Genomic DNA, 127,791 nt, shown 5'->3' on the forward strand with positions numbered 1-127,791 from the left:
GGGTGGGGCGGAGGTACTTGAGGTTTATTAGGACTCGAAGCATTGGTGGTCCTGCGGGGAGCCTCCCAAGAGCCCGGAGGCTGGCAAAGCACATTGGTTTTGGTAGTTTATAGCCTTTCTTTGAGGAGCGTCTGCCACTGCGCGCCTAGCCACCTCCATTTTGGACCCCGCCGAGAGCTTTGCTGACTCACGCTAGCCCCCGAGCCCTCAGTTGCCCCCGACTCAGTGCAGTGGGTCCGCCGTTTTCGTTCAGCCTGGTTGTGGTTGGTTCAGCCAACAGTCCTTTCACACTTCGTGACAGTTCAGCCAACCACCGAGAACTGTCATTCAGTTCTTCCACAACCCAGAGGCACAACCTCACCTACTACCATCGGGAAAGAAAACCAGCGACAAGACGGTCTTTATACATTCTTTATTCCCTGCGTACATCCAAAGCAGACTTCTCTGCACCCTTAATCTGTCAGTAAAAGGCCATTTTTCACAGATTCCCTCAGATAGAAAGTAGGACTCTACCTTCTAAATGACGCTGCTGCTTTATATTTAACGTGAGTACTCTTTTCAGCTTAGCTCTAAAATTGGCACCTAAAATTTCATTATTACCCACTTATCCATTTTTTGAGAGCTCTCATTATGTCCCCACCACGGCCTTGAACTTGAGATCCTATTGAGGTGGGTTAGGGAAAGTTGGGGGCTTCTTCCCCTCCTGACTCAAAGAGCTACTCCCCTAGCCCACAGGCCAGAGGAGCCAGGTAATGACTATTCTCTCCCCACCATCAAGGTCAAGTTGGCATAAAAAAGGACCTAACAGAAGACCCCAGCCTTTTTTCTTCTCTTACCTCTCCTTTCACTTGGCAGCACCAGTGATTCCCTTTCCCTTAATAAAACTTTTCTGCCTCACCACATCCATGTGTTCTGCTTGGATTCTTCCACGCTGAGCCAAGAACCAAGATCTTCTGGAGATAACCTTTTGCAGTTAACACTACTGCCTAAATCACCTGAATACTGGGATTACAGCTATATCCCAGCACATCCGACTGCCTCATTTATCATTTTGGATTAAGCATTGCTAAAATGAGGAACCAGTTTAAAAAGCTATTGAGCCTCTAGATCTAATACCCATTGTACAGGAAACATTAAAAGAGGAGTATGTTAGGCGACATCATGGAGATGCAACAGGTAAACTGATTAGGGAACTATACAACTTGGATTTCTTCAACAAAATGTAAAAGCTTTGGGAAAACCGTGTTGAAGACTTAAGATGCATTAACCAACCACAATGGATGGCTCCTATTTGGACCCAAATGCAAGTTATGGAAAATCTTACAGGATACCTGGGTTAAGTGAACACTCAATGGATGAGATATTAAGGAACTGGCCATGAGTTGATAAAGCTAAAGTTGGGTAATAGGACATGGGGGTTGATACTTGTTCTTGTTTGAAATTTTGTATTTATTTTTGTGATACTGAAGTTTGAGCTCAGGTCCTACACCTTGAGCCACTCTGGCAGCCCTTTGTTGTGAATGGCTTTTTCCGGATAGGGTCACGAGAACTATTTGCCCAGGCTGGCTTTGAACTGCGATCATCCTGATCTCTGCCTCCTGAGCACCTAGGATTATAGGCATGAGCCACCCACACCCAGCCTAGTTTCAGCTTTTTTAAACGTTAAAAAATATACTAGAATCCAGGCAGAATGGCTCAAGGTGTAGGACCTGAGCTCAAACTCCAGTACCACAAAAAAAAAGAATAAAAAAGGACTAGAGGAGTGACACAAAGTGTAGGCCTTGAGTTCAAACCCTATACTGCTAAAAACAAACAGAAAAGGCTGAAATTAAGCAAGAGAATAGTGTTGAAAATAAACCTATTTTATTTGCCACCCTCACCTCCACCCCAGGGGATATGAGACATTCCTAGCTCATCAAATTTTTCTCTGGAAGGGTAGAGGTACCGACCAGGAGTTTTATTAAGAGGTAAGGGGAAAATATAATCCTCTGGCCATACACCCACCAAGATTCAGAAAGCTTGGCTAAATGGGAAAAGAATTAAAAGGTCAATTTCTCAGGATGGTTTCAAGACCAAATGCAAACCTTGCTTGATTTGTGCTAATTGGGGGTGGGGGGAAGCCCTGTGTAAGTGTGGCGGTACACGCCTACAATCCCAGCACTTGGGAGGTAGAGGCAGGATCTTGAGTTCGAGACCAGCCTGGGCTACACAATGAGACTCTGACTCAAATTGGAAAGTAAAGGAGACTGGCCTAAAATTGAGTTAAGGGAAGACTCTACTCTTAGGGAACTGGCACCAGGTGGGGCTGTTTTCTTTATAGAGGAGCCTAACAACTGGAACAAGACGAGAGAGTCTTGAGAGTATTCAGAATAGAAGATTCTACTCAAACCAGGCAGTATAAGAAACTATGGAAAGGGCAATCCCACCAGTTTCCCTCCCTTGAGGTTCCCATATCAATACTTAGCCATCAGGCCTGTTCTACAGTTTATTGGGTTTTTAACTGGACGAAGTCACACGTGTACAAAATGAAGCTCACACTATCCCAAAGCAGAGTAGGGATTGAGGGCTGGGGATCCGTTACTGGCCTTTAGGGAAGCTCCAAGGTGAGAGGCAGCCAACCCTCCCTCTCCAGAGGTGTGGCCACAGGGGTGGGGAGGAGAGGGGGCCCACCTGGCTTTGGTCACAGAACTCAGAGCCTGGCACTTGGCCAAGGCAGACGGATGGAAGAGCAGGAGCCCTGCAAATCACCTGGCCCAGGGAGCCCAGGGACTACTCCACCAGTCCCACTTGTGATGTGGTTGGTCCAGACCTAGACTCAGGGGCTGGTGCAGAGGGAAGGCAGCAAAGCAGTGGGGAGAAGGAGACATTGATGTGTGCTGGCCAGGGTCACCTGGACCATGGAAGAGGGTGGGGACGGAGGTGGGCTAGCTGCCACTAGGCAGCTAACATCGGGTTTCATAAATGCCGCTGCGGCCAATGTAGCGCACCCATTTGATGACATCATGGTCACTGTAGTTCAGCTTCGGTTCAAACACCTTCAAGTAGCGCACCTTGAGGCCAGAGGGCGCGAATGGCACCTGGGCAGGAGACAGCTCCAGTTAGGAATGTTACCTTCCTCTCACAGATGCTCTCCTCTGGCAAGTTCTGTAGCTTTGCCCTACCTCATCTGCTATAGGTGTTTGGATGACTGGGACCCTGAAAGAATCTGGGGGAAACTGTGGTGGTGGGGAGCCCTCTAAGAGGTTTCTAAAGAAAGCATATCAAGAGTAACTAGCAATCATCATAGGTTTGAAGTCAGGCCCCACCTGTGATAACTTGAAGCAATTCCTTTAATCAGCTGGAGGCAGCAGCCAGAGCTGCCTTAGGACATACTTATCTTGTTCAATATTATGGACTTGAAAAATAAGGGGGAGAAAATTACATGTCTAACATGCACAAAGCAAAGTCAGCTCATTAAGAAAGCTTGCTGTCTTTCCTGGCATTCAAACAATCTGAATTTTTCTAAAGAACTGTTTTGTGACAAGCCAAGAGAAGTCAAGACTTTTCTGTGTGAACAGCAATTTCTATTAAAAGGCCTGAAGGGAGAATAATGGGTCTGTGAATTAAAGCCCCTTCTCCCTTCTAGGGCTGAGTTTCCTCATTTCTAAGGTATAGAGGTTGAGCTGAATGATCTCTCCTATCTTTACTAGCATATCCTGCCATGGTGTTATTTTTAGGCCCCTCCTCTGTCATACCTCAAAGTTCATGGAAATGGGAGGTCGAGCCCACTTCTTCTTGTCGTTGGTTGGCAGAAGCTCAATCTCTGCGCTAATCTGTGATTCCTTCATGCCTGCCATACGCTTGATCCTGGGAACACAGGGGCAATGGTCAGCAAGTGCCTGTTGGTGGTATCTTGGAGGAGGTTCCCTCATTTCAAGCAGGGAACAGAGCCCACAAGCTTGGAGGTGCCAGAACAAGGAGAAGTAGATAGTCCCTGATAACCACTTGCTGTGGAACCTTGGATCTGTTAGTAGTTTTGCACTTGGGACTACAGTTTCTGTTTAAGATACGTGGGGGAGCTAATCCTTACCCTTCTGTCTGCTTCACAGATATATTACAAGGGGAGGTGGGAAATGCTATGGCTTTTTAAAAACAGACATATACACAAGCCCAAGTGCAGACATGAACACACACAGGTATAAAGACTGACAACAGACGCAGAGGCTCTTGGAGAAGCAGGTACTTCTCCCACCCACACTTGAGAGGACAGACGGTAACATTTAATAAGAAGGCACACTGGTATATTGAGCCCTGCTGTGGCCTCCTGAAGGAAAGACTCACTTCCACACAATGGCGTTCTCGCTAGCCTTGTATTTGGCCTTCCCCTTCATGCAGATCACCTGCACCCCGCTTGTGTTCAGAGGGGTTGGGATCCTCACCTAGAAATGACACAGCTGTCAGAGAGCTTTGTCAAGCCCTAGTATCAGCTGCCTTTATTCCTAAGGACAAGTTTTCCCTCCCTAAGTCCCCTGTTCTCACCTCAATCTTCTGGGCCAACAGTGAGGGCTTGAAGTTGGACTTGATGACCACCTTGACCTCCAGTTTGGTGCGTCCCACTTCCCGTACAAGTGGGATCACCCGGAAAGGAAGGATGATGTCCTTGGTGGTACGATACCTTTGGGGATGCACAAGGTTGGCCCCCAAGGCCTTGTCCTACTCCCTCTCTTCTATCTCCTCGACCAGAACCCCCAGCCCCCTCCCACCCCATGGTACCTCATGAGCTCAAATTCTCCATCTGGTGGGATGAAGCTGATGCTGCGTTCAGAGTCAAATTTGCTAAGTCGAACACACTGGTGGAATGTGCAGTCATCAATGGCAATTGATTGCTTCCCACTGCAAGCAGAAGAGCACTCTTCATTGGTACAGGAGTGGCAGGTGCCAGGCTGGGAGACCACCCCACTCCAGGCAAGCAAAGCTACAGAAAGCTGCTAGAATGCAGCTCTCTGACTTGGGAGTCCATGCTCCATAGTTCAGATGAGAGAGCTTTTCAAGGTCATCATCTCTTAAGAGCCTTGCTGGGGGAGAGGGAGGGGACGGAGTGGGTGGTAAGGGAGGGGGTGGGGGCAGGGGGGAGAAATGACCCAAGCATTGTATGCACATATGAATAAAAAAAAAAAAAAAGAGTCTTGCTGTTGGAGACTTGGGTGTTTCAGGGACACTGGGTAGAGACCATCAGAATGTACAGATGAGGCCTTGATCCTGGGGACCAAACAAAGGAGCTTGCTCTCTGAGGATAATAGGCTAATGACAGTCCCCTCATCTCACTTATCATTGATGTCAAGAACAACCAGCCAAGCACACTAAGGAAAGACATAGTTTGAAATTCTACCAGAAATGAAATCCAGGCCTGGTTAACCAGGCCCCACTGAACACTCCAAAGCCCACCCACCCTTTCCCTCGGGCTCCCCTCACTCAGGTACCTCTTGCTTGTTTCATCAGCTGTGCCTTTGCCCTGCTTTTCGATGACAATCTTGTCATTCATTCCAAATTTGCACTCAGGCATGCCACTCAAGTAGCTCTTCATTACCACCCGGCCTGACACATGGGCGCTCAGCACCTGCCCTGGTGATAGAGCAGGCAACACAGGGAAGCAGTGGAGTCAAGCAGGTAAGTTCAGTATCCTGCTCTGGCCCCTCAGCTTCATCAAGAGAGGGCTCTCACCCTGTGGGGACATGAGCAGGTTTACACTCTCCAGCACATCCAGGAAGAGTTCATTCCGGCGATACTTGATGCCCTCTCGCCGCCAGCCTATTTGCCCAGTCACCTGGCTGGTAATCTGGGATTGTTCTTCCTTTGTCTACATGGGGATAGAGACAAGCAGCAATGGCCTTACTCCTTTCCCCTTTCAACCACCCTGTTTCTCCCCACTCCATCCTCATCCCACTCCTTCTAGTCCTCACCCTACAACCCATCCTCCCCCACAAGCTTCATGGGGTAGAGCCTGGAGAAAACAGCAAAGATGCAAAGATAGAAGCCAAGGGAATAAATTACCTGATGCTGGAGGCCGCAGGGCCAACAGGGTTCCCACAGGAAGCAGCAAGGGAGGCAGAAAAGGAGAAACTATGAGGCTTAGATCCTAAAGGAAAGCCCATATGCTCTTCTCCTGAAGAACAACAGGCCTCTAAAGCACCCCACACCCCTTTCCTGCCCTGTAGAAACTGCTTGAGCTGTATTCCCAGGAACACAGATGCTGAATCGGCTGCCTCTGGGGCGAAAGGGCCACATAGGGCAAAACAGGCCACCACTCATGGCAGGAGGCTCAGACCAGCACTTCCTTTCAAGGGCAGGCTCATGAGTCAGCTTGGACAAGGATAGAGGCAAGCTTGGCTAAAGGGAGATTGGGCATCACCCTGCCTGTGGTCTACAAATTTAAGTACCTGACTCTTGATGCCCTGCTGGGTAATGAAGGTTTTCAGTGCGCCTGTCTCTGAGTTCTGTGGGTAGCCAAAGTCCAGGATCTCTGTAAAAGGAAGGGAATCATCAGCCCCTGGATACAACCAAAGGCTCCTTCACTGCAGTCCTTCCCTTGGTCTGGACAGGTCTGGCCAGCATAGCTCCTGAAGACTTTGTGGGATTGTATGCAGCAAGGTCTTCCAGCTTTGCAGCATTTACTCTGTGATTTATACTTCCCAAGAGAACAGTTAAGGCCTGGGGGTGTGGCTCAAGAGGTACAGTGCCTTCCTAACAAGTTCAAGGCCCTGAATTCAAACCCCAGTAACACCAAAACACATCCTCCAAAAAACAATTAAAATGTTTGCTTTTTTCAAATAGAGAAATCGCAGAGATAAAGATTCACATGGTCAGTGGGTGAGAGGTCAAAAGGACATGACTCCTCCTTTTCTTTAAAAAATAGACGTTGGGGAGGGGGAAAGACTCACACATCACACCCTAGAGAGGAGCAAGATAACAGTGCACCCCAAGGGACCTCTAAGATCTCACCATTCCCAGGCTCTGAAGTAGCTATTAAGATGAAATGCCAGGAGGACAGTCAGTGAACTAAGGACCAAACCACAAAGGTGATAGGATAAATACTGGAGGATCAGGCACCACACCTAAGCCAGGTTCCCAGCCCTGGAAAACATCAAAACTTCCCCACCCCCACTTGCTGGCCTATTTCTGTGCTCTATATCAGAGTAGCCTTTAGGTCTGAATTTTAACTGGCCTGCTCAAGAGATCCTAGCCCTAGAGACCACATACTCAAGAAACAAAGTTCAGAGTGCACTGGAACCCCAGGCCTACGCTGGCCTCCAGGCCCCACCCAGTTAGGTCCATTCCCACCCCACCAGCCACCTCACTAGCCTCACCATCCAGCAGCTCGTATATGAGCACAAAATTATTCTTGATGTTTTCCTCGCTGATCTTGCCAAAATAGGCAGCCATTACGTCACACATCTTATAGAGGAATTCGAAGACCATGGCAGCATTGACATTCTGCTTGGTGACAGCTGCCAGCCAGATGTTAGACCGCTTAACATGGAAGAAGCTGGTACGAGCGATGTTGGTGACAGGGCTGCGCACCTGCTGCCGTGCATGGATAACATTGACTCGGAAGGCATCCACTGCATTCCTCCTGAGGGAAAAGGGTGCACAGAGGCTGCTCAGCACCCAGGCAAACCTCACCCCATGAGGATTGGGGATCAACCACATCTGCCAATAGCCCCACCCTTCACATTGCTGAAATCTGACACGTGTTGAAAAGTCAAGGCCTAAATCACTAGGGTGGTTCCCTTTTTATGGCTCCCAGTGGGAGCATGGAAGGAGGGCCTGCACTGGGCTGGTGTCTGAAAGGCAATGAGTAATAGGGAAGTCAAGTGGCAATGACATGATAGGCGGGCAGATGTAAACTCAGTAAAGTGAGGTTTATCAGAGTTAGAGAGGTTTGTTCCTGACTCCTGGGCCTGGTCTCAATTTCCCAACTATACCCCAGCTGCCACTTCTCTAACTTCCCAGTAAGTTCTAGTCCCAGAAGAGAAACAGACCACTAGTCAGCCCACCGGTGGCAAAGGCTAACTCCATTGGAAGTTGGACAAAGCCAGCCTGACTTCGGAGAAGGCTCTAATCTATAGGGTGAGAAGTACCAACGAGGCATGGAACTGTGTCACCATTCTTATCCAGGATCCAACTCCAAGGTGAGCTCAGGGGATGAAAAAGAATGAAGAAAGACAGTGATGGGAGGCAGGGCCCCCCCCCCCACTTATACCTGGGTGGCAGCTTGATAGGCTGCTTACCTATTGCTACGGTAGCCAATGAGATGGGATGAGAGAAATGATGCCAGCAAGAAGAGGAGAGTGACAGCAACAAGAGAGAGGGTTAGACACACAACACACCAGGGAGGGCAGCACATACCATGAGGTGGAAGGAGACAAGTCAGGCAAGGGGTGGAGAACACAGCAAGACATGCAAGGTGTACGTGACCCAGTCATGGCTTAACCAGGTCCACCCAGGACAGGAGGGGCACAAATGGTTGGAGTCAGCCAAGTTCATGAATGTGAGGCATTGCCACAAATCTAGCTCAGCCTCACCACCACCAATGGACAAACAGCCACAAAGGCCAGGCCAAGCCATCTCATCAGCCAGAAAGCCAAGGAGCTAGGGGCACTGCAACAGGCCCATTCTGTGACTATCTTGAGTTCTTTGAGGAGGACTCAGGGTAGCAGGAACCAGAGGGGCCTAATCTCATTAGAGCTGCTGAGGCTAAATGGGTCTCAGAAAAGAACCATGGCATGTGGGAGTCAGGGGTGGGGGGGTAGCAAAATAAGAAGTAAGGCCGTAGCTCCTTGTTAAGGTCTGAGGGACCAGAACATGGAGCTATCTAGGTCTACTTGGATGTGCTAGAAAGGGCAGCATGGCCTCCCTGCCCTTCCTTCAGTGACCCACAGAGTGCCTCAAGCTTGTTCACAACCTCTCGTCCAGGAATGACCCGGAGGAACTGAAAACAGTTGAGTCAGCAGCCTGACTTCTCCTGAGAAAGGGAGTGGGAGAGGATTCAGCAGTCTGGAAAAGCTTTTAAGAGAATCCAGTGAACATGAGAAGGGCTTTTCAAGCAAGACTTAGATGGATTAGTACCTCTGGCTGGCACTAACTCCACCCACTGGAGACAGCTCTCCCTCCTAAAAGGAAGAATCAACCTGTGTTGGGAAAAAGCACTCTTCTCCAGCAACCAGGCCTGCAACTAAGGGACACAGGAGGCAGGAAGGGCAGGAGTTCCTAAAGCTGTGGGCGGCCGTCATTCTGTAGGTCCCACTTAGGGGCCAGTACACTGGCTGCCAGGGCAATGCTATCATCCTCCTGGGAACCAGGCTATATTGCATGCTGGAGCCGGGGTGGTAGGGGCACAGCTGGCTCAGCTAGGGGACTCACCCAATGTCATCTCGGTAGACCCGGGAGATGAGCACCTCCCCTTTGTGATTATAGATGAATAAGCCTCCAATCATGGTGGCAGCTCAGTCTCCGAGGCCCATCACTGAGAACAGACCTAGGACAGGGGGTGAGGAGTGGGGGGGGAGGGAGGGGGTAAGGAAGACTTCAGAACCCCTGCCAAGGTCCCCTGTGGGGCTATTGTGCAGGTCACAGGCTGTCTTTTTCCCTGACTCAACCCTCCAGCAAGTGACCCTTTGGCCCTCCCAGGCCAGCCCCTCCTCCCCTCAGCCAGGCTCCAGTTCCTGTTTATTCCATGCTGGATGGGAGAAAGAAGCAGAGAGCCTTGGCCCTAGGATTCTAAGGCCATTTTGACTCTTCTTCCTTTTCTGGGGCTGAGCCAGAGAGTAATCCCAACCCCCAGTTCACAGCGCTGAGCTCAGCAAGGATCCTTTTCAGCCCCCTCCTGTGCAGACTCTCATCAGACTCTAGCCAGTGAGTCACTGAGAAAGCCTGCCTGGCTGCAGGAATGGCGGTAGGAATTACTCCAGCTGGCTCATGCTTGGGGCCCCCAGGCACAACCTTTAGAGTACACAGGCTCCCCTACCCTTCTAAGAAGGCAGCAGGGCCTGCCTGAGCCTCCAGAAATCTACACATTCCAGGAAAGGGTGTGCAGGGTCGGGTGGGGGGAGAGAAGAGAAGCCTCAGGCCTACACACGGACCCAGGAATGTGGCCTAAGCAGGAACATCTCTCCCAGGCAGTCAGATAAGCAGGCAAAGGGAACAGAGTTGGAGAAAGGCCCCAGCACTGGCAAACTACACTTCAATGACCCAAGTTGCTTCTGCTTATTACAGTTATTTCTGGCCACCCTCTTTCAAAAAGTTCTGGAGTGTAATAAAATAAAGAGCGTGCGCGCACACACACACACGTTTATAAAATTAATAGATCCTTCCAGCTGAAATTGTGACTCCAGATCCACCAAGTGGGCACTTCTGGCCCAAGTGCTTATAAGCAGCGGCGGCGGCGGCGGCGGCGGCGGCGGCGGGGGGGCGGGGGGCAGCGCCCAAGGATATCAAAATTTGGGTCAAACTAACTTAGACTGTTTGAGAAAAGGGGTTAATTTGGTACTAGATTTCCTGGAGTAGCTTTGGTATTAATTTCACTAGGGGTAGTTTAGCAGACTTTCCTAAACTGGAAAATAAAGTCCTTTACTGTAACTGTTACTGTCACCCAGACCAGTAAGAGGTCTCTCAAGGTGCTGGACACATTCCCATCCCTCAGTCTCAAAGAAGCTGGGAGATGAAATGCAAAATGGAGGTGGCCCTGGGCAAAGGACTAAGTCCACAGGTATCAAGTGGTAGGCAGTTTGGGGCACCAGCACCAAAAGTGGGGGCCCTGGACAGGAATGGCATATTCAAGGAGAAAGACTAGCAGCAACTGCCAGCAATATATTCAGTGGCACTCAGCCGCAAACAGGGCTGTTGGGGGACCCTAAAAGAAAGAAGTTTTCGTATGACAAAGGTCAGGGATTTGAGGAGGAAAAACTGGCAGATTGATTGGCCGTGTTAAATAAGGGAACGCTGGAAGTAAGGGCCTACTTTTTGCTTCAGGTGCAAGGTATGAGGAGAGGGGGTGGTGGGTTTTTTGCTGGGGAGGGGAAGTAGACCTCCGAAGGAGATGGTGTCTTGAGGGTGCGGGGCTGTCACAGGTCTGAGGAAGAGCCGCGGGATATCATTGAACTGGGTGGAGGGGATGCCGCAAGGTCTGAGACCTGTCACCGTCCATGGAAGCGGCAGGAGGGGGTGTCACTGTCTAGGAAGATGGAGGAATGGACCCTGCCCCGAGAGGGAGGCGTCGAGGACTGGGGGTTGTCAGGATCCCAGGGAGAAAGCGCCGCGCGGCGTCCCTGCTCTGGAAGGATTTCGCCGGGTCTCTCTCCCGAGAAGCACCCAGCGGGTCAGGTGGAGGGCGTCGCTCCCCGCCCGTCCTGCAGCCGCGCCCTGGGCGCCCCCGCCCCGCCGTCAGCTCCCTCCCGGGTGTGGGCAGCTTTCTGCTCAGCTCAGCGCAGGGAAGGGCAAGGCTGAGCGGGGGGTGCAGGCCGACCCACGGCGTTCTCTCCCACCCCGTAAGGCCAGATCCCCAGCTCACCAGGCGTCCGCGGCCCCCTGCTCCGCCGGCCCAGCCACTCTCGGGATCCCAAGATGTCCGCCCGCCCCCTGCTCGCCTGCCCGCTGCCTCTGCTTTCACTGCAGTGCTACAGCCCCGCCCCGACCCAGAAGCGCATGCGCGCCAGCCTTCCGCGCCGACTACAAGTCCCGTCAGCCCTCGCGACCTTCTCGTTAACTTTGAGCCCTGAGTAAAACAAAACTACAACTACCGTCTACCTTCCAGAGACAGCCCCGCCCTCGAGAGTGGGCGTAGGTCTAGCTCAACTTATCCGAAATACGCACCCCTACACTCACCGCCCCACCCACTCACTTTTCCTCACTGAGCATTGTGGGAAGTGTAGTCTCTGCAATCCCTCTTGCTTCTACTTGGGCGGTTCTGAAAGGTTCGGAAGATTAATGCCATTTGTTGAAGCTTCCCTTTGAATTGCTGTAGGCCTTTTCAGTCTCCAGAGTCCGAGGACTGGCTATCCTCACTTTACAATCACACAACTTAGCAATAGAAGTGTTGGTGCTGAACTTAATACATTTTTTTTGAACTAAATGTTTTTTAACACCATGTCTGATTCTCCCAAGTTTTTCTTATATTCCATATATATGCATATATACATTTCTTTTTTTTTTTTTTTGGCAGCACTAGGGTTTGAACTCAGGGCCTCACACTTGCTAGGCAGGCACTCTACCACTTGAGTCACTCCACCTGCCCTCATTTTTTTCTACTTTTCTGCAGTACGGGGAATTGAACTGTTGTCCTCAAGCTTACTAGGCATGCACGCTACCACTTGAGCCCCTTTGCCAGCCCTGCATATATCCATTTCTCATACATCTTATATTTGTTCCAGACATGAGCCCTTTCCCAGGGATTAAGACCTAAGGAGAGGGAGGAGGCTAATTCTTACACGGAAACCAGTTAAAGCTTTTCACAAATGTGTCAGTACTTTCCTCAGTTATACTTGTGACTGTGTGCCATTTAGTGTCAGGCAAAGGTTCTAAGAAAATGGTTGGTGAGTTGAATTTAGCTGGACATGAGATTCAAAAACCCTTTTTGATGAACATAATTAATCTTCACATCCAAGCTGAGAAGAGTCAGAGCCAACCCTTGAACACAGAAGGCCTGCCAGGTTCTTGCAATATCTGAAGAAAGTCTGTAAGCTTTCTCTTTCTGTAGGCAGAAATACCATTACCTTCCCTAGGCAGGCCTGAGACTGTCATGGCAGGAAGGAAGGGCAAAAAAGGGCAAATCTGGTTGTGAACCTTCCTGTTCTTGGCAACCTCCGGCCAGAAGCTAGGATTAGCAGGATGAAGATCTGGCCTTCATCAAACTGTCACAAATTGACATCATTAAGTGACCAAAACCAGGCACTTGTCATCCTTGAACCATCCATTCAACCTTCACTTCAAGAATGGTGAACCATTCTTCACTGCAAAAGCTTTATATTCCAAACACACCCAGTTTTTTTTTTTTTTTTTTGCGGTACTAGGGCTTGAACTTAGAGCCTACACCTTGAGCCACTCCACCAGTCCTTTTTTGTGAAGGGCTTTTTTGAGATAGAGTCTCGAGGAACGATTTGTCCAGGCTGACTTCAACCTGCAATCCTCCTGATCTCTGCCCTGAGTAGCTAGCATTACAGGAGTGAGTCATCGGTGCCCAGCTAATGCCTGGCAATTTAGAGTAAATAATAATGATGGTAATAATAACAATAGCTACCATTTATTGAGCACCTACTCTATTGTGTGCCAGGCACTGTGCTAGGCACTTTTCGTACAATATCTAATTTAAATCCTCACAACAACCCTGTGAGGTAGGTATTATTATCATCATTTTACATACAAGAGGACTGAGGCTCAGAGAGGTTAAATAACTCCTATCACACAACCAAAAGTAGTAGAGCTGGAATTCAAGCCCAAACCAACCTGACTCAAAATCCCATGCTCTGGTAAATTAAAGTAGAGGCAAAGGGTAGAGGAAGGACTAAATTCCAGAAAGGTTGTTGGAGTTGGAAAGGATGTAATATGCTGACTAGTAAGATACAGGAAGAAGTTTAAGCCCATAAATACTTCCAGCTGGTGGGTCTACATAGGTTATGATGAAGGTCACCAGGACAAGAATTCAGGAGGAACACATTTGGTTGGGGACATGAATTGAGTCCATATAGACATGTCCATGGAGATGTCCACTGGGTAATAAAAATGCAGATCTGAAGACTGGAAGAAGTTGGGATTAGAGCTATATATTTGGGAACCACCAGCATATCAGCAGCAATTGAGGCCATCAGAATGGAAGATATCATTTCTGGAGTAAATAAGAGAGGAAAAAGAAGTAGACCAAAGATGGGATGATGAAAGCACCACTTAAGGCCTGAGCATAGTGGAGAAATTCTCGAGAATAGGACAAGGCAGAATCACTGTGAGAAGTACAGGAGATGCCCTATAGTGGTGGCTAGAAGCCCTGGCCTGGGTTGGGAAGCAAACCCAGAGCTTCTAGAAGGCAGGCAAAACTGAGTTGCACTTCCAATACAGCCCTTTGTTCACGAAAACCCAGGGAAGAATTTGTTAAATGCTACTACATCAGTTTGCCCCAAAACTTGAGCTAAGGACTTCATCTCACTTTTGACACCATCACCCTGAAAATATAGGAGCCTGGGTGAGTCCGTAGAATTTATAGCAGTCTTAAGGTGCAGAATATGATATTAAAAAAAAAAAGTATCTGGAACTTCGTTTGAAGCCTTAGACGTCCTCTTGCCCAACTTCAACTGGCCTTTGGGTTCCTGTGGTGCCATGTGAATGTGAAAACAGGAAAGGATCTGTGTGTGTATGTGTGTGTGTTGGGGTGGGGGGGTGGATGTTTGTCAGTCATCAGGGGAGTCCTCTGCTGATCTTAGCCTGGAACCCAGCTTATGGGCTTTATCCAAGTAGGAAGATGTTGGGGACATGTGTGGGAGACTTGAGGGTTATGAAGAAGGGGAGAGAGAAGTCAGGGGTCCAGCCCCATTATCTCAGAAAGGATTTGGAGAGAGGGTCCAGCCCTCTGGGCAGGGACCAGCCCTGAAGCTTAAGTGAACTTGTGTAGGCACCTGTGTGTATATGTGTATTTGTATGTGTGTGGTGTGTATGTGAGAGAGAGAGAGAGAGAGAGAAAGAAGGAGTAGGAGGAGAGACACTCCTTTTCAGAAAGAACATGGTCTTTCAAGCATTGGTGAAGCTGGGGCCCTCCCCAGAAGCCTAGTGACGCTTAAGTGTGGGTGTGGGGGTTGGACATCCTTGGGGAGCCCTGAGGGGCTGCTGAAGCAGGGTTCCTGGTCTCCTCAGAGGCTGGGCCTCCCTTTGCTGGGAGCTCACAGAAAGTCAAACAGCCCGAAATTCTTGGCTGCTCCAGGCCCAGGGAAAATTGGGGGAGGAAAAAAGAAAGAAAAGAAATGTTTCAGGCCCAGAGGTGAGATGAGCCTGCTAGTTAGTAGGGTTAGGGTCTGAAGAAACCAACACACAAATCAGGCATGGGGGCATGGCACAGGTGGAACAGAGAGGCTCCCTAGAAGCCACTAGAGGCTCAGACACCTGAAGGAGCCTTCTGGGCTTCTTACTGGGGCTAGGTACAGGCAGGGACCTATAGCATGGACGGCTACTGGAGGTGACTACAGCTCTAGGGTGCAGGACTGAAGCAGTAGGCAGGGGATGGTTAGGAAGGGCAGATGAAGTGACTAATTTTTTTCGTGTCAGTTACTATGGGGCAAAATCAAGATTGTTGCACACATGCTTGAGGAGTGGGCTTAATAAAAGGGATAATGTAGCTCAAATGGTATTGAGAAGGGAAAAGAAGGGCATAAAGGGGTGAGCAGTTCCCCCCCACCCCCAAGGACACCACTGGGGTCATTTCCTAAGGTATGTGAGGGTGCAGAGGGGAGTAAGCACCAGGAAGTCAGGAGCTAGGGACATGAACGATCCTGGAATGCCTTATGCAGCGGTTAGTGGGCAAAGGGAACAAGCTGGCCAGAGGCAGGTTAGGGGCTGCAGAACCGATAGGGTAGATGCACCCACCCTCGCTGCTACCAGCGAGCAGTTAGCGCACCTGGGTTTAGTTCCATTTATTTCCCTTTCAGGCACCAAAATAAAAAAGACGGACGGATAGAGCGGGACACAGCCGGCTGGGGTGGGAGGTGGGATGGCAGTGGGGGGAGCCTCCTCACATCACATCCACAAAGAACTCACTGGGGTTTCCCATGGCCATACGGAAGGACTGTCTGCTGGCGGTCAGTTCAGGGGGCACCGAGGCCAGGTCACGGCCTGGAGGGGCTCCTGGGGGCCCCATGGCGGCTGGCGGCGGGGGCATCATCAGCATGGAGGGGCCATAGAGAGGGGGTACTCCAGGAGGGCCGTAGCTAGGGTGCGTGTGGTGGCTGCGTAGGCTGCTGGTCAGCGAGTGGTGGCTGCGGTGGCTGTGCTCACTGGCCGTGGGGCCCGAGCGCTCACTAGGAGCGCGCTCCCGTGGACCCCGCAGGCTGCTGCGTGTTGTGTGGTCCGACTCACTGCCGCTGCCCCCCGACTTGTTGTCCCCCGCCTTTGGGTCCTTCTCCTTGCGCCGGTCGCTGCCGCTGCGATTGGAGCCACTGCTCCGACTGCCTGTAGAGGACAAGCAGGACCGGGATCGGGCGCTCAGAGCTGATGCTGGAGGTATAGGCTCACCGGTAGCTCCCTCCTCTGTCCCCTCTGCCATACCTTCACTGTGCTGGCTGCTGGCACTGCCCCCGCCATAGCTGTAGCCCAGCTCCGGAAAGCCTGGGTGCGGGTTGTAGGGGTGGGGGGGCGGTGGGTACTGGTAAGGGAAAGCCATGGGCCAAGGGGCGGCCCCCGGGTGCGGCAAAGGGGCCAACGTGTCCTGGTCAGAGGCACCACTGGAGCCATCATGGTCGTGGAGGGACAGGTTGGCCATGTCTGTGGAAGGAAGGCTGGGTGAGCTGTCTGTTCCATGCCCCTACACCCCTTAATGCAGGAAAGGCCCACAGACTAGGTCAGGTGGTAATTTCTGGTTACAATGGGAGGATCTCATCCCTTCTGCAGACCAGACCCCCTGGCTACCATCAGAGACAGCCCTCAGGAAGGCCGTGAACCATCATTTCAGATCCTCAGCCAGTTCCTCCCAGGCCCTGACACTCTCTGCTTCCTCCTAAGGAGGCTGGAAGAAGGGGCAAAACTGTTTGCTCAAGGTGTGAGGCTGGTGATGTGGAAAACTGAGGTACCAGACAGCTTCGAGGTACTACACATCTATGGTTCATTAAGCAAAGGATACACCACTTCATCTCCCACAGAGACTGCCACAACTCCATGAGAGAGGTATGCCTCACTTTTCCAGACGAGGAAAGTCAAGACCAGAGACGTTAAATGAGCAGCTTAAAGTCAATCTAAACTCTAGGTACAACAGAAGCTATGAGTTACTTATTCTTTCTCTACCTTTCCAGATGAGGTCATTAGTTAGGAACAGGAAGAAGTTTGGGGAAATTTTTACCCTCCCTCTACCCTGGAACTAAAAAAATTAAAAAATTCATTAGAAGTCCAGAATAGGGCAGAAGGCGTGACTCAAGCAGTAGAATGCCTGCTTAGTGAGCAACAGGCCCTGAGTTCAACCCCCAGTACTGCTAAAAGTCCAGAATGGGCTGGGTGTAGTGATGTACATCTGTAATCCCAGCACCCAGGGGGTTGAGGCAGAAGGATCCTAAGCTCAAGGCCAGTGAGACCCTGTATCAAGGAAAAAAAAAAAAAAGTTCAGAATGAGCATAGGGCCTTTTAATGCCCCCCTTATAGATGGCCCTTGGCCTGATCATATTTCCTGGTGCTTCTGGAAAGGGTGGGGAAGTGGTAGAAAGAGCCAGAAAGAATAACTTGGGTAACTCCTTTGTGTCCTGCATCCCATTTGCAGCCAGGCCTGATACCAACTCAATCAACATTACTCATTGCATGACTCTTGTTCCCCCAGGATATTATATACTCCCTAAAGGCAAGGCTCTTCTTCCCAATAAGGAGCCACTAGGACTGATTACCTGCCTGGGACACCTTTGCTTACATGCCATCTGTACCCTATTTGACTCATTCAGAGGAGATCTTCCTCCAAGTTCTCAGGTGAGCCAGGCCAACCCTGCAGGGAGAAGCCAGAGGCCAGCGGCATGGGGGTGATGAAGGGAGGAGGGGCCGGCCTTAGCTCACACCCAAATTGCTGTTGATGCTGGCAGAGTGGCTGGAGTGATAAAGCACCTGCCTAGCAAGCATGAGGCCCTGAATTCAAACCCCAGTCCTACCAAAAAAAAAAAAAAAAAAAAAAAACTCCAGAGAGCTGTTGAAGACTTTAGCCTGCAAGTTGTTGTCCTAAGGGAGTAACTGCGTACTCCTGAGGAACCCAGGCCCAAAGGTCTTCCCTCTGAGGCTGCCACCCAGCCACAGTGACTTTGGTCAGTGAGAAGGAAAAGGCTCTTCTGACAGCATCACCCTGAGCTGAGTATTAGGTGGCCTGGGACTGTGGGTAGCACACCTAGGTGGGAAGAAACAATGTCTTGAGCAAAGGCCATAGTTATGGCCTTGGAAGCTTCAGGTGTCCCTGGAGATATAGGGCCAGGTTTGATGGCCCTTCTGCTAATGATAACAATTAATAGCCATATTTCTCTAAGTCTAAGAAACTACTGATTGGGAGGGAAAAGTTTTTAAAAAAAAATAAGCTATTGATTGGAAAATGTGCCCCAGTTTCACAGATACTGAAATCGAAAAAAAAAAAAAAAAAAAAAAAGTGGGGTAGTAGATATGGCTCAAGCAGTAGAGCACATGCCTAGTAAGCATGAAGCCCTGAGTTCAAAAACTCCAGTATTGCCAAAAACAATGTGATCTCAGAATCAATGAAATATATGAACAATGGGCAATTTTTATAGACCACTTACTGTGGTCAAACACTGTGGTAAGAGCATTATATATATTACCTTATCCTCAAAAACAATATTATGAGATAGGTTACTCTCACCTCCATCTTACAGAATAAGAAGCTGAGGTATTAAGAGGCTTCATCAGTCACACAGTAAGGGTGGAGGTAGGATTTGAACCTAGACCTGAGCTGGGCACCGATGGGTCATGCCTATAATCCTAGCTACTCAGGAGGCAGAGATCAAGAGGATTGCCGTTAGAAGCAAGCTGGGGCAAATAGTTTGAGAGACCCTATCTCAGAAAAACCCTTCACAAAAAAGGGCTGGTGAAGTGGCTCAAGGTGTAAGCCTTGAGTTCAAACCCCAGTGCTGCATTAAAAAAAAAAGAACCTAGACCTGTCAAACTCCAAAATCTTATGCATCTATCACTACTCCATGGGCCATGCTAGAACTGCCGAGAGCCAGCCCACCCAGGGGCTTGTGCTCTGCAGGATCATTCTAGTCCTTAGAACCTAATCTGAAGCATTTTAAGGTTAGCCTTTAGCCTGGCACTAGTGGCTCATGCCTGTAATTCTAGATACTTGGGAGGCTGAGATCAGGAGGATCTTGGTTCGAGGCCAGCCTGGGCAAATCGTCTGTGAGACCCTATTTCTAAAATAACCACAGCACAATGCACAATGCACTGGAGGTGTGCTCAAGCAGTAGAGCACCAGCTTTGCAAGCATGAAGCCCTGAGTTCAAAGCCCAGTTCCACCAAAAAAGAAGAGCCTTTGGATGCCACCCAGCACCACTGGCTAGAGAGAAGGCTCCCTTGGGTAGAGGTAGATGCTGTGGGTGGGCCTCAGCTCCTAGCTATGAGCAATGTAGTTCTGTACTTTTTGTTTCATTTTGTTTCTTTGTTATGCTTTTCAATTCTAAGGATCCCCCTCCCTAAGGATGTCCACAGACTGAAGAGAAGTGTCCCTGCAGGATCTCCTGCTTAATTTTCCTCACTGGCTTTGTACCCTCTCAGGAACAAGCCTAAACTCTTTGGTACAGCTTGCAGAGTCCTCTGCAACCTGGCTGACAGCTACTTTAGCTTGGTCCCATGGTATAGCCCACTCTCAGGGATCTGAGGAGAACTTGGAGCTCCTGGTCAACCTCATGTCCTGCTCTGGTGGAACATGCTTGGTTTATAGACCAAGGGCAGGCCCTTTGTTTAGCCTTGCTGAGACAATGTTTCTGTGGCACCATACACCCAGGGCAGCCCAGGCAGTGGGAAGAGCACAAGCTCTGGAGCCAGAAGACCTGGATTCAAGGCCTAACTCCTCTGCTTCTAATTGTGAGACCTATTTGACAGTGATAAATCTGTTTCCTCATCTCAAAACATGAAGAGGAATCCTTCCCACTGCCTGGAGGTAGGACTGTGAGGACTGAATGACAGAGTAAGGCAATATTTTAGAAACCAGCACCATGTCAGGCAGATAAACAGGCACTTAAGAGAATGCCAGCTCTGGGTGCTGGTGGCACATGCCTGTAATCCTAGCTACTCAGGAGGCAGAGATCAGGAGGATCTAGGTGCAAAGCCAGCCTGGGCAAATAGTTCAAGAGACCCTATCTCAAAAATACCTAACACAAAAAAGGGCCAGCAGAGTGAATCAAATGACAGAGTGCCTGTCTAGCAAGCATGAAACCCTAAGTTTAAACCCCAGTACCATCAAAAAAAAAGGGAGAGGGCCTGGGATGTAGCTCGTTGGCACAGCGCTTGCCTAGCATGTGCGAGGCCCTGGATTCGATCCCAGCACCAAAAAAAATATAAAAGTGAGAGAGAGTGAATGCCAGGATCAACAGGCAGGGAGATATAGGGCTGGTGAAGAGGTTAGACTGGGCTCTGTTTCCTCAAAAGGACCTTCGGGCTTTGAGTTAGGACCACAGCTCTGCTACACCCCATCCAGGATCTCCAGAGTTTGCTGCCACACCCATGGACACCTCCCCACTCCCAGCCAGGAGACAGGGTACGAAGGCGGGGGAGGTACGTACTGCCGCAGAGGTCACCGAAGATGTAGTAGCACTGTTCAGAGAAGGTGATCTTGTTGACAGTGTGGCGGATGAAGCCGGCTTTCAGCAGGTTGCTGGCATACTTGCGGGCCTCCCGCCGATCAGTAAAACCTTCTACGTTGTGGTACAGCCAGTCCACTACATCTGAGCCTGGGGATAAGGCTGCCAGTTGATTGGGAGGTCCATCTGCTTTGAGTGCATCTGGCCTCACAGAAGCTATGAGGCTGGGGCTAGTTCCAGTTCAAAGGAGTAGTTCAAGGGAGTTTTTGGGTGCCCCCATCCCAGTCCTTCCCTGTTCCATCACTCCCCACCCTGTCCTCCATCCCACCATGGGGCTCTCTCACCGATGAAAGCATTGGGAATGGTAATCTTGAGCCACATGCGATCTCGGACCTCCAACCCTGATTCAGGCGAGGCCATGGCTTTTACGATGGCAGCCATGTCACTGTGGATGGACAGGTGGAAGTCATCTAGGCCTGAGGATGGGAGGCAAAATGTGAGGCAGAAAGGGGCTTTGGAGTTAGGTAGGTAAGAGCTTGCATTCCAGCTCTACCACGCAATAATTATGGGACCAATGCTGAACAAATTACTGACTTCTTGGACACTCAGTTTCCCCTTCTGTAAAAATGGGAATTGTAATATCTACTTTACAAGGTATTTGAAGAATTCAATGATGTCAATGAAGGTGCTTGCCGGGCGCTGGTGACTCACACCTGTAATCCTAGCTATTCAGGAGGCAGAGATCAGGAGGATCTCAGTTTGAAACCAGCCTGGGCAGGTAGCTCTGCAACACCCTATCTCAAAAAAAAACTTTGCAAAAAAAAGGGCTGGTGGAGTGGCTCAAGATGTAGTGAGTTCAAGCCCCAGTACTGAAAAAAAAAAAAAAAAGGTGCTTAGCACAATATAGATGTGCATTCTATGACAATAAAAATGGCAGCCATGTATTGAATGCTTACTTCATGCCACACATGGATGATTCTTCACTTACAACCTCTCTTATTAAACCCACAGGAATACTCTCTCTACAACAAAATTAGAGATAAGGGCAAAATAGTTTCTGCTGGGTATTGGGGGGGGGAGCGGGAGGGGGTGGAGTGGGTGGTAAGGGAGGGGGTGGGGGCAGGAGGGAGAAATGAAACAAGCCTTGTATGCACATATAAATAATAAAAGAAAAATGAACAAAAAAAAAAAAAAAAGAAAAGATCAAGTAGCCAGAAGCCAGGGGTTATCACAGGATGCTTTGAAGTCAGACATTCACCTAAAGCTTATGTATGCACATGTGAATAAATAAAAAAAAAAAAGAATTTTGAGAAAAAAAAAAAAAAAACCCACAGGAACCTGGTAATGTATATATTGATAGTCCCATTTTATAAGAGGAAACTGAGACTTCTTGGGTGCTCCATACAGGCTCAGAAACAAACAATGTTTAGTGAGGATCAGAGTGCCCACTGGGGAAGTTGCAGTGACAGCTGCATAAGCTGGAATGAGCGGAGTCTTCCCTCAACCCTCCCTGATGCTCAGGTGGGCCCTCATCAATCCCTTCCACTTGGCCCTGTCTGCTGGGCCGAGGGGACAGGCTTAGAAACTCACGCTCTGTGTCAGGGATGGAGCTGGTGATGGAGGAACTGGTAGAGGTGATGGTGCTCAGGGAAGGGCTCATGCCGTAGGCAGGGAAGGTGCCTGTCATGGCTGCAGTGTGGGAGACCCAGGCTGCAGGGTCAATGGGCCGGATGGGCTCACCTGCATAAAGGATGAGGAGTCATGGGCTGCCCGTCCTACCCACACTAGACCAAACAGGTCAGTGTGGGGGTTCAGTAAACAAAGAAGAAAGGGACAGGGCTCACATACACTAAGCACAGCTTTAGGAGCGAATCCCCCGTGTACTTACTCCTGGGCAATGTGAAGCAGCCACGTGGACTTGGGTCCCAGCATTTGGCTACAGTCAGAGTGATGGGTCTGAAAACAACAGTGTCCTAGTGAGCACAAGATGTATGGAGGCCTAGGCCAAACCCCTTGCCTGATAGCCAGAAATGCCTGCCCTATCCTCCCCAGTATCCCATTCCATCCATACCCTGGTTTGTGCACAATCTCCCGCAGTACCCGGACTGCATCATCATTACTCATGTTCTCAAAGTTGATCTCGTTTACCTGAGAAAGAGGACCAAGAGTGGGATAAAAGTTTGCCCTAGGGAGAGGAGCAAGGGAGCTGGGCCTGGGAGTCAGGAGATCTTCCTCCAGAGGGCAGGAACTCCTCCCCACTCCCTAGCCACAACACCGATCAGGACAGGCAATGATACCTGTAACAGCATATCTCCTGGCTCAATGCGTCCATCAGCAGCCACAGCCCCACCCTTCATAATGGAGCCAATGTAGATGCCTCCGTCGCCACGCTCGTTGCTTTGGCCCACAATGGAGATGCCCAAGAAGTTATACTTTTCTACAAGAAGTGATTTAACAACTTGAGGGGACAAGGTTCCTACCGAAATTCCCAGCTCCTTATTAGCAAAGGGTAGAAAGAGACAAGAACTGACATTTACTGAACCCATGAAAGTGTACATTACTGGGAACAGTGTGCTTAAACATGCTTTCATTTAACCCTTGCTGGCTGTGAGGCAGGGTCTCTTAGTCTCATTTTACGGATCAGGCAACTGAAGTTCAGTGAGGTTGAGTTTTCTAAGCTAGTAAGTGGCAGAGCCAGGATTCAAGCTCAGATTTAAGTTCTCAAATGGAGCTCTTTTTACTATATCCAGCTGCTCCCTAAAGAGGGTTCCCAGGGCAAAAATCAGAGAGCAAGGATGCAATGGCTAAGGATAGGAAGGGGTGGGGCACTCAGAAATCACTTCCTCTGGAAGTTTTCCGGGTGACATTTACTGCTTCCACAGCTCTCTGTGCTTATCTGTCACAGCCTGACCATGAAATACTGCAGTGGTATCTGTATCAGATATTTGTAAAGGAGCTCTTTGAAGGTAGGGAACACCTCTTCCCCAACCCTGTTAACAACTTTGGGGATGGAATCCAGAGCCTTGTGCTAGGCAAGTGATCTACCACTGACCTACATTCTCAAGCCTCAAAGAACCTATCTGTGCCTCCCAGAACCTCTCATGCCTGTCCAGCGTCTACCATACAGTAGGCGCTCAGGAGTGTTGATCTTCCAGACTCACCCATGTTGAGAGTAACTGTAATGATGTTGAGAGACATGGTAGAGTCCGTGATACTGCTGAAGGATGAGGACTGGAAGAAACACAGGCTCTAAGCAGCGGGCAGGGGTGGTAGGAACTCACTGCTCCCATCTGGTTTCTCCTCAGCACACCACCCTCACCCACTAAGGTTCTAACTCTGAACAGGAGGGAAGGGCTCTGAGGAACAGCAAGCTGTGGCTCTGCCTGGGACGGCTCACAATCTGCCTCCACCCATCCCAAGCATCCAAGGCCTCATACCCGCTCAATCCGTGAAACCTTCTGCTTCCTCCGCCGCCGCTTGTGTCTTCTCATCAGGCGGGAGGCACTGCTCTGTTCTGTGGAGCTGCTGAACCTGTGGGACCCACAGTCATTCCCCACCACTCTGGCCAAAGCTCTGCCCATGAGAGTCACTGCAGAGCTCAGGTCCCCAACACAAGACCCACATCCCTCCCAGGGGTGCAATGTCCTCAGATTCAGGCCTTCTTGGCGGTACCAGTACCCATGAAAATAAAGCCCCACCTGCTGGTGGAGTCATCCTCATCTGAGTCGAAGAAGCTGGTGGTCTCCAGCTCACTGCTCATAAGGGTAGATGAGCTGTCATAGCCTCCTGGCTCTCGACGCCGCTCCCCTTTGGTAGTTCCATTTAGCCGGGTTGCTGCAGGGGAGGGAGGCAGCTGGGTTCACCCAGAGCCCAACACCGGGGAGAAGGGAGGAGAGAGGGGAAGCCCAGGAACTGCGCTGAGGCCAGGCCTAGTCAGAACTCAAGAAGTAGGACAAAGAGGTGGGGATCTGGCTGAAAGCTATGGAGAGGGTAGAGGTAGGGAAGACACACCATGCTCTGGACCGTCCCTCCGGCGTGGTCGCTCCCGCTGGGCAGACACCAAGGAGTCTGTCTCTGTGTCATTGTCCAGGTTCTCCTGGCTGCCCCCACCAGCATGAGGGCTGCAGGGAAGAGAGGACTTGATGGGAAAGAGGGCAGGCTGGGGAATCCCTTCCCTAACCCTGGGCTGAGCTGATGCAGCCCTCTCCCATTGGCCTTCCCCACCCTTGGGTTACACTCACTGGAAAGATGGGGGTCGGGAGTCCCCGATGCCTCCTGTGCGCTCCATAGGTGGTGGTAGCTCAGATGGGTTATCAGCACAGAAGGGGGCTGGCTCTGAGTGTGAGCCCTCAGCTGACACAAGCTGAGGGGGAGAAATGAATGGGTACTGTGTCACCCGGTCACCAGAGAGAGGGAAAGTGTTAGCTTCCGGTAAGGCATGAAAGCCAGAGAATGAAGCAAGGATAAGAGAGGACTATGGGAGGGCAGTTGCTCAGGTTGGGAGGCCTGGGAGGCATGGCTTGCTGAAGTGGAGTGTGGGCAGAGAACAAAAGTCCATGGTCCCAGGCAAAGGTCAAGAGGTGACAGCAGGTGTCTCCATGGGCATAGGAGACATTTTTATCTCCACTGTGCATTTCCATCTCTCCCTTTTCCCCCCTTCCCACACACTTCTACTTTTCATTAAAGACTGAAGAATCTGGAGTGAAAAACAGTTTGCTTAGAAAACTAAAGAAAGATCCCCAGTACTACTATCAGGAAAAAAAAAAAAAAACCTAAAGGAAGAATTGGGTGCTGGTGACTCATGCCTGTAATTCTAACTACTTGGGAGTATAGGAGGCTGAGACTGGGAGGATTGAGGCTCGAGGCCAGCCCAAGCAAATAGTTTGCAAGATCCCTATCTTCAAAATAGCCAGAGCAAAATGGACTGGAGGTGTGGCTCAAGTGGTAGAGCACCTTCTTTGCAAGCACAAAGCTGAGTTCAAACCTCAGTCTCAACAAAAAAAAAAAAAAAAAAAAAACTAAAGGGAGAATCAGATACTGAAGTACTGAAGTGTAAAGACACCAGCTTCAATCTCTGTGATATTTTTCCTCCCTTTGCCAGCACAGGGATACAGATGGGTAGAGGGTGAGGACTCCTTACCCAAGACACCACCCGGCCATTGAAGCATGGTAACTTGGCATTGTCGTCCGAGATCTCCTCCTTCACCACTCTGCAGGGAAAGGGAGATGTCAGAACTTTCTGGTGTGGAAATAGAGGGTTCTCACAAACCCAGTTGTTCTGCACTCTAAACTGGTAACCAGCACCAGACTGTTCAAATGGGAGCGGGGGAGGAGGTGACCCAAGACCAGCTCTTTAGCACCAGCAGGAATACACCAGTCTAGGCCAGCTATCCTTCTGTAGCATCCTCTCAGTCATCAAGTGATTGCAAATCACATCTAATAGACTGCCGTCCTCAATACCACTCCTCAGAACCTTCAGGGTGCTTTACACAGCTCCAATATGGCTTTCCTGGGCTGGACTTTCTCTTTCCCTCTCATCCCCCAAATTGGGAAAAGCTTTTCCCTTCTCACCTAGGAATCCCAACATTGTTCTGGGAGGTATAGACAAGGAATTTAAGGAACTAGGAAAGAGAAGGTATTTACTGAACATCTTCCACATACCACTAAGATAATTAACAGTACCCAGGCATAGTGGTACATGCCTGTAATCCCATGAGGCAGGAGGACTGTGAGTTTGAGGCCAGCCTGGGCTATGTAACAAGACTTATCTCAAAAACACAAGCACACACAAAAAAAGTGACAATTGCTATCAGTCATTGAACATATGTTATGGACCAAGCACTATGCTAAGCACTTTACTTATTTCAAAGTACGCAATCATATCAGCAAAGGGATAACTTCTTTTCCTACTTGTATTCCTTTTTATGTTTTTCTCTTACAACATTGCTATAAGGTAGAGATAGATGGGGATATAGGCTCATTAGGTTCAGTAATTCTCCTAAACACACACCAGTGAGTGGAGAGCCGGCATCTGAATCCTCAGCCTTACCTATTATACCATCTTATGTCCCTATAGTTAGCATATAATCTTCATGCCAGCTCACTAGGTAGACAATATGATCCACATTTTATAAATAAGAAAACTGACAGGAATACAGTAACTTGGCCAGGGGTCACAAACTAGAAGATGTCAGGAACTGAGATTTACCCCAGACTTGTCTGACTTTAATACTCTTTCCACTGTGTTTCACATTCTTTCCTGTACGATGACAGAAGTAATGCGGGTCTGAAGGAGGGTTGGTGGTGGGGAGGGGCAGTGATGTGGGGCATGAGGGCTGTGGGATGTGGTCATAGCATGTAGTTGGCCTGGGGAATGCGGTGAGGCAAAAAGTCAAATACTGCCTATGGTTTGGGGCCAGGGAAGACAATGGAAAAGTTTGAGAACTGTCAGACTGTCAAACACCCGAGGGGTATAGAGCTGGGAAGATGTGACCATGGCAGAGAAAAGACTTTAGAGAGTATGCTGGAAAGCCCGGTCCTCCCTCATTCTTACAGCAGCTTCTGCTGCATCAGGAACGTGCTTGGCTCTTTGTGATGCTCACATTCTTGGACTCCCAGCCAAGTTTGCAGGCCAACCCAGCCTTCCTCCCTCCCATCCAGTTCTGACTCCCCACCATTCCCAACCCTATAGTGACCCTAAGAAAACAGCCCAAATCATCTTGCTCAGGCTCTTGATGGCAGAAAGAAGGGTCAGAGAGATGGCTCAGACCCAGCAGCCAGTCTGGCCACAGGGTACCTCAAGTTTGCAGCCCTTCATGGGAGCTCAGGCTCAAAGGAAAGGGGGCTGCATGGGCCACAAGGCACGGACTCTATGTCGTGTTTTGGAGAGGGTCTCCCTATGGTAGAAGACTGCTGCTGAGTCCCCCATCTCCTTAGCAGGCCCCACCATGCTGCTCCTCACTACAGATGTTTCCTCTCTTTCTGGGGGTCACCAACAGGTCGCCAAGATTCTGCTGACTCACAAGGATCAGCTGATCTTCAGCAGCCTTAGGGGATCTCTGACAGGCTGTACCCTTCCATGGTAGAACCGAATGGCTCAGGGTTCCACAACATTCTCATTTTCTCTCTTTCTCTTACCCCAAGTGGAGCCAGACAAATACAGGTTCAAATTCTAATTCTACCACTTACTAGTTCTCCAATTCTAGATAATTCTCTTAGCTTTTCTTAGCCTTTGGCTCATCACAGTAAATAGGTCTAGGCATATAATAAAAGCTAGTTAAAAACTCTTAACAGCTTTTGGTGGGATCCACACTATGTAACTAGGTATAAGTTTCTAAAAGCAGGGACCAAACAAATCTACTCATCATTCATCCAATTAAAAAGCATTCTCCAAGAGCCCACTGAGTTTTAGGTCCTGTGCTTGTCATTGCATGAAGCTCTTGAAGCATCAGGCCTGAAGCATGCCTTGTACTCTGGCAGCTTATGGTCCAGTGTAGATCATGAAGGCATATTGCAAATGGTGAGAGGCTGGAACAGCAAATGTGTTTATTGGCTAGACATCGGCCTTCTGAGTGTTCCTTAGGTATCTGGTCCTGGCTAGGAACTGTGTAGGGATGTAGGGATAGAGGACACATTGCCATGATGATTCTAATGGAAAAGTTCAACCTGGAGGAGACGAGGAAAGAAAAATGCTCCAGGTAGAAGGCCCAGAAGTAGAACAGTGTATGACATGGAGAAGGAGCAATATAGTGACCTAACCTACCATGTTGTCATATCCCACAGCTCAAAGCTAGACTAGCGGTGGTACCTTGTTCCATCTACTATCTCCTCAGTGCTGAAAATGTTTATTCTTCCTCTATTTCCCAAGTAAGTGAAAAGAGATGAGTCTATCCTGAGCTTAACAAATACTTCTGTAGACCAGATGGGAGTTGGGAAGACCTCCGAAGGTGACACTGGAGTGGAACAACTAGATAGCAGCCTTCCTTTTCTGACACTGTTTCCCTTCTGTTAGCAGGGGCCCCTGGCCTGGACTCAGGTAAGTGGCAGCTCTATCACCTCCCTAGTTTTTCAAGGTTTACCATTGTCCTAGAGAAGTACATCTGTAAAATGGTGATCTACAGAGTACTCCCCACTGAATGAAACACTCACGCACATGTACCTACAACTATGCGATGAAAGCTTTAGATTTTAGAGGTTGACCCCTTATGTTGAACCAAGCTCTGTCACTAGGTGTACAACTCTGGGCAAGATACTTAAGCTTTCTGCGTTCTAGTTTCCTCATTTAAAAAGTGGGGATATTACCATCTATTTCATAGAGCTGTCAGAAGGATCTGGCTAGTAAAGATGTGCAAAGCATTTAGATCACTGTCTGGCAGGCTATAAGCACCATAAAAAAGAGTTTGTAAAGTAAATGAAATATCCTGTGTATATACTCCTTGCTATTAGTCCTCTGTGACAAAATAGTTCTACTACGTCTTCTGCTCATTTGTCCTGGGGATAAAAACAAGTGATCAATCTCTTCTACTTTTTTCTGGTTTTTTTTCGGTACTGGGGCTTGAACACAGGGCCTACACCTTGAGCCACTCCACCAGCCCTATTTTTGTGATGGTTTCTTTTTCAAGATAGGGTCTCATGAACTATTTGTGCAGGCTGGCTTCAAACCAAAATCCTCCTGATCTCTGCCTCCTGAGTAGCTAGGATCACTATTCTTGTTGAGCCGGGCTGAGGCTTCTCACCCCATCACCCCCAATCCTTCTAGATTCATCTGTTCCACAATCTTCCAATCAGGCATGTCAGTCTCTAGACTAAAGCCAGACAATTACTACCACACTAGGAATCCTCATTCCAGGGTAGGAACAACAACAGATCAGGAATAGTCAGAATCTACATAGTACTCTCTAAGTGCAAAGTGTGAGCTCGCTCTCTCTCTCTCATACACACACACACACTCACACACAAATTTCATGGGTTCATCAAATGTTGAGTTCCAGGGCAGAAGCTGATAGCAAACAGGTCAGGCAGAAGACAGAAGAAGGTGCTTGCCTCTTGGGCTAGTAAGGCCGGGTCTTGGGACAGAAGCCAGACCAATGAACCCTGGGGAGAATGTCTCCCCTCACTCATCTCTAGGGCCTCAGTTGCAAAGCGCAGGGCTGGCCTCAGGCTACGCTAAAGAGGGGCTTTTCGTGGAGGGCCTTGTGAGGCCTTCCTAGGCCTCCAGGCCCGGTGCCCAGATAGTGTGGGGCAAGCTAGTGTGGGGGCCTTCCCCTCCCCCAGTCCCCTGGGAGTGTGTGTGGAGGGGGGTGGTTGTGAGGGGATCAGCCAGGCTCCCCCTCCCAGGCCAGCTGCTACAGAACCTTCCGGCTCCAACATTCCAGCCCCTCTTAAAGGGGCAGTCGCTGCTTCCAAACTCTGCCTTGTCCAAAGCCCTGCATCTGGGTAGAAGGGAAGACCCAGCAGCGAGGGGAAGATGAAGAACACCAAGAGGCTATTCCTGTCCTCCTGTCCAGGCTCTGAGGCCTTTTCCGACTTCCCCCATTACCATCTGAAGGAAAAAGGTCCGAATTCGGAGGGGAGATCAGCACCTGGGTTAGTGAGGACTCCTCAGGGTCAGACACTCAAGCTCTCTTTGACAACATCCCAATCAGCCCACCGGGGAACGGGAGACAGCGCAATAAACATCAGGTCTGCAGGCCCTAGCGTCCAGCCTGGCGGAGCACCCCCAACTCCCACCCTCCCCCAGTTCAAAGTCCCACGGCATAGTCTTAATGCAGGATACTCCAAATATGGCTCTGAGTTGCGGAGCTGAAAAGACAGGGAAGGCAGGGCGGGTGCCAAACGCCCCAAGTCTTTGCCCTGGTGTCACCTGGGGGAAGAGGGTTGAGGACTTCGTCTTTGGAACTAAGTGGAGGAGGGGGTGTGTGTCTATATGGGCCACTGGTCTCTTGGGAAGGTGAGAGGGCTTGACTAGTAGGAACTCTGATTGCTTTGAGGGAGTCGGACGTCCCCCTAAACTAAGAGCACCAAGTCTCCCCAAGAGGTGAACCGGAGTCCCCAGAGGGGCTGGAACTCCAGCCCCACCAAAAGAAAAGGGGACCAAAACGGACCAAGTGGCCCCTTTGCAGCGAGTGGGGACAGAAGCCACAGCAGGGAGAGAAGCCCAAAGTGGCCGCGACTGGAGGGGCCGGTGCTCCCCGGAGGCGGGGCGGGGGGGCCATCCTCACCCGAAATCGTCGTCCATAGACTTGAAGAAGAACTTGTAGCTGGGTCGCTGCAGAACGCCCTTAAAGTCCGCCAAGGTGACGCGCTCGGCGGGCAGGGGCAGCTTCACCAGATACGGCGTCTCCTGCCCGTCCAGGTGGTAGATGATCTTGGTCTCCCCCATGGCTCCGGCCTCGGGCCCGGCGGCCCGCGTGCGGCCTGCTCGGGCGTCCGGGCCGGGCCCCTCGGGCGGCGGCGGCGGCGCTCGGCGCGGCCCAGAGGCTCAGCCCAGCTCCCTTGTTCTCCCGCCGCTCCCGGGTCCCAGCGCCGCCTGCCGCCGCCGCGGCCGCCGCTTCCGCTCCCCACTCGCCGGGCTCGGCTAGCGACCTGGACTCTTCCGGTGGCCGCGGCCCTCCCGGCTCTGGGCTGCGGCCCGACCCGTTCCCCTCCCCCGGCCCCAGCCCCGCCGCCGCCCCGCCCCGGCGCGGCCCCGCCCCCGCCGCTGCCGCCGCCGCCGCCGCCGAGCCGCGCTGGCCTCGCGGCAGATGGCCGGGCCTCCGCCGACTCCTCCGCCCACCCGCCGGGCGGCGGCGCTCGGTTCCTGCGCTCTCTGGTTCCAGACCCCCCCAGGAGATGGAAGGGGAGGTCCTACCGGGATGGCCTGGTTTCCCAACCCTGACTCTGGACCCACGGGGGTCAGTGGCGGACAGTAAGGGATGGAATGGAGGGATCGCCTTGGTTCCCAGAGATGATCGGGGGAGGAGGATGGATCTGAAGATCCGACTGGGGATCACTTGGGGAGAGTGGCTTCGACGTGGCTCTTTTGAGTTCTGCTGAGCACAGCTGCTGTCATTGAGGTTACGGAACTGAGCTCTTTGAGTGCAGGACAGGACCAAGTTCTGATTTATTCTTTTAACGCTAACGCCTAGATGCAAAGTAGTGGTTTAATACATGGAGGAACGCTGCACATGGTGGCACACACCTCTAATTCCAGCATTCAGGGAGGCAGAGGCAGGAGGATTGCCAGTTGTACAGTACATAGTGAGACCCTGTCTCAAAAGAAAAATGGATTAAACGAAGAATAAGTGTATATATGCATGATTGAGACAGTAAGTCTCAAATCAGAGCTAGGTAATAATCGGTTCCTGACATAATATCACCTCTTGGCTTTTAATTCATTGAATAAACATTGAGTGCCTGCTACCTGCAAGGCACACTGCATGAGACATCAGTAACAAGGCAGACAAGGTTTCCTTTAGGACCTTTGCTCAACTGGAAGAACATGGGCTTGTAAATAAATAACTTCAGAATGACAAATGTTGTGAAGAATATAACATGAAGCGATGTGATAGCGACAGGAGAAAGGATCCTAGCTTATCAGAAAAGACCCATTTGTGCTAATAAGGACAAGGAAGCAGCTATGAGATCTGAGGGAGGAATATTCAGGCAGAAGGCACAGCTAGGTGTGAAGGTTCAAAGCAGGAGTAAGTTTGTCACATGTGAGGAACAAGAAGGCCATTGTGACTGGAGAGACAGTTGTACATGAGGCTAGAAAGGTAGATGGGCTGATCACAGAGCCTTTTAGGTTGGTAAGTGGGGGCTCCTCCCATTCCACTTTATACACTGCTGCCAAATTAACATTAAAGTACTTCTTTCAGATAACTCTTCTGCTCAGAAACCTCTCCACAGATCCCAGATGCCTTCTGGAATGTCCTTAGCATGATAGTCAAGCCCCTTCATAATCTAACCTCAATCTACCTTTACAATCTTTGTGTCATTACATCTTTGCCAAATTTTTTACTCCAGGCAAATGAACACACTTGCTAGTAGCTATATACACCTTATATGTATATTTTACTTCATATCCTTCCCTTTCTTTAAATTTAATTTCTCAAAATAGTATGTATTCATAACTGGACAGTATTAAAACTTTAAACAAAAATAGCAGTCCTGCCTGATGCCAGTGGCTCATACCTATTACCCTAGCTACTCAGAAGGCAGAGATCAGGAGGATCAGGGTTCAAAGCCAGCCCCAGACAAATAGTTCAAGAGACTACCTTGAAACTACCTAGCACAAAAAAAGGCTGGTGGAATGGAATGGCTCGTATGGTAGAGTGCCTGCCTAGCAAGCATGAAGCTCTGAGTTCAAATACCACTACCACTGCCCCCCCCCCACCAAAACAACCGCAGTCTTCTTCGGTTTTCCTCCTTACCCCCATAATGTTTTTTAAGCTCATACTACTATCTACTATATATATTTTTTGTTTGTTTGTTTTTGTTTTGGTGGGACTAGGGTTTGGACTCAGGGCTTTGCACTTGCAAAACAGGCCCTCTACTGCTTGAGTCATGCCTCCAGTCCATTTTTACTCTGGTTATTTTTTGGAGATGGGAGTCTCTGGAACTATTTTCCCAGGCTGGCCTTGAACTGTGAGTAGCTAGGATTACATGAGTTAGCTGCCGGCACCAAGCTTCATACTATTTTATTATTATCATCATTATTATTTTTTGCAGTACTGAGGATTGAAACAGGGCTTCAGACATGCTATGCAAGTTCTCTACCACTGAGCTAACATCCTAAGACCCCTCTTTTTTTTTTTTTTTTTTTGACAGCCTGGCCTCAGATTTATAATCCTACTGCCCCAGCCTCCTGGGTAGCTGAGAGTATAGGTGTGCACCCCCAGATTTATGCATTCTAGTCATTGCCTACTGATTTCCAGTTTTGATGGATGATCTCTTCCATCTCATTCTACCCTCTTAAAGTACTGAAATCACACATTTTGGTTGAGTGAGTGTAGTATTTAGTATTGGTGGTATTTTGAATGAGTAAATGTGCACTGCCCATCTGGTGTCTCATGATTGTTCCTTTTGCAACTTTTTGTTTCTGCCATTAATCATTGCTTTCTTTGTCCTTTTATATATTGTACTTACCTAATTCTTCCTACATAAACTAGTAGTTTCTCAATACACATTTTGTTCAGTCACTCAAATCTATTAGGTAATTCATCAGTTCCATTTGTTCCTCAAGTTGTTTGGCTCTGGTCTGTACTGCTGGCTATCTCCACTTGTGCACATCTGTTACCCTGCACCCTCAGAATTCCCTTTATCTCTCCTCCATGTTGGATCCCTGTTTCCTGGCTACTTTATGCCTTTGTTCAGTAAAGCATATCCTTTGGTAGCTACCTTTGAAAGAAAGCATGAAGAACACAATTTTTTTTGAGAACTTGCATATCTAAAAATGATTGACTTTAAAATAATTTTCCCTTAGATTTCAAAGGCGCCACTCTATTGTCTTCTAATTCCATTACTGATAACCAGGTATCAGTTTTATCTTATTTTCCCCAAGCCTTAGTATACTTGTTCTTATTCTCTGGAAGCCTTTAGGACATTCTCTTTACCCCCACAATTATGAAATTTCATGGTGATAGGTTTTGGTAAGGATCTTTTCTGTGTTTTGAGGTGGGGTCTCACTTATCAGGTCTTTTTATGTTGCCTAGGTTGTCCTTGAACTCTTGGGCTCAGGCAATCCTCCTGCCTCAGCCTCCAAGTAGCTAAGACTACAGGTATGTAATCCTCACATGCCTGGCTCAGTGAGGATTTTCTCTCATTCATTCGGTGGGCCCTTTCTATCTGGTAATGCAGCAATTATTTCCTTTTTTGTCAGTACTGGAGTGTGAACTCAGGGCTTTGTGCTTGCCAGGCAGTCTCTTTAGCACTTGAGTCATACCCACATCACTAATTTCTTAAATTAGTAACATCCTCAGTACCATTTTTCCTATTCTCCTTCTGCAACTCCTGTTAGATGTTAGACCTTCTGAATTAATCCTTTATTTTCATATAATTTTTTCCTTTATCACCTATTCCCTTTTGTTGGTACTGGGGTTTGAACTCAGCGCACTAACTGGACAGATACTCTACCACTTGAGCCATGCTTCCAGCCGTATTTCCTTTTTTTAATGATTCCAGCTTTTTGCAAGATTTCCTTAATATTACTGAGCTATTTAATGGGTTTTGCTTATGATTTATTTATACATACACTTATATTTTTACAAGGGTAGGTAAAATGTCCATGGTTTAAAATCCAAGAAAGTACATAAGGATTGAAATGCAATGAAACATCTCATTTGATTCTCTAACCCTCCAGTTCTCAATAGGATACAATTTGTTTACTTAAATCAGCCCAATTTTTTTGATGGGTTTTTTTTGAGATAGAGTCTCACAAACTATTTGCCCGGGCTGGCTTTTAACCACAATCCCTCCTGAACTCTGCCTCCTGAGTAGCTAGGATTTCAGGCATGAACCACCAGGCACCCAGCTTCCAATTCTTCCTTTTCATGGCACTTTTCTTTTTTCTTTTTCTTTTTGGCAGCACTGGAGTTTGAATTCAGGGCCTCATGCTTGCTAGGCAGGCTTACTGTAAGCTTAAGCCATTCTGCCAGCCTGACACTTTTCTTCACAAACACATTTTCTTCCTTGAATTTTTTTGTGAAGAAGGGGTGGTACTGGGCTTTGCACTTGCAAAACAGGTTCTGTACTGCTTGAGCCACATCTCCAGTCCAGTTTTGCTCTGGTATTTTGGAGATGAATCTCTTTTTCAACTGCTTGCCTGACTGACCTCAAACCTCGATCCTCCCAATTTCACGCTCCCAAATAGCTAGGATCATAGGCATGAGAGACCTGTGCCTGGCTTCTTCCTTGAATTTTGAGAATAACTATAGCTTCTTCACCCTAATTTTTATTTATTATTGTCTTTTGTATGTGGTACTGGGGTTTGAACTCAGGGCCTACACCTTGAGCCACTCCATCAACTCTTTTTTGTGGTGGGTTTTTTTTGAGATAGGGTTTCTCAAATTATTATTCCAGGTTGGCTTGGAACCACAATCCTCCTGATCTATGCCTCCTGAGTAGCTAGGATTACAGGCGTGAACTGCTGGTGTCCAGCTCACTCTGAAGTTTTTTAAAAAGTCCCCTATTTTGTCATTATTTCCTTGGTTTCAATTTTCCACTTGCTTGCTTTGGTCTCTGCCTGTCACATTGGAGGCTTCCTCAAGTTTGGACTTTGGTTTCTATCACATGTAAGAATGAGGTACTGAAAAGCTGATTGAAAGCTCTGTGTACAAGGCTTACTGATGTGCAGGTTTCACTACCCAGTTAATAAAGTGGGGGAAAGCTTTTTTTTTTTGACCAAGGAAACAAAAAATGTCTTCATAGGCTCTCTTTGCTGTAGTTGTCCAGTTTGTTTTGGCCCAGGAGGTTTAAGTCAGTGTATGCTGATGTTAAGTCCTGACACTCATATAGTTTTACTTCTTTTCTTTTGGTGGCACTGCAGCTTGAGCTCAAGACCTCATGCTTGCTATGCAGGTGCTCTTACTGCTTGAGTCACTCTGCTAACCCCCCCTCCCGCCCCCCCCCCCTTTTTTTTTGAGACAGGATCTCACTATGTAGCCTAGGCTAGCCTCAAACTCATGAACCTCCTGCCTCACAAGTGCTTATTCTATTCATGTTTAACCTAGTACCTCACTCACTTCCATCACCACCATGCCTGGGGCTGAGTCCATAGGCTCTGACAGTTTCAGTTTCTCCTCAATGCATTGGAATTTCATGGGACTTTTCATTCATTATGCTGAACACTCATGGGCCCTGTCAGTCTGTAAAGTCATGACCTTCTTAAGTATTTCTTTGATGGTTTCCTCCCCATGATTTCTCCAGACACAGAACACCACCCATTTCTTGTAGAGAAGTAAGTTTAATCACTTGGCTGGATTCGGTAAGGTGTGGATGGAGGACAGAAGTGTTTTCTTCTTATACAGGTCTTTGTGTAAAATCTCTCCACACTACACCCCCAGTTCTTAGCCCCAATTCCTATCATCCTCTGAGGTGCTGAGCCTTTTGTGAGTTCTGAAGTACACATTGGTTTGCATCCAGCAGGTAAAACCCAACTCATCCTGCTCTGCTAAGTTATTTTTTTACAGTATTAGGGTTTGAACTCAGGGCCTATACCTTGAGCCACTCCATCAGTCCTTTTTTGTGATGTGTTTTTCAAGACAGGTCTCTCAAACTATTTGCCTGGTCTGGCTTCAAGCCACGATCCTCCTGATCTCTGTCTGCTTCCTGAGTAGCTAGCACTACAGGTGTGAGCCACTGGCACCGGACTATCTGCTAAGTTATCCTTCACTAGGCTGGAGAGGTAGAACAGTAGTAGAGCACTTGCCTACCATGCATAAGGCACTGGGTTCATCTTCAGCACCATATTAAAAAAAAAAAAATTGTGCTGGGCGCCAGTGGCTCACACCTATAATCCTAACTACTCAGGAGGCAGAGATCAGGAGGATTGTGGCTTGAAGCCAGTCCAGGCAAATAGTTCCAGAGACCCTATCTTGAAAATACATTAACAGAAGAAAGGGCCGGCAGAGCAGCTCAAGTAGTAGAGTGCCTGCCTACTACTTGAGTGTGAGGCCATGGGTTCAAACTTTAGTCCTACCAAAAAGAAAAAAAAAATTGTAAACTATCTTTCATTGTTCCACTTTTAGTTTTCCAAAATAATGACATCTCACTGTTACCTTTTGTCTTCCTTATTATTAAGTCACATGTCTTTTTAAGGTATTTCTTTACTGGTACTCTAATAGGGTTTTGGAGGGAACAAAAAACTTGTGGTTAATTTCCTGTACTTAATTGGAAATTCTTTGCTTTTAATATGCCTTCTTAACCTTATTTTTTGGGCCTCAGCATCACAATTAAGTAAAGCCTTCTTTAATCAGCCCAGCTAGGAATCTCCCCTTTCTAAAACATCTTTTTTTTTTTTGGTGGTGCTGGGGTTTGAACTCAGGGCCTCATGCTTGCTAGGCAGACGCTCTTACCACTTGAGCCACTCCACCAGCCCTCTCCTTTATAAAACATTCTATAAGCCACTTGTGATCTGCTATTTAATTGGTATAGAATAGAGATGCTTTATAGTCATTTCCATTTAACTGTCTTATTCGGTCCAAGCCATAATCTTCTTATGTTCTCTAGGCACTAGATCATACACCTAATGAGACTAAAACTGAGATTTACTGAATAGGAAATAAATTAAGCCAATTCCTGACCAGCATGTTTTCTTCTTTTCAGAAATGCCTTCAGCAGTAGGGCATGTGGCTCATGCCTATAATCCTAGCACCCAGAAGGCTGAGGCAGGAGGATCATGAGTTTGAGGCCAGCCTGGGCTATACAGCAAAACCCTATCTCAAAAAAACCAAAGAAATCCCTGCCCCCCACCCCTGCCAAGTACCCAAGAAAAGTTCAGTATCCTTTTCCTCAGGAAATTCCCTTCCATTCAACTGAAATGAAGAAAGGCACCCATTTTATCTACAATGTCCAAGGAGGTCTCTCATTACCACAGTTAGTGTCATATAGTGAGGAAGTTACTGCTTCACTCTATATGAAGGCATCAAAGAACTCACAAAGGATACAGAGGCCTGTCTCTCAGCAGAGGTTAAAAGACAATACAACCAAGTGACAAACTTCAGCCCCTAAGTTCATATCAAATCTTGGCTCCGTAAGTGACTAGTAATAGGACCTCTGAACCACAGGCACCTCATCTGAAAGTGATCTATTTCACAGGCTGATGCAAGGGTTAAATAACTCATGAAGAGTATTCAGCAGAATGCCTGTCAAACACTGAACTCTCAAGAGTAAGGGAAAGCCTATTTCACAGGGCCTTTTGTGTTCTCAGAATGTCTACTATTGGCTTTGGGTTTTATTTGTCTCTGGGGCCAATTTCCTGTTCACTGAGACAAAAGATACTATAGAAGAAACCCTTGTGTCCTTAGCTATAACCTGCAAAAGTCCTAAGACCCTAAGCAGATTTCCTTATCTTTAGGATGCAGAGCACCTTAGCTCCCCTGACAGTACTGGTACTGGGTCAATGGAAAAAGCCTGTGAGGGGGTAGCAACTAGTAATGGGTTTCACATATGCTTGGTACCACCACCCAGAACTGGCTATGGAAATAGGCTCAGGCATATTTACCCCAGGACCAAAGTCAAAAAAATGGTCCACAACCAAGACTACAGAATGGGCCACAATGGCTGGGATTCCAGCTCCACCCTCCACTACTCAGGAATCATGGGAATCAGGAATCATGGGAATGGTTAATTAGCAAGGCACCACAGTACCACCTAGTGGCCACAACACCCCTATTCTCCCTCTTCCCCCAGGTGGTAGCTAAAGGCTGCCATGTCTGTCAGAGGTTCAGAACTCTGGTCACATTCTTCACTGGCTGATCAGTCAGTTGGCAAGAAACCAATACACCTCTCTTTTTTAATATTAACAAATACAAGCAGCAAAGAGGGCCAGCTGCATTCCCTGAGGGAAAGCCAGAGCACAAAGCAGTTCCTCTGGCTTTCCTCCCACTGCAGGGCCTGCCTAGCTCCTCCCTAAGCAGGAGCTTTGTTTCAGCCCAACTTCCCTTATCCCAACTCCCCAGTCAGGATGGAGGCACATAGTTGCTGGCGATGGGAAGAATACTGTAGTTCCAGCCTCTGCTTCTTTAAATTAAGTCTCAGTCTGGGTGGCAGTCACTGATCCTTCTGCAGCTGGCTTCTTACTTATCATCCCCAGGAGTCAGGAAGGCAATCGAGCACACCATAGGAGCAGGCCATGTGACTTCAGTCATCTTCAGATGACTCCTCTTCTGCCTCTTTAAGCCACTGGATGAACCTCTGCAGCTGTAAGAAAAGAGAGGACAGAGCTGTTGGGGGAGGGGCATGTATCCTTAGCAGATAAACAGCTCTAACCAGAGTCCCAGGAGTCTAGGGTTGAGGACCTGGGAACCTTATTGAGCACAGGGCAGCCCAACTCACCTGCTGATTCTTGCGTAACTGCCGGCCTTTGTCAGTTATATCCTTTTGGGTGAACCACCTCAAGATTGTTTCCTCAGCCAGGATCTCCAGCTGGTAGAAAGCCATCAGTACCTGAAAACCAGCAAAGGATAACTCAAGGGCCTTGCTGAATCCAGCAAGGTATAATAGACAACAGAGGGAAAGGAGGTATGACCTTACAGCTCTACCAGGTCCTTAGCTTCCTTTTACACACTGAGAAGTCTCCTCCAAAACAGACAAGAGTGAGCTGTTCACTCTGGTATTGGGACAGGTATAACTTTGGAATGATTCCTGGCTAGTGCTATGCAATCCCAGGCCAACCCCAAGTGGCTGCTTTACCTGTACCAGGTTGGTTCTAAGCTGTACTACTCTAGCAATAATTATAGTACTAGGGGCAGATGGTGCTGTGAACCAAACTCCATGCTAGGTTCATGTTAGCTTCTGTTTCAAGTCTCCATAGGGGTCACCAAGGCTTGCTTCAAAGCAAATGCAGAAGCATGGGACTTGAGGTGCTCTTCACCTTGGCCATGGAAGTACCAAGAGCATCATGTTCCAGGAAGAAGTCCTCAATGGCTGCCAATGCTTCTAAATGGTCAGCTGCACGCTTTATATAGTTCCTAAAAACAGGGCTCCAGGCTTTGAGCAGCTAGAGAAGAAAGGAGAAATGAACTACAGTTTATTCCTGAGCATGCACCTACATCTGAAGAGCAAAAGCAATCAATATTGATGGCGTAGGCCTTTCATGACATGAGCAGAAAGGGGGAGATGACACAGGCTCTGTGGAATCTTGTCAGAGGGACTTGGGTATTGATCAGGACTGGGAAAAAGAGAGGGTGGAAATACTTCAAAATACTTCTTCACAGTCCAGAGGTTGATCTCATTCTGGGGCAAATCATTTTCATAGGGCCACAAAGTTGTTGCTTTTTTTTTTTTTTTTTTTTTTTGCAATACTGGGGTTTGAACTTAGGGCCTCCATCACTGAAGCCATGCTTTTTTGAGAACAAGGTCTTGCTATGTTGCCCAGGCTAGCCTCTAACTCCTGGGCTCCAGTGATCCTCCCATCTCAGCTTCCTGAGCAGTTAGAACTATAGGCATGAACCAGTATGCCTGGCTTCCAGGACTATTTCTGAGTGTCCCTTTGTGGGCATGTAGGGTCTGAATCCTGGAATCTCAAAGACCACTCAGTATTAAACTCAACCTGACTTCTCTGAACTAGCCCAGGCTGCTCTAGGACCCATTCAGCTTCCAGCAAGGAAAAAAGAATGAGAAGCAACATAACAAGACATAACAACCTCATAACAAGACATCTATTCCTGATTTCCTTTAAGTCGAGCACAGCAAGGTATGTGTGTGCTTCTGCCCAACCCTTGTTCCCAGCCCCAATCTTTGCTCACAGGAAGCAGCAGGGCACAGTAGCGGTTTGGGTCAAGCAGGGAATCCATCTGTTGCAGAGGGAACTCCAGGACCACGTGGCTCAGTACCTGCATTACCTCCTTTAGGCTTATATTGTAGGCATACCTGTGGGAAGACGAATGTGACACCAGGGCCTTCACTGGCTGGTTTGGCATACTGCAGGGACTATGACTTTGATAGCACATTGGAACATGACAGGGAGGGTTTTAGAAGGCAGAGGACTATGCTGAGGCTAGAAGCTAATGCTCTTCCTACTCCAAATATATTGGCCTTTATTTGGGACATTGAGGGACTAGGTTTCTACTTGGGGAAGAAACACTTGCAAGAGAACCTCCACCTTCCTGGCATTGCCCAGAGGAAAAAAGAACAAAACAGGGAAAGGCTGCTCTTACTTGAGAGAGTTGATCTCCAGGACTAGATTGTCACAAGAAATATTCTCTTCTTTGCCTCGCTGTAGTGTTCCCAGCACTTCATTCTGGAACACTAAAAAGAAAGAATAAGTTCACAGGCCAGTATCATTCCAGAATGCTTTGCTTTCAAGTCATTTAGTCCAAACTTTATACCAAACCATTTCTGGGAGGAATAAGAACTTTTGACTAGTTGATGCAGATAAAGAATAAACTTGCCCTTTGTTCAGGCCTCTGCTCCCTTGCCCACTCACCTTTGATGTCATCTAACTGAGGGGAGCCTGCCCTGCTATCCAGCTCCTCAGAATTCATACTTCGCTCACTTTCAGTTTCACTCTCTTCTTCCATGTTGATTGTGAGTCCTGAGAACATAGGAAATGTAAGAAGAAGAGAAAAACAAGGAAGTAACCACCAACAGAGAGCAATCCATCTTCTCTGTTAGCATTGTCAAAGGAATGAACAAGTAATCAGACTACAAACTACTCACACTTTGGGCTGGTGGAGTGGCTAAAGCAGTAGAGTACCTGCCCAACAAGTGTGAAGCACTGTGTTCAAAACCACTACCACCACCAAAAAAAAAAAAAGAAAAAAAAGCAAAGCACTTACTCTTCTTCAAAATATTCATATTTAGTAGCAGCAGGAGGAAAGCAAGCATACGGACTAGCTCACCCCACAGATTCTGCCGTAGTTCCTCCTCTTCTTCCATGCTTATGTCTGCAGCTTTCCAGAGGTATCCCTGGCCTGCAACTCCTACTTCTGCTGGATTGTAACCTGGAAAAGGTGCTGATCTTTAGAAAAGACCCAACAGAAGTATGAATCTCTTCAGAAGCAAACAGTGGCTTTTCTATGGGGGCAGAGAGGTGTACAGATGCCCCACACCTGTTGAGCCTCACACCTTTCTGCTTCGCTTTCTCCTTTTCTTGGTTGGCCCCGGAATCATCACTGAACTGGCCATCATCCTCATCTTCCTCTGCATCTGGAGGGTGCAAAGATATCACCGAGCCCTCAGGCAGCATGATATCGGGGCCCACCACCACCTAGCGGAGAAAAAAGGAGTAGGTGGCACAGTCTCATCATGTCTTGAAAAAAAGTGTATCTTAACAATTACAATGATGTCTTTCTTTTTTTTACCAAGCCAAGTAGAAGGTAAATGGACCCACTGGATTTGGACTCTCAATTCATTCTGATTTAGGACCTTATTTGGAAATAAGATCCCTTCTGGCTTGGCACAATCATCACTCAATCCAGGTTTGTATACAGTATGAAGCAGGTCTCACCTGAGAAGTGAGGACACAGCGTGGCTTTAGTGTAACTCGTTCCTTGACCTCAGCATTGTCACAGAGCAGAGACTGGTGGATCTGTGCTCCAGCAGCTACTCGAACACCCCGCCACAGGTAGGCCTGGTCCAGCACCACATTATCACCTAGCTCAGGATGGAAAGGACTCCTGGTCACTGAGAGATCCACCTCTAGACCATGGAGGAAAAGCTGACTGATACCAACACAGCTGCTACCTAGCTCTAATACCCCATTCTCCAAGGCACCAGAAACACCCACTCGTCCTCCAGGCCCAGCCCCAAGAGTAGAACATTGCTTTCAGCCTGACTGTCCACCTACCAAACTTATAACAATTACATATTATACACAGAGCTTAAGAACCTGAGAACCTTCAAGATATCTTGGGATGAACTAAAAAACTTACTAGAATCATATCCATGCGTACATGCAGAATCAAATTGATCCACCTCTTTTTATACATTACAGAATCTCAATCTTAATTACTGTTCTTTTAAGGGGTAGTATCATTAGAAGCATCACATTCCTATGACCACAGTGAGTTCCCATGAAGCTACCAGATAGTTATGGGAGGGTAAAAAGAACACTGGCTTTACAACCAGAATACCTAGAATTCAAGTCCTGGCACTGCCTATTATTAGCTATGACCTTGGGCAAGACAACCTCTTTGAGCCTGTTTATAAATTAAGGATAAATAATACCTACCTCCTATGGTTCTTATGAGGACTAAATAAACTAATGTATGTAAAGGCCCTTTGTAAATTGTAATGTACTAAACAGAGGTTATTACTGCATGTTAATTATCTGCTTGGCCCTCAATATGAATACAGGGTATCTTGGAATGTGAAGAGTCACCCATAAGAGATTCACAGGCCACAAATGAAGATATCAGTGTCAAATTCTTATCCTTTTCCTTTTTTTTTTTTTCTGTGGTGGACTGGGGTTTGAACTCAGGCCTTTTTGCAAGGCAGGCATTCTACTGCTTGAGCCACAACTCCACAACTCCAGTCCATTTTGTTCTGGTTATTTTGGACATGGGGTCTTGCAAACTATTTGCTCAGGTTGGACTCAAACTGTGATGCTCCCCATCTCAGCCTCCCATGTAGCCTCTTTCTATTTTGACATGGGGTCTCATTATGTTACCCAGGCTGATCTAAAACTCCTGGGCTCAAGTGATTCTCCTGCCTCAGCCTCTTGAGTAGCTGAGACTGTAAGTACATACCACCACATCTGATTTTCCTCCTTTCTTAACGAAGTCACTCTAGCTCATTTCCAAGGACTATCCCTCATATGTCCTTCCTTGCTTTTGAACACACAGGGCCTCCAAGTTCCTATTTCTAAGATTGCTGGCTTGATTCCCCACCTGTGCTCACCAATGTGGCAGTTAGGGCCAATGACACTGTTGGTGATGGAGCAATTACTGCCAATGACAGTGCCAGAACCCAGGAGCACATTTTCTTCCAGGATGCTGCCATGACCCAGGCTGACCTCAGGCCCTCGATAGATGTTGTGTCGGGAATGAGTATAGCTCTGTGTGGGACTGTCAGTGAAGTTTGCTTCTGGGGTGAGAGGGTAGACCCATCGGCGGATGACATCAGCACAGACAGCCGAGTACATGTGCAGGTTGGAGACCCGGGCACCATATTCCCTACTTGTTACGTGCATGTGGATCTGGTTCCCTAGAACCTGAATGAGAAGGAAAGAAAGGAGGTCACCCATGCAAGCAAGATAGGAAGAATGTCCCCCAGTACAACACGTTTCCAAGCCTTCTCAATTCCCCTTAGCCTCTCACTGTTACAGTCAAGTTTCCCCCAGCTTGCGAGCTATTTTCTTCCTTCCTAAGGGAACCAAAAGTTACCAGAGTGAGATAAAAATCACAGCCCTCTCCTACTCTTCTAAGCAGGCCATGGAAGCCTTCTCTCACCTCCTCATTCACTAACAGGCCTCGCACAAAGTCATCTCGAGTTTGGTAGTCAAAATTGTCTGTGAAGAGTTGAGCCACCTGTTGGGGAATATGGGATGGGCTAAGGTTAAGTGCTATTCCCGGAAGCAAAGATGAGCCCCCAGAAACCTGTCAAATCTATGACAACTAGAAATGAATCAGAATCCCAAAGAGAGTTATAATATACTTTGGACAAGATGACAACACCTCTTTGCTTTACAACAGATAAGTAAAAGAAGGAGAAGAAAAATAAGCTGGCCTTGTAAGCAGAGAGTCTCAGAAATCTATTCTTTGCATGTACCCTTAAGAGTTCACCTGAGGAGAGCAGATGCTGATATGACAATCCAGTAAATCATAACGAATCTCCACTCCATCTCCACTGCCCTGGAATAGGCTCTGTGGGGAGAAGTTACAGGGACTTTAATTTGTCTTTCCTGCTGAAGCAGGACACTTTCCTATCTGGAATTCCCCAGATTCCCACACACCAGAGGAAATGAAAAACGCCGGAGACCCTGTGTCTTCTGAAAGTGCAAAACCCGGTTTGTGGCACTATCCACAGCCACCACCATATTGTCCTCATGGCAACGAGCTGGGTGGCTTGGGGATGACTCCTTGAAGATCATTGTCATCACAGATACATTTTTTTCTAGCTTCCGTCTCAACCTATAAGATAGAAGGGAGACTGTCAAAAAGCAGTCTTAGGGCTCTGCTGGTCCCTAGCTCTTGTCCCTGCCTTTTTCCCATCCTCACCTGTGTTCCTCCAGGGCTCTGGTAATATTGATGTTTGAGATGACGTCTCCATATACTAGAAGGAAGTCAGAGCGCACCAAGGCCTTGGCATCAACATCACGGAGGACATCTCCAAGTGACCGATACAGCTCTGATGTAATTATTCGAACCACATTGAGGGATGTAGGGCGGCACCACTTGGATTTCCTACAGGAAAGGGGTTGAGGGGAATGAGTAAATCAAGTATAAAGATCACATGGACCTTCCCTTCCTCTCTTTTGGTATTTAAACTCCTTCTCTATGGCTTTTTTGGGTTCCTGCCAGCATCCTCAACTTCAAAGAGACTTACAAACTATAATTAATGCTTTCAGCATCCTATGTCAATTTTGTTTTATGGATTAGAGAAACATGGTTATTTCCTCACAATACCTTGACTCCTATCCCTGAATGTGGATTTGAACTCAAAATCCTGCTGAAACCTACAGTATAAAAGTACTCTGGGAACACACTTTTCACGTCACCTTTCCTGTTCTGAAGTTAATACCAAAGTTAGGAACTGTCTGATGGAGACTATGCTAATGTCTTAAGTCTCTATTTTTTAAACTTCCATAAATCCTGAGGTTCACTGTGTCTAAGATATCAATACATTTACTAAGGGGTTACTATGTGCTTAGCACTAAGGTAGGCAGTGGGAATACAAAATGTGGAAACTCAATGAAAAAGCAAAGTTGTTATTCCAGTAATTTTCATATTGGGACTATTAAATAAAAAGAAAAACCAAATTTTATAAGATTCAGAAAAACCCAAGTGTTTCTTTAATTTTTGTTAGAGGAACCCCAAGATGAACTGATGCAGAGCTCCAGCTGCTCACCCAAGTGAAGAAAACACCCTTAACTCTTACAATGGGATCTGAATAGATATAATTCTTCCTCATGTGTCCCTTTACTTAGTTATATCCATCCTGAAAAAACCAGAAAAAGATGGTGAAACATGTAAAGAAAAGTTACAGGGCCTTACAGTAAATGTTCTTTGATTTGAGCAGCTTTCCAGCAGCAAAAGACAAAGGTTTCCTGTACACCTGTGGCAGTCAGGAATTCCAGAGTGTAGTCAATTAATGCCACATTGGCCAGGGGCAAGAGAACCTGCAGGGCAGGAAGGATATGAAAAAAAATTGAGGTCTTCAATCATTGAGGGCCCTTTGGGTACACTACTGCAAGGACAACTTTCACTTCTCTAGCAGTATTTCCAAACACTACAGATTTGCTTTATCTTTCAGATTCAAGGGTAAACAGGCTCCTGCCTTTAAAGTTCATGGCATGCTCTAAGCCCGAGTCTATGGTGTTCCAATTTGGGCTTTGAATTGGGCATGGAATCTCCTTGCCTACTTTCAGACACAGAGCTATTGCAGAATAGCAGGTCACTGCTGGCAAAAGATAATGCTGGGAACCAATCATTTCTCCAGAACTCCAAGCACTGCTAATGCCTTTTTCCCTACAGCATTTCCTTCCTTGATCTCTTTCCAAGTCATGGCCTATCCACATTCCCCTCCCCGGCAAGCTCCAAATCACTTGCCAAAAATGAACGGCCATTAGGCCTTTTAGAAGTAGTTAGGGAGGATTTTTCCCTACACCCAGTGCAGTTCCCTCTGTTCCAGTGAACTGGGGACTACAGAGTGACCCAGCAGTCCCCATACCTAGGTCAGATCAACTGCCCACTGCCTAGGTAATTCAGGGGCTCATGCAAACCTAGACTGCTCTTTTTTAGGCATATTACTGCCCTTTCAGAGGCAAAAGGAGGTGCTGTTCTTTCTCAACTAAGCATATCTCCTGTGCACGGTGAAACGCAACTCAGGCTTCTGGGTCACGAGATCCCCGTGGGAAGGCTTCTCTTAAACTGTTTCCATTCCCCCCAAAGCTGGGATGGACACCCCTGTCAATACCCACATCTGCCAGTCCACTCGCTTGGTCAGTCAGTCCCTCCGCCTTCTTCCTAACCAGATAAGCCCGACTTTAGGAGAAGTGGGGGACTAGAGTCCTTCCAGGCCATGCTTCACTAGCCAGCCGAAAGGACAACCTGCTGCAGCCACGCCAACCTCTGGGCCCGCAGGCTGCTCGCGTGCCGGGCACTCACCCGAGGCTGGTCCTTGGAGATGGGGAAGAAGCGGCGGTTAAAGCTGTCGGCCACCAGAACTGCTTGTAGGGGCGGCGGCGGTTCTTCCTCCGCCCCTCTAGCTGCTCCTCCGCTGCCGCCTCCAGGCCCGCCGCCGCCGCCGCGTTTGTCGGCCCGACTGGCCGCCACACCAGGCGCCGCCACTACAGTGGTAGCCATCTTCTTCCCTCACAGACACCACTTCCGCAGGGAAGCGAACACGGCACGCAGTTGGGGACAAAAAAGGCTCAGCAATTGAAACGCTAATGACTGAATAAAAAAGGCAGGGCGGAACGGGGAGGGAGGAGTGCGCATGCGTGTCGACCAGGCCGCCCCCCCACTCCCAGGGGAGGGCGGAGCGGGGAGGGAGGAGTGCGCATGCGTGTAGGCCAGGTGCCCCTCCCAGAAGAGGGCGGAGCAGGGATGAGTGGCTCCGGACTGCTGCGGTCTATGGCGGTAGGGGCCTATAGATGTCAGACTTGGTCAGCAAGGGGCCTATAGATGTCAGACTTGGTCAGCAAGTGTCAAGACTTCTTTTGTACGTGAACAAGCGGTGTGACGGGACTTGTAGTAGTCGCGGAAGAGCCTGATTTATGTGGCATCTATAATTGTCCAGCAGTTTCCCTGTATTTATTCTAATCACCTAATGGAACCTGGCCTCTTGGGGAGGAATCGAGTCAGACATTCCTTCAACATATAGAGAACCCACTGCATAAATACAAAACTGGGTGGGGAAATGTTAATTCAATTGAGGGCTAATTGTGTGCCAGGTAAGATACAAGCATTATCATCCCCTAGACACATCGATCTGGGTATTATTTTTGGAACCCTTAGAGAGATAAAGGAAGTATCCAGTCTGTGAGTGGAAGAACTGGAACTGGAACCCGATTTGTCTGACTTCATAGATAGTGAAGTCTCTGCCAATTTATGTGGGAATAGCAGTGCCTGTTTTATGAGGTCTCCATTCATTCATTCAACCTGGCAGACGACTCTGGTTTAAGCGGAGTAGAGAAAGGGCGGATCCAAGAGTAGGTTGGACAGGGCTGGAGTGAGGCAGCTTTCCAGGCACCTGGGCGTCATTTCTGGGACAAGACGCTTTTCAGTTAGGCGCCACGTCCTTTCTGCACAGGAACGGTACGAATTCCATCGCCCAAAGCCTTCTGCAAAGTCAGTGTTCCTGACGGTGTTGCTTGGTCTCATCTCCGTGTTGGGATTCGGAGTGTCCCCCTTTCCCCCTATACCCCTGCTGAAGTTTGTTGTTTCCACGTGGCGATTCCGATCTGACTCCTTATACTCAGGCTCCCTCCTGGTGGAACCGAGAAGTCTGTTATTTCTTTCCTCGAGTTGATTAGGATGCGGAGCTAAAAACCTTTTGATTTTGGGGAAATTTAGCCTAGAGAAGGAAAGGCAGAAAGTAACTCAGTAAAAGTTTTTAATTAAACAAATGTGGGACCTGGCATATTGGTGCAGTTCTGTAATTCCAGGACTTGGGAAGCTAAGGTAGGAAGATGCGAGTTAGAGGCCAGCCTGAGTTACATAGGGAGAACTTGTCTCAAGATAAAGCAACTAATGAATGTACATTGTAGAGGACTAAGGATGAAATTATGGTCAGTGGCTTGTGGAATTGGGCAAAACCGCCCCCTGGAGGTCATTGCTCTTTCACCCTCCTCCTCACCAATTGTCATACACTATTCATGTACTTCTTGATCTGGAGAGTTCAGGACTACAGAGTGGAAGCCAGCCAGTGGATGTACAGTGAGGGGAAAGAGTATTATCTGGCTGTTCTGTGTTTCATAAATGTACAGACATGACGAGAGGTTTAACATCCTGGAGGGACTGGACCCCATCTCCAAAATAACCAGAATGAAAAATGGACTGGAGGTGTAGCTCAAGCGATAGAGGGGAAGCAGGAAGCCCTGAGTTCAAACCCCAGTCCCCCCACAAAAAAAAGTAAAATACCTGCATTTTCTGATAAAGACTGAGACAACTGACCACCGAAAGATCTTTACTAAAGGAACTTTTTCTTTCCATTTCTTTCTTTTTTTGGGGGGGTGCTGGGAATGAAACTCAGATCTTCAAACATGCTAACTATGCACTATAGCACTATATGCCTGGCTAACACTGTCCATTGTGGTAGCCACTAGCTACATATGGCTATTTAAATTTAAATTATGTAAAATTAAAATTCCACATTTCAAGCACTCAAAAGCTATTGGCTACTATATTGGACAGTGCAGAATAGAATATTTCCATCATTGCAGAAAGTGTTAAAAGACATACCTCACATGGAAGGAGAAAATTCCAGAAGCAGGTTCTGAGATGCAAGGGGGTAGTCTAGTAAAGAAATACTAAATATGTGAGTAAATCTAAACAAGCATAGATGATATAAAATAATATTAATGTCTCAAATGGGAGGTTAAAAAATAAAGAACTGAATTACTTCTACATATGAATCAGGAATGTAGTAATTAGAATTAAAACATTCTGCTGGGGATGGAGCTCAGTGGTTGCGTGTTTTCCTAGCATGCATGAGGCTCTAGGTTGGATCTCCAGTACCACAAAAAAACTTCTGGGTCACCCTCTCTTAGAAACCACCCCCCTAACTCTGGGGGCTCTGCTCTCCCACTTTACTCTTTTCTATCTAATAGACTCTCCCACTTTACATTAAAAAGTTCTAAGATCTTTTTAGTCTTCGTGTAAAGGCTGGAACCTAGGACTAAGATTCATCAGTATGCTGTGACACGCCTAAAATGTAAACAGAAGGACTCAAAAGCTGAAAGTAATGAGAAGGAAGAAGATGCATCAGGCAGATACAGCCCAGAGCAAATCTGTGGGTAAGCTTTACTAGAAATTGAAAGTTCATAAAGCATATACTTTAAAGCAACTGAGGCCAATAGGAGAAGGGGACCAGAAACTAGAGAAAAGATTAGTTCAAGAAGAATTAACCTAGAAGGTAACACACACGCACAGGAAATTAATGTGAGTCAACTCCCTGTATAGCTATCCTTATCTCAACCAGCAAAAACCCTTGTTCCTTCCTATTATGGCTTATACTCTCTCTTCAACAAAATTAGAAATAAGGGCAAAATAGTTTCTGCCGGGTAGTGAGGGGTTAGGGGGGGTAAGGGAGGGAGCGGGGCGGGGGGAGGGGGTGAAGAGAAGGGGGGAGAAATGACTCAAATATTGTATGCACATATGAATATAATAATAAAAAAAAGAAATTGAAAGTTCAGTTTGCAACGTTAAAGTTTCAATTCACCAGGAGGAAGTATGTAAAATTCAGTGCACCTAAAAACTTATGAAGTTTCAGCTGGGTGTGGTGGCACATACCTGTCATCCCAGCTACACGGGAGGCATAAAAAGGAGGGTTGTGGTCCAGGAAGGCCTAGGCATAAACATGAGACCCTATTTGAAAAATAACTAAAGCAAAAAGGACTAGGAGCGTGACTCAAGTGGTAGAGCATTTACAAGCATGAGGCTCTGAATTCAAACCATAGTATCATTAAAACAAAAAAGAAAATGAAGCTTCAAAGCATATTAAGTAAAACTTAATAGCTATAAGAAATAGTTGAGAAGCCCACTGTCATAATAAGATATTTAAAATATATTAATATATATGATATTTTAAATATATATTCTCTCAGTATTGGTAGATAAAGCAGATACAGAATAAGGACAAGACATGAATGACATAATCATCTTGATCCAATGGATTTATATCAAACTCTGCATTCATTGGATGATATGCATTATTTTTAAAGGCTTGGGCAATGTTTGTGTGAACATTAAAAATAGGTGTCTTTGGGGGCGGGGGACAGGGGGGAGAAATGACCCAAACAATGTATGCACATGTGAATAAATGAATAAAAAAAAGATGTTTTTTCTGTTGCTATAATAATATACGAGAGACTCGATAATTTATAAAGAATAGAAGTTTATTGGATTCATGGTTCTGAAGGCCTGGAAGTTCAAGAACACTGCACTGGCATCTGATAAAGGCCTTCTTGCTGTGTCAAAACATGGCAGAGGGCATCACATAGCAATGTAGAGCAGTGTGCTAACTTGGGTCTCTCTTCCTCTTCTTATAAAACTTCTAATTACATTGTGGGGGTCCCACCCTCATAACTTCATCTAATCCCAACTACCCTCCAAATGTCCCACCTTCAAATATCATCAATATAAGAATTTAGGTATTAAATTTCCAGCATATGAACTTTTGAAAGACACCATCACACCACAGTGATAAGTGATACAACAAATGTGAAAGAATTGGTACGTTAGATCATATAGACCCTTTCCACTCAAAGTGTGTTCATAGAGCAGCAGCAGCAGCAGGAATAACAGTAGAAAGCCTGTTAGAAATGCAGAAGTCCAGACCCCACCCCAGACAACATGCAAAGAGAGGAGAAACTAAGATAAGTTAAATTCATGGGCTAGGGGAGGGTTCAAGTGGTAGAGCACCTGCTTATCAAGTGTGAGTTCAAACCCTAGTAATGCAAAAAAAAAAAAAAAGAAAGAAAGAAATTCAACTGGGTGTGGTGGTGCACATTTGTAGTCCCAGCAACTGGGGAAGGGAGACTGAGCGGTGCTTGAGCCCAGGAGTTCAAGAAGAGCTTAGTTAATATAATAAGACCCATCTTAAAAATATAAAACATGAGTTGAATCTATAGCATAAATAGAAAAATAACTAAAAAGCAAGGATCCTTATAAATGAAGATTAATATAAATTACAAATGTAAAAAAAATAAGAAAAAGCAACATCTTAGAACTAAAAATTTTAAAACTGTAAAGCCTAAGTGTTGAGATTGTGTTTAAGAGGAAGAATGAGAATAAGAAAATAAACTTTTTTCAGTTTCTTTGTTTTTGCTGTGCTGGGGCTGGAACTCAGGACCTACACCATGAGCCACTTCAACAGCCATTTTTTTGTGATAAGTTTTTCGAGATAGGTCTCACAAACTATTCGCCTGGGCTGTCTTTGAACTGAGATCCTCCTGATCAGTGCCTCCTGAGTAGCTAGGATCACAGGCGTGAACCACCAGCGCCCAGCTCTTTTCAAAAATTTTTAACTGGTACCAAGGCAAAACCCCACTGAACAATGAACAGACACTTAAACAGTGAAGGACAAGAGTACAAAATAGGTCATATTAAGGAGAGGATAATGGTGGGAGGGGGAGGGTAAATGAAGAGGGTAAAGGAGGGTGAATATGGTTGAAGTACTTTCTAGACATGTATGAATATGGAACACTGAAACCTGTTGAAATCATTTTAAGAAGGGGAGGGGGGTAGGAGGGAGAATAATAGAGGGGATGAACCAAACTGGGGTACAGTATATGTGTATATGTAAATATCACAACAAAACCCCCTGGACAGCTACCATATACTAATAATAATAAAAAACTTTTTTTTTTTTTAAAAAACAACCAGATATACTAGGTTGGGCAGGAGGACTTTTTATTTTTTGTGGTGCTGGGGACTGAACCTAGGGCCTGTGTGCTAGGCAGGTGCTCTACTTCTGAACTATATCCCCAATCCCCATGAAAGTTTTAAATGTAGACCATGCTTCCTGATTATAAACCAAGAAACTGGAAATTAACAAGGGAGAAGTAACAATAATAAAACTCCTTTATCCATGGATATTAAGAAAGTCTCTGATAGCCTTTAGATCAAAGAGGAAATAAAATTATGAATTGTCTACAAAGTAGTGAGAGATGAATACCTTATCCTAAAACATCTGGGATATAACTGCTGTTCTCAGAATAAAATTTATAAAAAGACCAAGAATACTGGCCTTTAATCCTAGCCACTTGGGAGGCTGAGATCAGGAGGATTGTAGTTCAAGGCCAACCCAGGTAAAAAACCTTAGCAGGATACCATCTCAATGGAAAAAACCTCAGGGTGGTGGCACATGCCTGTCATCCCACCAATGGTGGGAAAGCATAAAATGGGAGATTAGGGGTCTAGGTAAAAACAAGACCCTGTCTCCAAAACAACCAGACCAAAAAGAGCTGGTGGCGTGGCTCAAGCAGTAGAGTACTGGCCTTGCAAATGTGTAAGCCCTGAGTTCAAACCCCAGTATGGCTAAAAGAAAAAGAAGAAAATGAAGCAAAATAAATTAGGAGAGTATTAAGATGAAATCAGTACAATGTAATGAAAAAGACGAATGGAAAAATTCTATTAGTAAGAAAACATGCTTTTGAAAACACCTAAGAGAATCAAAACTTCTTAAGTAGGACAGTAGCCACATTGGAGTTAAGGTGGAAGCTCATCCCTTAATGACACCAAAGCTTTATCACAGGCAGAGGGATACACAGGTGAATTTAGTCTGACAAAGAGCCATCTTTGCAAAATCATTTGTTGGGGGAGTTAGCAAGTAGAGGAGGTACACCTGGTATGCAGAAAACATACCGGGGACCTAGAACCATGTGGCAGGACTGAGGGAAGCTGAGGACTGAGGGAGAAATGTCTGAACAACTGGGCTAGATTATGATACATTGAATGCAGTAGGGATTTGGTAATCTTTGAGGATGTGACAGTTGGTACTCGAGAAGGGGCGAAGACCTGGATGGCTTCTAGAGTCCAGAAGCAGCTCTGGACTAGGATCTGTAGGAAGAGAAAGACATCACACCTAGGTGTTCCAGAGGACAATGATGGTGATGATGAAGGAAGTCATGAAGAGGAGGTAGAGGTGGAAGAGCAGGGTGTCCACCAGGCAGCTGAACTGTACCCACAGCTCCACCAAGTGCTGTTCCTGGGCCTCGAGTTCCTGCCAGGCCCTTGCTGATTCGGGACACCCATCAAGCTCTGCCTTTCTGGGGTCTGGCACCTTCTCCACCAAATCTACTGGCTCCTTCAGATCTGTGGAGGGTGACAGAGACTCAGTGCCTGGGCTGAGAAGTTCACCTGGGGAGGGAAGGGCACAGGAAGGGAGATAGGAGCAGAGGGCAGGATGGGAAGAGGAAGTGGACAGTGCCGACTTCCCTCACCAGGCAGGTGGGTGGGGGTGCACCCTGGGTCCTGATTCCCTTGCAGGGTGCAGGGAGGCAGCATTTCCTTGAACTGGTGCAGTGCAGCAGCAGGATGTGGAGTCCCCGAGGCATGGGTGGGGACAGCAGGTAGGTGATGAAGATGGTTTCCAGCAGGCTGGCCACCATCAGGGACAGATACAGGGCAAAGTAGACACCTGTGGGCAGAGCAAATTATAAATAAACCTGGGCAGATTCATCTCTAAACCTTTCTTTAGCCACTTTCTCCAATCCAGGGTTTCCCCAAAAGCCCTCACTCCTTAAGAGAAGCAGTGGCCAGTTCTCCTGGCCCCTCCCTGCCCTTGCCTCTGAAGAACGTTAGAGGGGCCATACTGATGAGTGGGCTGCCACTGACTGGGAGCAAGTCATTCACCATGGCCCAGCAGGAGGGTCATCTTGAATGGGGCACGATTCTTGTTTTCTGGTGGCAGGTAGAAGCTGAGGGCATCAATGGCCACCAGAAAACCACTGGGCACCAGGACATGCACCACATAGCACCTGGGTCTGTGTCTGATGGCCACCTAGTGGGGAGGAGAGGGATTAAAGTAAATATGGGATTTGAAGGAAATCACAAATTCAAGAATACCAGTTTGCTGCCAGAATGCAGACTGTTTCTGCCTTCCCTTTTCATTGGTCTGATCTCTCCCTGAGCTCTAAGCTATGTGGAATCCAGCTTCATAATCTGGTATAGACCCTGCAGAGAGCATTATCTGGAGCCAGAAGCCTTAGGAAGGAGAATGAGGCTGGGCAGCCTTGGGTAGAAGTTCTAGTGTTGAGCAGAGTGATGCCTGGGAAACGCTGAAATTTGGGGGATATTCATTTGGTGGAAAGTCTAGCTAGGCAAGGGTGGAAGCAAGCAAGGAAGGAAAAGGCAAGGACCTCTGAGCTCACATAGAACATGATCTGATCATACTGATTGGCACCCATGGATGTCTTTGGGGTGGCCTTGTTGATGCTCAGGAGTTCCCATTCTCCATTGGCCTGAATGATGTCCTGGGATGCACCTGCTATTTCCCACACCTCCTTCTCCATGCCCAGCAACATGTTATCTGCAAAAAGGGAGCATCATCCAGATAATTTTCCAAGAATGTATTTTCCTGGAGGTTCAACTATGCTGAACCCTTTCACCAGTCAAAATTTCTGGATGTTTATCATATGCCAGGACCTTTTTAGGAACTGGGGATGGAAATGAACAAGACAGACTTGGATCTTTTACTAAAAATATTTAAGCATCCAAAGAACCTTATTCTTTGCTCCTCCCATGCTCCTTGGCTGCCATTTACTCAAGGTTTCTTTCTAGTTCATTTTTTGTTGCTTTGTTGGTTGCTTTCATTCACCCCACTGCTGAGACCCTACTGCAACTTACCTGGGTAGAGAAATGAGCTGAAGGTAAGTGTGCAGTTTTGCTGGTCAAAGGGGAAGTAGAAGAGGTTTAGGTTACAGATACTGGCCACCTTCATGGGTTTCTTATCCCTGATGCGACCTTTGTTACTTACAAATGCTGGGATCTTATCCACATCCATGCTGTAAGACAGATGAAGCATGAGGCAGGTGCTATGGATTTTCCTCTGATCACTCTGGTTGCTTCTTAGCCACCTAAGACCACTTCTATTGGCTTCAATGGTAGTCTGTGAGCTCTACTGATAGTAGGATGTGGGGCTTCCCTCTGGTTTTCCCAACCCTTAATACGCACAGCTTAACAATGAAAATGTCTGGGAGCCTTAGGTTCCTGGCTGCCATACTGATCTTTGTGATGCCCTCGCGCTCCTCTGGGTTCCAGCTCATCAGTGGATTATCCCAGACCTAGAGCCCAGGGTAGGAGAGAGGTGAGAGCGTGATGTGGACTAGGGTTATTTTCTTTGCCCTTTGTTTTTTTTCCTTTAAACAAAGTCACAAAATATTTCAAGCAAATAGAAAAGGGCTGGAGAGATTTAGCTCAGTGGTAGAGTGCATGCCTAGTATATGCAAGGCCCTGGGTTCAATCTCCAGCACTGCAGGAAAAAAATTTATAAAATAATATAACAACAGCTGTGTATCTACTACTCAACTTTATGGGATTTTAATACTTTGATAAACTTACTTTTTTCTTCAAGAAATTGAATCTCTCTGGGTCTTTTTTTTTTATGGTGCTGGCAATTGAACTCAGGGCCTAGCAACTGCTAGGCAAGTGCTTTACCACTTAAGCCACGCCCCTCGTCTTTGGCTTTGGTTTTCAGATAGGGTCTTGAGCTTTTGCCCAGGTGGGCCTTGGATCATGATCTTCCTACTCCTCCCTCCTAAGAAGCTGGGATTATAGGCATGTACCACAAACAGCAGAATGTTTATTTCTTTATGAATTTTGATCCCTCTTTTTTCCCCATTTCAGTGGGAAATTGTTGATGATCAGGCACATTCTTTAGAGTTGAAAGATCAGTAACTCAGCCTTCTTTGAGCTAGAATTTTCTTAGTGTGAAATAAAGGTAGTAGTGGGTGTATGGAAAGATTTTGTAAGCAGTGATGTTCAAAGGTTGTTATGTATTAGTATCTATTGTGGTCTGAAGCATCTTCCAAGCATCTTTCACTGGCTTCAATTGCAAGAAGACTTCGAGCAAGTCTTTGGAGACTTGAGCATTAGTGGTTTTCTTTTCCTTGTTGTGTGCTGGGTACCATCTTCTCTTATCTTTCTGGCAACCAGCTCTCCATTCCAAGGCTGCTAAACTTCTTTGGAAAATGTCAAGAATTGTCCAGTTCAGGTTGAACTTGTTTGTTCTCAGAGCTCTTGCAATGTTAACAGCTGCAGTTTTGTGCATTGTGAAGCTAGTCATAACAGGGGCTCTATGCATATTAAATAAAGGTTTTATGAGATCAGTGCTTCTCAAACTTTACTGTGTATACTCATGTTGGAATGCACATTCCAATTCAGTAGGTAGTGGCTGGTGGAGCGGTTCAAGTGGTACAGTGCCTACCTAGCAATCATGAAGCCCTGAGTTCAACCCCAGTACCACCCCCCACCCCCAAAAAAGAAAGAATCCCAATTCAGTAGGTAGGGTGACTAACTCATCCTGATTTGCAAGGAACTTTCTTGGTTTTAGCATCGAAAGTCCCGTGTCCTGAGAACTCCTCAGTTTTGGGCAGGTTGGAAAGGTTGTCACCATAAGTGGAGCCAGAGATCCAGCTTACAGGTGGTGCAATCAGCCAGTGCCATGGGTCTGGGAAATTTGAAAGCAGGGTTTGGTGAGTGTTATTATTATCTTTCCCCTGCTTCTTTCCCTCCAATCGACCTTTTCAAGTTGGAAATTTTAATTAATTGACTTTCATTTCTCCCTCCTACTTTGTTACTAATCAAGGCACTAAGATAAAATTTCAGGAAAGCATGGAGGTTCATGCCTTTAACGTCAGCATTCCTGGTCTAAATAGTGAGACACTGTCTAGAAAAACCAAAGGCTAGAGCTGGGCATGGTAGCTCAGGCCTATAATCTCAGTTACTTGGGAGGCACCATCAATAGGATTGAGATTCAAGGCTAGCCTGGACAAAAAGTTAGTGAGGAACCTCCACCCCCCCTTCTCCACACCATCTCAACAAAGGAGCTGGGTGAGGAGGTGCGCCTCTGTGGTCCCAGCTATGAGGGAAGCATAAATATGTCCAGACTAGGGTGGGCAAAAATGGGAGACCCCAGCTGGGCACTGGTGGCTTATGCCTGTAATCCTAGCTACTCAGGAGGCAGAGGTCAGGAGTATGGCGGTTTGAAGTCAGCCCATGCAAATAGTTCTGCAAGACCTTATTTTGAAAAAAACCCTTCAAAAAAAGGGCTGGTGGAGTGGCTCAAGGTGTAGGCCCTGAATTCAAACCCCAGTACTGCAAAGAAAAGAGACCCTATCTGAAAAATAATTCAAAAAGGGTTGGGGGGGCTTGGCTCAAGTGGTAGAGCTATATGTAAGCATGAGGCCCTGAGTTCAAATCATAGTACTACTAAAAAACAAAAAATAAAGCCACCAAAACCTAGGGCTTGCCTAGCATGCTCAACACCCTGAGTTGTTGAATCCCTCAAAAAAAAAAAACTGATTAAATATCCACTGAGTTATGTTTTGAACATTCCATGGATTTTCATGTGTAGTGCTCTTCATTTCATATTTTCTATTTAATTGTTTTATTTTCTCTTTATCCAAAAATATTTGGAAGCTTAATTTTAAATTCTCAAGAAACAAGGTTTTCTGGTGGCTCTCCTTTTATAGTTAAGTTTCTATTTTCTTGTGTGATAGTTAGGAAATGTATTCTAGATAACTTATGCTTTTTCAATTCTGTTGGGATCTTTTTTTGTGGCCAAAAATGTGGTCAGTTTTGGAAAATATTCCATGCATGTCAGAAAAGGTTATGAATGCTCAATGGCACAATGTTTGATAAATTTATTAGATTAAGCTCCTCCTTCCTCTCCTCCCTCTCCTCCTGCCCTCCCCTTCCTCCTCCTCTTCCTCCTGTCCTCCTCCTTTCTCTCCTTTTTCTTGGACAGAATCTCACTGTAAGCCAGGCTGAACCAGAACTCTCAATCCTTCTGTCTCAGCATCCCGAGTGCTGGGATTGCAGGCATGCCCAACACACATGATATAGATTAAGCTTCTTGATCATGTTGTTAAAAATCACTATACCTTCACTCTTTTTCTTATTTATTTAAGTGCCAAGGATTAAACTCAGGGCCTCACAGATGCTAGGCAAGTGCTCTACCACTGAGTGATACTCCCAGCCTTTGACTTGAGTTATTGCTGTTGTTTTCGACAGGGTCTCTCTATGTAGCCCAGGCTGGCCTGAAACTCCTGATCTTCATGTCTCAGTTTTCCAAGTGCTGGGATCATGAGAATGCATGACCACACCTGGCTCCTCTACTTGATTTTTATTATTTATTTATTTTGGATGGGGCTAGGGTTTGTGCTTGCAAAGCAGGGGCTCTACCTCTAGAGTCACATTTCCAGTCCATTTTGTTCTAGTTATTTTGGAGATGGGGTCTTGTGAACTATTTGCCTAGGCTGGCCTCAAACTGCAATACTCCTGATCTCAGCTTCCCATGTAGTTAAGATTACAAGCATGAGTCGCCAGCACCTAGCTTCTACTTGACTTTTAAATGCAGTATATTGAAGTCTCTCATCTTTACTGTGGATTTTTCAATTTCTCCTTCCTGTGTTTCATAGCTATTTTGTTGGGTACATAAAAAATCATAATTATTACATCTTTGTTTAAAAATCTCTTCTGACTCTAGAGAAAATGAAGTTGGTCATACCATTTCCAGCCACAGGAATGATGACATGAGCTATAACTGTTCATCCTGCCAAAAGCATTTCCCATTTCCAGCACATTGCCTGTAAGATGTCTGTCCATCTCTCACCCCACTCACTCCCTGTTTTTGTTTACCTCCCCAGGGTATATAAAAGTGGTGTTGTGATCAGTGCCAATGTTAGAGGTAAAGGACAAAAATTTGATCGAAATAGATGTAATAGCATGTTGAAGGGAAGGTAATAGCAGGAAGGGGTGGGTAAATGAAGAGGAAAGAGGAGGATGAATATGGTTGAGGTTCTTTCTATACATGTATAAATATGGAACATTGAAGCCTGTTGAAGTCATTTCAAGAAGGAGAGTGGGGGGGATGTAGCTCAGTGGTTGAGTGTGCCTAGTATGCATGAGGCCCTGGGTTCAATCCCCAGTACCAGAAAGAAAGAAAGAAAGAAGGAAGAAAGAAAGAAAGAGAGAGAGAGAAAGAAAGAAAAAGAGTGGAGAAAGAGCGAATAATGGAGGGAATGAACCAAACTGGAATGTAATGTGTGTATATATGGAAATGTCACAACAAGACTCCCTGTATAGCTATCATATGCTAATAAATTTTTTTAAAAAGAAATAGATATATTAGGCTGGGCAGGAGTGTTCACAGCAGGACTGGAGTAAAGTAGTATTTCTCAACCTGGGCTCCGGGAAGAGCTTGCAGAGCTGAAAAACTTGAATGCCTAGGTTCTAGTCAATCAGGATCTTAGCCACAGGTTTGCAGCTAGAGTTGCTGGGTAAAAGAAAAGAAAATCTCTTCCATGTAAACTGGACAGAGCTTATTTTGAGACTCCCCATGCAAGGGAAGTGCCATCTAGCAGTGTGGTTAGGGGGCTTGGGTCACCTTGCCAGAATCTGGGAAAATCTTGAGTATACCAAAGGGGAGAGAGGAGTCAATACTCACCACATCTAGGATGGCAGAGATGGTGAAGGAGATGTTGATTTGGATGGGGACAGTGAAGTTGATGACTGTACAGTAGGTTTTTCTGTCTAACACTGAATCCAGATCAGTTGAATCCATTCTATGCTGGCCAAACCCTGAGCAATTGATGGAGAAAGTACTGCCTTGTCCTATAGTGAATATCAAATGTATGATATGAGGGAAAGAAGTTCTATGTTCTCTGTATGAGAGGGACCCCAGGGCAGGGTCTGGGGCAGCCATGATAATAATGAGTGCTAACATGTATTAAGCATTGACTATGTGCCAGGTATATTATGAACTCTTTAAACATTTAATTCTCCCAATTCCCTATCAGGGAATGTTATAACTTCATAACTTTTTTTTTGAGACATGGTCTTACCATATAGTCCAGGCTGGTGTCAAACTCACGATCCTTCTGTCTCAGCCTCTCAAGTACTGGGATATTACACATGTGCACCCCCATGCCTGACATTTCATACCATATTTATGGTATAGCACTGACATTTATAGATGTCAGTGCTATATACTTACCAGAAATTTTTGCATATATTTTTATTTATTTTTAAATTTTAATTTTGCCTGATAAATAATAATTATATATATATTTGTGGGGTATAATGTGATTATTTGATGCATAAATACATGTGGAATGATCAATTCAGTATAATTAGCATACCCATCACCTATATTTTTAATTAATTAATTAATTATTCAGTACTAGGGTTTGAACTCAGGGCCTCACACTTCCTAGGCCAAGGCTCTACCACTTGAGCCACTCCACCAGGTCCTATATTTTTTACTTTTAATTGACACATATTTATAGGGTTCAGTGTAACATTTCAATACCTGTATACAATATGGAACGATTAGATCAGATCAGAGTACTTGATGTATCCATCACCTCAGACATTTATCATTTCTTTGCATTGGTAACATTTGAAATTCTATCTGCTACTATTATGAAACATACAAGTAATTGGTGTCACCCATTGTGCTACATAAAACTTTAGAAGTTACTCCTAGTCAACTGTATCCCTGTAGTCATTACCTGTCCTTTCTCTATCCTTTTAATCCCTTCCTAGGCTCTGGTAAACACTATTCTACTCCCTCTTTTCCCCCTCCACCTGCTGCCCTCTGGTATCTTACCTAACCTAGAGCACTTGGATCCAGAAGTGCAAGGGATGTTATTTTTATTCTCATAACTAAGATGCAAGAGGAAATAACCTCCCAAGGTCAGACATAAGGGGCAGAGCCAGACTTGATCTGGACCCAGGTCTGTCTGCTGCTGCTGTGCTATGTGCCCTCAGTGATGAGATGAAGAATGGGGGAGGAGAGCTTTTGGGGGGTCTAGGTGCTGGGTGCTTCCTGCCAAGGCCAAGAAGGATGGGCTGGACTGGAAGGCAAATGATGGAAACTAATGTGGTAAGCAGAGACAGGGTATCAGCTTACTTTCTAGTATTTTGTCTCCATGCTTTGCATGCCCAAATTTATATGCATATTGAGACCCAGGCATTGACAGGCATCAGATAGTATTACAATCCTGGATCCCCAAACAGAACACATCCATGTTCACCTTAAGTGCTCCAACCTTCCTTTTTCCCTTCTTTGCTGCTCAGCCCTGTCATCAGCTTTCTAGTTTGAGAGGGTGAGGTGTGTGCATCCCCATATTCTGACAAATAAATACTCTGTTTTCTTTCTTTTTTTGTGGTACTGAGGTTTGAACTCAGGACCTATACCTTGAGCTACTCTACCAGCTTTTTTTTGTGCTGGGCTTTTTTGAGATAGGGTATTGTGAACTATTTGCCTGGGCTGGCTTTGAACTGCAGTCCTCCTGATCTCTGCCTCCTGAGTAGCTAAGGATTACAGGCGTGCCATCAGCGGCCAGCAATATTCAATTTTCTACTGGTGAAACTTTGTTGGAGGAGCAGCAACCTGAAATAAGAGGGATGCCTGATGACCTCTGAGTTTTGTTCATTCTCAAAATCTCTTGAATCATTCTATAAGCAATTTGTATTCATTTATTAATCCCTGTCTGCAAGTGCCCAGAGGAGTTTTTAAAAATTTTTGTACATTATTCCAGGTTTTCAGTTTGTGTCTCTTCCCTGTACTGACTTTAAAAGCCACCTCTGGTTCTGTCCTCTCCTGTGCCCCCTTTCCCAGAAGTCATGTGACCACCTAAGGGGGAAAGATGGCATTTATTGGCACCTATCTAGTACCAGGCACTATGCTATATTCTTTTCCTCATTGAATCCTCACAACCCTGAAGGGCAGGTCATATTTTACAGATGAGAAAACTGGAGCTCAGAGAAGTTAAGAAACTTGCCCAAAGTTACCCAACTAACAAAGTAGAGGACCAAGATTCAAACCCAAGTCTGTCTGTCATCTCCAAATCCCATGTTCTTTCCACCATACGTGTGAATGCCCTGGAAGAGATGCACACTCTGCTTTCATCATTGACCTGCTGCCCTTTGGCATTTTACCTAACAGAGCACTGAGATCCAGCAGGTGCAAGGGAAAGTTTTGGCTGAAGCAGCCAGGTACTTTGCCATAATGGGATGGTTTTTATACCTTTGAGAGAAAGAATTACACCTGTGGGTAGAAAGGTGGATGGACATAGAGGCTCAGTAGAAGACAAGATGTGGATGGCTCATGGGAAGAAAAAGAGAAGTGCCATTTTGTGGCACATAACTGAAGGGGGTTTTCTATCCTTCAGAGAAGGAAAGTCTGTTTGAACATCATGGGAATACAGTATGAAATAGCTATGCCCATTTTAGATAATCCCTAGGAGTTGGAAATTTGAAAGAAGTTCTTAGGTGATCTACTAGAGGGGATTCTTCCTTCTCTTTTCATTGTCCCTTTCTTACCTTGAAGGAGAAGACTGAGAACAAGGTAGAAGGGAAATCTCTCCCCGGGACTCCAGCTTCCTCCCATCTTCTTTGTCTAAATTCTTCTCTGAGCATGTACCAGGACCTAGGAATACCCAGATTAAAGGAGTATGGGCCACAGCTAGAGCCCAACTTTGAATACTGATAGCATTGGTTGACCACTGACACTCATAACCTCTCTGAAAGGAGTGCTTTGGTCGTCTTATTCTTACCTATGCCTGACGTTTGGTTTGCTTTTTAGACTTTCTCTTAGTGTTAGATATTTCACTGAAGTATGTATGGCTATAGATAGACTATATTGATCATGTTTAGACATTGCTGTGTTTCCACAGTCTGAATATTTATTTCTGTAGTTCTGGACGATTTCTAGTCATTTAAAAAATATTGTATTTCCTCTGTTCTTTCTCTTATTAGACAGATGTTAAAATGGTTTCCTTCTATCTTACTTGCCTTTTAATTTCTTTTATTAGTTATCTGTTACTGTTGTAACAAATCACAAATTTAGTGACTTAAAGAAGCATAATTTATTATTTTATATTTCTGTAGGCCCTAAGTCTGAAATGGCTCTTATTGGGCTAAAAATCAAAGTGTTGTTAGGGCCATGTTCCTTCTGAGGCTCTGGGGGAGAATCTATTTGCTTGCCTTTTTTTGGGTTCTATCCTCTCCCTTGCACTCCCTCCTGTCCTCTTGTCCCAAGTCTTTCTCACTCTGCTATCTCACCTCTCTGGTTCGTATTCTCCTCTCTTTCACATAAGGACCCTTATACATAATTACATTGGGTTCACCCAGATAGTCCAGGATGAACTTTCTGTTTTAGCAACCTTAATTCATCTGCAACCTTAATTCCTCCTTTTTACATAGCCTAACATAATTGCAGGTTCCAGAGATGAGGATATGGACTTTTCTTTCAGAGGGAGTGCATATTTTGCTTACCATCCCTCTTTTTTCTATTTCCCACTGTTGGGTGCATTTCAGACTTTGAGAATGGGGTGCTTAGAGACATATGAGTCTTCAATCTGACTAACAAAAATGTCAGAAGATGTGCGATAAAGATCTTATTTTGAAAAAAAAGGGATGAGGACCTATATTTTTAGGTAATTCTGAGATCACCTGAGGTTACAATCTTTCAACTGAGAAGTGACACCATCTCATTACTTCTTAGCTATCCCATTGAAGAAAATCTCTAATTACTTGAAAGATTTTCCCCAAATTTGTATTCCATAAATTACACCACTGATCTGATTTCTGCCCAGTTAAGAACAAAGAATAAGTTAATTCTATCTTTTGCATTATGACTTTCAAATACTTGAAGATAAGTATGTGTAATGGAATAATGCATGAAAATATGAAAACTGCCGGGTGCCAGAGGCTCATGCCTTTAAGGCAGCGATCAGGAGGCTCGCGGTTTGAAGCCAGCCCAGGAAAACAATTAGAAAGCCCCTATCTTGAAAATACCCAACACAAAACAGGGCTGGCCTTCTCCAAAATAGATCATATCCTAGGGCACAAAGCAAGCCTCAACAAATATAAGAAAATAGAAATTATACTGTGCATACTATCTGATCACAATGCAGTAAAAGTAGAACTCAACAACAAAAGTAAAGACAAAAACCATGCAAACAGCTGGAAACTAAATAACTCATTACTTAATGAACAATGGATCATTGATGAAATAAAAGAGGAAATTAAAAAGTTCCTGGAAGTCAATGAAAATGAAAACACAACCTACCAGAACCTATGGGACACAGCAAAGGCAGTCCTAAGAGGAAAGTGTATAGCTATGAGTGCATATATTAAAAAGACTGAAAGATCCCAAATCAATGACCTAATGATACATCTCAAACTCCTAGAAAAACAAGAACAAGCAAATCCCAAAATAAATAGAAGGAAAGAAATAATAAAAATAAGAGCTGAAATCAACGAAATAGAAACCAAAAAAACCATACAAAGAATTAATGAAACAAAAAGTTGGTTCTTTGAAAAAATAAACCAGATCGATAGACCCCTAGCAAACCTGACTAAAATGAGGAGAGAAAAAACCCAAATTAGTAGAATCAGGAATGCAAAAGGGGAGATAACAACAAACACCATGGAAGTCCAGGAAATCATAAGAGACTACTTTGAGACCCTATATTCAAATAAATTTGAAAATCTTTAAAAAATGGACAGATTTCTAGATACATATGATCATCCAAAACTGAACCAAGAGGAAATTAATCACCTGAATAGACCTATAACACAAAATGAAATTGAAGCAGCAATCAAGAGTCTCCCCAAAAAGAAAAGTCCAGAACCTGATGGATTCTCTGCTGAATTCTATCAGACCTTTAAAGAAGAACTGATACCAACCCTCCTTAAACTGTTCCATGAAATAGAAAGGGAAGGAAAACTGCCTAACACATTTTATGAAGCCAGTATTACACTTATCCCAAAACCAGGCAAAGACACCTCCAAAAAGGAGAACTATAGGCCAATCTCCTTAATGAACATTGATGCAAAAATCCTCAACAAAATGATGGCAAACCGAATTCAACAACACATCAAAAAGATAATTCAGCACGACCAAGTAGGCTTCATTCTAGGAATGCAGGGGTGGTTCAACATACGAAAATCAATAAACATAATAAACTACATTAACAGAAGGAAAGACAAAAACCACTCGATCATCTCAATAGATGCAGAAAAAGCCTTTGATAAGATCCAACACCATTTCATGATAAAAGCTCTAAGAAAACTAGGAATAGAAGGAAAGTACTTCAACATTATAAAAGCTATATATGACAAACCTACAGCCAGCATTATACTTAACAGAGAAAAACTGAAACCATTCCCTCTAAAATCAGGAACCAGACAAGGATGCCCACTATCTCCACTCCTATTCAACATAGTACTGGAATTCCTAGCCAGAGCAATTAGGCAAGAAGAAGGAATAAAAGGAATACAAATAGGTAAAGAAACTGTCAAAATATCCCTACTTGCAGACAACATGATCCTATACCTTAAAGACCCAAAAAACTCTACTCAGAAGCTTCTAGACATCATCAATAGCTACAGCAAGGTAGCAGGATATAAAATCAACATAGAAAAAGCATTAGCATTTCTATACACTAACACTGAGCAAACCTGAAAAAGAATGTATGAAAACAATTCCATTTACAATAGCCTCAAAAAGAATCAAATACCTAGGTGTAAACCTAACAAAAGATGTGAATGACCTCTACAAGGAAAACTATACACTTCTGAAGAAAGAGATTGAGGAAGACTATAGAAAGTGGAGAGATCTCCCATGCTCATGGATTGGTAGAATCAACATAGTAAAAATGTCTATACTCCCAAAAGTAATCTACATGTTTAATGCAATTCCCATCAAAATTCCAATGACATTCATTAAAGAGATTGAAAAATCTACTGTGAAATTTATATGGAAACACAAGAGGCCACGAATAGCCAAGGCAATACTCAGTCAAAAGAACAATGCTGGAGGTATCACGATACCTGACTTCAAACTATATTACAAAGCAATAACAATAAAAACAGCATGGTACTGGCACAAAAACAGACATGAAGACCAGTGGAACAGAATAAAGGACCCAGATATGAAGCCACACAACTATAAGCAACTTATCTTTGACAAAGGAGCTAAAAATATACGATGGAGAAATAGCAGCCTCTTCAACAAAAACTGCTGGGAAAACTGGTTAGCAGTCTGCAAAAACTGAAACTAGATCCATGTATATCACTCTGTACCATATTAACTCAAAATGGATCAAGGATCTTAATTTCAGACCACAAACTCTAAAGTTGATACAGGAAAGAGTAGGAAATACTCTGGAGTTAGTAGGTATAGGTAAGAACTTTCTCAATGAAACCCCAGCAGCATAGCAACTAAGAGATAGCATAGATAAATGGGACCTCATAAAACTAAAAAGCTTCTGTTCATCAAAAGAAATGGTCTCTAAACTGAAGAGAACACCCACAGAGTGGGATAAAATATTTGCCAGCTACACATCAGACAAAGAACTGATAACCAGAATATATAGGGAACTTAAAAAACTAAATTCTCCCAAAACTAATGAACCAATAAAGAAATGGGCAAGTGAACTAAACAGAACTTTCTCAAAAGAAGAAATTCAAATGGCCAAAAAACACATGAAAAAATGCTCACCATCTCTAGCAATAAAGGAAATGCAAATTAAAACCACACTAAGATTCCATCTTACCCCTGTTAGAACAGCCATCATTAGCAATACCACTAACAACAGGTGTTGGCGAGGATGCGGGGGAAAAAGGAACCCTCTTACACTGTTGGCGGGAATGTAAACTAGTACAGTTAGTACAACCACTCTGGAAAAAAATTTGGAGGCTACTTAAAAAGCTAGACATTGATCTACCATTTGATCCAGCAATACCACTCTTGGGGATATACCCAAAAGACTGTGACACAGGTTACTCCAGAGGCACCTGCACACCCATGTTTGTTGTGGCACTATTCACAATAGCCAAGTTATGGAAACAGCCAAGATGCCCCACCACTGACGAATGGATTAAGAAAATGTGGTATCTATACACAATGGAATTTTATGCAGCCATGAAGAAGAACGAAATGTTATCATTCGCTGGTAAATAGATTGAATTGGAGAACATCATTCTGAGTGAGGTTAGCCTGGCCCAAAAAACCAAAAATCGTATGTTCTCCCTCATATGTGGACATTAGATCAAGGGCAAACACAACAAGGGGATTGGACTTTGAGCACATGATAAAAGCGAGAGCACACAAGGGAGGGGTGAGGATAGGTAAGACACCTAAAAAATTAGCTAGCATTTGTTGCCCTTAACACAGAGAAACTAAAGCAGATACCTTAAAAGCAACTGAGGCCAATAGGAAAAGGGGACCAGGAACTAGAGAAAAGGTGAGATCAAAAAGAATTAACCTAGAAGGTAACACACACGCACAGGAAATTAATGTGAGTCAACTCCCTGTATAGCTATCCTTATCTCAACCAGCAAAACCCCTTGTTCCTTCCTATTATTGCTTATACTCTCTCTTCAACAAAATTAGTGATAAAGGCAAAATAGTTTCTGCCGGGTATTGAGGGGGTAGCGGGGAGAGGGAGGGGGCGGAATGGGTGGTAAGGGAGGGGGTGGGGGCAGGGGGGAGAAATGACCCAAGCCTTGTATGCACATATGAATCATAGAACAATAAAAAAACCAAAAACCAAAAAACAAAACAGGGCTGGCAGAATGGCTCAAGTGGTAGAATGCCTAACTAGCAAGTGTGAGGCCCTGAGTTCAAACCTCAGAACCGCTAAAAAAGAAAAAAAAAGTGAAACCTATGAAATTTTCAATACACACTGTTCTTTCCCAACACATATGCTCCACTTTCCTGTGGCCCATAAGTCAATTTCTTCTGTAACCCTTCTGTTACAGACCTAGCAGAGGAAAATGCTTCCCTAGGAGAATATGACTTAGGGAAAATTTCAGAAAATTTCTGTTGCAGTAGAAGGGGGAGTAAATCCTGTTCATTCCAGCTTGAATTTGAGACAAAGGAGAAAAGAGAAAGGGAGAGAATGCAATAAGTGACCACACTATGGATGGTCACAACACACACGCACTATTGACTATACTGAAATCTGAGTGTGTGAGTGTGTGTATTGGGAGGGGTTAGATAGGTCATGGGGAAAGTCAAAAGCAGAATGGGGTTATGCTCTACTCATTTGGGACCCTAGAAAGGAATGGCATTCTTTGGACCCCAAATTGATGTGTGGAAGCAGCTGTAGAGTAGAAACAGAGGTGCTGAGTGTTTAGGAAGAGAGGGCCTGTGTTAGCACTTCCACACCTCCCTCAGTCCCCATGACATGTGGAAGCGCTCCTGGAATTCCCTTATGTCCTGTGGGGAAAGTAGATGAAGGCTACACTGAGGGCCCAGAGAGCTGCACGGTGATGGATAAAGCAACTCTGCAGTGGAGGCTGTGGAGTGGACTGTTAAGGCCAGATGGAGGCCCTGGGGAAGGCAGCAACTGTGGTCGTTAAGTTAGAACCAATCCATTGAGGGCAAGTTCCTCCAGAGCTGAGTCAGATGGAGAATTCACCAGTGTTCAACTTCAGACAGCAGGTGTCAGCAGAGCAACCAGTGACCAAGAGACACGTGACACGTCAAGGTGAAGCCATACAGTTTATAATAACCGAAAACTGGAAACATCAAAAGGCGAATGGATGGACAAAATGTGGTATGTCCACATGATGGAATGCTACCCACCCTAGCATCCACCCTGGATGAACCCTAAAAACATTACGTTAAGTGAAAGAAGACGCACAGGATGGCGGACTGTCTCATTCCATTCGTATGAAATATCAAGAAAAGATAAATTCACAGAAACAGGACATAGATTAGTAGTTGTTAGTATCTGGGAGTGGAACATGGATTAAGTATAAATGGGCATGAGGCTGTTATTAGAGGAATGAAAATGTTCTAAAACTCACTTATAGCAATCATTGTACCACTGAGTAGAGTTACTAAAAAACCATTGAATTGTATACTCAAAATAGGTGAATTTTATGATATATAAAATACCTCAATAAAGTTGCATTTAAAAATGTGTCTCTTAAAAGGATGGGGTTGGAGGACAGAGGGAGAATAGTAGCAGGTACAGCAGTGCAGTTGGATAGGAGGCGTAATTTCTAATGTCCTATAGCATAACAGGATAACTAGGATTGGTCACAATTAATTTAATATTTGAAAATAGCTAGTAGGGAGGAATTTGAATATTCCAAACACAAAAGAATGACACGTCTGAGGTGATGAATATGCAAAGTACCCTGATCTGATCATTGAATGTATGCATTGAAATGGCACAGTGTACCTATATGTACAACTCTGATTTATGTCTTTTCTGTTTGTCTTTTCAAGTTCAACTTAATTAAGAATTTATATCCACTTGAAAGAGACTAGCTCTTTAATATGAACTACTGAGTTTTGTAATTCTGTGTTTGCTCTTGACTTGTTGCTGAAATTTTACCATTTAAGCTGTAAATTTTATCTGTTTGGTTGTCTTTATATCAGTTTTTCAGAGAAGTTTCTTATTTTGCAAAAATGGAATATTTCTACCTCCAGATGGTGTTAATAATGTCAGTTGTCAAGGTGCTAAACAGCACTGTTCTGATGGGCTTGCAGAAAAAAAAAAAAGCACTCATAAAAACTGAATATTCTCCAAATTCCAGAAAAACAAGGAAACTGAACTTTCAATGTGCTAGATCTAAAAAGTTTTCTTATAAAAACACAGAATTGTTTTAAGAATCCAAATTCACATGATTCAAGCAAATGTTTAGCAATTAGATGATGGTTTAATAAGAAGGGCTATATTTTCTTCAATTTATCCGCGTTAAGCGTAATAAAGGCTTGCATTTTTATTTTACTTGGATATGTTCTTCCTCAATGTACAGATTGACTGATTGAATAAGCCAGTCTTACCTCTTAATTTTTTTTTTTCTGAGACAAGTTCTGGCTGTGTAGCGCAGATTGGCTTTGAATTTGGGATCCTCCTGAGAGCAAGCATTACAGGCTTATGCCACCACACCTCACTAAATTTTTGAGTTTGTGAAAAATTTAAATTTATGTTTCACTAAATTGATTATTATGGAAATAATTATTTTTATTACTTTATTTTATTTACTGACATAGTATTTTGGCAGTAATTTTGTTTTGTAGTATGTCAGTTTAAAGATTATTTCTAGATCATTGGGTAACTTAAAACTCACTGAACCAAGTTCATAGACATTCACTGGATGTTTTGATCATGTCTCAGTGGAAACATGAGTTACTAAATATAACTTTTTTTGTAGTCTTGGAGATTGAACCCAGGGCCTTGCTCATGTTCGACTTCCTGAGTCATGTCCTCCAACCCCACTACACAATTTTTTCAATGTTGTGGATCAAATTCAGGACCTCAAACATTGTAAGCAAGTGCTCTATCACTGAGCCATATCCCCAACCCCTAAATGTATATATTTTTGCTTCTTTTTATTTTATTTTTGTGGTACTGGGATTTGAATTCAGGGCCTCACTCTTGTTAGGCAGACGCTTTGCCACTTGAGCCACTCTGCCTGACTGAGTTTTGTATGCCATGGGGCAACTATACCTTTGGATGTGTTGATGAACTTGTCTGTCAATTTTTGCACTGAAAGGGTTGCATGTAGCTAGACTGTTGTATTGTCTACCAAAATGTTGGTGTGTGACTGGGCACAATAGTCCACCTCCTTGTTTTTTCTGTGAAGTTGAAATTACACTGGTTAAATGTTACAGTTAATATATGTGAATGAGACTACCAGGAGCAATAGTGGAAAGGATACTTTGTAAGGAAGTTTATGAACTGTGTTTGTGCTCTTTAAGAGGAATGTTTTTGCCCTGAGTAAAATAACTGGTTGTTTTAGTATGAGAAAAAATAGTGAAGGACAAAACTTGAAGAGAAATACAAAGTTGTAGAAACTTGCAAAAGAATTATGTTTACCTTGGTTTGTAATAGGTGAAAATAATCAGTCTGAAACTTTTTTTTCCTTTTTTTTTGTTTTAGCAGCACTGGGGTTTGAACTCACGGTCTCATGCTGCTAGGCAGGCACTGTACTGCTTGAGCCACTTTTTTGTAATGCATTTTTTGAAGATAGGGGCTTGTGAACTATTTGCCAGGGGCTGGCTTTGAACCACAATCCTCCTAATCTCGGCTTCCTGAGCTACCCGCCTCTGGCTTGAAACTTTAAAATGTTGAAATCTGAGAAAAGTTTGCTCAACTTGGAAGGGTTTGTTCCTTTGGTTTACTGTTTATCAAGTTCATCCACAGTATGAAGGGTTTTCTAGCTTTCTATATAATATGCCTAGATAGCAAAGATTCTGTGAATTACCAGAATAACTTTTTTTTTTCTTTTTGAGGTACTGGGGATTGAACTCCAGGCCTTATGCTTGCTAGCCAAGCACTATACCAGTTGAGTCACACCCCTAATCCTTTTGCTTTTCGTTTGTTTTTCAGATCGGGGTTCAGGCCTTGGATGGTGATCCTTCTGCCTCTGCATCTGCAATAGGTGGGATTACAGGAGTGCCAGTTACCAGAAAAGCTTCCTATGGCTTATGTTGACTTTATTATATTTTATATAATATAATAATTATATTAAATTTTTTAATATAATTAAATAATTATATTAAATTTTTTTATATAATATAATAATTATATTAAATTTTTTAATATAATTAAATAATTATATTAAATTTTTTTATATAATATAATAATTATATTAAATTATAATAAATATATTAAATTTTGGAAAAAAGGGATGGAGGCCAGTGTCTGCTTAATAAGCATGAGGCCCTGAGTTCAAACTCCATAATCAGGAAAAAGGAAAAGGAAACAAAGGCTTCTCAGTTAGGAAAGAGCTAAATTTTTTTTTTTTTTTACAATCATGTTACTTTCTACATTTATTTATTTTTATTTTTATTTTTGGAGATATTGAGGTTGAAACTCAAGGCTTTGTGCTTTTAGGTAGGCATTCTATAGCTCAAGCTATGCCTCTTCTCCTCTATTTTAAATGTCACTCTGACACCAGTTGTTAAATATAGTCATTTCTCAGGGAACCAATTCTTATGTGCTCAGGGTAAATCTCCTGATGACTTCTTTTCCAGTTTTTAAAAATGAAGTTATATTTTACATACAGTGAAATTCATCCTTGCTAAAGACTAGTTCTGAGAATTTTGACACATGTGCTATGCTACCCCCACCACAATCAATAGTATCACCCCAGAAAATTCACCCCGTCCCTTTTCTGACAATGTGATTTTTGCCTTCCTGAAATAAAATTCTAAGCATAAAATGAAATAAACTCTTAGGATATTTTTTTGCTCCTTAAGCTGTCTTTGAGAGCTCCTAGAGGGCCCTTGGAAAATCACAAAGAGAAGCATTAGAAATAATTATGTTTATTTTATATATTGCTATTGATGAATTGTTGCATAGGAGAAGCTATCAACCCACAAGACACACTTAGCCTTTCTTAGGTTAATTTTTTTTTATATTATCCTTTCCTTATTCTTTTAAAAAAAATTTTTTTACTCATTTATTCACACATGCATACATTATTTGAGCCATTCCTCTCCCCTGCTCCCACCGTCTCCCCCCCTTTTTTTTTTGAGATGGCACTGGGGTTTGAACTCAGGGCCTTGAGCTTGCTAAGTAGGCACGCTAACATTGAACCAGGTCCCCAGCCCTAAATTTTGTATAGTTAAAATGCCTAACTTTTTGCTGGAGGATGGGAGCTCCATACTGAGCCTAGGCTGGTGTGAATATTTATTTTGACATGACTGATAGGGAATGTACTTCAGCTAGAATGTGTAAGTTTCTGCTAGCCACATAAGAGTCATCTTGAAGTTGGAAAAGAATGATTAGATGGGTTTCTCAAAACTAGGACCGATCTCCATTGCGTGGTTAGGATAATGCTCTCAGTTGTGAGTATGGCATCTGAGTTTTGAGATTTCTCTCGTTATGACTCAGTTGTATGAATGACTTGTGAAAGGTTTCTAGGCACATGCAGCATTCCTCAATTCTCTACCTCACTGGGAATCTTGCATGCAGATATTGAGCTTGGCTTATGCAAATCTTACCTAAATCCATTTCCTGTCATCCACAGCCAAAATATTTGGTTTGTCATATTGTCCTCCACATCCGGGGTTTAGCCAACTGTGGATTTAAGATATTTGTAGGAAAAAATTTGCATCTATGGGAAACATACAGATTTTTTTCTCCTTGTCATGCGATGGTTTATCTTGATTGTCAACTTGATTGGACTGAGAAGTGCCTAGGAGATTAGTAAAGCACCCCTCTGGGTGTCTGTGAGGACATTACCAGAGAAGATTAGATCACGAGGGCTCTGACCTAATGAATGGATTCATTCCTTGATGGATTAATAACAGAAGTCATGATCGGAAGGTAGTAAAAGTAAAAGGTGTAGCCCACTAGGAGGAAGAATATCATCTGGGGCTATATCTTGCCCTGGCTCCTTCCTGTATTCCTTTTTCTCATGCTTCCTGGCCAAGATGATGTGAGCTGCTCCACCATGCCCTCTCCTCCATGATGGACTGTAGCCTCTGAAACCCTAAGCAAAATAAATCTTTCCTCCCTTATGTTGTTTCTGTCAGGCGGTTGGTCACAGTAACAAGAAAAGTAAATAATATAATGTATAAAACTTATTTGCACTGTATTGTAAATGTTATGCTATTTATAATATGAGTGGTGTATTACATATTTGGATGTTGGAACCAATTTTAAATAAGCGTCTTGATTATTCTGCCCCTTGCACATCCTATGAATTTTAGGATCAGCTGTGTTCTATAAAAAGGCAGTTGATATTTACATAGAGATTTTTGTTGAGTCTGTCGATCGATTTGTGGAGTCTTGCCATCTTCACAATGCTAAACCATCCAATCCATGAATAGGGGATATTTTTCATTTATCTTCCCATTGATGTAGATATCCTTTAATTTCTAGGCAGGCATTCTCACTTGAGCCATGCCTGCAGCCCTAGATATTCTTTACTTTCTTTCAACAATGTTTTATAATTTTCAGTATACAAGTACTGTATTTCTTTTGATAAACTAGTTCCAAGCTTTCTATTTTTTTCTTCTCTTTTATTTATTTTTTTCATGTGAGACAGGTAGTGTGCAGATGTTGTAATAAGGTATGAGGGAGGCACATGTCACACAATGGCATGAACACCCAATCATCACGTTTATGAACCAAAAACGGATCATTTTATTATTTTTTAATGCTATAGTAAGTGGAATTGTTTTCTTAATTTCATTTTTCATTTTTGTGTTGTTCATTGTCACGATGTAGAAATTCAATTAATTTTTTATATTGATTATATATCCTAAAATCTTGTTGAACTCACTTTTTAGTTCTGTTTCCTTGTGGGTTCCTTAAGATTTTCTGACTGTAAGATCATGTCATCTGTGAATAGAGATAGTTTCACTTCTTCCCAATCTGGATAGTTTATATTTCTTTTTCATGCCTTATTGTGCTAGTCAAAACTGTACCACAATGTTGAATGAAGTGGAAATATTGGACATCCTTGCTTTTTTCTTGATTTTTTTAGGAAAAAATGTTCATTCTTTTAGTATTCAGTATGATGCTAGCTGTGGGCTTTTTGTAGATATAGCAGGTTTAGAAAGTTTTCTTCCTTTTTAATTTTTTTTTTTTGATGGCACTGTGGTTTGAACTCAGGGCTTCATGCTTCCTAGGCAGGCACCCTTACTGCTTGAGCCACTCCACTAGCCCTGTTTTATTTGCTGGAAGGTAGGGAGTGGGTGCTGACTTTGAACCGAGATCCTCCTGATTTCTGTTTCCTGAAGAGCTAGAATTACAGTTGTGAGCCATCAGCCCCCAGTTGGCTGACTTCTTTTTTTCATGAAAGGGTTTTGGGTTTTATCAAATACTTTTTCTGCATCTTTTGAAGTGGTTATATGATTTTTGGCTCTTACTATGAGTATTGTGTATTACACCAACACATTTTTAAAAATTTTTATTTTTTTATTATTCATATGTGCATACAATGCTTGGGTCATTTCTCCCCCCTGCCCCCACCCCCTCCCTTACCACCCACTCCGCCCCCTCTCTCTCCCCCCAACCCCCTCGATACCTGGCAGAAACTATTTTGCCCTTATCTCTAATTTTGTTGAAGAGAGAGTATATGCAATAATAGGAAGGAACAAGGGTTTTTGCTAGTTGAGATAAGGATAGCTATACAGGGAATTGACTCACATTGATTTCCTGTGCATGTGTGTTATCTTCTAGGTTAATTCTTTTTGATCTAAACTTTTCTCTAGTTCCTGGTCCCCTTCTCCTATTGGCCTCAGTTGCTTTTAAGGTATCTGCTTTAGTTTCTCTGTGTACACCAAAACATTTTTGGATGTCAAATCATGCTTCCTATCAATTCCACTTGGTCATAGTGTATAATCCCTGTATATATTGCTGGATTTGAGTTACTAGTATTTTGTTAATTGATTTTACATTTGTATTTACAAGATATGTTGTTCTGCAGTTTTCTTTATGGTGATGTCAATCTGTTTTTGATGTCGGAGTAATGCTGGTCTCATGAGCTGAGGGCTGTTTTCACCTTTCCTGTTTTTTGGAAGACTTTGAAAACAATTGATATTAATTCTCTTTCACAAGTTTGGTAGAATTCACAGTGAAGCCTTCTGAATTTATTATTTTTGTTTGGTATTCCAGAGAAACGATCAAATTTTCTTTTTAGTTGTGTAATTCTTATAATGAACTCTTTATTTTTATTTATTTATTTTTTTGCCATAAACCTCATGGCTTTATTCTGCAGAATGGAGAGCCATGCCTTTGCCCACCCACCTCCAAACTTTAAAATTTTTATCACTTTAAGATCCTCCCACAGTCCCCTTTATGACCTCCATGTGATTTTTTTGAAAACAGTTCAAACCAGGAGAATTCTAAGGTTTTTTTCCCCTAAATACACATTATTTACAGAATTCACTTTTACACGGGTACTAGAATTTATCACTAAACTAACTTGTTTGTTTTTTCCCTTTTACATGGCTTTGCTAAATATCTTCAGTGTTGTGTTGACTCCTGGTTCTTACTTTCCTGGTGAACACTAAGTCCTTATTCTTCTTTGGAGCTCCTGCACTTCTCTTTTTATGAGAGCTTCCATTTAAAAAAACTATCAGTAAGAAGTTGCACGCTAACTACAGTCACTTCGAGTCTTTCGCCACTTACAGATAGTTTTCCATTTTACTCAGATGCTTCCCTGCAAGTTCAACAATCAGTTACAAGCTGGAATTTTACATCTTCACAAAGGACAGTCTTAGAGTCCTGTGGGAAAGGATTTTGCCTAGTACTTTGGAATAGGGTTTCTGATGGCATGGTTTTAACAACTTGGAGATCACACCAGTAGACTGAATTGAAAACTGGTGAGTTCATGAGCTATCAGAATTCAGTGGAATGAAACTCTTTGCTAGCCTGAGATCCAGTGGAATGAGAATTAATTATAGAGGACTGAATGAGCAGATGAGAGATGATTGCATCTTTTGTTTGGACTGTTGTTATTGTTGTTGTAATTTCCAAATGAATAGGAAGAGCTATTTTTTTTTTCTCCCAAGCTATCTATAACCCATAACAATTTAGTGGGCTCTGTTTTGTCAAACTGAAATGAAATATTTGTAAATGATATCTTATTCTCCTGGCCTGACCCTTCCAGAATTTAGAAACTCTTAGTGAATACTTTTGTTTTCATGACGATGTGGTCAATGGCATAGTTACAAGGAGAGCCTGTCCTCCTTCTTGCCAGGACATATTTGGAAACAGATGTGGAATTATATGACCTGACACTGTTAGGGAATGAAGATTAACCTTATGGACTCAATGCCTTCAATACCCTGCCAGAAAAGCTGGCCCTGGTCACTCACTCGTCGGGTCCCAGATTTACAGGTCAGTGAGGAAAGACATTTTCAGACAGGCCCAGGACTCTTAGGATATTTTATCCAAATTTACATGTCCTGCAAGTGAAACCTGATGAAAGTTTTTGGTGTGGTTTCATAGCCTCAAGAGGCTTTAAAAGTCCAATCTGAGATTCCTTATGAAAATTTCTAAAAACCTAATCTTAAGAATTGCCACTCTTGGCTGGACACCTGTGGCTCACACCTACCTAGCTATTTGGGAGACTGAGATTGGGAGGATTGTAGTTCAAGGCCAGCCCAGGAAAATACTTTGTGAGACTCCCCCCATCTCTAGAATAGTCAGAGCAAAATGGACTAGAGGTGTGGCTCTATCAGTAGAGCACCTCCTTTGCAAGTTGAAGCCCTGAGTTTAAACCCCAGTCTCACCAAAAAAAAAAAAAAAAACCTACCCTTTGCAAATGATCAAGAGTTATCTTTGAGGCTGTTGGACTGGCTCACGTGGTAGAGTGCCTGCCTAGCAAATTGTGAGGTCCTGGGTTCAATCCCCAGTACCAAAAAGAAAACAAAACAAAACAAAAAAAACTTAACAAACCTTTCTTCAAGATTAGTTTTGATCAAAGGAGGGGAAAATGGAAAAAAAGTAGTGTTTCAATAGAAAACTGCATTGTCTATAGCACACCCTTCAAGGGTGGCCATTCCTGACTGTGTCCTTCAGCTGATTTGAAACTCTAGAAAACTGTAGATAACTGATAGATATGTGAATTCTGTCTTGTCTGATAGAGACATAATGGATTTCTGCCCTTGAAAAAAAATCCAGTTTTGTTTCGATTTGAAATTCATTTCAATATTGCTTTATTCCTTCTAAATGTATATTCTGGTGAGCTTTCTTTTGAACTGGTTATAACTTTTGCCTGATTCATGGCATATGAGTAAAACCTCTGGGATGTGAATAAATATCTATTTGGTGGTATTGCCTCACGCTTGCTAGGCAGGCGCTCTACCATTTGAGTCACTCTGCACCCTAGTATGTTTTTTAGAGAGAGTCTCACACTGACTTTTGCTCTGGCTGGACTCTGATCCCAATCCTCCTTTTCCCCCTTGAGTAGTTGGCCTTACGGGAGTATACCACCATGCCTGGCTAATGTTACATATGTAACATTTTTATATCTGTAATTTGTGATTTTGCATTTTCTGAAAATTATCATTTAATATAGCTATTATTATTATTTTCTTCAGTCTTAATTTTATCCTTTCAACCTCTCTAACCCTCCTTCATCCACACACACATTAGTTACAAACACAACTTGGTGTGATGAGAAAATTTTAATCCCCCTGTGATATTTTATTTTATTTTTAAAAAATAGCATATAATTGTTGTACAGAAGATACATTGTGATATTTACATATGTGCTTATAATACATCTTAGTTAGAGTCACCTCCTCCATCATTCTCCTTCCTTCCCTGTCTCCTTCCCCCCGCCCATGATATTTTAAATAAATCAGAATTCTGCTTAGTACTTTACTAAGCAAAAAGTACATTTAAAGGCAGGAAACAAGACTTAATAGAACATAGATTTCCTTTTACAGGAAACCAAATGATGGCCACAGAGTAGACTGGAGGGCACAGCTTCGAGTCAGGAGGACTGCTAAACCCTTTCCTTCTTAGTTTGGGAGTGCCTTGACCCCAAAGGTAGATCTCTTTCCACACCCCCACAGGCCTCCTGCCTCACAGGGTTGAATGCTGGCAGGACACAGGACACTCATATGTATTTAGACGTCGTCAGTGTAACAAGAGGCCCTCCGATTGGAGATAACCTCCCAGAACTCCTATCTGCTGGAATGGTGAGCATAACTTCTCCACAGAGGTCACTTCAGGATTTTGAATTCGTGACTGCCTGAGTGGCCTTTTTTTATTTTTAAGAATTTTTTTTTTTTTTTTTTTTTTTTGCTGGTACTGGAGCTTGAACTCAGGGCCTCAGGCTTGCTAGGTAGGCATGCTACTACTTGAGCCACTCCTCCAGCCCCTCAGTGGCCTTTAGAAATTCATTTCCCTTATTAGCACTCTGTGGTTTTGAAAATACATTTCTCTTTTAACCCTAATTAAAATGATTAGTGAAGACTTTGTTCAATTAAATGATCAAATATGTTATTCATTATTTTTCAAATGTCCTAATGCCTGTTGTTAATGTTTGATTCTGCCCATTTTACATACATTTTGAAATGTTGAAAGCTACATTGTGAAAAAGCAGCCCCTGAGGTCTAGAACACTCCATGGTCATCTTGTTCTCTTGTGGGACATACAGGAGCCTATAGAATTCTAACCTCACATGGAATTATCTTGAAACCACGATGAAATGAGACAACACAAGACCACTTCATAATTTGTCTTAGCCCCCACACAAACAAGATAACTGCAAACCCACAAAAAAGCCAAGTGTCCCCCTCTTTTGCTAAATGAATGACTTCTACTTCATTTAATCATTACTCCCATTTCTGACAGTATTGAGTCTCGACTCTTCTTTAGACTGTCACCAAATCACCCCATCAAAGCCCAAATCCTAGGATAGGTTTGTTCTAATACTCCTTCACTAAGACTCCCATGGCTCCCTACAGTGTGTCCCTTTGCTGCAATGAGTAAGAAGGCCAGCTTGCTCAACTCTAAGTATCTTCCTGGTGATCTCTGGCAGAAGGGTATTGACAAATGAAATGGTCACATTCCTCAAGTTTCTGTCACTACTACATTACCAACTACTGCTTTCTTCTTTGTTGTGAGCAACAAGCAACTTGAGTATCAAAATAGATATTGGTCATAGTGGATTGTAACCCTGTGAGTAAACGAGGAATCCAGGAACCCATTCATGAAGGAATGAATAAAAGAGAAGGGAGAGCTCTGTCAGTGAATAAGTGTAGAATCAGTGATGAAATTAGAAAATCATAATTTTGTGAAGATAACAATAATTTATTCATGCCAGAACCATCATAATGAGGAATGGGATAATTATATATAGTCATTAAAGTACCTCTCACAGAATTACTTATTAGTTAATAAATATGCCATACTTATTAATTATCTTTAGAGTGGGAAAATCTTGGAGACATAATTTTATAACTAAGTGTTAAATAGCTAAGTGCTAATCATTAACAGAATAAAGTGACAAATTGCCATTATGAACGCTTAATTGTCTCAAGTGACTTTTGGGCTAATTGACAAAATTTGACTAGGGTTTACAGAATAAATAGTATACTGAATTGATATTAATCTCCTGATTTTGATGGTTATATTTTAGCTATATGGTAGTGTACTAGTTTTTAGGAAATATGCATTCAGGTATTCAGAGTTAATGGGTCACCAATTCTGCAACTTAGTCTATTGATTTAGAAATAGTCACAATTGGAGAATCTGGGTGAAGGGTCTCTTTGTATTTTTGCAACTTTCAAGTCAATTCTAAATCACTTTAAAATAAAAGTTAACAGAAACAAGCTAGGCATTGGTGACTCATGCCTATAATCCTAGCTGCTTGGGAGGCTGAGATCAGTAGGATTGTGGTTCGAGGTTAGCCTAAGCAAGAGACCTCATCTTCAAAATAACTGGAGCAAAATGGACTGGAGGTATGGCTTAAACAGGTAGAGCACCTGCTTAGCAAGCACAAAGCCCTGAGTTCCACCAAAAAAAAAAAAAAAAGTTAACAGAAGTAGAGTGCAGTGGCTCATGCCTGTAATCCTAGTTATTTTGGAGGTGGAGAAAGGAGGATCTTGGTTTGAGGTCAGCCCAGGCAAAAGGTTAGCAAGACCCTGTCTCAAAGAATAACCAGACATGGTGGTTCACACCTGTAATTCCAGCTATTCTGGAGGTGTAGGTAGGAGGATCATAGGCAAAGACTGGCCTGGGGAAAAAGTGTGAGACTCTAAAAAATAAGTAAAGCAAGGGTTGGTGGAATGGCTCAAGTGGTAAAGCACCTGCCTAGCATGCATGAGGCCCTGAATTCAAGCCTCAGTACCACTACATACACACACACACACACACACACACACACACACACACACACACACACACACACATACAAGTAAGAAGAAGGAAGGAAGGAAGGAAGGAGGGAAGGGAAAAGTAAGAGGCTCTATAGGCATCCTCTTTTCTTTGAGCCAGAGCTGTGTTGGCCTCCAGGAGAGGGCACCGAATCTCTGCCCACATGACTGGAACCTTTGGCTATGATTCTAGATATTTCTTTTTAATGTTACAGTGACCACACTTTCACTTCTTCAATTTGAATCTAGCGCCTTTTAGACTAGTACACTTTAACTAGGGACTCAGATCACTTATCTATGAACTGTTATTAATACACAGGTATTTAAGATGTAAGCCACTGAATCTCTTGATTTCTTTTTTCTTTTTTGTGGCGTGGGAATCAAACCATGGGCCTCAATGCATGCTAGGCAAGCACTCTACTACTGAGCCACCTCCCCAAACTTTTTTTTTGTGGTACTAGGACTTGAACTCAGGACCTCACACTTGCTAGGCAGGAAGAATTATGTTCTTGTAAAGAACTAAGCAGGCTATCACTCGAGCCACTCTGCCAGCCCTCTGCAAACCTTCTTAACAGTCTCAATGCAAAGAGTTTTTATGAGAAGCTTAATGTGTTCATGATCTATGACATAAGTAGGGCTGTTGCATATGATATCTTAATATTTTGCTCTGTAACGATTATGTTTATCCCTTTTTCTTTTTAAGTGTGTATTAATTGTATTGTTTATAACCTTTTAAAAATTAGATGGAACATTTGCTGTCTTCTTTGAAAATAATTATGTCTATGATTATTTTGTCTAAAGCATTTTTGATTGACTTTATTGTCTTGTTTTTGACTTAACAGAAATAACTAAAAGTCTTTGTCAGCAGTAAAGAATTACATTCTTTTTTTTTTTGGCAGATATCAGATATGTCACTTTTGAAAGTTATCAGTAATAAGTTATAAGTTAACCGTAGCCATTTCTACCTGCAAGGTTTTTTTCTTACTCTAAGGCAGTCCAGAAAGCTTGATAATCCACTACAGGCCAGAATGCAGTTTTCCATAAGGGATTGTCTTAGAGTCCTATGGCAAAGAACTTTCCCAAACACTTTGGGTATGGTATTTGATGGCACCATTGAACAACTTTGAGACTACTAGTTGAGTGAACCAGAATTTCTAGAACTCTAGCTGATGGGTCTGAGACTGCTGACCAAGGTCCTGGGACACAAGAGTTCATCACTTAGGACTGCATGCAGTTTTTAAAAAAAATATTATTGTTGTTTGGGCTGGGCATGGTGGCTCATGTTTGTAATCCTAGCTATTCCAGAGGTAGAGATGGGGAGATTGAAATTCGTGGTCAGTCTGGGCAAAAAGTTAGTGAGATCCCCATCTTAACCAATAGCTGGGCATAATGGTATGTACCTCTCATCCCAGCTATACAGGAGGATGACATGGAGGAGGATTGTGGTTCCAAGGTGAGAGATCCTATCTGAAAAATTAGCAAAGCAAAAGGGCTGGGGATGTGCCTCAAGTGGTAGAGCACCTGCCTAGCAAGTTTGAGGCTGTGAGTCAATCCCCAGTACTGCCAAAAAAAAAAAAAAAAAAAAAGAATAAATCTTCTTTCTTTAAATTTAGGAAGAAGATTTTATTTTTTAATTTAATTAAAATAATTGACCAATTGGCAGTACTGGAAATTGAACATTGAGCTCAGGGCCTCATACTTGCCTACCTCTTGAGCCATGCCCCCAACCCTTTTGCTTTTTTAGTTTTTTTTTTCAGATAATGTCTCACCTTTTTGCCTGTGCTGGTCTCAGACACCATCCTTCTACCTCTGCCTCCCAAATAGTTGGGATTACAGACATGTGCCACCATACCTGGTATTTTCTTAGGATAAGATTTCACTATGTATCCAGGCTTGCCTCAAACTAATAATCCTCCTGCCTCAGTTTCCCAAGTGCTGGGATTACAGTAGTGTACCACTGCTTCAAGCAGGAAGGAGATTTTAGAAAATTATGTGTTGACTATAGCAACAATTCCCAGGTGTCTGATTCTAGCTCTATTCACTGTATTTGAGCTATTTTGCAGCTATTTTCAAGTTGCAGGTAACTGATGAATATTGACAAAGGCAAAAACCAACCAATCAAGGTGGATTTTATTCAGATTATTGCAATAGGGAAAGCACCATCTCTCAGTACCTCAGCAGGGTGTGCTTCCCATAGACTTTTACAGGAAGGAGTAGATAGGTTATAGGTGGAATCCTTTGTAGTTGGGATAGTCTTGCAGTCAGTCAGTTGTTGAACAGGAAATGTTTCCCTGTGCTCTAGCTATTTCAGAGACTAAGAGTTCTAATTAATTGATTAATCTTCATGTGACAAAGAACAGAGAGTTGAAGGATCAGTGTTTGGCCTTATCAGAGGACAAGGGGGTCATCCTTGAGTGAGCAGCCCGGCTTATCTAAGTCATAAGGGAAGACTTCATTCTTTGCAGGGACATGTTTCTTAGAAAACAAAAGTGTGGATTGATTTCTTAGCCATTGCTATTTTCTGAGAACACAGGATTCAGGTAAATTTTAACATTGTCAATATGCAAACTCCATTTTGTCCTGCAGAATTCCAGTTGATTCCCCCACACCCTGCTCTGGAAAACCAGTTTACTTCCACTTGCAATTTGACTCCCCCACCTCCCCCGCCAGGCAGGGTTTTGCTGTGGAGCCCAGGCTGGCCTTAAACTCACCATGCTCCTGTCTCAGCCCCAACCAATTCTCTAACATGTATTCCTTTTTATATTTGCGTGAGAGGCCTGATTTATTTATTTCTTGTGGTGCTGGGGATCAAATCCAGGGCCTGATGCATGCTAGGTGAGCCCTTTTATTTTGAATATTATCTTTTAATAGTACAATCCATAAAATTTATTCTGATTTCACAAGTTACACATGCATTTATCTGTAGGTGTCAAGTTGGTTTCTGAAGGTCTCAGTGAGGCGCAAGGAAATGACTGGTAAGAGGTAGTGTACTATATGTAAGTATGGAAATAGCACCAGGCTCAAGTGCATTCCTTCAAGTGCAAGGCCCTGAGTTTAAACCCCAGTACTGCCAATATATATACATGCTCGTGAAAATAAGTACATAAATAAAAATAAAATTAATTTAAAGAAAAAAGAAATGTTGAGAGACGGGGCAGGTATGTCAATTCAGGAGCTGATGGTGACCACAGTTAAGATTGGCACCTTGGGATTGAGAATTATCAGGCAGAGTGAACTGGGGTTTCTTTGGTGAGGATTATTCTGAATTCAGAATCTACTGTCTGTTTTTTCATGTTCAAGAGTTACTGCCAAGTGCTGGTGGCTCACACCTGTAACCTAGCTACTTGGGAAGCCAGAGGTCAGGAGAATCGTGGTTTGAGGCCAGTCCAGGCAAAAAGTAAGACCTTATCTCAAACTTATGCAACATAAAAAAGGGCTGGCAGAGTGGCTTATGTGGTAGAGCGCCTGCCTAGCAAGAGTGAAGTCCTGAGTTCAAACTCCAGTATGGCTAAAAAAAAAACCCCAAAAGAATTATTATTTCTATATACTTGGGCAAGAGCCTGGATTGTACCACATAGGATCAAGTCACAAATTTGAGTTCAAATCCAGATTCTATCACTTACTTGCTATGTGATCCTGAGAAGGATATGAACCTTTGTCTACCTTGGCATTCTTGTTTTTAAAGTGAGAACAATATTAGTATATACCTCATGGAATCCTTGTGAGGATCAAATAAAATAGAAAGTGTAGTGGGCTTGGCATATAGAAATGTTGGCTACCATTATTAAAATAACTTCTCGCAATCCAAACTGAGAGGAGGCCTAAACTAACAGCCTAACAACCTTCCATGAAAACTACAGGAGCATCCAGGCACCAGTGGCTCATGTCTGTAATCCTGCCTACTAAGGAGGCAGAGATCAGGAAGACTGAGGTTTGAAGCCAGCCCGGGCAAATAGTTTGCAAGACCCTATCTAGAAAAAACCCCTCCCAAAAATGTCTGGTGGAGTGGCTCAAGATGTAGGCCCTGAGTTCAAACCCCAGTACCGCAAAAACAACAACAAAAAACTGCAGGAGCCTCCATCTTCTATTTCACACAAGGCCCCGTAATACTTCAGCAAAGTTCTTGCTCAACAAGGACAAATGTGGTAGCATTTCATCAGCTTGTCAACTCCAACAGTAGGTCACAGTTGAAAATCACAGGTGCATGTTAGTTGCTATATATTCTTCTTTTTCTTCACAACTTTTATGTTTCTTTCTTTTTCTGTTGGCACTGGGGTTTGAACTCAGGGCCTTATACTTGCTAGGCAGGCACTCTACCACTCAAGCCACTCCACCAGTACCTTTATATTCTTTTTAATGTGACTTTTTTTTTTTTTTTTTTGAGACAGGATTTCACTTTGTAGCTCAGGCTGGCCTTGAACTCTCGAACCTCCTGCTTGACCTCTTGAGTGCTTGGAACACAAGCCTCCATCACCACACCTGACTGTAACATTTGTTTTTTAATAAATGCAACTCACCATCTATAAATGTAATTTTATTTATGTATTTTAAAAAGTTTTTCTTTTCTTTTTTTTGAAGGCAGGGAAAGGAGATTTATTATACTGCCTGGGACACGCTCTGGGAAGAGCAGAGTAAAGCACTCAGCCCTATCTGTAGCCATCTTTGGGGTACAGACATGGGCTAGTGATCTAAGTAGACAAAAGAACTGGGGGCAGGGAACAAAAGGTATGCATAGTCAAGCAGTCCCAGTCACAGGTGTGGCCATTTGCTGTTTGAGGTTTTTCAGACAGTCACTTTTTTTTCTTCAGCCTGAGAGTCAATTCCCTCCCTGTAAGCCCTTCTAGGGACGTTACAAAATCGGTGGGACCTCCAGAGAGAAAACCAAACTCTCCTTGTGAGATAGGGCCTGTCATGCTAAGGTCAGAGCTCTGTCAGTTCGCTGACAGAGGCAGGGAGTTTCTGCAGTTTCCTGGTCAACGCACCAAATGACGAAATGTGAGATTTGAGGGTTCTTGTCTCACTAAGCCCGAAGAACGAACTTCACGGACAAGGAGAAAAGTGAAAAGTGGGAGAGAAGAGCCCCCAAAGTCAGGTGGGGTCCTAAGAGAGGATGCCCCTTTAAAAGGCTTTTCATATAAATAATTTTGCAAATGCCAAGAAGAGTCTGACCGTGTTAGTTAGGAGGATGTGGGTATATGCATTAGTTTTCCATCACTGTGGCAAAATAGGCAAAATACCTGGATAATCAACATATAAGGAAGGAAGGTTTATTTGGCTCTTGGTTCCAGAGGCTGTAGTCCATAATCACTTGGCCTTATGGCCTTGGGCCCGTGCACAGTCCATCATGGCGAGAGCATGTGGCAGCAAAGCAGCTCACTTATTGGCAGTCAGGAAGCAGAGAGAGAGGGGAAGGCGCCAGGATCCCAATATCCTTTTCAAAGGCACACCCCCCCCAATGACTTAACCTCCTTCCACAGGCACCCTTCCTAAAGATTCCACTGCCTTCCAATAGCCCCACAGGGAACACTCAAGATCCAAACTACAGCAGTATAGTATCTATAGTGTGCTGTTTTGCTTTACCCAAAGGTCACTCATGACCTTAGAGGGACTGAGCAGGGTCCCTACTAAGGGGCAGGGGTTTCCTAAAGGACCGGTCAATCCAAGTCTTCATTTTTTTTTTTTTTTAGTGGTTACTGGGGTTTGAACTCAGGGCCTCTTACTTGCTGAGCTGTTCTCAGACTGCAATCCTCCTATGTATGGCCTCCCTCATAGGTGGGTATACACCACCATACCCAGCTTATTGATTGGGATAGAGTATCGCAAACTTTTTGTCCAGGCTGCCCTCATACTGCAATCCTCCCAATCTCAGCCTCCCAAATAGCTGGGATTACAGGAATGAGCCACTACATCCAGTCAAATTCAAGTTTATTTTTAGGTTTTCCTTTCAGTTTTATAGATCACTAAGGACTATTTCTGATAACCTGCCTAGTTAGGGTTGCTAAAATGAGGCAGTTGTAAACTGAAATTCACATTATTATTTGACTGTCCTCAGGATTCAAATTGGGGAGTCTATGAAAATCCTGCAGCCTCTGTGAAAGTCACAAGGCTCTTGCTTGCAAGCAGACATTAGAATCCCTCAGGGAGCTTTCAAATCTGCCAAAGCTGGGGCCACAACAGAGGTTTTGCTTTAATTGCTTTGGGGTACAGCCTGGGCATTAGGATTACTTTAAAAGCTCCTTAGATTATTCTAATGTGGAGTCAGAACTAAGACCCACTGCTCTGAAAAGCATCCTTTGTCCTTTCAACTGTAGAGCAGTTTCTCTGTAAGGGGACTCAACAAAACCTTAAAACAATCCTACATTAATTGAAATTACTCAACATGCATATGTTCTTTTCCCTGCTGGGCATGTTTTTATCATCTACCACCTGCTCAGTAAATATTCATTCCGTGCTTACCTGAAGCCGAGCCCTAAAAAAAGAGCTAAGCACATAGTACCAGGGCATGACCCTAAGCAAGCTATATAACCTACTGTAAAACAGCTGGTGAAATCATGCATTGAAGCTAGTAGGCAGAAGTCATTAGGAGCCCTGTGTGGCCACCCAACTTAAATTTGCAACTCCTCCCCCATCTCCCATTCTTCCCTGCTGCTTTGCTTTTTCTCCTTGGCCCTTAGCATATGCTATATGTTTCATTTATTTTTCATCTTCATTTACCCAGTGCCTTGAGTATTCTAGGCAAGTGCTCTCTCACTCTGTTTACCAGCTACGTCCTTTTTTCTTGAATTATGGTCCAAAAGTTAGCTGTTATTGTCAGTTTGGTTCACTGCACCCTCAGCACACAGAACAGTGCCTCAGCACATAGTAGGTGCTCATTAAATATTTGTTAAAAGAAAACAAATGTTAGCCTATTTTTCAAAAATGAGGTTTGAGGAGGTGTGGCTCAAGCGTAGAGTGTCTACTCTGTAAGTGTGAAGCCCCGAATTCAAACTCCAGTCCCACCAAAAAAAAAAAAGTAAAAATTAGGTTTGCTCCCAAGTTGGGTGTGGTGGTGTGCACCTGTAGTCCCAACACTAAGGAGGCTGAGGTGAAGGGGATCATTTGAGTCTGGGAGTTAAATACCAGCCTAGGCCACACAATGAGACACCTTGTCTCTAAAAAATGCTTAATTATTTTCCTCTATATTAGTAGCATAAGCTACTTTCTGGTAAATATTTGTATGTATGTATGTATGTATGTATTTATCTATTTATTTATTCTGGTATTGGGCTTTGAACTCCAGGTCTTGCCCTTGCTAGGCAGGTGCTCTGCCGCTTGAGCCATACCTCCAGCCCTACAGTCATTTATTATAAACATGTAGATTCTGAGTTCATTATACTTTGGGAATGCAGTTTCATTACTGGGAGTGCCATTATAGGAACAGGGATCAGGGCACACTGGGGACTGTAGACAGATAGCTTGCAGGGGCATCTGCCATGGCCAGGTGATGTTAAGGGAAATGACTACTGGTGAGCTCCTGTACCATGAAAGCATGGCTCCTAGATGCCCACAATGATGGTGCTGATGCGGAGGCAGAAGAGGGTGTTCATCATGGTCTGCATTCCCAGACCAACTAGCTGGGTCTTTGTTGATTTTGAGCCCCTGTTCAGCTGGGTCTCTCTGAGTCTTAGCTCCTTCTCTACTGACTCCCTGATTCCTCAGGCCTGTGGAGAGGACAGAAGGATGAAAACTCAATTGTGAGGTGGAAGGGGACAGGATTGGCAGAGTGAAAAGAGAGAATATGGGCAGCACTGGCTTCTCTCACCAGGCATGCGGGTGGCAGTGAGGTCTCTGGCCACATTCTCTTTCCAGAGCACCATGGGACAGCATTTTCTTGGGCTGGTGCAGGGCAGCAGTAGGGTGTGGAGCCCCTAAGCCATGGGTGGGGGCAGAGTGGTGGCTAGGTACAGCAGGTAGGTGATGAAGATGGCCCCTAGGGGGCTGACCATCATAGGTGTTGAATCAAACTTTTTTTTTTTTTTTCGAGTACTGGGGTTTGAACTCAGGGCCTACATCTTGAGGTACTCCATCAGCCCTTTTTTGTCAAGGGTTTTTTTCACAATAGAGTCTTGTGAACTATTTGCCCAGGCTGGCTTCAAACAGTGATCTTCCTGGTCTCTGACTCTTGAGTAGCTAGGGTTACAGGATGAGCCACTGGTTTCTGGCTAAATCAAACTTTTGAGATGAAGAGGTCTTTGAAATAATATTTATTGAATGTTATGAAAGCTACCCAAAGTTGAAAGGAGTGGTCTTGGGATGAATCCCCTAAGCCACCAAGAGCAGAGCTATATAATACTTGGAAAAATGTCTATGGGCCCCAAGAGCCCAGGGCGTTTTGTAATGAAGATCCTGGAAACATAAATCACTTACACTGAACTTCCATTGGCTGTGGAGAAGAGGTCAGGATAGAGGGCAGTCTAAGATAGGAGGTGAGTCCAGAAAGAGAAGTTTTGCTGCTCCTTGGTTGGCTGGTTCCAAAAGCAGAATGCTCGATCCTTGATGGGTGATCTGCAGTGTACAGGAAGGAATATGTGGCAGGTTTTTGATAGTTGATTTAGCTGGAAGCTGTGAAGCAAAATGACCTTCTCTTACCGCTTTCCTCCCTTCATTCTCTGGCCTGTAACTTAACTGAGGAAATCTCAGAATTCTTCTCTTATCAAGGGACGGACAGGGAAAATAGACATCTGGGATAGTGTAAGCATACCTCTAAGGTGGGTGCAGAGGCACCACCAAGCCCCCTGTACTCTGGTCCACACAGTCACCCTTTCTGTTATCCTTTTTTTTTAGAAAATAACTATTTGACCAATAAACACAGAATAGTTCCTTAACATTTGTCATAATTAAAGTTATAATAAATCAAAATGATAAAATATGTAATTCTTACTAGATACAATTAGTAAATCATAAAAATTTTGACTAAATAGAATAGCAGTGAAATTGGAAAATAAGCAAACCTCAAAAAGTATGGGTGCGAATATATGTTGTTATGCTCTTATTCATTCATTCATTCATTCATTTTGTTAGTACTGGGGTTTGAACTCAGGGCCTCACTGCAAGTGATCTATACTTGAGCCATGCCCCCAGTCCTTCTATTGCTAAGAATGTATTAGAAGGACCAGCACAACTGTCTCGATACATCTACAGAGACACTCATCAAAGGGTTGTTTGCAATGAAAGTTAAAAACACAGCCACCCTTTCTGTGATGTCTTCTCTTTCTTCTGCCTCAGCTGCATCCGCACTATATCTAGCCAGCTCACCTGTCCACTTTGCCTCTTTAATTTTTTTTTTCTTTTCACTTTCTGAAAGTGGAATGGGACATACTAACCATGGAGCTGCCACTGGCAGGGCATAGCCCAGAAGGAGGGTCACCTGGAAGGGGGGGCATGAGTCTTGTTTCCTGGTGGCAGGAAGAAGCTGAGGGCATTGATAACCACTGGAAAGACACTGAGCACTAGGATACACCACACAAAGGCCAGGCTTGTGACTGATGGGGGTAGAGAGCTGAGAATTGGGTGAAACACGGTCTGAAGGGAAACTGAGGGGTAGGTCTACTTCCTTCCTTCTTTGGTGTCCTTACCCTAACAGGGGCTTATCGAACTAACAGGTTTCATATGACTAACAAAACTCCCCCACCCTTACCAAAGAAATGGCCAGAGGGGGCAGTTCAGAGAGGGGAGATGCTTTGGGGGGATTTAGGAAAAAGAAGGCTCTGAGGGCTATATTGCCAGTGGCTCTCTGGCCTTAAGACAGAGACTGGGAGGCTCTGGCTCCTGGACTCAGAGGGCTCCAAAGTCAGAGGTGCCAGTGAGAGGGACAACCCTGCCAGAATCTCTGGGCTTATGTTGAACTTGAATTGGTCCAAAAGAATTGAACCCATTGCTATCTTCAGGTGGCCTTGATGCCCAGAAGCCCTTACTTCCCTCATATGGGGACAGTGTCATGAAAACATCTGCTGTCTGCCACACTTCCATGCTCAGGCCCAGTCACATGTGATCCATGTGGGGAAGACAGATGTCCATTTGGCACACATTTGCTCAGTACATGCTTTGAGTGCTGAATTAGAAACTTACATCCAGCCACCTTTTGCAGGTTGCTAATAAAATGATTTGCTTGCTGTTCAATTGTCTCTTTTCTATTCTGGGGCATTCTTGGAAAGTCTTGCCTCTTCATAAATTCCACTCCCCTCCCACCACCACCACCCATCCCTAATCAGCATCTACTCTACCATCCCTTTTAATGTAATTTTAAAAATGACATCTTTATATGCTTTTCTGCAGGTCTGAGGCAGCCTAGGTTAGGGATAGTCTGGGACTGCTCCCCCTCTTGTCTCAAGGGCTCCCCCCACTCAGCCCACAGGTGAGAGGAGCCAGGTGATGACATAATGTCTCTCCACCTCCAAGTTCAAGGTGGGTGCCACCAGCTCCATTAACAGGTCCACTGGTTGCTCTCATTTATTCCATCTCAGAACTCCCACTGAAATTTACCTGTGAAAGCGCTAGGTCTGAGTGTGCAGTTCTGTTGGTCAAAGGGGAAATAAAGATGTCCAGGCTACAGATGATAGTCACTGCACTGGCTTGTATACGATGTGATCACCATCAGTCACATGCATAGACAGGCCGTCTGGGTTCGGATTCACATGCAGGCTAAGTGGCAGAAGGGACAGGAGATCAGGAGATACATATTCTGGGTTTCATAGTGAGTTCTTCCCCTCACCCCCTCCAACTTTTTCTTTGAGACAGGGTCTTGCTATAGCTCAGGCTGGCCTTGAACTTGTGATCCTCCTACTTCTGCATCCAGAGTGCTGGAATTACTGGCATGTGCCACCACACTTGGCTGACTTTTCTCTTAAGATAGGACTCATTACCACCACTTCATCATATTTTCTGTTCTCCATTTTCCTATTTCTAGGGGAGAAGTTGACCAGCTGTGATACTGCTTCTCTCTGAACTAAGTATTTGGTGGCCCTATGGGGCTTTGCCCTGAACTACCTTGGGAGAATCCTTGCCAACTGTGTTTCTCTTCAGCTTCCCCAGCCCTGATACACTTGATTCTATGACAAACATTGATTGGGGAGCCACAGGTTCTCAGTCATGACAGTGGATTTATGGATATTACCATATTTTTCTGAGTCCCAGCTGACAAATGGATTATCCCAGATTCAAAGCATGGGGCACAGAGGTCACATCTCCTGTTAACCCCACTTATTTATTTATTTTAATGTATTATCTATGATAATATGATAAAACTTCAATCATTCTAGAAAGGTGTAATATAAAAAGCAATGTTTTCCTGCCTGAATTCACCCCAACTCAATTTATCCCACACTAGTCTTCTTAACATTTTCTTATTGTTCCAGAAAATAAAATTAATACATGTCCCAGCACTTAATTTAAACAAATAACTATGGATATCATTGTCATGTTGCTTCTTGGACATCATTTCCTTTTAAGTTCTGATTTCCCTTCTGTCCTGAGCAATGACTGTCTCCCCTTCTCTAGCTAACAAAGTCTTATTGGCCCTTCTCTTTCCACTCAAGGGAAGTCTTAAGTTGGATGCTGGATGTACTTAGGCACTGGAGCTTCCTTAGGGGCTTCTACTTGGCTGCCCATCTCCCTAAATTTTCCATCTGTGTATTTCTAAGTTGATTAACAGCCCTGAGCACTATTTGTCACAGCACTGGCCCCATTCTGATTGAATTTATCTATTCCCTCAGGGACTGTCAATTTCAACAATGGGATTTTTGCAAGCAAAGCCAGGGAAAAAAGGAAAGAGAAAGAAAGAAGGAAGAAGCTGAATTTCATATACCATATTTAACCACAGAAATGATGTCAGCAGATGAAGCTGTGCATCCTGACCAATAAAAAAAAAAAAGAACAAAACCTTTGCAGGATGATGCCATGAAATCAGGTCCTAGTCTGCCTCCTGCCATTGTTTCCTAAGTGGTCCCCTGTGACAGTTGAGCTTTTTAATTCCAAATCACAAAAGAAAGGTAGGTCATAAAAGTGCAGGTTGTGTGGAAAATGTAGGTGAAAAAACAGTATGGGGTGCATTGGGATGTATTTTTTTTTTTTTTTGTAGACTATTCCATAAGGGCAGGACTTTAGGACAAACGTTCTCTGCAAAAAGGATACTGCAGTATTCTCACTCATGTCTCCCCTACCCCACAGGATGGACATCTAACTTGTATAAAATCCATTTGGGGTCTCCTCGCTCCTCATCAGACCAGGGCAATGTTGGGTTGACAATGTAAAGACTGCTTGCTCCTTATTAGAACTTTATTGAAAGAAAGTAGGATTCTAAACTGAACTCTTCTAGGATGGCAGTCAAAGTGCAAGAGATGTCGACACAAGTAAGGATGCTGTTGTAAAGACTGGTATGAGGACACTGTCGTAAAGACTAGATTGAAGGTCTCTGGTTAAGTATAGCTTGGAAGGCAACAGGCTCCACCCCGATGCTGCTCAGCCCTTTCTGTAGAGAGCAGAGACCCTAGGAGACAGCTCTATGGTTTGGATATGAAGTGCCCCCTAAAAGGGCTCATGAGTTGAAGACTTGGGCCCCAGACAGTGGATCCAATCATTGAGAGGTGATTGAATCATGAGGACTCTGACCTAATCAATGGATTAATCCAGTAACAGATTCATAATTTGATGGCATTAATAAGAGGTGGTGGGAGATGAGTCTGGTTGGAGGAAGTAGGTCACTGGAGGTATGCCTTTGAAGTTTCATTGCCCCTTCTTCTCTCCTTGTCTGCTTTCTGGCTGCCGGGAATTGAGCGTCTTTGCTCTACTACGCCTCTCCACCATGATACAATACCTCATCATAAGTCCACAGTGATGTGGTCAAGCCAACATGGTCTGAAACTAGGTGACAAAATAAATCTTAAGTTGTTTTGCTCAGGGATATGTTACAGCAATGGAAAACTAACTAACACAAATGGGAACAGGGCTTCTATTTCCCATGCAAGAGAAGGACCAGGGGTGGGGCCTCAGAGACTCTCTGCAGAGAAAGAAAATGGGGACAGTGGGACAGGCACATGAGCCCTTTCATCCTGTGCCAGACTCCTTTTCTGCCAGGGCAGGATAGGCTGAGCCAGAAAACAAATGGCAGAAACTGAAGTGGTGAGCTGAGTCAATACTCAGTTCTTCCTTCCTGTGTTTTGCTTCCATATAAGTCTACCCACATTTGTATGTAAACAGCCAGTCTATAGAGATCTATTCCTTTTATGCTCTGACCATACCTTATTCTATCCAACTCTAATATCTTAATTCTTCCTCATGGTCATTGAACTAAGTTTCCCTAAAATGTTTTCCATCAATTTTCTCTTTTCCACTTTCAGGCTTTCTTGTTTTCTGAAATAAAAATTTGAAGAAAAGTAAACATGAATCAATGTAAAATATGTGGGATCTTTTAAATTATTCTTGTAGGCTTCATTGGGTCCTTTGGCATAGTTTATCTTCATTTTGTTGGAGTCTGGCTCTGAGTTTCTGTTCTCTTCATTCCCCTCTGGTTCCTGTACTAATTTTTTGCTGTGGGGAAACTGGTTTCCTTGTTTTTTCTGTCTTCCTGTCATTGTCCTTGGTGTTGTTACTGTCCCTGTACTGTGTGTAATTAAGTATTTTCTAGCTTGTAATAATAACAATGGTAATATTGAGAATGGAGGAGTGAGCTGAGATGGAAAGCAAGAAGTTAAAGAAAAGGGGAAAACAAATATACAGACAAGAGGGAGAAAGCAGAACAAGGTATCAGACAAGAGAGTTTCAAAGGTATAAACTGGGAGTGTTAGTGTACTAATCGACAGTAAGCTGGTCCGCGTCTTCCCAAGCCGTATGGGCGCCGGCCACTGGCGGCCCCGGGGGCCTCCTCGGTTCTCCGTTTAACGTGAAGTGGAGATTCTCTGCGCCTGCTCTAGCCGCCATCTTGGAATTCCCCCTGTGGGATCTTGAGAGATGTTGTGTTTGTGTTTTTTGGGGGGAGTGGTATTGAAGTTTCAACTCAGGCCCTCATGCTTGCTAGGCAGATACTCTACCACTTGAGCCACTTCACCAACTCAGAGATGTTGTATTGAAGGTGAATTGATTGACTTACCATGTGATATACTCTGTACCTTTTAAAATTCAGTGACTTTCTCTAGGATCTGTAGAAGCCATTCTCCTCATCACTATCTGGAGAAGATGTCATTGGTCATCTACCATGTGGTGGGTGGAGCCATACAATGAAATGGAAAAGTCCTCCCGCTCACCTCACCCAACCTCGGAGAACTATATAACAGGTTATTCGGTAACTAATGCCCAGCAAGTAAGACTTTTCCATGCCTCTTCTACCATCTTTTCAGACCAGTTGATACTTAAGGTTCTTCTCCAAACTAGAGAGGAATGCACCCTGTACCCTGAAGGGAGCAAAGTCTGTGCTTTCCCTCCTCATCACCTTCTCTACAAGTTCTTCCCAACCGTGATTGGAAAGGGTTAGGTTATTGTCACAGGACCCAGGCTACCCTGTTCATAGCTACTGTATCTTGGTAGAAAGGAAAAGTGGGATGTTACCGAAGAGTGGATTTGGAGAGCTGGTAAAATGGAAAGACAGGCAATTTAGTAGATCCCCTCTACAGGCAAATAAGACAGGGGCCGTGTGTACTCATCAGTGAAATGGGCTCTTCACCCGCCTCCAAAAGGAAGTCCAAATATAGAAACCTCAGAGAATTTAAACCATCTGGCTTGGGCATTCTGCAGTTTTGCAGAATGAGGTTTTCTGGAGGTTGTCTAGAACAGTATCCCCCTCAGGCCTGGAGGCATGGCTCAAGTGGTACAGTCTGCCCATAGCAAGAGTTCAAATCCTAGTACCACCCCCCCAAAAAAAATTTGACTTCTCAGTATGGTATTGACATCTTCCTCTATTCTTGCCCCATTTTACCTTGAAGCAGAAGGTTGACATTGAGGCAGAGGAGGAATCCCCCCCTCCCCCGCTAGGTCATCCCCATTCTATCCTCCTGTTCTAGACTTTTCTCCTGATGGGTCCCCCAAACTCCTGAGCTTAAAGGAGCTCAGGCCACAATTTGGTTCCTGGTTTTGAATACTGCTCATGTCAGGTCACCACTCCCTAGTGAGAGGCTGTGGCCAAAGAGGTCACAGCAGCAGCGTGTCCTGCTTTGACCCTGTCCAGATAAGCCTTTTACAGGCTCTAGGCAGGCAGACAGTTGGGCCAACATTACCGGAGAAGCCACTGTTTGGCAGGCTGTCTAGATGATTGACTTTGAGTCTGTGTTCTCAGCACCTATAAGAGGAAATAGATGATGGGCGTGGTAGTATAGGTCTGAAATCCCAGCTACAGTAGGAGGAGGAGATGGGAGGATCATGGTTCAAGGCCAGCCCTGGGCAAAAATCTTGGGACCTTATCTGAAAAATAGCTAAAAGTGAAAAGGACTTGAAGGTGTGATTCAAGTGGTAGAGCACTCGCTTAGCAAGCATAAGGCATGAGGCCTTGAGTTCAAACCCCAGTACCACCAGAAAAAAAAAAAAAAAAGGAAATGGAGCAGCTGGAGTGAGGTGGCACTCACCTGTTAGTTTGAGGCCAGCCTGGGCTACAAATAGCAAGGCCCTATCTCAAGCAAAACAAAACAGCAAAAGAAACAGAGGAAGACTTTGAGGACGCAACAGGTGAGGCTGCTGATAAAGTCCTCAGTAAATCCTTGTGGAGTTAACTGTGCTTCAGAAAGAGTGTATGGGCCACCAGGAAAGGCAAGGTTCTTCTATATCCACCTGTGGCCTTAAGGGATTATTGTCAAATTAAGTTAAGACATTTGATTAAGAGTTAAGCTTCATTTTTGTGTTTTTTGTTACAGAAACCTGGCTAATAGACCTCTGTCCCCAGAGCTAGTGCATAGCACAGTTCTGCGTCATTCCTTGTTTGTAGTTATAATAGTCTCCTGATAAAATGACCTCTAGTGTCTCCCCAGAAGAACCCTTCATTCTGCCACTCTCTCCTGCTTACCCTTCCTCATCTAATTTCTTTGAACTCCTTCAGTCCTGGGACCAGTAGGGAATGTATATGAAGAGAGAATTATTTGATGAGCTTTTTGAAAATATCTGGGCACACATCCTTCTACCACCTGCTGAGGGGTGTGTGTGTGTGTGTGTGTGTGTGTGTGTGTGTGTGTGTGTGTGTGTGTGTTTGAAAGTTCCCAGATGAGGGCTGGACACCAGTGGCTCATGCCTGTAATCCTAGATACTTGGGAGGCTGAATTTATTGGGAGGAGCACAGTTTGAGGCCAGCCTGGGCAAATAGTTCGAGAGATTCCCATCTCCAAAATAACCAGAGCAAAAAGGACTGGATGTGTGGCTTAAGCAGTAGAGTGCCTGTTTTGTAAGCATGAAGCACTGAGTTCAAACCCCAGCCCCCCTAAAAAAAAAGTACCCAGATGGTTCTGATTTATACCCACCTCACTGAAAACCTTGGATATTGACATTAATACAGTTATGACATACAACATCAACATCAGAATCCCTCAAGTCACCCTTTTATACCCACATGGCTTCTCTTCCCATTCACCAAACCCTGGCAATCATTAATCTGTTGCATAATTTTGTCATTTCAAGAATGTTACATAAATCAGATCATATAGGGATGGGTTGTGTTTGCTCAGCATAATTCACTGGTGATTCATCCAGGTCGTTGCATGTAGCAATAGTTCATTACTTTTTAATACTCCATGTTCCAGAACACGGAGACCACAGATTGTTTAATCATTTAGCTGCTGAAGGAGAGCCAAGTTGTGTTCATATTTTGGTTTTTATATAGAAAACTATATAAACATTTGTGTACAAGTTTTAGGGGTAAACACAATTCCTCTGGAATAAATGCCCAAAGTGCAATTGTTGAATAGTATGTTCAGTTTTCTAAGAAACGAATTCTCTTTTTCAGAGTGGCTGTATCACTTTACATTCCCACTAGAAACGCATGAGTGATCCAGTTTCTCTACATTTTTAGAAGTTTTTGAACATTGGACAACTAAGAATTTCTTAAAACTTTCTTTTCAGAATTGAAAAGAAAAAGATTAAAAATTTCAAATTTTGTTAGTTGACAGTAAATGTAAAAAGTCAAATGACAACGTGGGAAAATACCTTTGTAACAGAGGGTTGGAGGTGTGACCCAAGTGTAGAGCAACTGCCAAAAGCATGAATCTCTGAGTTCAAACCCCATTACTGCCCATCCCCCCCCCTGAAAATATGCAAATATGCCAATAATTCAATAACAAAAATAATATATTAGAGAGATGGACAAAAGGCATGAATTTGCATTTCATAGGAGAGGAAATATAAATAGCCAAAAAACATATATTGAAGTTGAATATATTCAAAGTCACTTATAATTTTGATAAAGCAAATTAAGTAATCTAAAACCATAATAAGATCCCATTTTACACCCAATAGATGGCAAAATTTAATAGTCAATTTATAGAAGTGTTTTTGAGGTTTTAGAGCCACAAGAACTCTTAGACAGTGAGGAGGAAATAAAAACACTTTGGAAAATAATTAGTTATGATATCCTAAGATGTGTATATTGGTTGACCCAGCAATGCAACGTCTAGGCAATAGACATAAGCAATATAGTGTTAGACTGAAGAGAGGCAAGAAAAGATAGGCAGGAGGTGAGTCAACATCAGCACAGGCTTTATTCAGGAAAGAGCCTGCGGAGGGGGCCTCTAGCAAGAGAGCTAGAGCCCACTGCTGCATACAGGCATGGGTAGATATAGGGGGAGCTGGTGGAAAAGTACCAGGAAGGTCACTGGATAGGAAAATGTTCTTGTGGGTCATTAAGGGATGCCGTTGCTGGGCAACCAAGGAAGATAAGTTGTGGTAAGTTCCTTCTCAACTGTCCTTGGCGCCCATCTGGTGATAAAGGTTAACAACTGTCCCTTTGTCAGTCTTTGGGGTCAGGTGGGGAGTTTCTAGTAAGCTACCTGTAAGGGGAAAGGGGGTCTGGTTCTAACATGGCTGCCCTTACTGTTCACCCTAATATATAGTAGCTATTAGTCATATGTGGCTATAAAAATTTAAATTAACTAAAACTAAAAATTCAGTTCTTAGTCCCAAAAGCTGTATTTCAAATGCTCAATAGCCATGAATGACTAGTGGCAACAGTCAGTTGACTATAAATGCACAGGTCTATTTCTGGATCTTCTGTTCCATTAATTTATGGCTATCATTATGCTAATACCACACTATCTCAATTACTATATCTTTATAGTAAGACAATATCAAATAATATAATCCCCCACCTTTGTTCTTGTTATTAAAAAATTCTTATGTATTTTCATTTCCATATATATTTTAGAGTCATCTTGTCAATTTCTAGAAAAACTAACACCTCTGTACTTTCCCGTGAGTTCAGCAAAGCTCCCTGCTTTGGTTAACAAAAAAATTATTTAAAAACATTGTCAACATTATTAGAACTTTTCTCATTCTTTTCACAGTGAATACAAAGAATATGGTTATTCGGAAGTGCAGATCATAATTTTAAATTTTTTTGTAATGTTTAAATTGTGGTAAAATGCATGTAACATAAAATTTACCACCTTAATTATTTTTAAGTGTACAGCTCAGTACTGTTAAGCACACTCACACTGTTGGTGTGTTTCAGTTCTTTTCAGAACTGAAAATAAAAAAGATTAAAAATTTTAAACTTTGTTCATTAAAGAATAGTAAATGTAAAAAGTCAAATGACAATGTGAGAAATTACACATAAAGGAATATCAGAGGGCTGGAATTGTGACTCAAGTGTAGAACTCCTTATCTTGCAAAACTGAAACTCTATACCCATTTAACAGCTCTGTATTTCCTTCTCTCCAGCCCCTGGCAACCACCATTCTCATTTATGTTTCTAGAACTACTCTAGGTACCTCATAAATGAGATCATACAGTGTTTGGTTTTTATGACTGGCTTGTTTTACTTAGCCTAATTTACTCCAGGTTCATCCATGTTGTAGTACATGTCAGAATTTCCTGGGCTTTTAAAGATGGAGTACTAGTTAATTGTGTGGATATACCACATTTTGTTATCCATTGCATTGATGTCAGGAATCTCCAGTCCATTTTGCTTTGGTTATTTTGGAGATGGAGTCTTGTGAACTATTTGCCAAGGCTGGCTTTGAAACTCCTACTTCCGAATCTCAGCCTCCCAAGTAGCTAGGATTATAGGCATGAGCCACCTGCACTCGCCTTGATGTCAGTAATGCTTTTAAAAGCCTATTTATTATAATGTATCCAATTTAGTAGTTTGCACCAGGCAGACTTTTCAGAATTCCTAATTCACTACATTGATTGTAGCACAAGTAGCACAAACCCTCGCAGACAGGACTGTAAAATAGGTACAGTGTGTGTGGGGGTAGTACTTGTGGGAGGGGGGGAGGGTGAATGAAGGAGATTTAGGTGAGGGTATATGGTGGATGAACTTCATATACTTATATGAAATAGAATAAAGAAACCTCTTGCAATTGCTTTAAGTGGGGCAGGGAGAGGATAGAGCAGGAGAGTAATCTAACCAATATACAATATAAGCCTACTTGGAATTGTCACAATGAGTCCCCCTGTACATTGAATATATTGTAATAAAAAATAAAAAAAAATCAGGAAGACCAAGAAGAAAAATAATATGAGGGGATTTCATCATGATGATTTCATACATTTGTACAGTGTATACCTTGAATACATTCACACCATCTGTTTTATTTCCATTTCCCTCTTCCTCCTCCTCCCTTTTGCAAATAGTATGTGGTGGGTTTCATTCTTCTCTCTTCAGTACAGATGCATCATCCTTTCATCCTCTTCACCCCTCAGCGTCCTTTCCTTTCCCCCCCGCCCCCTCCTACTAATGGAAGCAGCCCAAAGATTTTTTTCCCACCATACCCCAATTATATTTAAAAAGAGAATCTTCTGCATGGAAAAAACTATTTGCTAAGTCAAGAGCAAAGTACAAACTGGGGGAAAGTATTTGCAATTCATATCCTAGCAACGGGCTAATGTTCTCAACACAATGAGCTCCTCCTACAAATTGAAGAAGAAAAGAACCAATAGAAAAATGAGCAAGGTCCTGCTATGTCTATTAAGAAATACAGATGGTCCTTAAATATACAAAAACCATATTTTTCTTTCTTTTTATTGGCACTTCTGGAGGTTGAACTCAGGGTCTTGTGCTTGCTAGGCAGGCTCTCTACTGCTTGGGCCGTGCCCGCAACCCTACTACAACCATAATCAGAGAAATGCAAATTAAAACTGTACTAATATCGCAATTTTCTCTCCTCCTCCTTCTTCTCCTTTTTCTTTGGCAGTGCTGTTTTTTATTTTTTATTTTTTATTGTTGTTGCATACATGTGTATACATTATTTGGGCCACCCTCTCCCCCCAGAACTGGGGTTTGAATTCAGCGCTTCATGCTTCCAACACAAGCGCTCTACTGCTTGAGCCATGCCTCTAGCCCTTTTTGCTCTGGTTCTTTTGGAGATGGGTTCTCAGTGAACTATTTTCCTGCACTGGTTTAGAACCTTGTTTCTCCCAATCTCAGCCTCCCAAGTAGCTAGAATTATAGTCATGAACCAAGGGCATCCAGTTCTTTGCCCTTCTTAATTGGCAAAAATCCATACATTTTGTTGGGGAGAGTGTGTGGGATAAATAGGCACTTTCACAGGTTGCCCACATTTTGGTAGAGGCAACATCTATCAACATTACAAATATATATCCTCTTTGCCCAGCATTGCACTCTGGGAATTTTACCTCAATAATAAAAAACAGGTTTTATACGACTAATCACTACAGTATTGCTTGATTAACAGACAAAAACAATCAAAGAGTCTACCATTTTGGCACTGGTTACATAGACTGTGGCAGAAGCACCACCTGTGGGCACCTAGTTGGTTCTGGTAAGGCCAGTGTGTAAGGCCTCAGGCCACAGCTAACCCTCAGTACATTTACATCCTGACTGTGTGCTGGAGTCTAGGAGGTTGGGCCTGATGAAGAGGCTTGTACCCAGTGAGGAAGAGCCAGGGGTTCAGGCAGGGCTGTTTCTCCGTGAAGATGGAAGAGTCTGAGTAACCTTGGTGCCACCTTCTGTCTCTGGGTAGCCCTCTACTACTTCCAACACAATACACCATCAAAAGGGATCCTTAAACAGCTGGGAGCAGAGAGCGCAAGGAAAATGGAAATTAGCTTACCTCACAGTCTTTCTTGACAAAAGTACTACTCATCCACACATGCACTGCATTAAGAACAAATGTCTTCTCTGCAGCCTGATCCTGCTGGACCCTCAGACCTATTGAAAGGAATCTAACAATTTTCTTCCTTTATCCCCATGATTGGTTGAGAGAAAAGTAAGACTTTCTACCACCAAGGTTGTGTTTTCACTGCAGCTCCATTTCCAGCCTGTGTTCAGCTGCGGAGTGGATGAGTGCAGAGATGTGGAGTTGGGGCGTTTATTTCCAGTTTCTGGGCTGAGGTACTGCTGTGGATTGTTACCGGAGGACTAGGAGCTAATGGCCTGTGCAAATCAGCATGTTTCCAATTCCATGCTAACAGAGCAGTAAATTTTGGAGTTCACTGACCTACAGTGGGCATCAGATGACCTAGAAAATGGAGCCAAATGCCTCTACTCCCGAGGCATGTTCCAAAATGAGTTCTAACCTCCATTTCTGGAATGTCAGGTGATGGGGAGGAAAGGATGGATTGCCCGTGAGGAAACAAGAAGTAGCTTTCAACCTTGTGACTTTGTTTTACTAGGAGACCCTCCAAATAAAGAGAAAGGTGGAGTATTCACAATATTGATATACACAAATCCCTTCAGATAAATGTGAATTTAGATGCTTGCAATATTCCAGCATACTTGAAAATCCCTTCCCGCAGTCATCGCAAACGTGAGGAAATATTTTAGTATGCTCAATAGCAACATGCCTGTTAACATTTGTATGAAGTCTGCTCCGAAAACCACATACTTGACACACAAAGAAGTTTTTACATTTGTCAAAGGTAATTTTGCTTAAGAGGCTATACTGTCCGTGCTCTCCATTGTTAAACTTATCACTCAATTCTATCAGTTTACATGCGTGCTCATTTACCACATGGCTATGCAAGTCTTCTGGATCATTCGTTTCATGTTCACAGAACTGACACAAGTACTGTTCATCAAACTGTGCTCCTGGAAATGTAGGTAGAGCTCACTGCTGGAGGAGAATTGCACGTCACACTGCTCACACCAGTACAGGTGATCGCTAAAGTGGATGTCTGCAATGTGCTGACTGAGGTTCTCAAAAATCACGGTCTTATCGTCACAGTATTTGCAGATGTAAGGGTCCTCTTCATGGAGCTTGGCATGCTCGATCAGAAGCATGTTGGTAGAGAAACTTTCCTTGCACACTCGACACACGTTTGAGTCAGTACGTTTATGTTTCAGGATCATATGCTGCTTTAAATCAGAAAAATATTTACTGTTGAATTCACAAAGCTCACACTTATAGAGGCCACTGCTATTAGTCTCAGCAAAGGCCATTTCTGCTGGGCAGTCACATTCAAAGCCTGGCTCTTGTCCAGGATTTTACAGAGTTTAGCCGGTGGCTCTTCATCAGTTTGGTCTTGGAGGCTTTCAGAGGAATTGTTTTCTGTCTCTATGTCGTAATCCTCAGAAATTGCATGCACTTCCATGGCAATTGGAACATCTTCGGAGGTGTGAACATCTGTAGGACTCTCCTCTTGAGTTTGCTGGTGGACTGATTCAGGTGAGTCACATTCTTCATCACAGATTTCAAAATCAGCAGATTTTTCTGAAAAAAAAAACTATTATATTACTATTACTAAATAAAACCTACTAGATAGATACAACAGTTCAAAAAATGGTTATGGTATATGCTGTTTTTTTCATTGCAGCATACAAAATATGCCAATGCTATTAATTAGTTTCCCAGCCTGCAGAAAAGGCAGTGTGGTTTAGAATTCAAAGTGTAGGACTGAGAACCAGGTAGCTCTGTTTTCTGTTTCCTCCCTTGATTCTATCTGCAAATTTTGGCAAGTCATTTGATGTCTTGGTATCTTTGTCATCAAAATATTTTAAGTCTTAGACTGGAGATGTAGTTGAGCACCTGCCTAGCTCGCCTGCCCTGAGTTCAAACCTCAGTTCTGCTCCCCCCTACCAAAAGTAAAAATATTTTAAGTCTTGCTGTCTCATAGATCAGACTTGAACAATGATCAGGAAAAATTCCATTGGCTTGATCTTTAATTCTGCTTACTCTAGAGTCATCTGAGTATTAAGAAGGGTGTGAAATCTTTCTTTTCTTTTTATTGAGGATACTCATCCATCTTCTCAATTTAGCATAATCCTTAATACTGGAGTGATGGAAAAGGAATGACTTGGCAAGGCCGGTGTTTAAGTGGCATCTCTAAGAACTCGAGATAGTTAAGTTGGCATGTGAAGATGGGTTCCTGATTTCCACATCAGATATGGAAAATAAAATACACCAGAAAGGAATGAAGGGATCACAGCCAGAGCTAGTAAAATGTGGGCTCATGACTAGCTGGCATTCATTCAGACACTCAGTAAGTTTGTATCAAGCATCCGAGATGTGAGACACAGCACCATGTGCTAAACTGAAAATTGATGAGACATTATCCATTGTTCCTAAAAGCACGTTCTCTTAGGGGAGGTAGAAATCAATAATCCCTGGAATGTATACACCTAATCAAAAGTAAAATTCAGAAAGCTGTCTTTGGTCATCATTCCCTTTTCCTTTCTATTTCCCTCAGGGTCTTGTTCCCAGATAGCTGTTAGAATCTTCCCCATGAGGTCATCTGCCCTTCTTTAAAAATATTTTTTGTTGGTAGTAAAAGTAAAATATGTTCATCAAAAACAATTCAGAGAACACAGGATATAAATGAAAATAGCAATCACTCATAATCTCATTATCTGGGACAAAGTTTGCTCATGTTTTGGTGTTTAGTTATCCATACACATTTCTCTGCATATCCATCTATCATCTAGTTTACAGAAATTATGTATACATATTGTTTTCTCCACTTAATAGATCATGGACTGTTTCCATGGCATTAACACAGATCTACATCCTTAAACAGCTTATTCAGCCATTGTGTGGCTGAATAGCTATTTGTTTAACCTGAACTTTGCAGCTGGGGATACTTCAAGGCTGTTTTCTAAGCATGCATATTCAGAAAGTCCACTCTGTGTGATGTTATGGAATCAGAGGAACTTGTCAAAAGAACAAGAACAAAAAGATACAATATATTATTTATTTCAAAAAGCAATTTCAGGAATGAGAGAGTTAAAAGGAAGTAAAAAAGAAATGGAAGATGAAATTTTGTTTTTATTTTATTGCAGATGAAATATAATTTCTTGCAAATGAGAGTTGACCATTTTATTCTTTTAACCCTAGGACAATGTCTAAAACTAATTAGGGCAAAGAATCAAAGTTTCTGCAAGAGTACTCTCCACCCACTGTTTATGAACCTGTAATAAGTATACTGAAGAACAGGCGCTTCCTGGCAAGTTGACTATTGGGGTGTCAGTTAAGGAGGGAGTCCACTGATCTGTTCTTCCATTGATAAGGGAGTTAGAAGTTCAGTGTGGCTCATGGATACCGAAGTGTACAGGAATAATGACCCTGACACATGAGAAGGCAGGAAATTGTGCAGGGCTGTTCTGAACCTGGTTGGTAGTAAATGGGTTGGAGTTTTTGGAATATGAAAGGGGACATGGTAGTCCCATGGGATAAGCAGTTAGGATTATAAAAATAGCTTGTGCCTGGCTGGCTTGAAAAACCAAGAGAAAGTGCAAACTGAGGTGTGCTGAGAAAGAGGTGGATGTCTGCCTCCAGAGGACTGCGATGTTGGAGGAAACTATGAAGAGCAAGAAGAGGCGGAAGAGCAGGGTGTCTACCCCATGGCTGAACTGCACCCATAGCTCCACCAAGTGCTGCTTCCAGGCCTCAAGTTCCTACCATGCCCTTGCTGATTCATGGCACCTGAATCAGCTAAAGTTCTTCCTCTCTGGGGACTGCACTTTCCTCACCAAGCCTTCTGGCTCCTTCAGATCTGTGGAGGGTGACAGAGACTCAGTGCTGGGCTGAGAAGTTCACCTGGGGAGGGAAGGGCACAGGAAGGGAGGTAGGAGCAGAGAAGGGCAGGATGGGAAGAGGAAGTGGACAGTGCTGAGTTCCCTCACCAGGCAGGTGGGTGGGGGTGCACCCTGGGTCCTGATTCCCTTGCAGGGTGCAGGGAGGCAGCATTTCCTTGAACTGGTGCAGTGCAGCAGCAGGATGTGGAGTCCCCGAGGCATGGGTGGGGACAGCGGGTAGGTGATGAAGATGGTCTCCAGCAGGCTGGCCACCATCAGGGACAGACACAGGGCAAAGTAGACACCTATGGGCAGAGCAAATTATAAATAAACCTGGACTGATTCATCTCTAAACCTTCTTCAGTTTCTTTCTCAATCCAGGGTTTCCCCCAGAAGCCCTTCTGTCCTTAAGTGAAGCACCAGTCAGTTCTCCTGGCTCCTCCCTGTCCCCTGCTGCCTTTGCTTCTGTAGAAAGTGGGTGGGCTGTACTCATGGGGTTGCCGCTGATGGGGAATAAGTCATTCATCATGACCAGGAAGACACTGTAGCCCAGCAGGTGGTTCATCTTGAATGGGGCACAAGTCGAGATTTTCCTGTTCTGCTAACAGGTAGAGATTGAGGACATGGATGGTCACCAGAAAGCCATTGGACACCAGGAGATATATGACAAAGGGGTTGAGCCTGTGCCTGATGGCCACCTGTTTAAAGAATGGAGATTGTGGTACATAAATTGATGCCAGAAGACTCAAGTTGGATACTGGACTAGCTAATCCTTGCCAATATACTGGTAAGCTGGATATGGGACAATCTCTTTAGGCAGCACACAAGTATTTAATTGTGCCCTTCCTTGAAAGTGCCACCTATTTGTCATCTAATTTTTATTTTGAAGCTGCCAGCAACACAATGACTGTAGAATTTTTCAGGGCCATTAGGGCCCTTGGATCCATGAAATAGTTGCCTGCTCCATGCCAACCAGTAGTTCTTACACCAGCCAGCTGCTTCTCCCTCTGTGGGGATGGGGAGGGTGGGGCGCTCTTGAGGGCTTGAGGATACTGCTTCAGGGCAGTTAGGTGAGGGGGAGTAGGTGCTTCACCTTCTGGAGTTTCTTACTTCTAAAGAGTCTTAGATCAAGAACATCGCTGAGCACCTGGGATCAGAGGTCAGACTGGGAGCTAGAACATGATATGGTCACACAAGTTCTAACCATGGCATCTTTGCAATGGCCTCAGGAGCTCCCTCTCTCCTTGAGTCTGAATGATGCTTCCAGAGAAATCTGTTATCTTGTCCTTATTCGTGTCGAATTGCATGCTATCCACTGCAAGAAGGCTGGTCAGCTCAGGTCAGAGAGGTTTCCAAGCCTACTTTCCACAAAACTTGATTCTTCCCCCACTGAGCTTCTTCAATATATTTTCATTTCAGTCCTTTTTAAAGCAAGGCACTCAGGTTTTCTCAGAAGTGGGCACCAGGACTAGCAATTCATATGTGTGTGGGTTGCACCACTGATTTTTGTGGTTGTTGTTAAAAACAATAGTGAGTCGGGGTCATTATGGGAATATTAGATATGACTCAAACATGAGTCAAGAACTTCTGGAGCCAGTCCTATTTTCCTTCTCAATTCCCCAGTTTGTGTGATCTTGCCTTAATGGAATGAAACTTGAGCAGTTCAACACTTTTATAATTACATGCATGCCCATTATAATTAGTTTATTCAAATCTGCCACATGCTGTCTGGTGGAATATAGTTACAGTAAGCTGATTTGAGTGTGTTAGCCATTAAAATTAAAAGATTTGAGCCAAAAATTATAGGTGGGCAACTGCTCAGGGTTATGTGGCCTCATTTGATGCAAGGGCCATCCAAGATGTAAAGCCCTGATTCTTAACCTTGTACACATTAGCATCACCTGGGGAGATATAAAAACTAAATGAAATTGGAATCTCTGAGGTGGTGTGCAACTATTGGTACTTTTAAAAAGCTGTAGTAGGCAGACAGAGTTGAGAAACTGTGACCTCAAATCTTCCCTAAAAATACCTACACCATTTAGACATCTTCCTCTTAATCTTAAACAGCTCTTAAAATGTATCACCTTTACCTGTGTAGAGCAAAGAACTGAGGGTAAAGGTACAGTTTCTTTTGTCAGAAGGGAAGTAGAATATGTCCAGGTTACAGATGCTGGTTACTCCTATTTTCGTAACTGTATTTGACTTGACCTTCACTGCTGACATAGGCAAGTAGTTGATCCACATTCGTGCTGTTTGGGAAAGTGAAGGTACTCCATCAGCTTCTGTCTCCATTTCCAGGTCTCCTCTTGGGTTCTTTCTCTCATGTCCCTTTACATTGCCTCTTCTACTCCTTACTGTTTTGTGGAGGTCAATGGTGGAAATTGTGCCCTTGTCTGACTCTTGGTGGTCCTGTGCACTGCAGGGGGCTGTTTTCTGCAGATGGGGCTTCATACTGGTGTCTGCTAGCCCAGACACATGCTTCCATGATGAAGATGTCAGGTTTTTAGCTGAGATAGTGAGTTTTTTGAGGTCACTACGCACTTCTGGGTTCCAGTAGAGGAAAGGATTGTCACACATCTGCAATCAGTGAAGTGAGAAACATAATTGTGATTATGTTCAGGCAGCCCTCTTGCCATCTCATTCTTCTCTAAACCCTAATCCTCCACTCCTGGTTATGTCCCTAACAACTACAGCCTATCTCACTATTTGTCCTCAGTAAAGGATGGATCTGGCAGATTTTGCATGAGAAGAAAAAAAAACAGGAAAAGAATAGAGTGCTGCCAGTACTTAAGGGCATTTAAAAAAAAAAAACAGGAACATCTTGTTTTGTTTTTGTAGGACTGGGATTTGAACTCATGGCTTTGTACTTGCAAAGCAGACACTCTACCACTGGAGCCACACCTCCAGTCCATTTTGCTCTGGTTATTTTGGAGATGGGGGTCTGGTGAACTATTTTCCCAGGCTGGCCTGGAACTTTCAGCCACCTGATCTCAGCCTCTCAAGTAACTAGGACTACAGATGTGAGCCTCAGGTTCCCAATGGCCTAAACCCACATGGAGTCAGAAGTGCACCATATTGGCCTGCAGCACATGGCCACTTTAGGGGGTTGTCATTTCTACTTTCTTAAGTTGCCCAGGATATTTGCCAAGTCTAAATGGAGCTATTTTGTACCAGAAAGATTTATATCTTGGGTACAGGTTTGGACTAGAAAACTTTTAAGTAACTTCTAACTCCTCAAATTTAAAATTATAATTGGAAGTGGGAAAGGAATTGTTGAGTCTGCCTTACTGTCTATCCACAGGATAGACTGCATTCTGATAAAGAAATTCTCATCCAGGATTATTCGTGCAAAAGATTTAGGACATGCCTGCTTCATATTCTCACCATTATTCGCTAACTTATTGGGCAGGCATAGTTCCAGATGTTGGACTATCTTTTCCTTATCACTTGTGTCTAGGGGCAGTTCAGATTCTAGTTGACACACAGACCACTTCTTTCTGGAGCACCACAGAAAGGATGGGACTTGAAGACAAATGCTTCCTAAAAACAAAAAAAAATCACTACAGCACCATTTTTCTCCATCCTCCCCATTCCATGAGAAAACTGTCAAATTTGTGCAAAATCCATTTGGATTTTCAACATTTCAGCAAAATGTTGAATTTACAGGACAGAGCATCCTTGTGCCATATTCGAAACTATGGAAAAGATGGAGACACCAAGTGCTCACTTCCAGAATGGCAGACAGGGTGCAGGAGATGTCGACATGAGTGGGGGTGATGTAGTTGAAGTCTGAATGCAAGGCCTCTGGTAAAATGTAGCCTGGAAAGCAGCAGAGCCCACTCTGTGCTGTTCAAGCCTTTGAAGCTATTTGTGAATGTGTAGAGAGCAGAGGCCCTGTGAGCGAAGGCCTCAGTTTCTAGGGCTGGAGGAGCAGCTCTGCAGGAAGACAAAATAGAGGAGCAGCAGAGTCCTCTTCCTGGGTCATACTTCCAGACTGAAGCCCTTCCTGCTAGTGTTGGGAAGGATGGGCTGTGTTGGTAGGCAAAGGATAGCAGTTGATGTGGTAAGCCAAGTACTCGATTCTTATTCGTATTGTTTCCTTCTCATGCAAAATCTTCCCAAATCTGTATGCAAACTTGGTCTTAGCACGATGGCCAAGTGCAGTTTAGTGAGTCCTTTGTTTTGTTTTGTTTTTTTGGCGGTACCGTGGTTTGAATTCAGGAAACTCATGCTTGCTAGGTAGACACTTTACCTTGAGCCACTCTACCAGCCCCCTTTTTTGTGCTAGATACTTTTGAGATAGGGTCTCATGAACTATTCTGAACCATGATCCTCCTGATCTCTGCCTCTTTAGTAGCTAGGAGTACAGGTGTGAGCAGTGAGTCCTTTATTGTAGCTATGACAAGCCTCTGGCTCCACCTACTAGTGGCATCACTTAGCACTGCCCTAAAACGTGTAGTCCAGGTTACTTAGAAATCTTCTCTAATATTTCTCTTCCTAACTCCTAGGGACTTCTGTGTATGGAAGGCAAGAACTAATTTATCCAGAGGATAAGAAAATAAAAGACTGCCTTTCCTGGGTAGACTCAGGAAATTTCTGGAGGGTATTCCGAATGGGTACTTACCTTAGTGTCTACCTTGGTGCTATGCATTTATTCTCTTTCACATTTAGTGGCTCAGACATTCTATGGGTTATTTCCAGTAACAGGAATCTTGAAGTGACAGCACTGAGCATACATCCTATGTCCAATCACAAAGAACTACCCACTTGGGTAGTTCCTGAGCAGGATCTTTGCCCCGTTACCATCTTAGTAACCTTTTTTTCTGCCTCATTCTTTAGATTTCCATCTTTTTTCTATAATGTTGAAGGTATATTTGCAGATAGGGAACAAATGTCCTCTCATGGAAGCAAAGTATCTACTCCTTTTACCTCAAATAGATCCTTCCCTCAGTGTTTTTGTTAATACTTGCAAGCATGTTTAAAGCCAGTAGGAAAGTACAGGACAGAGGGCTACAATATATGTTCCTGCTCTTAATACCATATTAGTGCTCATAAATACTGTATCCAGGTGAAAAGAGACAAGGAGTAGGGTAAGTGTTGGACAGGACACAGGAAGTCAATGAAAGGATAGAATCGGAGGAGCATGCAATGGAACCATCTGGAAAGTCCCTATGTGGGCAGAACTAGAGAAAATCTGTATGTACTCATCAGTGAAACATCTGTCACCAAAAAGAAATTCAAGAGGTGGACATTATAGAGGAATAGTTGGTATGTTAACTCTGAATGTTCAGGTGCCAACAGGATGTCCTGCAGAGCACCATTTGGGTCTTTCCTGACCTTGTCCTGTCTTACTGGGAAGCAGAAAGCTGACAGTGAGGCAGAGGAGGAATCCCCCATAGCAGACCACCCCTTCCATCCTCCTTTTTTGGTCTTTTCTCTGGACACTGATAAGAAACTCCTTCCAACCCCGGCCCATAAACACAAAAAATCTTTGAGCTTAAAGGGAGCTCACACCACATCTTGGTTCCTGGTTTTGAATACTGCTCATGTCAGGTGACCATTCTCTAGTGAGCTGTGGCCAGAGGTCACAGCAGCGCCTGCTTTGCCCCTGCCCAGGTATGTCTTCCAGGCCTCCAAGTGGGCACACAGTTGGGCCAAGACTAGAGAAGAAGAATCCTATTTGGCAGCTCTGTACTGAGATGAATAACAAAATAACTTGCTTTAATAAGAGCGTGTGGGCAAGGGAAATAAGGTTTCTATCTTCCAAGACCATGGAATCTGAAGATTTGGAAAGACAGCAGTATTCAGTGATTTGGTTATGAATAGTAAAGTGTCTTACAGCTTTTTTTGGCATTGGGGATAATTCCAAATACCAAATGATAAAGCTTGCTTCATACCCTCATTATCTATTGTCTATGTTTTTCCAATAGCTTCTCACTAGATTTCCTCTTTCCAGTCTCTCCACCTTCTGATGCATTCTTACCAAACCAAGTTCTCCATTTCAGTTTTTATGATGTGCTTAATAGGAGTCATAAAATGAACATAGCAAAGCTCTTTTTAACACCTTTCTGTTGTCAGAAATGTCACATGTTACCATAAACTGGTAATTCTAGCCAAGATCAATATTAGTGGCATGTGTTAATATTGTGTCATATTTGCATTAAAAACAATTAAACTGGATGGGTAAATTGGAATATTTTTATATTAAGTATCTTAGTTACACTGCCAGAAAGACGTAGACATTTTTTCCTTGCAGAAAGGGGGAAGGGTCAGACCTAGAATATAAAAGAAACTTTGTTCAGAATGGAAGATCATGGCTGCCCTAAATAGAAAATGCTGAGACAGGCAAGAATGACTTAGAGGCCCGAAGTAGGTAAGCACAGAAGAGAGGGCTGCAATATGTTCCATTTGAGATTTGCCATATCTGCAGTCCCTGAGCCCTACCAGCTTTGTAAGTAATTTCTTTCCTGCTTTGGAAACTTGGCCAGCCTAAGGCAGAAGTTGAAGGGAAAGGATGAAATGGAGAAAGAGAAGAAGAAAGGTAGAAGGGAGAAGGAGAGTTGTTGCAAACCCTGCTCCAGGTTTAGGGTTCCTTTATGTGACTTGAAAGGGTTTATCCAGGAGGTGAGTTAGCATTTAGCAGCATGAGGCACTGGCTAGTCCAAGAACGAAGCTGTTAGGAGAGCTCAATGGAGCACCTGGCCTACTGCAGATGCTTTCCAAACTGGGAAGACAGGTGACCCAATCCACAGTGCACTTTTAAGCAAGTCAAACAAAGGTGTGCCAGTGGACAGATTTGGAAGGTCATGCATGGCATTAGCCCACCCAAGAAGTAAATGGAAACAAATGAGATTTTAAGCCTGACAGAGCAGCAAAGTATACCCTAAGACCTTTGATTTTAGATGAGAATACAAGGCAGAGATTTGGGAGAGCAGAACTCCTGGAAAAATGGGCTATTACCTGAAGAGTGGCTTTTTGCTTCAAAGGAAGGGCCTGGGGGCTGAGTATGACTGAATAATCAGGCAGAGATTGAGCACAGGTCTGTCCTTTAGATTGCACCCATTAGGTCATCTGGGACCAAAGTACTGCTATGTCTGTGTCCACTGAACACACCCTTGGGGTGTTGACTCTGGCTGACAGAGTGAAGGACTTCTGAGGAAGAAATGCTGGAGAGTTCCATAGGTAGGTTGGGGTGCCGACCTGGGGTTGAATCCCTGCTGAAAGGTTCCTGCAGACAGTTGATGTACATCTTGCTTTTGTTGAGACTGACTGAAAAACCGGAGTAGGCCTAGGTCTATAGGTTGGGCTTACAAGCATATTCAACTGCCAGGAGATGGAGACAATGGAGGAACGAGAAATAAGGCAGCCAGGCAAGGACTCACAGCCTTTCTGGTTTCTACTCTGCGTTCTAGAATCTCAGGTGCTATTGCTATTGCTGCCACTGCTGAGGACAGTTGACATATTGAACACCTCACCATGTTCCAGGCATTGAGAAGTGTCTATGTAGAAAAAGGAATAGAGCCAACTAAATAAAAAGAAGACAATTTGGCTTTGTATTTACTGACCGTAGTTTAGAAGATACTAAATTTGAGGAAAACATAAAATCTGACATTAGCCAAAAGAATTAGACACAATTCTTAATCATCTTGACAAAAAACCTAAGATGATGAATTAAAGACTATTTTCAAATAAAGCAATCAAATTATAGTGCTTAACATAACCTGGGTTCCATATTTATAATAGTTACAGTTTATAACAAGCTATGAGTCATAGTTTTTTTTAAAGGAAATGGCAGAGTACAAAGACAATCTAAGAATGGGAGAAAATATTTGCAAGCCATATATCTGGTAAGAGATTACTATCCAAAATATATAAGGAACTCCTGACATTAAATAGCAAAAAAGCCCCAAATAATCAAATTCAAAAATGGGCAAAGGGAGCAGAGATAGTAGCACCTGCCTGCAATCTCAGCTTCTCCAGAGGTGAAGGTAGGAAGATGGCAGTCTAAGGCCTGCCTTGGGCTAAGACCCTATCTGGAAAAACACTAAAAACAAAAACAAAACCAGCAAAAGGACTAGGGGTACGGCTCAAGTGGTAGAGTGCTTGCCTAGCAAGTACAGAACCCTAAATTCAAGTTCTAGTACTGAAAAGAAAAAAAAAAGGGCAAAGGACTTGAGCAGACATTTCTCCAAAAAGGACATGTAAATGACTATCAGGTATATGAAAAAATACATAGCATTGCTAGTGATCTGGGAGATGGAAATTAAAATCACAATCGAGATATCACCTCACACTTATTAGGGCAGGAGAGAGAGAGAGAGAGAGAGAGAGAGAGAGAGAGAGAGAGAGAGAGAGAGAGAGAGAGAGAGAAGGAAGAAAGGAAGGAAGGAAGGAAGGAGAAGAAGAAAGAAATAGAAAAAAGAAAGAAAGAAAAAAGATTAAAAGCAAGAAAGATAACAAGTGTTGGTGAGTACATGAAGTCAAACACTTGTACATTGTTAGTGGGAATAAAAAAATGGCACAGCCAGTAAGGGAAAAAGTATGGCAGTCCCTCAGAAAATTAAAAATAAAATTGCTACATGATTCAGCAATTCCAATTCTGGGTATGAATTTAAAAAAATTGAAATTGGGACTTCAAAGAGATAGATGCACTCTCATGTTTACTGCATCATTATTCACAGTAGCCAAGATTCAGAGAACAAAATAACTGTCCATCAAAGGAAAAATGGATAAAGAAAATGTGCTATATACTTACAATGGACTAGTATAAAGCCTTAAAAAAGGAAATCTTGTCATGTAGGACAAGGATGAGTCTGGAGGACATTATGCTAAGTGAAATAAGCTAGTCACAAAAGAATAAATAGTGCACGCTTCCATTTATATGAGATATCTAAAATAATCAAACTTATAGAAACAGGCAGAATGGGGGTAGCCAGGGACTGTAGGAAAGGAGGTGGGGAGTTGCTTTTCAATGGTTATGAAATTTCAGTTATCTAAGATGAAGATACAGCTACAGTGAATAATACTACTTTGTGTACTTAAAGTTTTGTTAAGAAGGTAGACCTCATGTTAACTGTTCTCACCACAATAAAATACAATAAGAACTTGCATAGGTTTTGCTTGTTTATTTGCTTGTTTGTTTTGGCAAGGACACTGGGTCTCTTGGACCTTCAGACTCATTGGGATGAGCAGGGAACGCACATCCCAATGATTTCCACACTGGGCAGCCCTCTCTCAGACCTACAAGCCAGCCCTTGGAATGCTGCTTAGGAGACACACTTGTGATGATGCCTAGCTCTCTTGGAGTTCCTGCCAGGAGACAGTCCTTTGTTATGATGTGACTTGGATAGGTGGTGCTGGCTGTGCTGCCTCCCCCTTCCCTTCTCCAGTAGGCTCTCAGAAAGGGGGTCCAGCCATGTTTAGACAGAGCTTTGGTACCTGGGGAATAATTTTCTATGGTCATTGGAAATGCCTGTCCCCTACATTCTCTAGAATATCCTGAGGAGTCTCTAGGATTCCCGTTCTTACTCTTGGTACCTGTCTCTCCAAAGCCATGCTGTAGGCTTTAAGGTGGTTCAGAAGCTCTTAACTGACTCAGGGGTCATTGTAGGAGGACCAGGGTCTTTCTCCTCACCCTCTTTTCTTTCTCTGGGTCTTTCTCCTCACCCTCTTCTTTCTCTGGGCATCACTGAGTCCTCTATCCTGGGTTCACATATCTCTTAGGTTCTTGATTACTCAGACAGAATATTTAGACATGAAAACTCTGAATTTGGGCTGTATCTGCCTTCCTGGGCAATTCCAGGGCCAGTTAAGACTCCTGAGAGCCCGAGCAGTTTAGAACAGGTTTCTTAACCCAGCGCTGCTGGCATTTGGGACTGAAAAATTCTTTGTTTGGAGGGTTGTCTTATGTGCTGTAGGATGTCTGGTAGCCTCTCTAACCCACCCTCTCTCCTCCCAGTTGTAAGCTTTAATAATCCATTAGTAATATCTCTAGACATTGCTGAAATTTCTCCTAGGGGTAAAATTGACTGTTATTGAGAATACCTGGCAACTTGGATCCTGAGAATTTAGCACTTAAAAAAAATCTCAAAGAGATTCTTCTAGATTTCAGTGTATTGAATATGCCATTCATTAGCCAAAGGAGGAAATTAGACCTTTACTGTGTGCAAGACAAAATAAGGAATTAAAAATTATTGCTGGAGGGTTGGGAATGGTGGTGTGTTCCTGTAATTCCAGCTACTCCGGAGGCAAAGACAGAAGGATTGCAGTGCAGATGGATGGCAGTCACACACAGAGGGCATTGGCCAGGGCTAAGGAACCAGGAGTCCAGAAGGCAGCCAAAGTACCCACAGCTCAGGATGGGCCACTATCTGGGAGGAGGCTGCTGTGATGCCGGGGAGCAAGAGAGTGGGAGGGTGGTGGGAATCTAGAGAGGCACTTGAGAAATGAACCCCGTGGACAAGCCTTTACCTGTGGCTGCCTTTTTATAGGCCTCAGCGCTGACACTGGCTCTGTTGAATTGCAACAATCCCATACTTGTCAGTTCACTTCTCTCTACTTCATTTTTCTCATCTGAAGAATGAGGGGGTTGAGTTAGAAAAAAATTAGACTTGTAATTCTTTATGTCTCTTGCCTCCCACCTAGAAGTCTATTTTGTACTTTAGGTCTCAGCCTGCATGAAAAATGGATGCTCTCCAGTGTTACACATTTAGCCTTTTAGATCCCGTAAACTTATGATTTTCAAAAGCACTAGTATAGACTTAATTTAATCCATGTTATTAACACCACTTTACAAATGAAGAAGTTTACATTTAACCTTAGTTAAGCCACTTGTCCAAGGTTACCCCACTAACAAGTGATGGAGTAAGATTAAAACCAAGGGTTGCCAAGTTTCAAAGTCTGTACTGTTCCACTTTCCCCTACTGTATAGAAGAACCAAGGCCAATGATCTAATAAGAGAGGTTATCAAGGAGAAAGTCAGACATTGGAGAGAAGAAAAAAGACATGCTTGAAATTAAATCTGTGGCTTCACATCCTAGAGTAGATTTGAAAGAAGGAGAAGGGGGAAGCCAAGCTGCTAATGACATAAAAATATTCTACTGTCAGGCTTACAGAACCAAAAGAAAATGTAGAAGACATGGAGAAATACTGGTTTAGAGAACAGGAAAGTGAATAAAAATGTGTGCAAAACTACGGGACAGCACTATGGATGAATGGATAAGACGTTAGGCAGCTGTTAGGGAGAGAAAGACCATCAGATACAAGATGGAATAGGCAGAACCAACTACCTGTCAGCAGGTTTGTCTAAAGAGGTCATATATTACCCTGCAAAACCTTTCAAAGGTTTTCCAGGTAACAAGGACCACACAAGTGTGCCTATCATGATTCTGATGGTGGATCAGAAAGGCAGAAACCATATTTGTTAATTGTGTGGTGCAGCTCCAGTGGCAAAGGTTCTGTGGGATTATGGGTTGTGTGTTAGGATCACATACTGAGACTTTGCTTTTAGAGAAAACAAGATCACTATAATTCTTTCATGTCTTCTCTTACTAAAAGGAGATATAGACTCTTAATCCATGTGTCAAAAAAAGATGAGCTGTGGATTTCATATATGGTGATGAAAAGAAGCAAAGAAATATGTTCATAAAGACAAGTAGAGGGAAATGCTAAAAGATGATTTTAAATCCTTCAAAAACTGAGAAAATGAGCCAAGCCAAGAATGTTCCAGGGATGACAAACATCGCAGAGTAGGGCATAGGAATAGAAGATACAAAAGTATCTGGCAATACAATATAGATCAGTAGAGGGAACCCAGGAAAGATGGATTGCTTAGATTAGATTTGGGGAAATATATTCTTCAGAAAAGAATGGTGAAAGTATGTCAGTCTGTTTCTGTTGCTATAGCAGAATACCCAAGACTGAATAGTTATATACATATATACATTATATAGATATATGTAAAGCATATATGTATGTTACATAAATGTATATATGTATATTTATTTAGCTCATACTTCTGGAAGACCAACATCTTCTTGGCTTTGGCAAGGGTCTTGTGCTACTTTGACTCATGACAAAAAGCAGTTTAAGAGAAAAAAGTATGGGCAAAAGTATGAACAAAGGGGGAATGCTTTCTAACACCCTACTCTTGAAATAACGAATCCACTTTTGTTGGAACAACATTGATATTTTCATGAGAGCAGATTCCCCTGTGATTCATAATGCCTCTTAAAGGCCCTCCCACCTCTCAACATAGTTACACTGGGGACCAAGTCTCAATGGGAGCTTTGATGGGGACAAACCATGATCAAACCTTACATATGATACATAATTATTACCCTCTAAAGATCTGAAAAATTCCAAATTCTAAAACACATTTGACTTGCAGGGTGTATAGTTTCTACTTTGTAGGTTATAAAAGGATTAAAGGTGTTAATTTCCATAATGCACTTAGAAGAGAGCCTGCGGTATACAGCAACTTCATGAGTGCTGACTATTATTATTATTACTGTCTCCTTTCTGATGGCACACCTCGTTGAAAGCTGTGAACTGCCAAGATAATAACAGATGCAGTAATTTATTTAGTTGAGTGTCAGGGCTCCCCATCTGGGCCTAGACTGTGTACACATTAGGTTTGGGACATGTTCTGAACATGCCTGGAGGGTGAGGGAATACCTGACAGGGTTCTAGAAATTGAGGAACCAAAGACCTTCCTGAAGAAAGGTTTAAAAAAAGAGGGTCCTAACAGAAGAATGAAGGGTCACAAATTTAAAGATCATGGGCCAGAGTAAAAGGAGGGATTGAGAGTACTGTAGGATATTTCTGACTCAATGCCCACATTCCTGCCAACTTCTGAGTCCCAGCAGAAGGAGCCTACAAGGAAAGAGCAAGTCATAGCTGGTCCTGTTGACTCAGCCTCCAGCTGGGAGCATCTTCAGCCACAAGACTCAGCCCTCTAGTGGCCTTGGCTCTGAGGGCAGATGCTTTTTGCGGTGAACATGGTGGACAGGGCCTTTAGTAGACTCTGGCAGTACTAGCAGCAGCACCTCAGGTGGACCCTGGCAATCTCATTACCCTTTTGGTACCTACAGGGACTAGAAGGGGCCACAGAAGTTCAAGGAAGAGCAGTAGAGTAGAGGAATGAAAGAAGTATTGTTTAGTGAACAATTCCGTAGCTCTGTTTTTATTCCTGGACTATTACAACCTGGCTTCAGAAAGAAAAAAAAAAGGTAATAGAAGCTAGGTAAGGTGGCACATACCTGTATTTCCAACTACTTGGGAGGTTGAGGTGGAAGAATCTCTTGAGCACATGGGCTTGAGACCACCCTGGGCAACGTGGCAAGTGTCCTGACCCCCAAAACATAGCAAAACAGAAAGTAGTAGAATAAACAAAAGAAAGGAAACAAAAAAATCACTTCTAAAAATACAGGACCATGTTTGAGTTGTAGCTAAGTTGCTCTCAAATCTATGATTTTCTGAACTTGGGTTGTCCAACAAATCGTACCACAACTCTCACATATAATGACACAGTGGAGTCTCTACTTGCCCAGGACAGCTAGTGGGTGAGATGGATCCATAGACAAAGATTTTCAAAATAGTAAGGCCTGGGGACTGGTGGAGTGGCTCAACTGGTAGAGCACTGACCTTGCAAGTGTGAGGACCTGAGTTAAAAACCCAGTAATTAAAAAAACAAACAAACAAAAAAAAACCCAGTAATACACACACACACACACACACACACACAAATTGACCAGTGTTAGGAAGGGGAATTTTCCACTTTCCATAGGGCATTGTTTTTCTCCCAAGTAAAGTAGGTGGTATTTTTCCTTGGCCTAATGTTCTTTTCTTAGCATGAATAGGAAGAGTAGATCAACTCGAATGGCAACACAGACACTGCTAATGGTAAAGCAGGATTATGTTAACACTCTAAGTGCTTAATGATGAATGAGTCATATGCCAGGCTGTGACAAAGGCTTTATTCTTTAAGCAAGAGAGCCCTTGTTCTGACACATTAATTTCTGAAGCTTAAATCCAGGGTAGCTGGATTTAAGAGGTTAATCTCTATTTTATTATAATCCCTTCTAATACATTTTAGCCTCTTCTTACTTCTCACTTTCACATGCTTGATACAATTTTAAATGAACACACAAGAAGGTCCTTTTTGTTTTGGTTAATCAGGAGAAAGTTTCTGCAAGAAGACGCTAAGCTCTGAGATTTCTGACTGTGGGAAGAGCCAGTACTTTCTGCAAGGGGTTTATTGGGGTTATTCCATCAAGAAAGTACTCTGGGAACCTGAATCCTGGGGAACCAAGGAGATAGGACTCACAGGAGACTAGGAGGAGTAGATGGCAGTTGGGAGCAAGGATCTAACTTTGGAGGTCAGGTCTGAAACTGTACAGAAAGACTGGTTTAAAATGAGATGCTTCCTAAAATCTGGAGAGGAATGAGAGCCTGGGTGGTTTCTGGAAGCAAGAGAAGCTCCTGACTGGGGTTTACAGATGGGCATCAGCCTAGGTGCTTGAGGCCAAAAACGTGATGACAAAGGAAGCCATGAAGAGTAAGTAGAGGCAGAAGAGCCGGGTATCCACCCCATGGCTGAACTGCACCCATAGCTTCACCAAGTGCTGCTTCTGGACCCCAGATTCCTACCATGGCTTTGCTGATTCATGGCACCTGTTTAGCTCTGCCTCTCTGGGGCCTGGCACTTTCCCCACCAAGTCTTCTGGCTCCTTCAGGCCTGAGGAGGGGGCAAAGACTCAGTGGTGGGCTGAGAAGGTCACCTGGAGAGGGAGGAGGACAGAGAAGGAGGTAGGAGCAGAGAAGGGCAGGATGGGAAGAGGAAGTGGGCAGTGCCGACTTCCCTCACCAGGTAGGTGGGTGGGGGTGCACCCTAGGTCCTGATTCCCTTGCAGGGTGCAGGGGCCAGTGTTTCTTTAGGTTGGTGCAGGGCAGCAGCAGGGTGTGGACCCCCTGCCAGGTGGAGGGTGGGTGGTGGCCAGGTGCAGCATGTAGGTGATGAAGATGGTCTCCAGCAGGCTGGCCACCATCAGGGAAAGACACAGGGCAAAGTAGACACCTGTGGGCAGAGCAAATTATAAATAAACCTGGGCAGATTCTTCTCTAAACTTTTCCTTCCTTCCTTCCTTCTTCCCTCCCTCCTTCTCTCTCTCCCTCTCTCCCTCCCTCTCTCCCTTCCAATTTTTCTTTCTCTCTGAAGGGTTTGAACTTAGGCCCTTATGCTTGCCATGCAGGCACTCTTCCACTTGAGTCATACCCCAAGCCCTTTTACTTTTGTTACATGTTTATACCAGGACTGACCTCAGATAACTATCCTCCCTGATTTTGCCTCCTAAGTAGCTAGGATTATAGGCATGAGCCACAGAGTCTGGCTGTAAACTTTTCTTCAGTTCCTTTCCCAAATCCAGTGTATTTTCAGAAGCCCTCTGTCCTTAAGTGAAGTAGTGGCCAGTTCTCCTGGCCCCTTCCTGTCCCCTGCTGCCCTTGCTTCTGTAGGAAGTGGGAGGGGCTGTACTCATGGGAGGGTGCCCCTCATGAGCAGGGAGACATTGTAGCCTAGCAGGAGGTCATCTTGAATAGGGCATGATTCTAGCGTTCTGCTGACAGGGAGAAACTGAGGGCAAGGATAACCATAAGAAAGTCACTGGGCACCAGAAGATTTGTGTTAGAGAGGCTGAGCCTGTGCCTGATGGCTACCTTACAGGGAAGGTCAAGTGAGGTGTTACTGGGAGACTGCCAAGCAGGTAAAAGCAAGAGTTGGGATTTGTTCCAGACGAGACTGTCTAATAAGAAAATGGGTCCCTTTCTCTGTCCTCTCTCTCTATCCAAAGGCATCACAGGGTTTCATTCTGCCATGCTATTCACTACTAAAATGCATTTCATTCCTTTTTGGCCCAACGTGTCAGTTTGTCTGCTGAAACTTTTATCCCTACCAGCATACTCTGAGCAAGACTGTGGGAGCAAATGTTCAGGAAATGTGCGTTTTGCTTCTTATTTCTACTTAATTTTCTTATTAAGGTCTCTAGCAATTTTGCAGGTGGATATTCAAGACCAGTGGGCAGGAAAGTAGATAGCAACAGATATTTTGGGTTTGTCGGGGCTTAGAATCATAATACTGCTAAGGCAGAATTTAATGTTTCCCACCATATCTTTGCAAAAATAAACATAAAAATTCCCCTGCCCTCCAAAAAGTTCTGATAGTCCTTGAGGTGAGGTATGGGAGACCCACCCCTACTGTGAATCTCTAACAGAAGAGCTCTGTTCCTCCAGGGAAGATTTATTGAATGAATTTTACTGTGTATCAAGTATTCTTCTAGTACTGGAGATTTATCAGTAAAAAATGTGCTCCCCTGCATGTAGCTTAATTCTAGTGGAGGACATAAATGATGAGACAACCTGGGCCCCTGAGTTCACATAGAAAATGACCAGTAGGTTGGTGCCCACCATCATGTTTGCTTCTCTTTGGTGGGTCCCCAGAAGCACCCACTCTTTGTGGTTCTAAATGAGGTTCAGTTATATGTTTGGAAGCTTATGCATTTCTTTTCCATGCCCAGCACCGCGCCCTCCATCACTAAGGACAACCAGATAGCTCAGCCTTTCCAAATGCTTCCACCCCCTCCCCCACATTGTTGGACCCTCTGTACTCATCTTTCAGGCTCTTTCCAGAGCAATGCTCTCACAATATCCAGTTTTCTGTATTCTTTTCCCTGAAAACCTTTTCTTTGCTTCTTAGCAGTCTACTTGAATGGGCCTCCCTCATCTGTGTAGATGAAACAGACAAAGGCGAGTGTGCAGCTCTGTTCATTGAAAGGAAAATAGAAGATAATCCCAGTGACGGATGCTGGCCACCACATTGGCTTTCTATGTTTGATGCAACCTTCACTGTTGACAAAAGCTGTGACATAAGCCACATCCACTTCATAGATGAGGACAGGGAGGTGGGTGCTATGGGTTCCCCAGTCAGAATGGGCCTTCTTTTTCCCTCAGGTCATCCCATTCTTGGCTCCAGTCTTACTCATCTGACTTGTCCCTTCTCCCAATCACTAAATTCTGGAGGTTTGGATTCAATTAAGAAACTGTGCTTTTCTGAGTTGAGTCTCTGGTAGGCCCTTCTTACTGGTTACCAAGTGACCTTTCCTGGAGATGTGGTTGCTTCTTGCTTTTTTTAGCCCTGATAATCACAGCTCCTTGAAGAAGTCATCTGGAAGCCATAGGTTCTTGAATGCCATGCTGAGCTGCTTCTTCTTCTTCTTCTTCTTTCGGTAGTACCTGGGTTTGAACTCAGGGCTTCTTGCTTGCAAGACAGGTGCTCTACCACTTGAGCCACACCACCAGTCCCTTTCGCTTTGGTTATTTCAGAGATGGGGTCTACTGAACTATTCTCCCGGGCTATCCTTGAACTGCAATCCTCCCTATCTCAGCCTCCCAAGTAGCTTGGATTGCATGTGGAGCCACTGGCATCTAGTCGTGCAGAGCTTCTAGATGCCCCCACATTCACTGGGGTTCCACTTGATGAACAGATTGTTCCAAATCTAGAGAAAGACATGGCATGAGGTAAACACTAGGTGGGAACTTGTTTTAGTCTTTCTCTGTCTCCTTCCTTTGTATTACTCTCCCACTTCCTCTGGTGACAGCTATCATGATGTCACTAATAAAGTCTTACTAGATTCCACTTCTCCCTTGTGTTCTCAGGGGAGACTTTGAACTTGGCTGTGGATCCCCTGGGATTTAACCACTTAATATTTGTTTTTGTGACCTTAGTTTATATCAACTTCTTCTTGTACTCTATCCTTTTCCTCCTAAACTGGAATAATAATCAGGAAGTTTTTATTTCATTGCTGGTCTGTTTGAACTTGTCTAATTTATAGGCATTCTCAGTTTTAGCCAAAGTAATCTGAAATTGGTCCCAGGAGTTGGAAAAGGGAGGTAACACAGTAAAATAAAGGGGGAACTGAGTCAATCACACACACATTTAGCCACAGGAATGATAACATCAGTTGATGTTGTGCATCCTGAAAAAACAATTTTTATCCAGGATTGCTGACACTGAGAAGGTAGGTCCAATGCTATTATCCACCCCTTACTCACATTCAAGGCCTTAGTCTATGTAGCAATTACGATTTTTAATCATAAGCCGCTGAAAATGTAGATTAAAGCAATCCAGAGTCCAGGTGAATGTGGTGGAAATCTTATGTATCATGAGTGACAATAGAAAAATGAGACCTGTTGAAACTATTCCAGGAATGGGGGGAGGACGGATAAAGGAGAATGATGGAGGGGGTGAATTCAGCTATAATATATTGTAAGAACTTTTGTAAATGTCACAGTGTACTCCCAGTACAGCAGTAATATGATACTTAAAAAATTTTTTAAAAAGCAATCCAAAATTCATGGAAAATGTAAGTGAAAAATCCAGTAGGAGGGATCTGTTGGGAATGTTTCTCATGGGGATCCCAAAAAGGAACCAACTTGACCTGACCTGCAGTAAGTCACTGTTACAGTCCCTGTCATGTCTCCTCATCCCACAGAACGAGCCCCTAATTAAAAAAAAAAAACTTCAAAAGCCATCTCTCTAATTTTTATTGTAATAAAATACACATAACATTTACTGTGTTAACCATTTAAAAGTGTAGGGTTTGGTAGCATTAAGTATGTTCTTATCGATGTATAACTTGTCACCACCATCCACTGCCACAACTTTTTTCATCTGACTAAACTGAAACTCTATATCCATCAAACAAGAGTCTCTATTCCTCTTTCCCCAGTCCCTGACAACTACCATCCTTCTTTCTGTTTCTATGATTTTGATTATTCTAAGTGTCTCATATGAAACTTCCTACTGGGAAGACTTACATTTCCTATGGATCCTGGATTGTAGGTGATATCTTATTTCATTCAGCATAGTCCTCAGGGTCTATCCATGTTGTAGCATGTATCAGAATTTCCCTTTGAAAGGCCAGACTGTAGGCTTCCCTGCCATTCTTATTGTGGCCTGATGGATGCCTGGTCCATAATTCACAACGAGGGGGAATTTTCCACACATAACCTTATCATGAGAGATGTTAAAAAGTCTGTGCCATTTTGTTCAGTGCCAAATTGTCATTCTGGGAGGATTAAAATTCCAAGGCCTGTTGATGAGCCATGATGTTTGTTATTTTATCTGAGTAGATTTAGAAGTTTCTTCTAGGGGAGGAAACAGCCAGAGTGAAATCACAGAAATGACAGTGTTGTCAGGACATCAAGTTCATGTAGGAGAGTAACAGGATGGTATTATGTGGGGCCTGGTCATGGAAGGACTTAAACACCAAGCTAAGGTTTGGTGTTATTCTGTTGTCCAGTTTCCCAAGCTGGAAGATTCAGACTTCTTTTAAGGGAAACAATTCTCTCAAACCCATAATGTGAGACAAAGTCTCACTAACTACATCCAGGCTGGCCTTGAACTTGCAATCCTCCTGTCTCCACCTCCAGAGTATCTGAGATTACAGGTGTGCCCCGTCATTCCTGGCTCAAACTTCTAATGTTAATTTATCTACTTTTATAATATTTCTTATTTATAGTATAAGTATATAGCATAATTTATAAAATAATCACATTCATAAAACTATGTACAAGGTTATATACAGGTCCTTATGCTTGTAAGTCATATACTTCTGTAAAATTAAAATAATCTTACAAATTATATACATTCAAGACTACAAAATCAACATAACAGTAATATATTGTGGTGGATAATGCTTGTTTGGTATTTTTTATCCCTTTGTTAAAATGAGATAATTGCTCTCAACTTTTTTTATTTTTTAACAAGCAGCTGATATTTGGACACCTATCTGTTTTGTTTGGCTAATTTGATAGTACATCTTAATGTAACAGTACTTAAAAACTTTAAAAAGTGGGCTGCAGGTGTGGCTCAAGTGGTAGAGAGCTTGACTTATAAGCATGAAGCCCTGAATTCAAACCCCAGTACTGCCAAAAAAAATTTAAAAAGCAGTTCTTCATTTCACACTAACTACTACCCTTATTGCTTATGAAGTAAGGCAACAATGAAGTAACAAAGGAAGTCGTTGCTATAAAGTTGGGAGATGTGTAACACTTCCCTTCATAACACAAATAGATGCCATGATCTACATAACATGACTACACCACTGAGTACTGTTCGCAAACTCATCTTCTCTATGGAAAATACTATAATCTTTTGTCTGTAAAATATGCTCTGACATCATTTGGATCTCATTTGGCATCTTAAATCTTTTTATCTAATTTGCCCAAGACCATTAAAGAACTGCGTTATTCTTTCACACTGTATCATTTCCTTGATGTCAAATAAAACTCAATTGATTAACTTAAAAAGGGTCTTCTACCATGAAAATGCCTTTCATTGCAAAATGATCTTTGAGTAGACATTTGTCCTTACAACTGGCAGAAGCACACAACATGAGTGTCAAGCAGATGTGGGGTGACTGTTACTATTTGGTATTAGCTCTGACAGCTGGGTGAATGAGGGTGTCAGGATGAGGGCTTTTCAGTAGAACACTTCTGTCAGTGAGTGGACCATCATCCATTTGGATCTAT

General features: G+C 43.8%; 5 protein-coding genes, 2 non-coding genes and 1 pseudogene across 7 annotated transcripts; all 8 read right to left on the minus strand.

The window, feature by feature from the left end:
- Positions 1-2,471: 2,471 nt before the first annotated feature.
- Ap2m1 (adaptor related protein complex 2 subunit mu 1) lies at positions 2,472-11,684 on the minus strand. Its single transcript, XM_020175831.2, has 11 exons — positions 11,546-11,684; positions 9,400-9,514; positions 7,344-7,609; positions 6,417-6,499; positions 5,701-5,836; positions 5,460-5,601; positions 4,753-4,872; positions 4,519-4,654; positions 4,321-4,418; positions 3,735-3,846; positions 2,472-3,077 (listed from the first exon to the last, which is right to left on the minus strand). The coding sequence occupies exons 2-11, from the start codon at positions 9,471-9,473 to the stop codon at positions 2,943-2,945; spliced, it is 1,302 nt and encodes a 433-aa protein (XP_020031420.1). The 5' UTR covers positions 9,474-9,514; positions 11,546-11,684; the 3' UTR covers positions 2,472-2,942.
- Positions 11,685-13,251: 1,567 nt separating this feature from the next.
- Dvl3 (dishevelled segment polarity protein 3) lies at positions 13,252-31,128 on the minus strand. Its single transcript, XM_020175836.2, has 16 exons — positions 30,716-31,128; positions 25,636-25,705; positions 24,737-24,858; positions 24,507-24,616; positions 24,194-24,329; positions 23,933-24,026; positions 23,657-23,726; positions 22,793-22,932; positions 22,567-22,643; positions 22,384-22,451; positions 22,086-22,235; positions 20,840-20,971; positions 20,478-20,645; positions 16,276-16,491; positions 15,769-16,179; positions 13,252-14,929 (listed from the first exon to the last, which is right to left on the minus strand). The coding sequence occupies exons 1-16, from the start codon at positions 30,874-30,876 to the stop codon at positions 14,898-14,900; spliced, it is 2,157 nt and encodes a 718-aa protein (XP_020031425.1). The 5' UTR covers positions 30,877-31,128; the 3' UTR covers positions 13,252-14,897.
- Positions 31,129-37,490: 6,362 nt separating this feature from the next.
- Trnaa-agc (transfer RNA alanine (anticodon AGC)) lies at positions 37,491-37,564 on the minus strand. The gene has a single exon. It is a non-coding gene; the product is annotated as a tRNA-Ala (tRNA).
- Positions 37,565-38,971: 1,407 nt separating this feature from the next.
- Positions 38,972-47,735, minus strand: Eif2b5 (eukaryotic translation initiation factor 2B subunit epsilon). The gene is made up of 16 exons (XM_020175839.2): positions 47,462-47,735; positions 46,349-46,473; positions 45,353-45,538; positions 45,088-45,265; positions 44,918-44,998; positions 44,585-44,662; positions 44,034-44,346; positions 42,643-42,788; positions 42,261-42,402; positions 42,035-42,136; positions 41,620-41,727; positions 41,351-41,441; positions 40,940-41,063; positions 40,066-40,191; positions 39,528-39,638; positions 38,972-39,392 (listed from the first exon to the last, which is right to left on the minus strand). The coding sequence occupies exons 1-16, from the start codon at positions 47,657-47,659 to the stop codon at positions 39,333-39,335; spliced, it is 2,169 nt and encodes a 722-aa protein (XP_020031428.1). The 5' UTR covers positions 47,660-47,735; the 3' UTR covers positions 38,972-39,332.
- A 6,369-nt stretch (positions 47,736-54,104) lies between these two features.
- LOC109694109 (5-hydroxytryptamine receptor 3E-like) lies at positions 54,105-63,638 on the minus strand. The gene is given in 10 exon segments (XM_074072388.1): positions 54,105-54,334; positions 54,463-54,501; positions 54,504-54,659; positions 54,835-54,878; positions 54,880-55,022; positions 55,393-55,550; positions 55,868-56,025; positions 56,195-56,304; positions 60,690-60,856; positions 63,572-63,638. Coding segments are annotated over 10 exon segments (1,272 nt in total).
- Positions 63,639-75,267: 11,629 nt separating this feature from the next.
- On the minus strand, positions 75,268-75,371 carry LOC141423795 (small nucleolar RNA U13). The gene has a single exon (XR_012448602.1). It is a non-coding gene; the product is annotated as a small nucleolar RNA U13 (small nucleolar RNA).
- A 28,343-nt stretch (positions 75,372-103,714) lies between these two features.
- LOC109694102 (zinc finger protein 639-like) lies at positions 103,715-105,437 on the minus strand (annotated as a pseudogene).
- A 1,273-nt stretch (positions 105,438-106,710) lies between these two features.
- On the minus strand, positions 106,711-114,454 carry LOC109694103 (5-hydroxytryptamine receptor 3C-like). The gene is given in 13 exon segments (XM_074075236.1): positions 106,711-107,085; positions 107,161-107,183; positions 107,314-107,358; positions 107,361-107,510; positions 107,695-107,782; positions 107,784-107,903; positions 108,192-108,298; positions 108,410-108,520; positions 109,296-109,383; positions 109,385-109,454; positions 109,604-109,782; positions 110,933-111,024; positions 114,319-114,454. Coding segments are annotated over 13 exon segments (1,584 nt in total).
- Positions 114,455-127,791: the final 13,337 nt, after the last annotated feature.

The sequence above is a fragment of the Castor canadensis genome, chromosome 5, assembly GCF_047511655.1.
Source record: "Castor canadensis chromosome 5, mCasCan1.hap1v2, whole genome shotgun sequence".
In the NCBI taxonomy this organism is placed as follows: Eukaryota; Metazoa; Chordata; class Mammalia; order Rodentia; family Castoridae; genus Castor; species Castor canadensis.

Bases quoted from the DNA above. Each gene is read 5' to 3' on its own strand.
- Eif2b5 (XM_020175839.2), bottom strand. From the start codon at position 47,659: ATGGCTACCACTGTAGTGGCGGCGCCTGGTGTGGCGGCCAGTCGGGCC. The intron at 44,999-45,087 runs GTGTGTGGGAAT...TTCTCCCCACAG, and splicing joins GGCGTTTTTCATTTCCTCTG to AGCCTATTCCAGGGCAGTGG. The intron at 41,728-42,034 runs GTGAGCTAGTCC...CTATGTTCTCAG, and splicing joins ACTACGGCAGAATCTGTGGG to GACTCACAATCAACATGGAA.
- Dvl3 (XM_020175836.2), bottom strand. From the start codon at position 30,876: ATGGGGGAGACCAAGATCATCTACCACCTGGACGGGCAGGAGACGCCG. The intron at 24,859-25,635 runs GTAAGGAGTCCT...TCTCCCCCTCAG, and splicing joins ATGGCCGGGTGGTGTCTTGG to CTTGTGTCAGCTGAGGGCTC. The intron at 23,727-23,932 runs GTATGAGGCCTT...TGTTTCTTCCAG, and splicing joins AGGTTTCACGGATTGAGCGG to TCCTCATCCTTCAGCAGTAT.
- Ap2m1 (XM_020175831.2), bottom strand. From the start codon at position 9,473: ATGATTGGAGGCTTATTCATCTATAATCACAAAGGGGAGGTGCTCATC. The intron at 4,655-4,752 runs GTACCATGGGGT...GCATCCCCAAAG, and splicing joins GGAGAATTTGAGCTCATGAG to GTATCGTACCACCAAGGACA. The intron at 3,078-3,734 runs GTATGACAGAGG...TCTCCTGCCCAG, and splicing joins CCATTTCCATGAACTTTGAG to GTGCCATTCGCGCCCTCTGG.